The sequence below is a fragment of the Lineus longissimus genome, chromosome 6 (assembly GCF_910592395.1).
Source record: "Lineus longissimus chromosome 6, tnLinLong1.2, whole genome shotgun sequence".
Classification (NCBI taxonomy): Eukaryota; Metazoa; Nemertea; class Pilidiophora; order Heteronemertea; family Lineidae; genus Lineus; species Lineus longissimus.
Window position 1 is genome coordinate 17945368 of NC_088313.1, and position 111123 is coordinate 18056490.

At 41.1% G+C, this 111123-nt stretch overlaps 12 protein-coding genes and 1 non-coding gene across 20 annotated transcripts; 7 read left to right on the forward strand and 6 right to left on the reverse strand.

Annotated features, from left to right (window-relative positions):
* Positions 1–1222: 1222 nt before the first annotated feature.
* Positions 1223–7045, reverse strand: LOC135489061 (probable ATP-dependent RNA helicase DDX41). The gene is made up of 14 exons (XM_064774164.1): positions 6878–7045; positions 6322–6417; positions 5830–6013; positions 5563–5698; positions 5219–5336; positions 4968–5059; positions 4430–4720; positions 4169–4331; positions 3829–4032; positions 3468–3564; positions 3044–3193; positions 2693–2764; positions 2172–2282; positions 1223–1958 (listed from the first exon to the last, which is right to left on the reverse strand). Exons 1-14 carry the CDS (start codon positions 6977–6979, stop codon positions 1822–1824), a joined length of 1953 nt encoding a protein of 650 aa, XP_064630234.1. The 5' UTR covers positions 6980–7045; the 3' UTR covers positions 1223–1821.
* Positions 7046–7476: 431 nt separating this feature from the next.
* Positions 7477–11502, reverse strand: LOC135489308 (arsenite methyltransferase-like). The gene is made up of 8 exons (XM_064774607.1): positions 11248–11502; positions 10597–10747; positions 10311–10447; positions 9959–10028; positions 9425–9638; positions 8901–9040; positions 8552–8680; positions 7477–8217 (listed from the first exon to the last, which is right to left on the reverse strand). Exons 1-8 carry the CDS (start codon positions 11406–11408, stop codon positions 8077–8079), a joined length of 1143 nt encoding a protein of 380 aa, XP_064630677.1. The 5' UTR covers positions 11409–11502; the 3' UTR covers positions 7477–8076.
* Positions 11503–11638: 136 nt separating this feature from the next.
* On the forward strand, positions 11639–16884 carry LOC135489309 (WW domain-binding protein 1-like). Its single transcript, XM_064774608.1, has 5 exons — positions 11639–11719; positions 12532–12622; positions 12845–13030; positions 13495–13690; positions 14042–16884. The coding sequence occupies exons 1-5, from the start codon at positions 11639–11641 to the stop codon at positions 14265–14267; spliced, it is 780 nt and encodes a 259-aa protein (XP_064630678.1). The 3' UTR covers positions 14268–16884.
* Positions 16885–17289: 405 nt separating this feature from the next.
* Positions 17290–23711, forward strand: LOC135489746 (antiviral innate immune response receptor RIG-I-like). The gene is made up of 9 exons (XM_064775241.1): positions 17290–17411; positions 17999–18123; positions 18577–18951; positions 19418–19583; positions 19780–19875; positions 20339–20517; positions 20689–20863; positions 21051–21392; positions 21778–23711. The coding sequence occupies exons 1-9, from the start codon at positions 17384–17386 to the stop codon at positions 22341–22343; spliced, it is 2052 nt and encodes a 683-aa protein (XP_064631311.1). The 5' UTR covers positions 17290–17383; the 3' UTR covers positions 22344–23711.
* Positions 17709–17780, forward strand: Trnad-guc (transfer RNA aspartic acid (anticodon GUC)). The gene has a single exon. It is a non-coding gene; the product is annotated as a tRNA-Asp (tRNA).
* A 1118-nt stretch (positions 23712–24829) lies between the features above and the next one.
* LOC135489592 (SH3 and PX domain-containing protein 2A-like) lies at positions 24830–33937 on the forward strand. 2 transcript variants are annotated; one of them, XM_064775004.1, is made up of 12 exons: positions 24830–24988; positions 25515–25595; positions 26450–26602; positions 26982–27082; positions 27449–27597; positions 28269–28379; positions 28777–28894; positions 29180–29651; positions 30014–30031; positions 30660–30782; positions 30992–31096; positions 31372–33937. In XM_064775004.1, exons 1-12 carry the CDS (start codon positions 24917–24919, stop codon positions 32806–32808), a joined length of 2940 nt encoding a protein of 979 aa, XP_064631074.1. In that variant the 5' UTR covers positions 24830–24916; the 3' UTR covers positions 32809–33937. The 2 variants fall into 2 exon arrangements, with proteins under 2 accessions (XP_064631074.1, XP_064631075.1); XM_064775005.1 differs by lacking the exon at positions 30014–30031.
* A 1142-nt stretch (positions 33938–35079) lies between these two features.
* On the reverse strand, positions 35080–40715 carry LOC135489595 (uncharacterized). 3 transcript variants are annotated; one of them, XM_064775016.1, is made up of 12 exons: positions 40625–40715; positions 40104–40374; positions 38750–39889; positions 38463–38581; positions 38147–38246; positions 37857–37942; positions 37605–37667; positions 37204–37295; positions 36969–37042; positions 36571–36802; positions 36245–36353; positions 35080–36055 (listed from the first exon to the last, which is right to left on the reverse strand). In XM_064775016.1, exons 2-12 carry the CDS (start codon positions 40347–40349, stop codon positions 35863–35865), a joined length of 2454 nt encoding a protein of 817 aa, XP_064631086.1. In that variant the 5' UTR covers positions 40350–40374; positions 40625–40715; the 3' UTR covers positions 35080–35862. The 3 variants fall into 3 exon arrangements, with proteins under 3 accessions (XP_064631086.1, XP_064631085.1, XP_064631084.1); XM_064775015.1 differs by having other exon boundaries at positions 38147–38234; positions 40104–40630; XM_064775014.1 differs by having other exon boundaries at positions 40104–40630.
* Positions 40716–40770: 55 nt separating this feature from the next.
* Positions 40771–50048, forward strand: LOC135489585 (SMC5-SMC6 complex localization factor protein 2-like). 2 transcript variants are annotated; one of them, XM_064774994.1, is made up of 15 exons: positions 40771–40834; positions 41446–41489; positions 41810–43873; positions 45189–45430; positions 45645–45692; positions 46028–46132; positions 46357–46522; positions 47076–47174; positions 47393–47521; positions 47670–47856; positions 48207–48287; positions 48481–48739; positions 48887–49015; positions 49269–49421; positions 49569–50048. In XM_064774994.1, exons 1-15 carry the CDS (start codon positions 40806–40808, stop codon positions 49692–49694), a joined length of 3861 nt encoding a protein of 1286 aa, XP_064631064.1. In that variant the 5' UTR covers positions 40771–40805; the 3' UTR covers positions 49695–50048. The 2 variants fall into 2 exon arrangements, with proteins under 2 accessions (XP_064631064.1, XP_064631063.1); XM_064774993.1 differs by having other exon boundaries at positions 40779–41489.
* Positions 50049–50395: 347 nt separating this feature from the next.
* Positions 50396–54325, reverse strand: LOC135489611 (lipid droplet-regulating VLDL assembly factor AUP1-like). Its single transcript, XM_064775041.1, has 10 exons — positions 54197–54325; positions 53753–53890; positions 53186–53336; positions 52957–53068; positions 52747–52856; positions 52503–52547; positions 52062–52317; positions 51710–51895; positions 51454–51557; positions 50396–51159 (listed from the first exon to the last, which is right to left on the reverse strand). Exons 1-10 carry the CDS (start codon positions 54235–54237, stop codon positions 51013–51015), a joined length of 1290 nt encoding a protein of 429 aa, XP_064631111.1. The 5' UTR covers positions 54238–54325; the 3' UTR covers positions 50396–51012.
* Positions 54326–54361: 36 nt separating this feature from the next.
* Positions 54362–62504, forward strand: LOC135489608 (nuclear hormone receptor HR96-like). Of its 3 annotated transcripts, none has more exons than XM_064775037.1 (5): positions 54362–54419; positions 55680–55825; positions 58011–58178; positions 58674–58791; positions 59049–62504. In XM_064775037.1, the coding sequence occupies exons 2-5, from the start codon at positions 55706–55708 to the stop codon at positions 59948–59950; spliced, it is 1308 nt and encodes a 435-aa protein (XP_064631107.1). In that variant the 5' UTR covers positions 54362–54419; positions 55680–55705; the 3' UTR covers positions 59951–62504. The 3 variants fall into 3 exon arrangements, with proteins under 3 accessions (XP_064631107.1, XP_064631106.1, XP_064631108.1); XM_064775036.1 differs by lacking the exon at positions 54362–54419 and adding an exon at positions 55387–55524; XM_064775038.1 differs by lacking the exons at positions 54362–54419; positions 55680–55825 and adding an exon at positions 55854–57658.
* A 687-nt stretch (positions 62505–63191) lies between these two features.
* LOC135489596 (ATP-dependent RNA helicase SUPV3L1, mitochondrial-like) lies at positions 63192–68842 on the reverse strand. Its single transcript, XM_064775018.1, has 13 exons — positions 68466–68842; positions 68110–68187; positions 67618–67840; positions 67211–67379; positions 66927–67038; positions 66615–66692; positions 66260–66403; positions 65925–66053; positions 65655–65748; positions 65073–65292; positions 64660–64740; positions 64244–64423; positions 63192–64045 (listed from the first exon to the last, which is right to left on the reverse strand). The coding sequence occupies exons 1-13, from the start codon at positions 68743–68745 to the stop codon at positions 63428–63430; spliced, it is 2406 nt and encodes an 801-aa protein (XP_064631088.1). The 5' UTR covers positions 68746–68842; the 3' UTR covers positions 63192–63427.
* A 7-nt stretch (positions 68843–68849) lies between these two features.
* On the forward strand, positions 68850–73440 carry LOC135489609 (BRISC complex subunit abraxas 2-like). Its single transcript, XM_064775039.1, has 7 exons — positions 68850–68958; positions 69466–69556; positions 69829–69932; positions 70284–70483; positions 70763–70891; positions 71262–71458; positions 71806–73440. Exons 1-7 carry the CDS (start codon positions 68887–68889, stop codon positions 72330–72332), a joined length of 1320 nt encoding a protein of 439 aa, XP_064631109.1. The 5' UTR covers positions 68850–68886; the 3' UTR covers positions 72333–73440.
* Positions 73441–74485: 1045 nt separating this feature from the next.
* LOC135489613 (N-acetyl-D-glucosamine kinase-like) lies at positions 74486–78148 on the reverse strand. Of its 2 annotated transcripts, XM_064775044.1 has the most exons (10): positions 78075–78148; positions 77628–77712; positions 77179–77277; positions 76705–76849; positions 76255–76365; positions 75924–76036; positions 75586–75673; positions 75240–75346; positions 74976–75063; positions 74486–74805 (listed from the first exon to the last, which is right to left on the reverse strand). In XM_064775044.1, the coding sequence occupies exons 1-10, from the start codon at positions 78107–78109 to the stop codon at positions 74591–74593; spliced, it is 1086 nt and encodes a 361-aa protein (XP_064631114.1). In that variant the 5' UTR covers positions 78110–78148; the 3' UTR covers positions 74486–74590. The 2 variants fall into 2 exon arrangements, with proteins under 2 accessions (XP_064631114.1, XP_064631115.1); XM_064775045.1 differs by lacking the exons at positions 77628–77712; positions 78075–78148 and adding an exon at positions 77514–77627.
* Between the last annotated feature and the right edge of the window lie 32975 nt (positions 78149–111123).

The following is a 111123-nucleotide window of genomic DNA, read 5'->3' on the forward strand; positions in this document are numbered from 1 at the left end:
AAAATTAAAATAAAGCTGTTCCGACACCGGGAACTTTTAGGGGGGTCGGGGGTGTTGGAAAAGGGGGTCATTTTGGCCATTGTTGGTCATTTTTCAATCAAAAAATAAAATATAGTAAAGGAGTGTAGCTAACATAACTCTATTGATTCAAGAACACCTTGTCTTGGAGAAGTTACTTCAAAAGATCTTATGCAGCCATCTCTTATACTTTTTTTCCCTGGGGGTCTGAAAAGGGGGTGTTGGGGGTGAAACACAGGCGCTGAAGGTATTAATGCTCACTCAATGAGAAGATTCTGGCACGCTCTCTAAAATACAAAAAGGCTTTGGGCTCTGTCCGACAGTGCATGTTGGACCACCTAATTAAGGAAATCTTGGTTGTGGGTTTTTCTTGGCCGTCATCCAGAAGCCCACAGTGAGATAGAAGTTACACCAAAGAGAACTCGAGTTCATCCTGGCCTGAACATACACGAGTTTTCTTAATCAGTAGGGTCGCGCTGTTGTCACAGGTACATGAGCTACTCCAAATAGGCTGCATGAGTTAGTTGGTTACCCAGGTATACCTTCTGGAGGACAGAGAGATGGAGTCGCCACCACCTAAGACAGAAGAGCCCCCATATTGCCCTAGTACATGGGCTGTTTGAATCGTGCTTATGCTGTTCCAGGAACATGTTTTACCTGGCTCAGGTCCATGAGGCACCTCGGGCACATAAACTACTCATAGAAGGCTATTCGAGGTTGGGTACTTGGGCCTGTCTTCAAGAGAACACCAAGATGGAGTGGCCAGCAGGTTCCTGATGATTCCCCAGGCACATGAGGTATCTCATGTACATGAGGTACTCCAGATAGGCTACTTGAGCTGCCAAGGAGGGTATTGGGGCTCCTCAAGAGCAAAGTGAGGTGGAATCTCTAATGCCCTTCACTGTCTCTCACTCCTTTCCCACTGATGCTTGCTGTCTTGGTGAAGTATTGGGATTGGTTGTTACTTTGTCTCAGGTCATTATATGTGACCCACCACAACAAAATGAGTCGCATGTCGCACAGAAGATGAGCCTAAAATGACACCAGGACATAACAGAAGAAATTGATGTACTCAGATGTTACAAAAGGCAGACAACAGTGAAATGAACAACCAGTCCATCTCAACCTGTAAAGCTCAGAGCGACATGCGACTTGTTTCGTCATGGCGGGTCACATACTGTATGTAATGGAACAAACGAAAATATTCAATCAATGGGTTTATTCACAAGTTCTTACTTACATTTTAATCACAAAAATATAAATGCTGACATTCTGGTCAGTAAATTAATTTTGGTCAACATTTGCATGAAAATCATGCACGTTACAAACACCATGTACTGACACCTTAACCAACCTAGCAGGGAATGGAACCGAGGCAGCAAACCACCAGTCAGCCATATACATGTAGTCATCACTTTTAAGAGTGGACTATACTAGGCAGGAGCTTGGGGTCCCACTGCTGGTTACAGTGTGAACATTGTGTGCAGAAAGGGGACAGGTCTTCTTGACGTTGTGATAAAAAGATCTCTCATACAGGCATGAAATGTGCTGATGTAATGTTAGAAGTATAGGCAAATGATATCAATCACTTTGTGAACACTAATCTTGCCCTTGATCCTGCCTACATGTACAGTCTTCAGAAATGCACTGCATGTGTCTTCACACAAGACTTCACAAGACGCTCCTTCCTGTGAATGGCAATGTCACATCAAAGAATGTCAGAAAGTAGCAAAATGCAGAATTCAGCACCAGTCCAAATGCCAGCACATTCAATGACAATTTCAACATTGTTCCAATCCTACTTCACCAATCTGCACTGTTGTTTGCAAGATAGTCCTTTCTGCCGATGTTCTGTGCCTGTTTGCTCTGCATTGCCTCTAATCTTGGACAGTCTGTGATTCGGTGACCAAGACCACTGCAGTACAAACATCCAACTTCACCTGCAAGGAGACAATAGAGTAATGAAACAGTTAGAAAATATTTTTCCAAGTGATAATGTACATGTGGTGAAGGAGACTTGACATTAGAACAGTTGAATATCTTCCCTTTTCGGAGAGACTGTCAGAATTGGAGATATAATCACTCAACTCGAGGTTCCTAATAACGTCAAATCGTAACCAAGACGATGAAGACATTGGAAGACTTCTGCTTACCTCCAATATCAAGATATTTCTCATTTTCTGACTGTAGTGTGGCCAGGAATAATGGAACCTTCTGTCCAGCTTCGATCAACAGATGCTTCAGATCTAGTAAAATGGACTCTTCTGAAAAAGTTAATATATTTGATGTTTGAAGTAATGTGTCTTGGCAAATCGAACATGCAAAGCAGGAGAAATGTAGAATATGTTTCTGGTGAGCTAACATGTAAACGCTGCTTTTTTCTTACATATAATTGTTTTTTAAATCATGCACATAGTCTCGGTTGGAGTACAGACATGAAATCAATGATGCTATGTTATATGATGTGTACAATGCAAAATCCATATAACCGTGGAACGAGGGGTATCTGACTGTCCCTGTCCGTAGATTAGACCGTTGTGATTGAACGTGGCGTCAATACTGTATAACCCTGCGGGAAGAGCCAATGGAAAATGCCAATCAAACTGTCATGGTGTTCTCAAAGGCATATCTATCAAAAGAACTGTAACCAAAGAACTGTATCAAAAGAACTTACCACAACCCTTGTTGATGAACGTAGTTGCTGTACCCATGTTTTCTCTTCGACCAGTACGACCAATCCTGTGAACTGAAATCCGACAAGATAATTGTTAGAATTTAGATGCCGAAGTCACATTTTCTCGAAGTGGAAAATTCCCAACCTGACACATTTGTTAGCAGGATAACCTCTCTGCTTCAGACTCATATTTCGTCAGAGAATGGGGATCTTCTATTCAATCTGTCCTTTGTAATCCAGACCCAGGCCAAGGTGTTCTTAGTGGAGAGATTCCACGACATATTTGAGCTTATAAGAGCATACTGTTATCAAAGCAACTTCTGATAAAGCACTAAAGTTCAAGGTTCTTACCATAGTTCTCGATATCGTCAGGCATATCATAGTTGATCACATGTTGAACATCGGAGAAATCTAAACCTTTAGATGCCACATCTGTAGCTACGAGAACATCCTTCTCTCCCTTTCTGAACTGATCCACAGACCGTGATCGATCTTCCTGGTCTGCAAATATCACAAATTGTCAGCGCCGTCAACAGCGTGATCTATGCGCAAGTCACTTCACCACAATTAGCATCCTCTGAGGTAGGCATATAACTAGGGTTTCTGGGGTACACTGAGCAAAAAACCCCATCGAAGTGTTTACATGAGTAGGCTGTGATGAACCCATCCTCCCTCGCCAAAGAAGGATTCCCTATGTGAGTAATCCCAATTGGTGCCCAACAAATGCTCGTACTCGTAGGAGCAAGGTCAAAGAAACAAAGTGGAAAATTCTCACCTTTGCCACCATGTATGGCCACAGCCTCGACACCTTTCAGTAACAAATACTCATGGATAGCATCGACATCCTGCTTCTTCTCCGCAAATACCAAAACCTTAAGATAAAAAACATAAAATCGTAAACAAAATCTTATCAAAAATAAAAGAAAGTAACAACTCTCATCTTTAGAGGGCACCCACACCAATATTTTACACCGCTATTACCCTCAATCACATGTTTTCAGGATTTAAAATTTTACTCCTTTACTTTTTAATGCCAGCACTGAAATATCAATAACCAAAAGGTTTTGAGCAAATTTCTTCAGTATTAGTCACATCTTGATCTTGTTTCTTTTCTCCCTATTCAGGTCAATACTCACCGGCGGGCTAGTTTTCTGTAAGCACTCCAAGATAGCGACAACCTTTGCTTCCTGTTTGACATACTCCACCTCCTGGGTGACATTGGTACTTGCAGCACCAGCACGGCCAACATTAATTGTGACGGGTTTGACCAGAGCACTACGAGCAAAATTCTGAATCTTCTTAGGCATTGTTGCAGAGAAGAGTAATGTCTGTCTTTGACCCTGAAAAAAAGACCAAAAACAATAGCTAAGGACTTTAAACAAATTGATGTCATCTAAACAAGTGGAGTGTGACCATGAATATTCCAGATGTATCTCACTGATCTAGGACCTTCCAAAACTTCAGATAAAGATGTACCTTAAAGTATGAAAATATTGTCCTGACATCTTCTTCAAAGCCCATGTCAATCATTCTGTCTGCTTCATCCAGCACAAGGTAGCGGCAGACGTCCAGATTCACCATCTTCTTAGCCAGCATGTCCATCAGACGCCCCGGGGTTGCAACCATGATATGAACACCTCTGAAATATATAATGAAAGTTAGTTACATACAAAGAAAGTCAAGCTATGGACATGTGACCAATCATCTCTTGTCAGTCTGATGTATGAAATCACTCGCCTCTTGATAACATCCATTTGTTCCTTGACCGGCACGCCACCTATGCACAAAGCCGTCCTTATCTCTGGGAAACCATCAGCAACGAGAGCTGCAGCAAGGAATGTGACAATCTCAAACGTTTGCTTTGCTAACTCCCTCGATGGTCCAATGATAAGCCCATAAGGACCCTCGTTTTGAATGAATGGCATCTTTTTCTCTTGTTCCAATGAAAACATGACAATTGGCAGAACAAACACCAACGTCTTCCCAGAGCCTGTGTATGCGATCCCTATGATGTCACGACCATTAAGTCTGTAAAGAGAAAAAAGGAAGATGACAATCATGACATCATCATCATCATCATCACTACTTGCCTATTTCAGGTTGATTCATCTGTTGACTTTCAACTTTAATGCATAAGCTGAACACCAAATGCCAACAAGTAGACCAGTTATGTCATTTCGAAATTGATATTTCACTAGTAACCACGAACGTTCACTTGAACGCTGTGCCCTGTGATAATGATACATGCCACCATGAAAGTTCTTGGTTCACTTACACAGCTGGGATCCCTTGTACTTGGATGGGGGTGGGTTTGAGAATGCTCTTCTTTTTCATGGCACTTATAATGGTACGAGGAAACTTCATATCCTAGGAAAGAACAGGGTGGAAGTGTATGTAAGTGACCAAATGATTTCAGCAATGTAAACATAAATATATCTGAACTGCTTCCATTTTATCACACTGATTGACTTACCAAACTTCCACATACATGTTTTTCATATTCACATATTTGAGTGTTCTATTTACCTTGAATGACTTGAGTGGAGGTGGCAATTCCTCGCCTTCAACGAGAATCTGTAATTTCTGTCTCAATTTGGTGTGTCTGCTTTCCGGCATGGCAAGTATGTACCTGGGTGGTCGCCAACTAAACAAATAGAAGACATGTAAATAACAGCTTTGGTTTCTTTGTTTTAATCATGTGTTCCCATCTATGTTTGTATGTATGGCTCTGGCATCAATATCTTTTCAATCCCTATCATTTTGTCTTCCCTACACACATTTCATGTCCTCCTGTTTTTTTAAAAATCGAAACACAATACTTAATTTCAGGATATTTTCTGAAATTATTTCATTATCGGTAACCTACTTACCCTGTCTTAATGGGGTCCTCGTATTGAATGCCCTTAGCCAACTCAGCCACGCCCATGAGTGCTGTTTTTTCAGCAACACTCTCTAATATTTTCTCCTCCTCTTTGAGTTGTTTCTCTCGGGCTGTCTCTTTCCTAGCTGAAAACAGATTAACAATTAGATAGAAAGGAGATGACTTCACAGTGTCACAGAGGACAGCACAGAAGATGACACATGTTATGCCAGGGCAAAAATGTTGTCTCAAATCAGATAAGTTAACATTCCAATACCTTCAGCCTTTTTCTTGAGTTCACTGTGCTGATCCAGAAGACTTATATGAGAATAAGGACCAGTGGTTACATCCGCCTCTGCTGTCTCCTGCTCCAGCTCCTCCATACCGCTGCTGTTTGTCTCCTCCTGCAATTGTAAACGGGTAGTTGCCTTGGATGGCAGAGTCTGCATCAGTTGCTGAACCTGAAGTTAGGAAAGAAGATGCAAAGTGCACTGCATTAGAGTCATTGATCATATTCATAGCGCAGACTTAACTTTCAAGATGGACAGGTCAGGCAACACCATAGATAATAATATCTCATTTATTCATGAAGAGCAAGCTGTTTTAGCGCTTCAGCTGATATCTCACTTCATTTCAAAATCTGTTGTTCTTATTTTTGCTACAACACCCTGTACACCCCACCCCTTCCTCTTTTCTACTGAATTGCTGGGGGTTCCCTATCTCCCTTACTAAGGTGAAAGAGATCTTTTGAAGCAGTAGCATTACTTACCTTACTCTTCTTGCGATCTTTGACAGGTACATAAGGGACATAGTCTTCTGGCTCCGAGTCATCGCTGTTCTCCTTTTTTGCAAGTTCTCGACGCCGCTGGGGAAATGAGACAGATAATATTTTGGCTTTGATATGACATGCAACAAACTCTTGATTCCCCACCCGCAGGCCAAATCTCAAGAGAAATGCTGATCAAGTTGGCATCACGCTTACCAAAATACTCAAAAATAGCCTACAGACTAACTCACTGCATTAGATTAGGCTATAGTCCAGCAGGATGACGAACAAAATGCTCATGCAGTACATGTACAAGTTCTGAAGAACATGCAGAATTTATTATGGCCATGTTATGTGTACTACAAACTACACACTGCCACTGGATGGGGCACACTGATGCACTGTAGTAGTAAGTAAGTAGTAATAGCGTAGCATGGTAGACAGTAGTCAAGTAGTGTCCATGCAAGTAGTGTAGGCCTAGGCCCAAGTCAGTGTGAGTGTGTGCGTATAATTTTGCAATTATATTTTGTACCACATTCTTATCACGAAATCATCATACCTTAGCATATTTTTCACGATCTGCTTCGACAGCACGTTTTCTTGTACCATCATCCATGTTTCTATTGCATATGATATCAACCAGTTGCACAGAATTCGCCATAAACAGAAGATAATAAACGTGAAAAACGTTTTTAGTTTGTTGTCATTTTGTGTTGTGTGAGCCTTGTTCGATTCCATCTTGGCCGTGTGGCTCCCCGGAGACTATGGACAACCCGATTCAAGCTTGTTCCTTTGGAAATGTGAACTCCGGAAGTGGTGCGGTAGATCATCCAAGTCTCTTAGTAGGCCTTAAGGGTGACCTCGAGGATGCCTCGAGAACCTGACCACCTATAGCTAGATTAAAATTTTCTTCAATGGAGTTTGCCCAGGAAACCTAAAAGGTTGGAACAGGGCCGCCTCAGGGGTTGTATAAGTCAAGATGGATGTTATCTTGTCTTGATGAAGTCAGGACGGATGGAACAAGTCCTACATCCAAAGCCCAAAGGTATGGTTGGATTTACAGTGCTAATTCCAACATCAACGGGATACAACACTCTCCCCAATGATACCGAGTAGTAGGTCAAATGAACACTTATTATACAAACAAGGAGATTTATGGAAATGTACATGTACATGTATTTGCAGAAATATATATCAACAAAGGGGTACTTGAAGCCAACAAAGCATCAAATCAAAAGGTATCAAATAAAAAGTTCATGACAGTGTTTGACAGTTTTCTTAGCTGAAAAGTAAGTGGCTTGCAGGATATTGGCAAGTAAGTTTCCATAATTTCAACTAGATACATTTGATAATGTCTTCAAACAACATTGCATGAACAGTCTAGACTTGGTATTCCAGTCAGTTGGCCGCAGCACCGTTTTTTAAAATTCTTTTTTCGTGCACCAAGCTGTCGGATCATGGCAGAATTTACAACATCAGTTCATTTACTATTATATAATAATCATCCTCCCCAGTGGAGGCTGTTGTATGAGCTATCAAATTCCGTTAGATGGTCCATTCAAAGATTCATCATAATAAGAGGAATACCAAGTTAATCACAGCCAGCTCTACAATGCCAGTTATAAGAGTCCTCCCTTTTGGAGTGATCCACAGCAGAATCTAAGCTTAATGTCTAATCCCTCAACAGCACTCCGATCCCTAATCTCCTGAGGAGGAGCACCCAGAACCTGTGTTGTTGGGAGGGCAGCACCCTGACGCCTAAGTGCTGGCAGGACAACACCCTTGGGCCTTGCTACTAGTGGGAGGAGAGCATCCTGAATCCTTCTTGCTTGGGCCACAACATCCGACATCAGTATATCCTTTTCCCTCCAGTAGAGCAAATGGGTCTGGATTGTGTTTCTGGAAAAACATTGACTTTCTTTATTCAAATTTTTATTGACTCGCCACAATAAGTCTTACTGGGGTCTCAACTATTAACGTGGATGTAAACTCAACACATCATGTCGTTATACATACTTGGTGGTATCAACAAGAGACCCTGCTTTAAACTGAGCTCTTTTTATTTGGTCTATGAGCACACAAAATTATTTGAAGAGAATTGTCCTTAGTTTCGAGATATGAAGGCAGCATTGATGGTTCCTTGACTGGTAGCAAAAGAAGATACCCATACGGCTATCCATTTCTGCTTATGGACAATGCCAACATTCACATGATAGTGAATGACTTTACTTGCCTTGGTTGTCGGACAACAAGCAGATCCATTCTGTCCCTTGTCACATGGCTGTAAGGTGAAGTCACTATTGTATCGCGAGCAGTGTAAGATGGTGGCAACCTCCGAATCCACTGATACTACATCACCTGCCTGGAAAATAATGGAAGGACTCCAAGTTTAGAAAAGTTCCTCCATTGTGGCAAGTAGAAGAAAGGTTAAAGACGATAGGCAACATTAATGCCTTTATAATGGAGACATTGTCACATCCATGTAGGTGTAAGCAACATTTCAAGCTACACACTTACCCCCTATCACCAAAACACAAACTATCTATTCTATCATGTCTATCTATTCCTTGGTTTATACTTACTTTGAACGATGTGGCATAGTCTAAGAAGAATTCTTCCTCTGCTCCCTCAATATTGCCTTCATATATCACTTGACATTTTGGTTGAAGGTCGAGCGGTAATTTCACCAGACGATATGTTGCAGATACAAACTTGTAGCCAGCTGCATAAAAATAGGTATAGGGCCTAGACAATTTTCAGGAATGTAATGGTGCAATGATGTCAGGGAAAGAGGTCACATCAGAGCTGGGCACCAATCCATGACCACAGACAAGGGAGAACCAGGCAAAAATAAGCCACCAAGGTAAAATCTCTGTGGCGACCAAACATGGCATCAAACTGGAGCAACTTGAAAAAGAAGTACCCGTACACATTTCTTTCCTGCTGTATAGTAGGAGAGCTCCAATAATGCTTTCTGTGTGAAAACCATATTGATTTGACCACGTTTCGTGGAACTGGATTGAAAGCATTTTAAACTAAGTTGATATCACATTGAAGTCTGGCACTTAAATAAAAGCTGTGAAATAATCATTTTAAAAATACTTACTGACAATCTTCTCCATTTCTTCATTGTCAACAGTGATGGGGCTTGCCTTCACAAGTCTTGGTTTACAGAAACCAACTTCCTCAGCCAGCTGCACCAACTCTGTCCAAGCTAGAGCCCCTGAGAGGCACTCTCCCCACAGAACCTTATCTTTTCGGATATGCTCTGGTAAGAATTTGTCACAGTAGACATCACTGAAGTACATTTCTCCTCCAACCTAAAACAGATTTTCAGAAATTTATTATTTGAATTCCTTCATATGAAACATGTCAGGGTCAGCAATCCCAAAACATCAGAACAATGTTACAGTCCAAACAAACTGATCCAATTTCTTGGTTTCATATCAAAATAAAACTAAAAATCTATGGTGACTGAGCTACAAAGCAGCATATTATCTCAACATTCCCAATAGAAATCTAGACAGACATTGCATTACAACCAACATTTTAGCACTAAACATGTTGGAAGATGTAGGTTCATTTGTTGAATGTCTATCAGCTTGACAGTTGAAATCTTTGAATATTCTGCTTGACTGACCTTAAGTGAATCGTACGCCTCCCTTAGAACTGCCCTTTTATCTGGGGATAGATTAACTACACAGTTGGATCTGAAATAAGAATATACAATGTAAATCACATCACATCAATGTGTAAAAAAACCAGACAATGTAATTTCATGTCTACCTGCCATTATTCTTGCAATCAGTATCAGTACCTTTGACCAGACAGTCCAAAATTGCTTTAATGAATGAGAGAATTAATTATTAACTAAAGCACTTCACTTTCCTACAGAGCATTTTAATAACCAGTAAATCATATTCATCCTTTGCACTGATAAGATGGACACCGTAAAATTTAATGCAGATGCGCTGGCCTAGTCTTTCACTTACACTATGACATCATACTCATTCTTTGCAATGCCTGCTTCCCGAAGCCTTTCAATGTAACCCTTCTTGAACTCGACATTTGGTTTGCTGAATCCAAATGTTTTGGTGTGGTAATCAATGTACTTCCGTGCCACATCAATCTGGAGTATAATAATAATATATAATGGCATGGAAATCAAACAGAATGTAGAGAAGCAATTTCAATTCGGTTAAGCATAGACTAAGAGAAGCTATCAATGCAATGTTTTAAAAGTCTAAGGGTTAACTAGAATGTCTTGACTCTCCTTACCTGTTCTTCTGTCATATCGATTCCTGTCACTTGGCCATTCTCTCCCACAAGTTTACTGAGGATGTAACAGTCTCTTCCGCTTCCACTCCCGAGGTCCAAAACTTTACACCCCTGGACATTTTCTGGGATGATGAGTCCACAACCATAATACCTGAATCATAAATGATACATTAGTTTTTGTCAGGTAGTATATAAGGAAACTGCAACTTATAGAAAGTAACCGTACCCTTACAACCTACATTGCTCAGACAAGGTGCCCTTGATCGTAACCCTGATTCGTAAAGTGCAAGCTAGATCGACAACGAGACAATGGGAAATCTATTAGGCATAAAACATAATCCATATAGGCTAGCTGTATCCTGCCCTGGGGTGTAGGCTTGGTAAAAGAGTACATACGAGGAGATGACCATTGACGGGGGGCCATTGCCAAGGGTCGCACCACCTCCAAAGCTGATATTGATGGTAATTTGTTTCAGTGCACGGTCCCACAATGCACCCACTTTCCTAACCACACGACCCCTCATCCCTGCGCCCCCCCCCCCCCCCGTTTCATGATACACACGTCGTCGGACCCGTTGCTAATAAAGGATGCATACCAAAACCAGAACCTGGGTTTTTAGCAAAGAGTAAAGAGGCTAGTGACATACTCACTTAGCAACAACATCGTCATGGACAAGCTTCATGGTTTTCAGAAGATGATTTGGCATTTTCTGGCAAGCAGTTTTGCAAGCATTTGTCTTCAAATCATCAGATGTTTTCAGCACTTTTCCATAATAGTCCTTGACATCATTAAGCAAGGACTGTTCAGACATGTTGAAAAGGTTTGTGAAATGTATCTCAATGAGAATGTGAGGTAAATGACAATTTTTTGTTTGTTTTTGATCATCTGATCATAGGTTTGGTGAAAGGAATTTGTCAATAGTACCAATAATCAGCTGGTTAACAGCCTCGATGCCAAAGAACTAATTCCTATTCGTATACAGAGCAACATGTACACCAACTATTTTACCCTGGTGTCGATGTTGGACCTTTAACGAGAAAGATGGCGTTGTTTGGGTTCTTGCCGATTGCCGGAACATCGCCTCTTCTTTTTCTAATTTTCACTTTATTCAAGACAGTAAATGTAGGTATACTTGTTCAGAATTGAAAATGTGTGATTGTCCACGATTGTGGCGATTTTCTTTCAGATCCATCCGTGCGATCATTTGTTATTTGGTGGTTCTGTTTGCAGATCTTGTGATGACATTGTTGTCAACAGTCAGTGTGAATGTAAATTCAGTCCCTTGGGGAATTAGTCCCACCATATTGTGCAATGAAAATGTTACAACCAATGGCTGTAGAGACCAAATGCTGGCTTTGCACCGGCCTGATTTGATTCACTGCAACTTTTTGCTTGAATGTCAAATATCAAATGCCTGTCTTTTGCTTGCTCTTGTCTTCCCTCTTCTTCAATTCGTCAAACAAACCGTTGGCGTACGAAGGGCAAGGCTGATTACCTTTTTTGAGGGAATGGCAGCAAATTTTCAAGTCGGAATGAGTTTGCAATCCCTGATCATGGTCCAAAACTGAAAAAGGTAGTGACGAAATAAATGGATTGAAAGTTGAATGCGATTAAACTATGTCTACGATACGATAGGGGTTAAATATCATCAGTCAATATCAGTCAAGTCGCTCCAGGATCTGTTTCACATCTTGCCAGTAACTTTGAAAGTTTTGTTCCAAGAAATATGTTGGCCTCCATCGTGCATCACACAAGGTTAGACACATTGAAGGATATTTCTAATATCTTTCCAAATTTCCTGAGTGCTCTGGGACTGGAAGAGACTTAACAATTTGCCAAGCCCAAGGCACTTGCATGGAATGGAAGGGTCTTTTAGCACCTATCGCATCCTGGGGAATCATTTGTCAAATGTTCACTAGTCTTGTTTCTTTCAGGCATTAGACTTTTGTGATCAGAATTATTGGTGTAAGGAAGGGCATTGTTGTGGAAATGGTCGATGTTGCAGTTATTACTATGAACTTTGGTGTAAGTATTCAAACTGATTTGTTTTTAAGAACTAGTGCTGCAGAATGTAAATAAGTAATTAAATTGTAAATGATTACTTGCATTTCGTCATTTCGATAAAACTTTCACCGGTATGACCAAAAACAGCATCAAGTTGACAGACAGACCCAAGTTTATCATTATCAATCTTGGAATCAAAAGTTTGATCGATTTGTCAAAAAGATACTGTCTCTTGATTTTCAGGGTTTTGGTTAATCTGGGTGCTAATTGCTTTGATGAGTTGTTGCTGCTTTTACCAACAACGTCGCATGAGAAAGAGGAGGCGTCGCCATTCATCTTCCAGGAGGAGTAATAACCGGACGAGTACCCCTCATGCCCAGGCTTCCACCACTGCACCGCAAAGCTTTCTTAGACCGTTGTTTGATCCATGTAAGTCCTTCAAATACTGAAAATGCTGGACATGTTTAATTGCACGGGGAAAACTGATCACATGATGGGATAGTTTTGTGTGTTGCTGTTTGCAAATCTGGTGATGCAAAGATGTTTGATGATCAGATATAAAGATATGTTTTGAAATTGAAGATTCCAGACTCCTATCTACTGCAGATGTCATTTAGCAACAAAACCCACTACTCAAGTTTTATGGTGCATATTTTACACCGTGAATATTGTGTCATTTTGTCAGTCATGTTACTCTTCAGACCTTCAAGTGCTGGGATGTTGTATTGCATCAGATTCTGACTCGGAGAATGTTTGGTTTTTAGTGGTGACTGCCTACTGATTCCAGAAATATATTGTCATATTAGCAAAAGGCAATTAATGATGGCAGATTAATTTTTAGTAGCATAATGTACAGTCAAGCTCATATTGATATCAAGTTTCTTTATTTGCAGCCAAATTACTGACACTACCCACATATGAAGAAGTTCAGGATATGCCAAAGGATCCCCCACCCTATGACATTTTATATGAAACCACCTTAGAAGAGTCAGCTCTAGGAGGGCCTTCTTCTTCTCTTCCTAATCCTCAAGTTGGTGCTACCGTAGAAACTATACAGGTGCATGGTGAGATCAATGAAATCGATGACAGGTAGGCTACTTTTCATTGGTTATACCACACTTGATCTATATATTTGGTTGCATTGCACTTGGAGGGCTCTGTCTTGTGTAGGTTGAAGTGGGTAGCAAATGGGGAGTGTACACCAGTGTCACAAGTCAAAGGCACTATTGCAAACGTAGCTACTAGGAACTATTGTGTACATCCACAGTTCAAGTTATGAGTACATTTCTATAAAGAAAGTTGTCTGTAAAAAGAGCATATTGTTGAAACAGAATTTGATATTGTTTCTGTTTCGTTTTGTTGACTTAGTAAAATGCACAAGTAACTGTTTTATAATGGGATAATGAAATTTAGATGGAATATGGTTTTTTAATATTTCAGTCCAACAGCATCATTACTGAATAATGAAGAACAGGTGGCTGTGGAGATGGAAATGCCATACCCATCAATGCTTCCCCCATCCTACATGACTGTTACGCAACAAGATGAAGGAATTGACAGCAGTGTCTCCAGTAGCCAACCTCAGGAGCTCCCAAATGGTGAAGTCTTCTGTAGTATGGATAGTTTAATCAATGCTGAAAGTGATCTGTCGGTGACCATATCATGATAAAAACTTTCAACCGTTGATGAGTTTTATAGTTCAGTATTGTAATTATTGAACTTTTAATTTCTATCTCAATGAAGCTACGGCACTGACTTTCTCATTTTGAAAATGTTGTGAAATAAAATTTTGTAAAGAAAGGTAAAATTAAACATGAACATGAAATGAAACAATGTAAATGTTGATGATTTGCTCTTTAAAAGCTGTCATGGTTCATGATTTTAATGTATAATGGAAATGTTGGATTTACTTGTATGATCCAAGGAAAATGGTATTTTAATGAGGTTCTCAAGCCCCTCGAAGACATGCGAGTACCAAATATCACATCTATTTTGCAAATTAGATAGAGGATTTTGTACTTCAATAAAATGCCCTGTATCTCCTTCATCTTTAGTAGTTTAGAGCTAAATAAGGTGTCATTTTGTTATGTTGGTGATATGTATATTCAGTAAATTGATAAAAAATTCCTGTGTTTAGAAAAATTTAGACTTTCGGAGAATTCTGAAGTCCAAAACGTTTAGCCAGTTCTTGGTAATAATATGTTATCTAATCTATAATTATTTATGTGTATGTTTGTGATTCTGTCGTATTTCTTTTACAAAATGTTCAAGCATCTTGTCAACACCATAAAATTGGAAATGTCAAAACGTTTGTGAAATTCTGCACTAATATTGCTTTGTCACTAAATCTTGGGACTGGGAAAGGCAGTGTTTGGAAAAAACCCATTCAGTGTGACTGGATGAGCAAAGTGGAATTTGTTGAGGGAACTTCATTACTCTGGGTAACTGTCTAGTCTTGGCTTTCTGTTTACCTTCCTAAATGCACTGTGCTGGTACACGGGAAACTTTCTCTTCATTAAACAACACAAAAGGTCAGAAAACTTAATGTCAGCTAAAATTTTCAAGGTTTAGTTATTGAAAAACTTTATCAATATCAAAGTACAGCATAATCTCAGTGAATGTTGGATACATGAATGCAACTTATCTTCATAAAGTTGTACATTTTTCTTCTACTTTGTATATTTACCTCAGCAAAAACTTAGAAAGGTTTTGTTATCAATTTTTGTTGTTGTAGATGATAAAAATAGACAAGCATTTACTACATGTATCACTATTGTTTCTAGAAAAAAATATGTGCATGATTATTCATATTGAATACATAATTCTTTTATTAGTGTCATTATCATATTATATAAGTATAATTTTATGCAAATCACACACAGATTTCATATGTTTAATATTAATGCACTGGCACATTATTGTACTTTTGTGCAAGGTTTAATTTCACATGCTGTATATATGATTCAGATTGCTTTGTTGATGTTAGTTTAAAGAAAATATTTTTATACTTCTAAAAGCACATTTTTAAATACCAATTCATAAGAAAGAAGTGTTTTATCCTGTCAATATGATTGGATGAGTGGAGTGTGTCTGCTGTGGGAACTTAATTTCTGCATACTGTAAACTCGCCTCTGAGATGTCTCAGGTTTTGGCAGAAATATAACCATGTCCATTTCAAGTCCTGGTGTACCCAATGGTACCTCAGCCCCATCAATCTGTTGTTGAAGTCTGTTAAATGAAGGTATACTCTAATATGTAATTTTAAGTGCTTCTGCCAGGATTTGAAAAGGGCAGGGTATTTCTTGCTCCTTTTTAGGGAGAAGGGCAGGGCACATTTTGGGGGTAAGAGGACACAATGTCAACCCCTTGGGTGGCAGCACCCTTCTAAATATGCCTGAGTTAAGGCAAATGACATCGATCTGTTTCATATTGGGAATGCCTCGGAGTAGAGTTTACAGTATTAGGGAAGGGTTCAACTGTGTCCTGAAAACCTTACTGTTCAAAATAAAAACTCCATCAAACAAAATTGATGGAACATTTTTTGTATGTTGAGGGCATTAAGAAGTTTGCAATTTGAACAAGCTTGATAATTCTAATTTTGAAGTATCAGGTCAAATGATAGTTCTTGTCAGTTGTGTATGTCAGTGTGTCTGTCCCTATTTAAAGCTTTTAAAGTTGTTTGTAATGTTATCTGTGCATAAAGTTGCGCTGTCAAATAAAAAGAAATATTTAAGAGTTTTGTTGCCCCTAGGCTAAAGTTGTATTGTAGGTTGTGCCACAATTTTGCTGTTGTCATGTTATTTCATTATTGAGTGCTTTTGGTGTGTTGGTCATATCCCCCAATGTTGGTCCTGGAAACCTCAAACGTTGCCTTTCCTTAGTGTTTTGTCCACTGCTATTTGACACAGAATATGCAGTTATACTGCTCTTTTCAGTCTATGTTTTTTATGAAATATTGCATCCATGGACGCTTTCACTCGAAGTTATGTTCACTCCTGCTTGGTTGTGGACGAGGGATAATGTGTGTATCTAATGGAAGATCAAAATGTTCATTTAAAACAAATACATGTAATCCCAAGGGCTTAGCTTCAGCCTCATTTGGGAGGATATATAGTCTGTTTCTTCTGGTCCCACAACATCTTTCAGGATCAAGATGTTTTGGTTCCTTTGGCACGGCTTGTGTTTGAGACACTACTCTCATTATGCAGATCTTCTGACACACATTGAATTTTGTTCTATCTTAGTATAACAAAAAGCAAGAATATGTATAAACTTTTCATAATAAACACAAGTTATTTTATATGAAAAATCTGCCTAATTTTTCCTTGAAGATATTTGTATTTCAGAGAAGGCTGTAATTTGATTCAAGACAATGGCGGCACGGACTCTAAGGAACCCTCCCAAATACATTAGAAAGAAAGTAATCCCTGGATACCACCGCCAATGCATATATATATAGCCAAAGAACCCTCTCAAATATTGTAAGAAAATAATCCCTGGATTCCACCGCCAATGTGTGGTCGGAGGTCAACTACTGTAAATGCAGCTCAGTAATTCTGCACGCCATTTATACCGAATACAACACGTGGTCGGTCGTTGATCACAATTATATTTGTATTTGGCGCCATTAATGCCATAGAAATATACATGAAAAGATAGCGCTGTAGTCGGATTCTCCGAATCTCAATCCCCAGTCGGCCGACCTCTAGTCTTAGCGACCAACTTCATTTCATCAGAAGTCAACTTCAAGCGTCAATTTCGGAGCCGGGCAATAAGGCCGCGATGAGTTGCAGACGACGAAAAATGGAAGGTGTGATTTAAGCCTCGATTTCAGCCCTTCAATTCACTTGCTTCAGATGCCTGATTTTTCCCGAGTGTCTTTATGGCTTTAAATATTGTTCATCCATGGGTTCACGATCCTTTGGGTATTGTCAAGTAAAGGGTGGTTACCGGCCTTTCCGGCTGGTTGTGATAGGCCTACCTTCAGTTGCCAAGGGTCCTAAAACGACTCCAATGTATGAGTAAGTTCTGCGCATGTTCAGTTGCTCAGCCCGGCAGCGATGTGTATTGTGTTAATACAAGCGCGTTGTGGCAAATATTTCAGCAATCTTCGGTAGTATAGTGGTAAGTATCCCCGCCTGTCACGCGGGAGACCCGGGTTCGATTCCCGGCCGGAGAGGCACTTATTTTTCTTTTGTTTTATCTAATTACGCTATTATTTAATTTTATTTATTTTTTTCTGCCCACATTCATTTGTCAATGAATTTATTATTGTGAATCTATGATGAATAACAAAAACTCAGGCAGGCACCTGCTTGGAAATGAAGAAATAATGATTTCTTTATGGTTAGTGTTTACTTAGTATACTTATAGTATGCTCATCAATGTTATTTCAAGCACCTGCAACCGCTCTGCGTCCTTACCAACTGGAACTATCAACACCAGCTAAGGAAGGGAAGAATACCGTAGTCTTTGCTCCAAAAGGTGGTGGTAAGACTCAAGTTGCAATGGACATCATTCTGGTAAGAGGCCAGGGTCATTAGTGTATAGACTACAGGGATTTGGTCGTTGGGCATCCTCGTCTCCCCCCCCCCCCCCATCCCCACCCCTATTACCCCCGAATCGGAATCACTAACGTCAGGAGTATAAGCGTCCATATTAAACAACGCATGCAATAAGGGACTAAGCGCTGGTCAGTGTCCCTGTAACAAGTGTCCTGTCCTACTGTTTCATGACAGAATATGATGCTTGGTTACAGAGACCAATGACCATGCTAATGACCTTGCAATAGAACCATATGACCGTTAATAGCTTGTAGATTAAAGCGCATGATAGAATCGTTTGTTCCCTACATTTCAAACTTCTTTACTCATCTTTGATACTCCTACCTCGTGCAGGAATAATGCTTTTCAGTGTTTCAATATCTCCTGTTACTCCTTCGCTAAAGGCTTAAGTAAAGCAGTTATTTCCTTCAGGGCCACTTGGAAAGGCGTGCTACGTCGAATACAGGAAGGTGCGTCTTCTATCTGGTAAATTCGTCCCTGCGGAGGAACACAATTAAAGATGTCATATCCAAACACACTGATCAATATGCTGTCTATGGTGGTGGAGACACTGGTGATGAGGTTGCATTGAAGACATTGATGACGGAAAAGTGCGTAATTATCCTTACAGCGCAAGTTTTGCTGAATCTTCTTGTAGCCGAAAATCCTCACAGGTTGTCACTGGAGGAGTTGTCTCTGATAGTATTTGATGAGTGTCACAGAGCAGCCAAGGGACATTGCTACAACAGCATCATGGGGCATTACCTAAAAGCCAAGATGGAACAGCCCGGTAAAAGACTACCCCAAGTGAGTCTAAAACCCGTTAGTGAATATATATACATGTATATACATTGTCTCCCCGTGTCCCGATTTTTATTCAAATACATGTACCTTTAGTACGTACAGAACCTCTCTCTTAAGGACACCCTTGGGACTGACAAGTGCTGTCCTTAATAGAGAGGTGTCCTGATAAGAGAGGTGTCCACTTAGGGAGATTACACTGTATTTGTATTTATTTGAGATGCTGTTCTCAATCCCAAGCTGTGATAAAAACATCGTTCAGTCAGATTCATCTATGAGGCAGTATTGGCGTTGGGGGAGATTGATAAATGACTGGTTGCCGCGGTTTGTTGCTTCGTGTAGGTTAACAGACTACTAAAGGTTGGAAGGATGTGCATTCTCTGTCATTTATATAAAGTGTCTTATTTCGGACCACCTGATGAATGGCATCGAACCCTGTTTGCAGTAAATAGGTCCGTTCTGCTTCTTACAGGTGGTTGGCCTCACCTCTACACTGAACGTTGGACCAAGAGACGACATGAGGAGAGCTGAGGACAACATCAAGAAAATATGTGCTCACTTAGCTGCCGAGGCCCTTTCAGTTGTAATGGAGAACGCAGACGATCTTGGCAGTTACCTCGGCATCTATCCAGTACTGGGTAAGTGTGAGAAAAGACAGTACACTTGTTGAGAAAATGTGAGAAAAAATTATTAGTATTCCGCGGCACATAGGGCTGAGGCATCTAATTGATAAATTTCCGAAGCAGTCTATTAGCTTAGGGTATGGTTACTCTAAGCAATTAGTTATCGCATGCCAGCGCATTTATATTCTGTGTGACTTACATGATATTTCAGAGGAACTGGAAATACCCCAGCGGGAGGATGATCAGTGTCACAAAATCATCGCTGAACACATGAGAGCAATTCATGAGAAAATGGAACAGATACAAGGTAAGTCCGAGGGGAGCACCAGTTGATTGTGTGTGGGCCTAGTCAGAGTTTCCAACTTCAGACCGAGAGATGCTAGGTGCTATTCAAGTTTCTTTATGACTGATTGACTGCTTGGCTCTGATCGGTTCAAATCCCTTCCAATCCATGTTCGAGCTTGATTGTTTAAGAAATGTACAGAAGTTTCTCCCTAACGTGCTCAGACGTCTCCCAGATGTTTATTCCGATCCAATAGAGTTGAGTGCGCTTTCCACTATTTCGAGTTCAATATTTGAACGCAGAGAAGAACAGCTACTGGTGCAGGCACTGGAATGTCGACCGAAGCGCTTCAGCAAAGATTTTCTCCATGGAAAACTGAGTAGTGTATATAACTGTAAACACTCGAACTTCCGCGGAACGTTTCTGTAGCTTTTTTCCACGACCTCCACAACATGAGCTTATCGAGGTCAAATTACTTTCGTACTAGAAACTCCTGAAATCCGCGGACAGAAAAAGGAACGTTTGGAGCGGTCTCTGAAGAACTCGCCAGAGGATTTCGGAAGTCGCTATTACAACCGCTGGATAAAGAAGATGCAATTCTCTGTTAAAACAATCAAAAACTGTCCACAGAAGCAGGAATTGATTGATTACAGCGGTTATCTCATTGTAAGTATGGTCCTTTTTTTTCATCAGCTCCATCGATGACAATAGGCTACTCGGCACATGATATTATGATGAGAGGGAAGGACAGTTTTCCGATGTCTCCAACCTTTCGTCATACGGTTTAAGTCCCATCACCCCCTTTTCATCACCCCTGATTATTCTAATGTCTTATAGATGTACAACCAAGCCCTGATTATCAATGCCCAGGCACGGACAAAAGATGCACTCTTGTTCCTCAAAGAAGAATCTCATGCAAGAGCAGTCGCCGCCGAACAGCAAGGCCAATCATTGCCTCCGGAGGTTATTGTGACCAACCGTTGGCTGGTGCAGGAATACACTCAAGAAAATGGTAAGTACCTTTCACATGCAGCCTTGTCTTGGGAAATCAATATGCTTTTGTCTGAGTTTTTTTAGTCACTACTCTGGGCCTTTAGCACGACCCCTAATCGGAGAATGCTTCATGATGAAACGGCACGGAGTATATAAAGGCGACTATTTCCCACCCGCATCTTAATAAAAAGCCTCCATGGTCCTAGGTATCAAAGAACGGCTGACAGCCATAGCAGACGACGAAAGATACGACAATCCCATGTTGGCCTTGTTAAAGCAGAAGCTCCAAGAACTGTGCCAGGCAAACGCCAAGGGTATCTTTGTAGTTGAGACGAGGGCTGCCCCACAGCGCTTACAGCAGTGGATGTTATCAGATCAAGAACTTAGAAATCTTAAGCCAGTGGTGATGTCGGGTGATCGTCGGGCTGTTGATGACCTATCTCGCATCCTTATTACCTCTGCTGGTCAAGAGAAGGACATGCCGGAGTGTGCGTGGGTCATAAGGCTGATGTATTCAACTAAACGGATTGAGGTGATCAGAGTTAAAGGTAAGTATTAAAACACAGAGAATGCCGGTTGGACACTGAGAATGGTGGTTCAAATGAAGGCTGTGGAATTGTAGAAAGGGTTGTGCTTTGCTTCAGAATCCTACTCTTCAGTAGATATGACAAATAACTGGCAACGGACCTCCAAGCCTCTAAGAAAGAATATATATGCCAAGCAATTATGAGAAGTTTTCAGCTAATAATCTATGGCTTTTAACATTTCTAGAATGACCAGAACACTAAGCCAATGTCTCTCAGATTCCGATGGCCGCATGTCTTCGGTTCACCGAGCCCAACCCTCAAGTTGGAGATCGGTTGGTATTCGATTGTATAGTTTTAATGCTACAGAGACACATGAGTAGTACATTAATTATCAATCCTTTCTTAGGTAGTGCCTGTAATGCGTCCTGGTCGTATTCTGAGCTTGTTTCGGGTGCTGTCCTCAACCAAGCTGCGGCAAATGTTAGCCAGATGGAAAGCACAAGCTTCATGCAAGCAATGGAAGACATCCAGAGGGTCGAATTGAAAAGCCTAGAGAGGAAACTACAAAACGTGGAAAAGGAACGGGAGAATATGATAAAGACGTACAAACTGCACTGTCTCCGCTGTAACACGTTCGTTTGCAACTCTACGGAGCTCCGCATTTATAACACGAACCATCGCACCAGCATCACAAGAGGATTGTCCAATCTCTACAAGCTGAAGCCACACCCGAAATCTGTCGCCTACAGAGACATTGTCATCAAAGAAAAGCTTCATTGCGGAAAGTGCGAGCATGATTGGGGAAATTTCGCAAGAATAATGGATCTGTGGATGCCCGTTTTGAAGCCAGAGGGTTTCGTGTTTGTTTACAGTCGGGAGCATGCCACATACAAGACCTGGAAGCAGGTTCCTGTGGATGTCAAGCCTCTGGCGGATCTGGAGAAAGACATCATTCGAGAGCAGTATGGTTAGATGACGTTCGGGGCCAGTATGACTCAGAATGCAGAGATAGTATGAATAGCATGACGAAATAGTTTTTTATGGAGTTAACGATTGAGCAACTGAGGCTGAGAGCATAAACTTGGGTCAGAGGGTTTTTAGCCGTGGATCCACATGTCGATCTTGTTCTGAAAAAGATGGCATATGCCAATGACAATTATCATTTACCCACTTACTGGTTAGCTTATACAATGTAGAAGTCTTAGTTGTGGTGTTAATTATCGAGGCCAGGCATGGTCCGTCATCGGCCGGGCCTTACACAAAACCACTCCATGAAAATATGCTGAAAAGCTTTCACAATGCGCAGCGTCTTGAAATATTGTCCCAACCTTAACGACGCCATGGACCTTTCGTTAAACACCACTATACGTCGTGAGATTCTATAAATACGGTTCACAAAGTCAACCATATATAACGTTTTTGTAACTTAAACAGCCAATGGCGAATCCCATCATCTGAATGTGAGGACATGTACAACCTGGTACAACCTGAACTTCGATCAGGTCAACACTCGGCAACGTGTGTGAGGAGAGGAGGATACGACTGACTCTACTCGAGGATGAGACACGTACCTCTTTCCCCAATGCAGACTACAATTTGGCTGTACTTGGCTTTCTCCTCATGGAAATCTTTTTCTTCTTGTTCATGGCACGATAAATGTTTATTATGAGGTTTGATGTGTACATCATCATGTATCTTGCACTGTATTAAATACATGTACATACGGTCCTGTTTTTGCAAATATTCGTCAAGAAGTAATGCAATCATACAAACCTAGTTTATTTCTTATTACCTTTTTAAATAATTATGTTGATACAGCTAAGGGTTTCCCACAAACGTGCATTTTCGAAGAGATTCCGTGATGCGGAATTGTAATTTCCATGTGCCCAAAATTGATGTCACAACCAGAATGCAGAGATGATTTCGCTTTCAGGTCGGTGACAGTTTCTTTCATCAGACTATCCACTGGTTGTGACATTGTCTCAGTGGAGAGTTGCTTGTAAAAGCAGCCATTTCTGATTATAGTTGGTGATAAGTTGCTCTCAGTTACATTGATGGGCATGCAACAGCTGGTTGTGACGCAGCTAGCGGGCGCGGGCGGCGAATTCACAATTCCCAAACTGAACTGACACTTAGAATAATTCTCGGAGTTTGATTGGCTAATCATGGTCACGTGGTGTAGCCTTAACCGCGCACACTTCTTCAGCGATCTGCGGGCATCCTTTGGCGTGGGTTCGAATCCGCCATTGGGATATTTTTTTCTTTTCTTTTTTGCTTTCATTTATATCTTATATCATGTATGATAACTTTTTAACATGTATTTTCATTTTTTAGATTGTATCAATTTCATACCACTAATTTCAAATAATCTTTTCTCAGTCTATTCTATTAGGCCTATATCATAATACAGATGCCTCAGCTCTGTTACTGGTTACACAGGACATGAAGGACAATCATTATAATGTCCCATGTCTGCTTCCCCGCTCCTTGACCCTCACAATGTATTTCGATACAACGCGTAAACGCGCGTCAATATGAGTGGAGCCCAATATTATTGATGCCCTCTGCCAATCACCCGGTCTTCGGTCCTATTTCGAATTTTAGATAGACCCAATGAAATTTTCATACGCAGTAGGTCGAGTGAGCCTTAGCGGCAATGGTCACCCTTGACGACGCATGGAGAGTGCTGTTCGTTAGGTCTCATTAGGGAGTTTTTTTTGTATTCATGCGCGACCAACCCATAGTTCCTAAAATCATTGATTTCTCGGCCCTCACAGTAAGGCAGTGTTGATTCAGCAGTTGTTTTGGCAAAGACATCTTTTTTGGAGTTTCTAAAACCTAGAGCGCTACTCAATAGGTGGCTAACAAGAAACTACGCATTTACTGTTGTTGCCGACGTATGTGTACACTGAACTTGGGATGTGCGTCGGCCCCGTGTTGAAATGCCGTCCAGTGCAAGTTGGTGCGTTTTTCGCTGATTTGTGCAAAGTTCAACATATCTCAAAAGTTCAATGGTTGACCCTCGTTTATTTTTTTATTTTTGTGTAGCGTAAGCAACTGTCTTTCATGGGAGAATGGTCACTGTAAGAATTATTAAGGAAGAAATGTATAATATTTGGGGGTTTTCGTGATTGTCCGGCCCAGTTGGCAATATTGCCATTTGGGATGGTGAACAGAGCTAGGAGCCAATGCGACGCTTATGATTTATTTAAAGAAATAAAATGCCCGATTTAACATCCTGCAGAATCAGGGGAATCGGGCGTTTCCAGTGATATACGACACAAATGGGTTGTCCTCATGCATTCACTTTGGAAACGCATTTTAAAATAGATGTCACGTCATCATCGCGTACATTTGGGAAAAACTCCCTAACGAGACCTTAGCTCAGAGAACAGAGGATTCCCTGTTCGCGTAGTTCTAAAAATAGCTACCCACGTGACCAAAAGGTGTATCCCAATATGGCCATTTCCGGGTTGAAAGCAGAATTTCTTTATCTTTCTGTGCTTTGGAGAAGTTTGTAAAGCGTTACAAGTAGTGTGATCAAGATGGTGATACGGATAGTCTCAGGTGTGAGGGTCATAGACATCGAAAAACGAAGACACCCAAGTAAACATTATGTGAGTATTCCACTGGGTTTAGGCCACTTTTTATGTAGAAAATGCCAGTCAACTCAAATCAAAATCGTACAGAAAACTACACTGTAAGTGTAGGCTAGTCTAGTGGTGGTGGTGGTGGTGGTGATGGGGGGGGGGGGGGGGGGGTAGACTCTTTCACCAGTCTCCTCATTCACTACCCGGACGAATGGGGGGGGGGGGCATTTTGGCTACCATGGCGTTTTGTAATATTGAAGCTGTTTTTAGCCTCAAGGGCAGAGCACTTTTCCTCAGACCACAGGAAGTTGTACCTAGGGGGCCGGAGGCCCCCTGGGGCTTCGGGGGCCCAGTATCTCAACTTTCTGGGAAAAGTAGACCTAAAGTTTTCAAATGGAGCTATTTGCCTAAGACTAAGAGAGTGGTTTAAATGTGGTTAGTTTATTCAACTAGTTGGGTATCATTGAAAGTTAGTCTTGAATTGAATAAAGGATCAAAGGAGTTGGTCTATCATTAAGGGTATATGATTATCTATGTGTCGTTTGTATTCCAGGTGTTCGTTATTTCTATCACATGGTCAGATGGCACTGTCACAGTCATCTATAGAAGATATAGCAAGTTCTTTGAGTTACAGGTGGGTATTTTGGCCAACAACTAAAAATATCCTGACTAAGACCTGAGACGCTTGCAGAGGGTCTAAAACGTAATTGAGAGTCTACCTGCAGAGGGTATAAAATGTAGAGTCTACCAACAGTCTTTCAAATCTGTCCGATTCTGCACTTGCAACCAAATCTGTCCGATTCTGCACTCGCAACCATCAAGCTGGTGTGCTCAGTCAGCTGCTTATCATTGAACTGCTCTAGAATAGAATTCCTTGTTCATGTAATGCTAAAATAGCTAACCACTTGACCAAAAGGTATCCCAATATGGCAAGTCTACCCGTGTGGACTTACAATGAGGCATAATTTTTTTATTCTAACGGGACTCAAAGTGAACATTTGCAATCAAGTTGACTAGGTTGCAACCAAAAGACTGCTGGTATCAAAATGAGGCTCATTGATTAAATTATCAAAATGTTCGACAAAACACTTTTTTGTCAAAACAGACATCTGCTTGTATTTCCATAGTAGCATTAGAAGTCTATAATGTAGTACAGTTACAGTAATTGGCATACAAGTATCATTGACGTCTGGAACTGTAGTCTGACTCAGATAAATTGTGATGAATCATACATATGTTTCATATGAAAAGGAAACATTGTATCCTTATACACACTCTTATGATCAATTAATTGTGTTAGTCAACTCATATGTCTGACAAACTAACTTGGTGAAGGGATTTCTTCTTTTGTCTTACTCTGACTCACAAGCCGAGGATCGCTGGTTCAGATACTGATCTTGTTGATTTGGCCAATAGTCTTCCAAATTTGGAAACAAATTAGTGATAACAAATATTATTCTTGCTAATTATGATGTAACCTCCTTTCAGTCCAAGCTGTTGGATAAATTCGAAGTTGAATCTGGTACGGTAAATCCTGAAGACCGAATCATACCATTTCTACCTGGTAAAATCCTCATTGGAAGAAGTCATATTGAAAAAGTAGCGAGAAAAAGGCTTCACCCTATCGATGAGTACTGCAAGGTTAGTTTCCTAGTGTACAACAAAGCACATCTTTATTGGCTAAAAATTCTAGAAGTAAAGTTTAAGAGCCAAAAAGGGAATGAGAAAAAAGGTTGTGTAGCTGAAATTAACTGGAGCTCCAAGATTTGGGCTCCTATATCTTACACGCCCACGCTCCCAGGGACTGCTTTCCAATGGGAAAAGAAATCTAGACTGGTCAAAAGAGGCCTGGCGCTGCACTGTAGAAGAGTGGATGAAGCAGCATGGCCTGTGCTGGGGGAACATCCACTGACAGGCTGCCGAGCAAACAGGGTGGAAATTGATGACTGAAGCCTTATCTTTGGTTGTTTATGGATTGACCCTGGCTTTCGTTAAAAGCACTTTTTCTATGTTACTTCAGGCTCTGATCACACTTCCACAAATGATATCTGAAAGCGATGAAGTCCTTCAGTTCTTTGAGAGTAGCAGGGAAGACATAAACCCACAGTTGGGCATTTCTGAGTGAGTATTGGGCCTATACCTTGTCATTGTAAGGCTTGACAGATTGAGTTCTCTACAAGGAAGTCTTATCTTAAACCAAAGTCAACAATGCATGAATTTGAGGCCAACAACAAATAATGTCAAAAACTGCTCGGCCAGCATATACGTTTCTTCAGACATTCATTACAGGTGTGTGAATTTAGCGCTGTGTGCATCAAAGATTTGTTCACCCAGAAGACATGTCCTCAACCTTCAAATATTACTGCTTATATCAACAGTACATGTGCATGTATGCCACATTTCCTCTACCTACAAATTTGATGACTTATATCAACTGTACATGTACATGCATGCTAAATTGACTAAAGTATCCAATCAACGTTGCAGAAAAAAGAAGGAACAAACTGCTGATTCCATCTCGGAACCAATGTTATTGGAACAATACATAGCAATTGCTGACTACAAAAAAGAGGCTGCCAAGGAGGTAAACCTCAGAGAAGGCCAAATGGTCGAGGTGATTGAGAAGAACGAGATGGGTATGTATCAATGTGGTGGTGTACATGTGCTACTCGTGGGTTATTAATCAAGTCTCTATATCAGTTTGCCCTCCCCAGGTCAACCTTTTTTAAGAAGACTGAAAAATAGGACACTTCATAAAGACGTGTGCTTCTCAAATACAGTTGGGCCCATTGGTAATTCCGTCCTGAAGCATGATTTAGTATGATTTTTAAAACATGCAGGAAGTACTTGGGAATGTGTCAGATATATATTTATATCATGAATCATTGGCATAGTTTCAAGCGATATCCCAGCTCAATTTGGCAATTACAGTAAAGGGATCTTCCCAAGGTTACACACTAATGCAACATTACCATACTTAATTATGTATGCCATTGTTTTTGCCAACACCTGGAAGATTGCCAATACTGCAACTAATCAAATCTACTTTTTGTCAATTGTAGGACTCAAAATGATCATTTGATCACCACTTTGTATCAAAGGCCACCCTCAGCTAAATTGCATCCTGTTCCAAAGATTTCCTTGTTTACTTGTTTTTAGTTAGTGTGATGGATTTGCATCTGCTGTTGATTTTTGTATTTTGTAGCAAAACGTTTTAAGATTTTTCTAATCTGAGGATATATATTTGAACAGGTACAACACCGGTCATTATTATCTCAGGACATTATCAGAATTTCTTGCATTCTAGGCTGGTGGCTTGTGAGTGTTGAGGATTCCCAGGGTTGGGTTCCAAGCTCTTACTTAGAGCGTTCAGATGGAATAGAGGAAGATACCATGATAGAAACATTAACCGATGATGGTAAGACTTTGGCAAGACTAACAACAGAGACCTACTTGTACTCAATTGAGCAGCTCAGTTTATAAGAGATTTGGAATAAGAATAAAACATTGGCTCTAAAGGAGAAACTGCTCTTTTTAAAAAAATTACGATGTCTGTTTTGTACAGATGGATTATATCAACCTCATCTTCACGCTTTGGTACCGGTAAGTAAAAAATGTCCTCTTCCATTCCTTTGTGTTAATACTAACAGGATAAAAATGTCAACAGCCCGATTGACTGATGTACAAATACTATGAATGCCAAGATTCACCAGATTTTCATGCATAATAACACTGAGTCACAAGAAAATGCGATCGGCGTAAATTCAGTGAAATATTTTTTATATCTGTCTCATTCATTTAATCTTCTCTTCCAGATTACAAATATATTTGCCTGGATGATTTCATCCCTGACAATCAGGATGAAATCCAGCTGGATAAAGGAGGCATGGTCGATGTTGTGCAGAAAAGTCTTGATGGGTGGTGGCTCGTCAGGTACGCAATATTTTGTTACTTTTTACATGTTGTTATCTTAGGAGGGGTGATAATATGAAAGCCATGCCTAAACAGATTTGAAGTGTTTATGAATCATGACCCAGAGCTGAGTAAATTGCTCTAATAACATATAATTATTACTAATGTGAATGTTATGGTTGTTTTTAGCATGATGTCAGGATTTTTACCAACAATATCTTCAGTTACACTAGAAGTAATTTTCATGTTATAGGAAAGAAATTAAAAGTCTGTCTCTTTAAAAAATGTCTCCTTTTACCCCTTTAGGTTCAAGGGGAAGGAAGGGTGGGCACCTGCAGCATATCTCACCCAAATTACAGCAGAACGAGCAGCGTTCATTACCAGTCAAGGCTCAAGGAACCCTGATGTGGAATGTCTGAAGAGGAACGACGTTCCTTCAGGCACCAGGAAGAGCTCGTCCTTTGAATCAAATTTGAAATTCCCTCGTCCATCTTTAGAACTTGTGTCAAACATCTTAAAAAAGATAACTCCATCACCGAGTCCGGAGCCGTCGCGGAAATCTTCAATCGATACAGAACAACCAACTGGAGGCGTTGAGATCATTACAAACATGATGGAAGTCAGTAATCTGCCGATTAAGAAGCTAAAAGACCACCAGGGTTCATCTCCCACGGGTTCAACTTCGAGCAAAAAGAATAGTCCGTTTCGAATACCTTCTGGTGGTGAACGGTCCAGTCCTGGATCTGGCAAGGCACCACCGAGGAGAGGGTCTATTTCGGTGAGTATTGTAAGGGATATATTTTGCGCTAGACAACGAAACGAAACTGAGAAGTTCAGTTCTGAGACAGCATATCCTGCTTCCTTATCTTAGATTCACTACCGCTACTCCAGGAAAACGTGACTTAGAATATCAGTGAACAGATTTCACGATTACATTATGAACTTAATCAGACCGTGTCAAGTAAATGTTCATGATAAAAATTACAATGAGATTTTCAAAACTTAGAGCTATTTCTATCCCATATTTAATAGAATATACTGACAGGTGTAAAACGTCAAGTCGTTTATCAAGGATATGATGTGTTAAGGCTATTCAAGTCATTTATCAAGTCATATATTACATTCTCTCCTGCACAATAGGATAAAGAGCGGTACAAGGTATTGACTTAAGTTGTCTCTGTTTTTTTAGCAGTTTCTCTGTCATCTAGCATTTGTTGACTGGCATGTATACTATTAGATTACAATGTCGACTTCACTAATACTCCTTTATTGGCAATGGCGCTCTCGGCAAGCTTATACTAGTGTAGGCTGATGGTTAGTTGTGTACTAATTACTTCAACCCTAAAAGCTTATTTTGGCTATCTTTCATTGCTCTTCTGCTTTCTGTCATCGTTGGCTGCTAAATTTCTGTGGAACATATCTTTTTCTCTTTAACAATTTCTGGTGTCGAATGAAACCTACTTCATATCCTGAAAAACTAATGTCTTTGCACTTTACTAACAACTAGAGTTTTTCTTCTTGTTTGGTGTAAAATTGTGTTGCGTGTTCATTCTTCATTCATTTCCAAAGCCTGAATCATTTAACACTTGTTGCTTTTGCAAATTGTGAATTTAGTATTCACATTTTACATAAATTCTAGTATTATGGTAGTATGCAACTAGTTGGAATGATGCCGCCGTTCCATCATCATAGCTCGCAGCAACTAAAATTGCTTGTTTGCTTAATGTCTCAGTCTCAACTCAAGCTTGACCTTTTTCTCCTCATATCTGATCTTCATTTTTTTCAGAGATCCAAAGTTGCGCCAAAGAGGCCAGAGCCACCTAAATTTCGCAAGGAATATTACACAGTGGCTGACTTTGCTGATGGCGCTGATGATGGCATAAACTTTTCAGTGGGAGAGAAAGTTGAAGTAAGTTGGATGAGCTTTTTATCCCTAATGACACCATCACGCTACATGCATTCTTTCTCCCATGAAAGTTATGATAATTTAGTTGAAACATGCTTTCCGAAGTGTATCCTGATTCACAATGATGACAGGCTTCGTGGATTTTCTACGTAAATATGTCAGTTCTTGTTGAACTGTATTCTGTTTCTCATACTCGTGTTTCATTCTTACAGATCATAGAACGCAACACGAGTGGCTGGTGGTTTGTGAAGATACGTGACCAAGAGGGCTGGGCTCCATCATCTTACATCGAGGAGAAACAGGTTCCTTTGGTTCTGGTGAGTGTAATGTTCTACTTAATGGTCCCATGAAATACTAATCCACACACTATAAAGGCAGGCTATAATGGTGTTGTTTATATAGTGCTTCATCACTAGGGTCTGTACTGAAGTGCTGAAGAAAATTGTCACAGTTATAGGTCTCTACAGAGCCATTCTGGGGTATCACGTTGCTGTCTTTTTTGAGCTAGTTCATTTAGTTTGTAATATCAGTTGAACATTTTGATGTTTGAGATACTTCTAAGAGACCTCTGTCTTATCTTCCTCTCATGTAGCCTTCATCTCCAGTGACGACAGTAAGGCAAGGTGTGCACACTGAACCAACTGCTGTGAAGCCATCTCCCTCTGCACCTCCAGCCCCCTCTGTAGGTGGCCTAAAACAGACAATTAATGCAGCTATAAAACGAGTGCCATCAGATTCCGAGGAAGATGAAAATGACTTTGACGATGATTTTGATGAAGATAATAATGAAACACTTGTGCCACCAAAGAAAAATGGATTCAATGATTTCACGAATGAGGCTGACGAGGTTTCCAAACTGCCTCAGGAACTTTACATAGCAGTTGCGGCTTATGAGAAAGTTGAGGACACCGAGATTAGTTTTAATGAGGACGATGTAGTGGAGGTAATCGAAAAGACTGAGGATGGTTGGTGGTTGATTAAAATTGGAGATGATGAAGGGTGGGCACCTGAGTCGTATTTAGTCGAATATGAGGAGGTGGAGGATGACTTTGCTGACGACCCTACAGGCAGTGACAGCCCCATCATCGAACCACCTGAGAAAGAAGAAGCTGTTAAATCAAGTTTAGTTCAGTCTCACAAAGATGAATCCAAGCACACACCACCTGTTATGTATAAAGCAGGACCGAGGCCAGTTAGTCCAAAGTCACAGAATGATATGCCAGTGAGCACTACTCCCACACCTAGTCAAGTTAAACCTTTTTCTGAAATACCAACATACAGTTTTCCTGTCAAACAACAGAACACTTCAAAGCCTTTCAACACTGCACTTAAACCTGTGTCTAAACCTTCAGTTGAAGCAAAGCCTTCCTTTCAGTCTAAGCCTTCAATTGAACCTAAGCCTAAGTTCAATAAACCTGTACTGCCTTCAAAACCTGATATCCAAAAACCACAGCCGTCAGAGCAAAAAGAAAGTAGAACTAAATCAAAAGTCTCAAGTATGTCAAGCATGTTTGATTCTGGAAATGTCGACGAAAATAATCCTGCATCGCAAGCAGCATCAGCAAAAAGAAATGCAGCCAAGTCTCCACCTCAGGTTTATAGTTTTTTGACAGGACCTAAACTTTTGCCGAAACCAAAAGCTCAGAAGAGTCCTGGAACTAGTTCTGTTTCTAACTCCTCACGTGTAGGCCCTAAGCCTGTCATGCCAAAATCAAAGCCAACACTGCTAAGTGTCCGACCTAAACCAGAGGTGAAAACTAAACAAAAACCTACTGGTTTGAAGGACACAGGAAATGCTGAGGGTGAGCTTGGTGCTGTTCTCTCTCGTAGAAAGGTCAAGGTCGATAATGAAAATGTGGGTGAGCCTAGAGGCAGTGATCCTGCTAGCAATCGTAATCGTGGCATTGGTACAGCCTCCACTGCCTCAACCAACTCTAGCGCAAGTAATGGAACTGGCAGTGTCGGACAGCAGAAAGCTACCAGTGTGAAAGAATTACAAAGAGTCTACAACCAGATAAGGCCAAGGTGATTGTCCTCAAAAAATCGTTCTCAACGATTTGATACTTCAGTTGGTACTATGTTATTGTAAAGTTTCATCACCATGCAAGATGGTACATGTGGTATCTTTTAGTGACTATGGATTGAACCCTAGGGCCTAGGCCATCTGTTCACCCAAGCAGTTGACAACTTGGCACAATGAATTCATCCCCTTTACAAAGCCATTCATTCTCCAATATCTCCACTACCCATGAATTGATACGTATGTAATCATTCCATGTATTGATGTTAATTCTAACATGTTTGTTAGCTCTGAAGCTTTGTAGTGTGTACACAGCAGCTAGGCAGCATTCTGTATAACTTGCAATTAGCAGGATCCGGTGCATGTTGAAATGATGCATATGTACAAAAAACGAAATGTCAGCAGCATGGCGGTTTTATCACTTGCTATTTATATATATTCCTATAGAAAGCTGTATCATGAAAATAATTATGCTCTCAACTATCACACAGTAAAGTGGTTAACAGAAAATCACCACGATACATGTTTTGTTCTTGGTGTCTCCGACTCTTTTAAAGAGAGAGATCCAGTCGTGGCAGGAGTCTTTATTTAGACCAGCCGAACGTGTGGCAAATTAAATTGGTGATTATTTCGACTACATAATAAACTACCCGAGGGGAACTCGAAACTGCTAACATTTATCAACGGAAGCATATTCCCGCCTCAGGTTTTAACCGGGCTGTTCAAAACTCTCCATATTTATAAGAGTTTCGCTTTAGGTTTCCTTTAGCTTGTACATGTATACATATGTATCCCAGTCTTGCATTTGTAACCAGTCAGCTTACATGTCTTACAAAAAGTGTTTCAGCAGTAGAATGGCCACAGTTAAAGGCCTTCTCTGTTCTTTCAAAAATTAAAAAAATTCACGTAATTGATGAACTTTCACATTTTGTTTCCCTGTTATTTGTGAAGAGATTCTATCGACCATTTACATGCAGTATTGTGATACTCCTCCGTAAGTTTGATATGAAAGGTTATTGTGTAAATCATATATGTAGATATTTTGTAACCTACTTGGTCATTTATCATTTTGTACAAAACAATATACTTTATGGTATTTAATTCATACATCATGAATAAAATACATGTATCGATAGAAGTTTTTACATCTTATTTTTCTGTTGTGTACAAATTTCAATTCTCTTCCATCAAACATACTACCCAAGGTTGGCCCGGATGAACAGATCAATCTGATTCATTGAACATTCTACTTGGGGTAGGCCTGGATGCACAGCTCAAGGTCACTTTTGTACTGTCACAACCATGGTGGGACAAACCACTGGTGACCACGTAGTGCATGCATCACAATCTGATTCATTGGATGTACTCTCTGAAGTAGGCCAGGATAAACGGATGAAGGACACTGAACTGGTAACGGGCTATTGCATGCATCATAATCTGATTCAACAGACCTACTACCCGAGGTAGGCCTGGATGCACAGCTCAAGGACACTGCACAGACCGATTTTAGTACTAGTGTTGTGACCATTCCAAACTGGCAGCAGGAAATTGCTCTCGCCAAGAACTTATCACAGCCATCCCTTACTGGTGATGAACTAACAAAGAACAGCATTTGAATACCACACACTAGACAAGGACACTGCATCAACCATGCATGCTAGCACCCTCTGCTTGCAGTCCATTTTTCAAAGCGAACCGGGACTGGTATCCTTCCTTCTGAAATGGCACTCCAATACATGTATGTCATTGCTGATCGAGGCACCATTTTGTCTCAACCGTTCTATTTTCTGAACCTCTAATGTTAAAGTTAAAGTTTTGAGTTGATAGTCTGATATCAACTGCGGTAAAGGTGTCATCTGACTTCACACTTTAACCCCTTATATCCTGAAACCTTTTAGTAGAACTCCGATGAGCTGTTCAATCAGCACTACAATCGGAGCATGTCTGACTGGTACCCCTTTATACCTGGGTGGAGTAAGGCAACCTGCCTAAAGTCTCGCGCTGACTGTGGGGTTCGAACCAGGGACCTCTTAACCGCTAGTCGAGAGTCCAAGCCACTTGTCCACATCGGCTTCTAAATGTCTCTGGCAATTTGTACTGAGTTGCCTGCTATTTTAAGGCCTTGTTCCCGGCACCTTTGAATCCAGTCTAAAATGGTTGTTTTTCTGTGCTCCTGCACTACACACATTGCTCTCCTTATAGATGAGATTGGATCAAGGGGCAGTTTCACTTCTTTGGACCAAAAATAGTGAAAGGAAGGGTAAGAACTTCAATCAAGAATACTTCTATGTTTCTAAATTGTTTATTTACAACAAACTTGTATACAAATTTGGTACAAAAATGACCCTAAGTCATAAAATTCAGTGATAGATATACACGTTCAAGTGACTCTATTCAAATCTATAGAAGCTAAAGGGGTTGTTTTTGTCGACCTCTTGACCAAGAACATGTTACAACCCAAACTTAATCACCAGTACATTCTCAAACTAAAATACATGATTTTTCATAATCTGTCCATTATGATATTGAAAACTTACAAAATAGAATGATGTAAAGGAGCTGGAGAAATATATTTGGACTCTACAAAATTGAAAGAATGTTTTGCATATACAACTGGAAACACCCATGGAAAACCCCAGCCCTGATCAGAAAGACAGCCCATAAATCAAACTGTCCCAGAAAATAATCTAAAACTACACAACAAATTTTATTGCACTAAAATCAGATCCCACACACCATCTATCATTTGATGTTAAAATAAAAGACCAATCATCATTGAACAAAAGCTTTTAAAATGTTTCTCACAAACCCATTTTACAATCATCAAAAGCAAGGTCAAATCCTCCTTGAACCAAATAGTCTTTTTCAGTTTCAACTGCACTCTTCACTGTAACTAAGTTTCTAACAGTCAGCTGTCTCATTTGACTTTGCTTGTACACAGTCAGTAGCATAGTAGAAACTGGGAGCCTTAAACTTCCAAGCACAAATATTTCCTGAAGCGATAGAGTCAGAATGCTTCTACGATGTAACACTACAATACAATGCACTCCCTGAGGTACAACTTCAGTCAAAGAACTGAGAATCTGTAATTATATCAAAGACACTCTTGTAGTCCACCAGATTACGATGGAAACTTCGGAACTTTCTCAGCATCGGTTGACTCTTATTGATGTAGGTCTTTCTTTTCATCAACTTGTCTATTAGATACATCATCCAGTAGACGTTTGTGATGGGATGATATTCACGCCAGCTATTCCTGAAATACATGCAAAAAAACCAGTCATAACATGTATTGGCTTGACAAAAGACATAAATTTGTGTCCCTCCTTGTGGTCAAACATAAAATTTCAGAGGGGGAGAGGAGTCTGATGAATTTGAGAAGTTTTCTAAAGTTTTACGTTTTTAAAAAAAAATTGTACACGATCCCAAGAGTCAAGTCGCTTACCCATTCACTTTCTGCATCATTCGATAAACTTCGAACTGGAAATCCTCGTTACCAGGCCCTGTAAACAAGGCGTCGTCATCAGCGATGTCGAGGTAGATTGCCACGCCATCTAGATCAAAGAAAACAACAGCAGGCTTTATTTTCCCTCACAACAAAATAGTCAAAATTCCTACTTAAAACATCTTGGCTACTTATCCTAACCACCAAGCAGTATAGTGTTGTCATCATATGCGCAGTACGCCTCATCAGACAAGGTGGTGGAAGACCTACACTAAATAAGGACACTAACTGAAAAATGCTAAAAGTGAGGCAGAAAACATCCTTACCTTTCTCCATCCTGGACAATGTGAAGTCAATAATGGTGGCTTGGACCCCGTAACATGGAATATCGACGACGGCGTCATTCACCACGAACGGCAACGTCTGCTCACCGGTAGGTTTCACCAGGATGTTGCCCCAGTGGAGGTCTCGGTGTTCAAACATCAGCTCCTGCTCTGCAATGGCCAAGGAATATGCCACTTGGTGGAGAACGCTCTTTGCTTGGTCCATGTTGTCAAACTAAAACCAATAAGACTTAAGTTACATGAAACAATATTGAGAAAATTGCAGAACGTACCACATATCTGTCATGAAACCAAAGGTACTATCCAAAAGTGCTCTCTCTCAATGATTATATCAATATACCAAATAGATTAGCTAGGGTTCAATATGTCTAAAAACTAACCTGAAAGCCTTCCAAGTCTCTTCCACCATCAGCAAATTCAAATACGATATGGAGTTGGTCATCCTTGAAGAAGTCTGGAAAGGATATTATTACATGTATTAGTAGTGTGAGGAATTAAAAGACAGAAGGTTGTGCAAAACATGTACACAAAAGTAATAAGGGTTCATGTTTGCTACAGCGTTCATCAGAGATGCTTTTGCTGGTCAAAGAGATGGCTTTAGTCCAGTTTGCTTACCGGGTCGATCATTCTCTGATCCCTTTCGCTTATGGTAGATGTCCCATTGGTCCAACAGGATATCAGGAAATCTGCCCTTGAGGCACCGCACGCTAGAATAAAGAGAGAGCAAGATATGGTACATGCCTTAGTAGAAACAGGATAAAGGCTTATTTCTCAAGGGTTTAAGACAGAAATTCCTATAAGGAAGAGTATCTGAGGAAAGCTGCCTTGTCAGTTATATATCAGGGCACCAATTCTGGGACAAGAGTTAGCAGGCATTGGTGAAAGGTAACCTTGCGGTAAACACTCGCCAAATATCACAGCTTCTCAATTGACATGAACAAGCTTAGGCCAGTTTGATTTTGAGGTTGATTTGCACACGTTGTAATAGAAAGTGATTATATGCAATGTTCTCGTACCTTTTGACATCAACAAAGCCATTTGTCATGTTGGTCATGTTATAGCGCAGATCACTCAACTCTCTGAAAGGCAATTTAAAAGATTTTTTCAACAACAATACCCAGTGTTACTTGAAAATACAAAGCTTTCTTTGAATGAACGCGATATAATACAATAAAGGACTTAACCTATGACCTTTGACATCCAAATATCTATAGATATCATCAATAGAAACAAAGTATCAGCAAATAATAGAAGAAATCACTACCAACCTTGAAGTGACAATCTCGGTTAAAATCTCCTCAAATTTTTTCTGTTTTTCATCATTTACCAAGACGTCTCCCTCTATCGGAATTATCTGGAACAGAGTCAGAGAATGGTTACTTTCCTCAATGGCGTATTCACTTGAGTATCTCCTCTATACCTATACCTATCAACCTAGACATGAATTGATGTAGTAATTATTTTGAGATTGACGTTTTCCTTATGCCAGCCTGTTTGCCTTAAAAGCAGGACACCATTTCCAAAAATTCAGGAATCTAATGACAGAGTTGGAACTTACTTTAATTGCAAGTGATTCCTGTTCTGATACAACTCGGAAGACCTCCCCGAATGCACCGTCTCCAATCTTGGTACACTCCGTCCATTCCCTGCAAAAATAACTTTTATCATGCCCTTGGGGTTATTGATTCATCCATGTATTCGACAAAATGGCTTAGATAACGTACTTAAACTTTATCAAAATTCAGTGCAGTATAGAAATAGAATGACATGTTCCATTCAACCGCAGCAACCGAGTATTTTCCAAGTGTATATGGTGGTCGAAGATAGAAGAGCAGAACTACATGCAGAGGTGCAGAAAGCAAACCATTCCTCACCCCTCAGCAAGGTAATCTTCAAAATTGATGAAATCATCTTGATTGCACTGTTGTAGCACTTGGGACTTCGGAGAGATGACCTTCTGAGTGCGGGGATTTTTCACTGGTGTAAGAATATTCTGCAATAGGAAGGGGAAACATTATAATTATTAATGAATAATGCCGGCTACCCAATGCCATTTAGATATGCGCTTACAAACAGATGAAACATTATCAATCTAGGCTAAGATTAAGAACACCAAGTGGAAGGCACCTTGGAAAGAAATGCCTGTTTATATCTCACCCACCTTCAAAGAATTACCTATCCCATCCAATTCTTTTGGTCTTTCACATGTACCAATACTTTTCCCGAATGGTCTGCCGGCACGTGTCTTCCGTGGCGTGAAAAACACACTCGATTCTTGGTGATCTTGAGCCATGTGAAAGCTTCCTCCCTGCTCATTAGAAGACGCCACAGAAACATATCTAGAGGGGGATTCTTCCCCAGAAGAATCTTTATCTGAATGGACCGACTCTGCATCGTCTTTACTTTTACAAGTAACATCCTCCTTAATTTTATCCAGATCCTGAAGTATCTCAGTTTCCCCGAATAAATCTTGTGATGCGTCAAAAGATTCTGCAATTGAATCTAACTGTTTCCCTCGTGACCTGATACTTGCACAAGAACTTGTTTGGTTCTTTTTCGAACCAAGCGTCACTTTTTGTAAACTTTTGTAGATGGACAAATTACCCGAGAAATTAAGAGACGAATCATTGTGACTGATGTTCAGCTGTGGACTAGCATGTTCGACTTGTGAGATGCTCAGTCGGTCCAAATAAACTTGGCATTGAAGTAGAGGAGATTGCTCATCAAGGTCTTTCAGATTGAAACTCGTCAACTGACCAGTCTGAGTCGGTGATTGTTTTTGTTTGTGAGGGCCAGCCAAGGTCTCAGGTACAGCATTGTTTGGAGTGCTAGTTTCAATCATGGCTGATCTCATGATGACCTTTATTGGCGGCTCAGTGCGTGGAGTCACAAGACCCTTAGCCGACACTTCCAAAGGGCACACGTTGGAACCAGGGTCAACTGTTGGCATGCCCGCCACAACACATGGTGAGACTGATTCAGAAATGACAAAGCTATAGCTATCAAATTCACTGAAGTTGAACTTCTCAGAAAATTTGGCCATTTCAGCACCACAGTCTCTAGGAATCTCTGTCTCGGATGGTTCATCACTCAGATCAAATACATCAACAGGTTTTTTCTCCTTGCCTTTCTTCTGCTGTTTCTTTTGGACATTAGCTGCTGATTTCTTATTATTGTTAGATGGAAGCTCTTTGCTCTCTTCCACAGAGTTTGCACTACTATTAAAAGATGACTGAAACAGGTATTTATCCTTTAATGCCTTTGCCGCAGTCTTTGGCTTGACATATTTCGGCGTGAAATCCTGAAAACCAAGATTGAAAATAAAATTCTTCAAATGAGATGTATAACCAAGGCTCCTTGTACCTGGTATCTTTGCCACGGCAAGCAAAAGACATCATGAAGTGAGAAAGATGAGCTTGCATGAATAGGCAAAAAGGCTTATCACAGGTTTGCGGTAACTGAACTTTATAAATGACAGGTTGACTTCAATATGGGAAAATACAGGTATTTCTTACTGGTGGATCCTTGTAACTGACTGTTTTTGCTTTGTTCCTGAGCAGTCTCCCAGATTTGCCCCTGGACTCCCGATCACGACGCTCAAGTGGAACATTTTCTTTACATGCCAAACTATCATTGGCTGAGGCATCTGATTCACTGCTGTCACTAAAAACATGTCTTCTTGCCCCAAAATTCCATACAGCATCAGGTTCAACAGCTGCATTTCGACCATAAGTTTGGACTCCTTTCTGTTTCCTCGGCATCTTAGATTCGTTCTTAAGGCGCCTCCTAAAAAAAGTGAACAGGGTCAAGTGTATCATATGGGCCACATTACTGACTGGGCCACATCACCTATTTTGTTGATGACATCCGGTAACAGAATGTAGCTTCATTATCACACATTACATGCATTAACGCACACTGACTCAGACTTGTCCGAAAATAGACACTTTGCGAACATAGATGGGAATTCTAGTCTTTGGTGACATATCATTCGAGTGGTTTTGTGATTACTATAGTCTCTACTACATTGACTTACTATTGAATAGGTGAGTATCGTGACCATCACGATATTTGTTGTGGTTTATAGATTTTTCTTCGATTTGTTTTTGAAATTCGTGCCGAATTGCTTCATTAACAAAGGACGGCGCTAATTGGCTGAGCGGATTCACATGTCAAAATGGAGGCAAATATTTATTGAAAGTTGCTTTTTCTGCACAATGAAGAGGAAAAAGCCACTTACTTCTGGGTATGGTTGCAAAATTTTCTTGGCAGACTGCTTAAATCAAGTATATTCAAGAAGGAGAATGCCATTGTTTTGTTGTGTTGATGAGAGTTTGAGAGCCAGTTTGTAGAAAGTTTCAATTTCCTTTTAACTATTCTCGGACAAACCATTATTGGTGTGTACATTAGCACACATTCGTTATAGGCCCTATTCTCGGATGACGTTCAAAACCCAGTTTTTTCCTGTTGATGATGTTAACTATTGGGATAACAGTAACAGGACAGGCTAGAATCTTTAGGCCACATTTTCATGGTACAAAGTTCCAACACTGCATGCAATGTGAACGGGTTTGACATCACACTGACACAGGGCCGCAGGCGCAGGCTCACTCGCTCTCGCTGTAACTCCAGCACTTCTTTGTCTGTTGTGTTCATATGACACTTAGTCTAGAGTTGGCCCGGAAGTGACAACGTTACGCTTTTCTAGACAATTTGAGACTGCTAAAATGTGGAATCGGGAATGATTGCATCCTCTCTTCACTTTAGGGTCAGCTTGTTATAGAATAATCGATACATGTGTTACTGTTGGACATCTTCATGTATATTCTACAAATTGTTCCTTTCTTTCAATCTTAGGAATCAATGTATCACCAAGTTTTTTAAGACTGCTGAAATTCAGAGTAAGTGTCTAAGCAAAAGAGAAGACTAACTTGATTTCTTAGAATCGGACTTAGATCTATTAGGATACTGCTGTCTTGTCCACAAAGATTTGTCAGTGCTGAAGTTTAGCTGAATTTCTGGAACAGATGTTGCAGTGAATTGTGGACAAGGCTAGCCATTATTTTATACTTAGACTGACACTTAATTTGTTTTCAATGGAAATTCTAAATTGTTAATCATTTTAATATAATAATTCCTCGAATAAACTGGTGTGTTTTGTATATGGCTACTAGACATTGGGGGGGTATCTTGATTATTATCTTTTATGTTGTATTTTCAGCTGCCAGAACAAATAGTCCGATAAAGATATATCCACTGACACGGTCCAGTAGCACTAGCAGTTTATGTAGCACACCGGTCAGATCTAAAGCTAAAGCTCCAGCACTTTGTGGCACCCCTGACTCACTTCCAACACCTAGAAAATACAATGTTTGTGACAGTCCATTGACAGTAGATCTGACACTTGATAGTAGCAACTCTGATTCGGACATTGTTGTCGAAAAAGTTGTCTCTAGTCAGGGTAAAGGATCTGTGGAGACAGATAGTACAAGTGATATCGAAGTGATTATTGACACACCAACCCAGGCAAAAAAAAGGATTAAATTAGATGAAGAAATTGATGTGCTTGTAAACAAGAGCAAGTTATCAGAAGGGAGTCAAGAAAGTTTGGGTTCTCAGTCCTGGGTAACGGATGTAAAGATCACTGATGTGAAATCTGTGACTGACTTGAATCTTGCTTCTACTCCTAGTCCTAATCCTAGAGTTCTAGATTCAGAGTTTGCATTGGATACAATCAAAGCCAAAGACAATTCGGCAACTTGTGAAAAAGAATTCAGTGAGAGCGTCATTGACGGTGAAGTTAAAACAGAAATCGGGTTGACTTGTTCTGATCCTATCGCTGTTATCAAATGTGAAGATACCAACCACACAGATTTGAATGATAATTTTCTTGAAACATCTTATTTAAACGTCAAAGGTGAAACTGAAAGTGAAAACATGAGGGGTTATGGTGGAAAATGGGATGACCAGTCTCGGAACTATCCAAATCAGTGTGATGGATTCAACCAAAGAGGAGGTTTCCAAAGAGGTGGGCGCAGTTATAACCAAGGATGGTCTAATCGGGGTAGGCGCCCATTTCCTGACGAACAGCAGGGTCAAGATGGTTTTGATTATCGTAGCAGAGGGATGTTCTTTGAGGGTCAGCATCATGATGGTTTTGATAGTAGACGACATCAAAATAATGAGAGCTGTTGGAAATCTGGTCCACGTGGCAATCACTCCTCTGGTGGACCTGGCAGGAACCATCAGTCTGGATCTTATTGGGAGTCCGATTCTAGGCATCATAACCGATCTGGTACATCCAACTCCCATCAGAGAGGGCTTCATCACTCTCAGTCTTACGATCACAGTTCACGTCATCGAAACAAATCAGATAATTATTGGTCCCGTGATGACAGAGTGGCAGGCTCTAGGAGTGATGAAAAGCATGGTAGAGGAAAAAGGTGGTTTTCTTGTGGCGATGAACGACAGCATGGAGATGATAGACAAAGTCACCATGGAGACGATAGGCATGGTCACCATAGAGACAGCAGACACAATGACCATGAAAATGAGAGACACATTCACCATGGGGATGACACACATAATCTTCACAGAGATGACAGACATGCTGACGATGGGCCGAGTCAAAGAAAACACCATGAAAACAAAGGTGATGAAAAATGTGAAACAAAGAAACAGTCTGTTGAAGCTGTAAATGATAGTAATGAAACTGACATTGCTAAACTTGACTCTAAGTCTCCCTCAGTAACTGCTCCAGACAAAGAACCTTTGCTTCCTACAGCAAAAGTCGAGGAAGCATCAGAATCCCCCGTAAAAAAGGGTATCAGTAATTTGAAGAAGCTGTTTGCTAGTTCCCCCAAGGCATCCCTCCTGCCATCAGTAGATGATTCGAGAAGTAAACCAAGCTCTCCATCTGTCTCTGAAATGGTTGGTGGGCAATCACCTGGTTGCAGCAGCTGGTTGGTTGTTGATGAGTGCGAGGCCACACCAGAGAAAACTAAAATGGAGACGCCTGATTCAGAGACCCAAAATATGGCCTCAGATTTGCCCGGTCAGATACGAAAACTGAAAGTTGAGGATTCCGGTAGTCCCAAGTCCCGAAGTCTACCCTACCGTGAAGAAACGTCATTTGAAAAGCTTTTGGCTTCCTGTGGAGTTGATAAAAGCTTTGCTGCTGCTACTGGAACACCAGATGACGAATTCAATGTTGGGTCAATGACAAAAGCTCCTGAGTCAATGAAGGTCGAGGGGAATACGGAAACAAATGGGGAAGAGGAGGAAGGTAGGAACTGATTAGTTTAAATAATCTAGTTAGGCCTGTTGTTGTACTAGTCGTCTTCACGTGTATGTTCATTGTCCTTTCTTTTATTGGTGTTCAATTGTTGGCACAGACCTTTTATTTCCTATTGATTAAGAGTGCTACATGTATACAGTCAAGCTCAAAGATTGTCAACAATTTGGAAGCCATACAATACAATATGCATTTCAAAATAAAAACTTGAGAATCTGTGTGACATGGAGGCATTATGAAATTGAAACCGATTGATCTACATTGTAATTGAACCAATTATGAAAAAGAGCACGATTTCAGCCCTGAGGCTTTCCACGTAAATGTAAAGAGCCACAGTCTGCCCTTTTGTTCTCTTCATAAATGGACACATACTGGGACATGTCTTCATTTGTCTATAAGGATTTTAAAATGCCGTAAGTGGACTTACTACCGGTACTTGTATTTTCAAATCATGCCAACAGAAAAGTAATACAGTCGAGAGGCTGTACATGTACATTGTAGAGCTGCATTTTTCATGATTTTGGTCAATTTATTTTTCATTTGTTGGATTTGTCTTTTTGCTATATATATATGCTATATACTGCATATTATTTGCACTGCCAACTTAAAATATTGACAAGAGATTAGTATCACATAATACACTACAGTGCACAGTCGGTCAACATTTTTGGGCTGCCTCCGTAACAAACTAATTGGTCAGTTTATATTTGACATTTGATTGACGAGACTTGTCTTATTGATTATAACAATAGTGATGAAAACTCCTGTGAACATGTACTCTAAGCCAACAGGTGATTCAACTCAGCCATTCATGCAGGCTTTCTGCATAAATGTTTCCGTAATACTAGGCCTACCAATGCTGAATTGCCATTCTTTGCATAAGCGAGCTGTTTTACATGTTGAATAGACATGCTTAAATCTCGTGAGAATCTGCTGGCTCAGCGTAACTCAGTTTATAACAGCTGTTGTGCTACGGGTGTTAGGCAGATCTCAGGATGGAAGGCTGACAGAGGGGAGAGAATGCTGGCCTCATGTCGCTGCATTCAGGTAGGGCTCGGAATTGGAACTGAAACATGATTAACCCTTTTGACCATGTTGTTGTTTCTAGGATTATCAGTACATATGGAACATGTGGAACGGGCCTATCTTGTAAATTTTTATATGGGCTATTTTAGTTGGCGTTCATGTGTGGTTGCATCTATGGGGATAGTGTATTTGGACATGGGGACTTGAAATGGACAGAAAACCAGAATTCTTAGCACAAGCACCATGCGATGAAATTTAAAACTTATGCTTCTCTTTCTAGATTTCCTCTTACTTGACTCAAGTGATGAGTCCGATGACGACTTAATGCGGCCGTCTGCAGTAGCTCTTGTCAAGTCCCTCGAAGACGCTTGCAAGCCGTTGCCTCATGTGCGTGAAGTGCCCGAGAAGGATGATATCAAAGTAGAGCCGTCAATGTCAGCTCCGAGCCGTAAAAGTGCTGCTGAGTCAACCTCAAACTTCACGTGGAGCCTTGAAAAACTCTTGGAGGAAAAAAGAGAAAAGGTGGGCAATGTCGAGGTTTATATTAATCTACAAAAAAAAAAAACACCTGCAAAAATTGGAGCTAGTGGCCGGAGCTTCTGCATCATGATTTCAGTTACTCGAGTGCTAATTCCATTATAACAATCTGTCATAATCCGGATAGTGAGTCATGCCACCTCTTGATATTGATTATACTCATGTCTAGATATTAGAGGGAACATTCTGTATCTTTCAGGAAAGTGATCGCGGTCGGGAGATGTCAGCCATGGAGGCAGAACTAAAGGTTGGTACTTTTTGTCGACGCTGTCTGTGTGACTCTCTCTGTCAAGTGTCAGTCTCACTTTGTATTAGTCTATTTGATGTTTTGGTGAAGGTGACCTCATCATCCAAGGGTTGTGAGTTCAATGTTGGTCTGGTTGCCACTTTGTCCGTTACTGGTTGAGCATAAGAGTGCCTCTGTGGAGACCTGTAATGATAGCAATTGTTGTAAAGTTCTCATGGTCTAATAGTGGTGGTAGTGTTAATCACTGGGTAACTTCCGAAAGTGCTGTATGATCATTAATTATAATCACCATTAGTATTGTATTTATGAATTCAGTGATGTTGTTCCATTTGCAGCAAGGTTTAAAGAATGGAGGAATAGATTGCATGGAGCTCGATGAAAGCAGCCAAGACATTGGTGCCACAGATTTTGAAGCTGATCAGCAGGAATGTCTCGAGAGGGTAGGATATTTTGTTTTAATGTCTTCATATCAACACTGCCAATTGGTGCAGTAATGGAATTATTTGGCATCATGTGAGGTTGGGGCTTTCTCATCTTATTCCTTGGAGTAACTTTGACCGTGGTATGATGGTATCAAGCCAGTTGTTATTGGAAACTCTTGGCTTTGTACAAGTTTCGTATCAATATCATATCACATGGCATTTTCTGTTTTTCTAAATTCCAGCTCCTGTATATTGAATCAATCCAAACACACCATCCGGGTGAGATCGTCTTCCATTCTAACAAGTGTCATCAGATCTTCACATTCCCGGGCAACATGACTCTCAGCAGTTGTGGATTCACCATTGCCAAGAGTAAAATTGATAATCATTTAATAAGGTTTGATAAAAGTGAGTAGAGTAACGAGTTTTGATAATTAATTCTCAGGTTGGCAGTTTGTTTTCAAAGAACATTATTGGGTCTGATAATCCCAAAACATTAATGCGAGTTATATTTTGTGTGTCTTGGATGTAGTGACCTTAGGTGACAGTTTCAAGGGTTCTGGTGAAGACCTTCTTCTTCTTCTTCTTCTTCTTCTTCAGCGTTCGCTCTGCACTTGGAGGGGTCATTCTCCTAGGAGTAATCCTCCTCCAAGGCGGGATGAGCGTATCCTGCGTGCCACTACGGTTAGGTGCCAATTGGGTTTATTGGCCTAGTGGTCCGACTTTGGCGAGAGAGATAGAGTCCACGCAAGCTACTCATGTTTCTCACTTGGTGGGGTCTTAGCTTGCCCTGGCATAGACACCAGGTACAAGGAACCTCGGTTTTGAGTCTCATTCGAAGGACTGTGAAGAGCCAGGAATTTTAGTTCCTTGAAAGTGGTGAAGACCAAGGTGTTACTATTGGTGATGAGGAATCAAAGCGTTTTACAGACTTTTTATGTTATGTTTCATTTGCTTCCAGTTGGTAAACTGCTTGAATTCGTCAAGAGCAACCTCATCGATATGTGCTTCAAAAACATCTCCTCACAAGATGCCTTCCTCACATGGGTTTTCTACACAAGTAAGTTTTAAATAACTCGAGAAAATAAGCCTGGCATGAGGCTATCTGTGCTGTAGCCACTGATCTGTACATGCATGTTTTGCTTAGGTCGGCAAAAAGATGGTGTAATGAAGTAAAATTCCAGTGTAGCTGCATGTTGTTTTGAAATGTAACATTTGATTTGCTTTGAAAAGAACAAACAAGCTGTTTATTAACACTTCCTCATCTTTCTATTTCAGTGTCCATAGTAGACAACACATATGCTGTAGAGGATTTATACAATCTTCTCTATATTGTCTGGAACAAGAAGAACTCTGTAAATTGGGTGCCAACGGTCAAAGATATTGCTAAAGTCTTTGTTAATTATGGTAGGTTGTTTGATTGTTCTGCATTTAGACTTCTCTGTTTCATTTTGATTGGTTTTAGTGGGTTGTTAAAGTTACATGCAATGTATAAAGCTAATGCAGGAGAGAAAGAAGAAAGTTCAGAAATGCTAAAGCTAAAGTTGATTTTCAGGTGCTGATCTGGCTATGCTAGTGCCAACAACCCTGACTGTCGACTTCACTGAGGATGAACTGAAGTCATCAGAGGGCAAGGAGAATGAAAGAAAGAGCAAGAAGATAGTGGTGGATAACAGAACAGGTTATGGCAGGAGTAACTTGCTACACGTCATCCAGGCTGTTACTCTGGCAGTACAAAAAAGGTGAGCCAGCTCCTGTAACTGTAAACTGCTTTATCATCATTCCTTAGTTTTTGTGTTCGACCTTGTCATTGCCTCTCTATAACTGCAGTTGCTAGCACATTCCTTAGGCCCACTGTCTCCATTTCCAACTGAAATATTCCCAAGCAAGTTCATTCAGAGCTGCAAATCTGGGCTTGGCATATATCGAAACACAGCATTATTGTATTGATTTGATTTGCTAAGCTAGTCAGGCCTACCCTTTGCCTCATGCTTTACCACTATTGAATCAGCTTTATAAATTAATAACTAGACCGTATGCCATGTTGCATGGGCTAGATGACCCAATATAATCCATCATGACCCTGTTTCAGGCCTCACAGTTACACCAGTAATGACCTCTGCACATTGTTTGTGATGATGTCTAAAGTGGCCTTGGACAAGTCTTTGACCATGTAAGTATCGGATGATGAGATGTCGTGGCTAACTAACATTTTCTGTGAAAAAGTATATATGTAATCATTGTACTGTGAAGACTACTGCAAGACTGACATCATTTTGACATACCCGTATTTCATTGTTACAAAGTTTGTGTTGGTAGTGCACATGTATAGAAGGATTACAGATTTTCATGACTTTATTTTCCAGAGGTCAGTTAAAATTTGACATTAGGCTGTGTTTCTCAGCGATCTTGAATGCCTTCCCTAACGAAGAGTGGCACCAACGAGTCACCGAACTCTGCTGCTATTTATCAACTCTGATCAGCCATCATCACAACAAGGTCACTCTCGTACGTCTGATCCACAACTCGGACCCACGAGGGGTATTCCTCCAGCGTCGCCTGGCGTACACAATGCTACATCAACTCTTCAATACAACGGAAGAGCAAAATATCACTGAAATGAAGGTGTGTATGTATAAAATGTTACCCCTATGACAGATGATCTCAGCAACTATAGCTATAGCTATAGCACAGAAGAAGAATGATGACAGATAGATACGAGAGTACATGTAAATATGAAAATTCTATATTCTGTTTTCCATTGTTTTTCAGGTGCAAATGTTACATAACTTTACAATATCCTTGTGTAGAGACCCCGTTGATGACTATTACCTTCTATCCAGCATCATCATATTACTAGACCAATGTGTTGGAAAAGAAACACTGCCCTCAAGCGATAAGGTTAGTCCTAGAAAAGTTTGGAGATGTTTCCGCCTGTGAATTGGGAGAATCTTGGGTGCCTGGGCATGGACCTGGTATAACTGGCAGGCAATAGAGTATGATTTACATAACCAGGGATGGTCCATTTTGGAGTCTTGATTGTCATAAACCTTGGCTGACTGAGTACATCTACAAGTAATTCAACCCAAAGAGGCTTAAGTGTAAAAAGCTGTTGGGCTAGTCAGTTGCTGATCATTTAGACAACTCTTTCCAGCCCGCCCTCCACACCCTCCATGAGCACATGCGGCACCTGATGGGGACAATCCGAGACACCATTCACAATATGGACTGCACAAAGGTGAAGAACATGTTAGTGCAAGTTGACGCCAAGTGGAATTTCATGCTGCAGGGAATGGGCACAAAACAGGTAAGCTTTATACTAGGTTAAGAACGAGACAAGTGCAGGAAAACCTTCTTTTCATACCTGTCCTTTAGATTGAGAGTTGAGAATGTTCCCTCGGAGAACTGCAACTGCTGAGACTTCCTCTCTGAAAATTTCTCATTTCTTTTTCAGGCCACCCTCTTCCACTGGACAAATATGGTTAGTACAGTTTCCACTCACCAGGTAGAGCAGCCAATGGAAGATGTTCCTTGCAGCCAATCAGACGATGAGGAAACACCATCAGAAACAAAGACGTAGTCACAAAACGAAAATCTGCACTTTGTTATAATCTACACAGGACTATTGTCTGTCAAAGAGGATCTAGGTCTTCATTTCTGCCTTGTAATGTCTTTATTCTTGTTGACTTGCTTCTTGGCTACATGCCTATTATACTGGAAACTGCCTGCCAAACACTGCCCATAGGTATCCATTTACGACTGGATGTAAAATTTGATCAGGCAGCTTCACTAATTTGAGGGCATTTTGCCATTGGCATTGTGAACCAACATGCTGGAATTATACCTGCTGTAATAGCGTTTTATACTGTATTCTCTTGCATTATGCATTCAATTCAGATGATATATCTATATCAGGAGAAATAAAAGATATATTTGTGCAATACACGAGCCTTCCTTACAATGTTTTTACTTTCTTGTCTTCAGCACAAGAGCATTGCAAGGCCAGTGCAGATCCAAAATCGTAATTGCGCTCTTACAACCAGATGGACCAAGCGAAGCTCTCTGGCCGCAGGCCTCTAGTCTAAGACAGAACAATAGAAGTGGCCACTACATGTACTAGGTTCTTCTTCGTCAAAGTGGCCATATTCCCCATATTGGCACTTCTTATCATCCTTTTCAGTTCTTTGGTCCACACGCACTAGCCATAGTCACACACTGCCTTCACTGAAGACGGGCAATTATTCATCCAAGGTCGCACAGACATAACAACATGAGACCCAATTTGTTACAAAATGAATTTTATTTTCCAACAACCCAAGTTTACTCATTTTCTCTGTCGTCTATATATTCATATGATTATGTACATGTATAGAGAGTGAGCAGGTACACTTGACCGATGATAAAATCCACTGACAAGAACTACCCCAAAAGCCTTATAAAACCTGATCCACCACCCTACCAAACAAGAAAATCGAAGTCTTTCTTACCAGCCAACACTCTTCAAAATATGGACCAAGACTACATCACATCCTGCTCAACTTGTATTCACTTGTCTAAGATTAGAATTAACGTACAGTAGAACCTCCATCAAGGACACCCTTGACATGAAAAATCTGTCCTTACTGGTCCGGTCAGCACTTTGGGTAAAGAATCAGTCTCTTTTAAGGGAGTTTGCATGACATATATGACAGAACATATGAAAGTAACATAGGAGTTTATTGTTTTAGACTGCTAAATGTAACTAATGCCATCACCATGTGAAATAAGCCTATTGTACAGGCCCAGGCGTCACTCGACTGGCGTAATCTCGTCAACACAGTACTTCAACAAGTAGGCAAAGTCACCTCAATTGATGGGAATGGCTCACAAATGTCATTGTCTCTTTGAGAGTTCAAATGTTAGCTCGTGCCCAGCATCCCATGTTTCATCATGTACTTTTCCCTCGCCGTGTCGATCAAGATTTTTTTCCTCTCTTCAAATGATTGATGACGTTCTTGAGAACTTTTCGAAAAAGACTTTGCAGCAATTTTTACTGGCGATAAAGCCTGCAAAAGAATAGACACAGAAGTTTATAATGAGGCGGCTTCCGAATTGACACACGGGAAATATTGATCAAATCTTGACATAAAGTCATTCCAACAACTAAGAGGCCAAACTGCAAATTTGTTCCTTATGATACTTTGAGAGCCATGTAAGATGTACACATGTGAGTACCCATGGTTGATTTCTCCCGGATTTACTCTTCCAAGTCGTTGGAGAGACAAAAGATGCAGTTCCCTAGGAAGGCCGAGATGGTAAGTACCACACATGTAACAAGTTGCTTCTGCATCATGACATACCATTGGATTAGGCTTGGGTTTCTGAGGTGCAGAGTCCTCCGGGGTGTATGCCACAGTGCCCTCTAAGAGATTGGTAATGGTCATGTCGACATCCCTCGTGGTGCCTGCAATGGAGAAAACATAGAATAAAACTGCAGGAAACAATTCTGAACACTACCTACACTTGTATAAACTACACCCACTAACCACCTATGGTAATGAAGTTCCACTAAGGATAGCAATGACTAAGGCTTCTCATCTTCAGTACAGTACTCACTCAAATCTCTTTTGATGACATGAAGAGGCACCTGCGTTAAGACTTCTTTCACTTGCTGTGTCATTAAGTTGAGACGTTGGTCTTCTTCCGGACTTGATGATCGCCATGAGCTGCGGAGGCTCCCCCTGGTGATCAGCGTAGGAGATGTGGAAAGGCTGCTGTCACTGCCGAGGTTGGGAGTAGCACCTGAAAATGGGAAATTAGATGTATTTTTACCTAAGACACGGATGGTGTTATTAACAGGTGGCAATCAATATATAAGCATTATATTGCATTGTACATACTTGCTTGTATTTCCTTGAGCCACTGGTTGCAATTCAGTAATAGCGAAAAGATTTTTTATGATAATTACCTGATTGAGCATGTTGATTTGTAACAGGGGGTTGGAAAGTCATTCTTTTGAACAATTCTGCCTTGTCAGCACTTGTAAAATTTGAAACCTCCAACTTGAGGGCCTCAGCAAAGAGTTTCTCTGCCCGTCTGCAGTAATCTTCTGTTGTTTCGGTTTCGTTTCGTCTAATGACTGGCAGGATTTTGAGATGGAAGTGTGTGTACGGCACAAATAGATGCCAGAAGATGTCAGAGACATATGTGGAGCCAAGAACACTCTGAAAAGTGGAAGATAAGATTTAGTTATGAAAATGTAAGCTTGTTCCCTTAAAACAATTGACTTTTTTAATGTAACATATGGCTCTACGCTTCAAGTGCCTGTAAACCTCTAATAAAATTGAAGCCCAAGATTTGTAAAGATTACACCAACCAAGTAAATAATAATTCTTGAAGTAATACTTACTATTGCCACATTCGTGAATGGTGGCCTAGATGTCTGTATGGCAATCTGCAATGAAAAAACATATCATAAATATGCATATAAACATATCGGATATTTATGACATACTCTTTTCCATACCTGCCTTAGGTCAACAGAAAAACAATATGCATTAGGCAGACCCCACCCATCAAGAGTGAATGAAGTCAAACAAGCTCTGGAACAGACACATAACATATCAAAATTCAATCTCATTTATCTCACTTACTGGCTGAATAGATAAACCAAGTCTGAACGGCCATTCCTGGAATCTCAACAAGGCCTTCTTTCCACTGGTTGTCACACCCTCTGGGAACACCAATAGGGAGTAGGGGGAATCTGAAATCAGACAAAGTAAAATTAACAAGAGTTCTATTTCTATAACACATCGCAATGATCTACATACTTAGATGGAAACGGTTGATAAGTGAAATCATACCTCTACAATATTCCTGTATATTGACTTCAACTGGTGCATCTCTCAGAGTGTAACCAAGGTCAACAAATCCCATCAGCCACTGGATCATCTTGTCTACTTTCTTGGTTAACAACTGTAAGAAGAAACAGCCAATGTAAACTAGCAAGAAGGAACATCCAATGTAAACAACTGTTAGAAGGAACATCCAATGTAAAAACTCCTGTCAGTTTTTCAAGCATTAATTCCTCACCATAAAATTTTCAACAATCAAATCTGTGGCAAGGTGGTCAAAGACACTGCTATGATTTGAAAGGAGAAGTTTGACGCTTGAGTCTCGTTGCTCCATGCCTTCTGTGGTCAACACTATGCCAAGGACACCGCACATCACACGCAGAACAAACCTGAAATTGAAGAGAAGAAGAGGTGTACTACAGGTACACATACTAAAACTAGGACACAACCTGAAATGGCCTTATTCAGACTCAACATTCAAACTTTGAAACGCAGCCAAAGTAGAAAAAAATCTTTTGAAGAGACAACTGTGAAATTCAAACCAAGAGATTCTCTTGACTTTACTCACAAACAGGAGTAGTGACACAACATTTTAAAGCATATCACATGGCTGCCACATATAATACTACCTGAGTACTGAGTGTAGAATCTGCTATGGTCACTGATTGACCTCTCTCACCCTAATCAAGCAAAGGTTCATGAAGGAACAGTTAATTTCATAGCAATTTGTTACATCTCCTTCTGGCACAAATACGGTAGTAAGATATCAATTCTGATGGGTCTTCACAAGAGCATTGAAACTTACCTCCTCAGGAGTGACTTCTTTGCTAGGATGCTAGCAACCACCAATACATTGAATCCAATGAAGACACGTAGAACACACAGGACAATTCCAAGAGGAAAGTACAGTAAGATAGGAACCAAGGCAAGGCCCTTAGGAAACCTGAAAAAAGAAAAGCCAATGGGAAATAAATGAATAAACAAAGAGGGTTATATATATTTCATCAGCCATGTCAGGGAATCTCCATAAGGTGGACAACAAGAGAAGACCATTACTTTCAAGTGGTGTCTATAGACGTGTTGCTTGAAGCAGTGATCTTGATCCACCGAACAGCTGAGCCCTAACACATGAACAGGAGTGTAGGCCAGCAGCCAGGATCAGGAGTGTAAAACTGCTGGATGATATGGATAGAAAACTGGTTAATTTACGACCATACGAGTAAACAATGCTGACAACCTTAATATCTACCTGGACTTTTCAAACAGGTCCACAAGCTGCACAGTTGCCATCCTAAAATATTCAGTCAGAACTTAGTTATATGGCATTTAGTATGAGAAAATTTTAGGATTTCTTGAGAAAGACATGTTGGTGTCGTCGTTGTTGAAATGAATCCAAAGCAATTGTATTTCCTTTCGGGCCGCTCGGTATCACGTGATGCGAAGTTACATTTCCTAAAAATACTTGGATCAAGGTGCAGTTTGTTTTCATCATTATTTGGCTTAACAGAACATTGTATTAAAAAAGAAATACCGCAAATATCAGCTTTCGAATGTGTTTTAGTAGTTAGTGACCTTTGATCAACCATATTCAATGTTGTTTTTGTCATTGCAGTCAAAATACTGGTGACCTAAACTTGTCTTGTAATTTGGCAAATGCAAAAGTGATGAGAAAAAAGTCAAGTCTCGTGTGCATAGAGTAGGCCTATGCATGCTATTCCATTGTCATCTGAAGCTGTGGAAGATGTCTTCATGACTATTGGTCCAGGACTTCATTCACGTCTCCGCTTTTATCATTATAGAGCCCGAAAAAAGTGTGAATGGCTTAGGCCCCTTAGGCTTAATATAATGTGATGTCCATTCAATGTTTTTCCCCTTATATAGCATATGGCAATCCTCCCCCATTGCAGAAGTCCCTTCTAGTGCCAACCTGTTTGAGCTCTAGTCTCCTGCCTTTTAGCCAAAATTTACTAGTTAAACTAGATTGCATATGTTTCTGACACCATTTTGTATAGAATTGCTACAGAAGTCAAAGGTTACATGTATATTTTCCATTGTTTGCTCCCGTTGATGCAGTAAGGCCAAACAAATGATTTATTTGTGTCATCCGTGCATGCCAATTTCTTCTCCCTATTGACCTAAAACAAGTCTGTGGGGCTAATGAGTTAGGAATATTGCTCAGTATTATTCATTATTGCCACTGTATCAAACAGCCTTTACATGTATCTGGGTGAGAAACTGTTTCATAGAGTTCATGACAATGTTCAGTCGTGATGTATTTTGTGTGCTCTGCAACACCATGGCCTTGATGGCAATTGATGATCATGTGATTTAGATCACTTTTCAAAATGAGTTACACCAACACTAACTAACAGTGAGTAATATAATTATCTGGGTGGAGAGTTATCATTTGTTCATTAGATTGCTCTGAATTCATATCAGGAATTGCATGTCAAAGATTTGTCAGTTAGCTAGGATGTACTTGTAGGCCCAGTAGAAGTAGTAGTTTATGTTCTGACAATCCATTGGTGAATCTGTACAGGAACTGTCAACAACAGCGGCTCTGTGACATGATGAAAAGTATGACTTGCTTTTATTGATGGTGTGGTGTGCATTCATCTCAGCAGACTTGCAGAAATAAGAAGGAGGGGAAGCCTACTCGGCCAAAAAAAACCCCTTTCCTCCGTATCCAAATTGTTGGCTCTTTGACATTCATTTCTTTACTTTCCTTGCAGACGAGTTTCTCACCCACGCCCTGAGTATGGCGTCTCCATCTGAGGACGATGGCAGCGAAACGAATGAGGTTGACAATGACACATCGGAATATTCACCTTTCTCAGAAGCGGCGTCTTCACAGGATAGCGAACAACTGCAATCTCTCGTAAGTTTAACTACATGTCAGTCACATGACAATGTATCATATTCTACACTACTAGGACACTACAAATGTACGAACACAAGGTTAAGTGCATTGTTGGAACTTTCCAGTTTTTCCTTCCTCATGTCTGGGCATGCAATTGACTGAACATGCTAGGTTTTACATAAAAGGACCAGCATCACCTTATTCATGACTAAAATATCATGTGGTCTTGACTAAATAAAAATGTTGGCCCAGCCAACGATATCGATTTAGTTTCAACTATTTTTAGATAAAAGGAATCTCCAACTTGAAGTCCAAAGTCCACATGATTACGCTTGTCTGAGTTCATTATCATTATTGAAGATGTTTTATTTGTGTTTTGATTTTATCTTGTGGTCATCTTGACCCTGACCTTATCGCTCTGTTCAAATTGAGTGAAGATTTTCTTTTTGACATTATTTGTAAAATGGCCAATTTCACAGACATGATATATCTATCATCAGCTTAGGCGATGATGATGATAAGCAATCACTCTGTCAGTCAGTATCAGTTCATGCAGTTTTGCTGTCACGAAGGAATGCTGAGAGTGGAAATTTCCCAAGAACTTCAAACAGTTTGTAAATGATCCAAGTGGGGATGGAAACAGGAAAAATGACACTAATTTTTTGGATTGAATGAGACATGCTTCTCACTGCAGAACTCATATTATTACACATTTTATTACACATTTTGACTGCTCAATGATTGCACCATTCTTTGCTTATTCTGTTCTTTTTTACTCCGACATGTACGATTTTCACTTTCATTTTGACTCGACCTCGTGAAATATCTGTATTGTCCGAAAATTAGACCAGCCCAAATAGTGACGAAATTGAGGTGCGTCTCTCACCTCTTGACCTGACTGGTCAAAAGTGTTCTCAATTTTGTCGTATCTAGATTGCAATAAAAGTCCCACCATAATAATTGATTTTTGAAGAAATATTTAAAGATTCTTCAAATTTAGAAAATATGTAGTTTTGGTGATACATGTACAAGTACGTCGCAATGCAACCACCTAGTTGTCCATGAAGGATGTACACCTCTCTTGAAACCGCTTTTATGCTCTAACACATTTAACACGAAAGGCACCTGCATGCTACACGTCATATGACTTGAGGGACATTTGGGAAGTTTTCATCTTGCTTCCTTGCAATCCCAAAGAAATCCTTTGATTTGGTAAGATCCGACTACATACATATATGGTAAATGGGTTATTAGGGCCCCAAAGCTGGCCAGACAATGCGTCAGTCTGGGTCAAGGAGGGGTCAGCATCAGCTGGGGAAGGAGATAAACATCTTATCAACTTCGACACAATTCTTTAAGGTATATCATCACTATCAGTAACAGTGTGTCATCATGACCCAGAGATCATCTAGAGTATGTTGAACATCAAATATAGGAGAGTTTTGTTCCATGGTCATTGCATTCTCTGCAACGATCTGTTGCCCTATGTCTTTCCATCAATCATCCTGGTTGGCAAACGCGTTGTTACAGGAACTTGGAATGGAGTTAGCTACTACTGCCTTTGCTACAACCGATAAAGAAGACGTAAGTTCTGAATCTTATCTGTGGAAGATAAAACCTTGGGGACATTCAGACCTACTTCCTTGACGTAAAATATCACCCTCCTTGACTTGTGGCATGTTCTCATGGACTTTCTCCTTTAAAATTTCATTGATAAGATCAAATAGTCATGGTCTTTATGAATACTTAATAAGATTAAGCATCTCCTTTTAATGACACCGCATTGATTTCCTTTACTTTGTCTATGAAAAGTAGGCTGTGATCATGTTAGAATTTTGGCTGCCTTCGAAGGTTTGTGCATTGATTTTCCCTCTGTGTTACGTTTTCTCTGCGGTATTTTTGAGCTGGTTAATGGTTGCTCTCTGATGTTTTCATTTTCGTTCAGCAGTCAGTGCCTTCCACTCCAGGGCAAAGGACATCTGTCTCTCTTGGTGAACAATGTGTTGTTGAGATGTCGCAAGATCCAAGGGAATGCCAACTACCATCGACAGGTGGAGGGTAACCACGATGCTGCTGTCCATAGAGTATCTGGATGGAGGAACTGAAGGACTGGACTTGACGAAACACCAGAAACCTGTGTATTGTTAATTCTCGCACTATACCATTTCCAACCGACTCTGAACTGATCTTTTCTTTTCCACAGTCAACCTTGGCTAATGAAGCATCCAAACAAGGCACGAAACGAAAACATCGGGCAAAAGATGACAAGATCTGCGGAGTTTGTGGGGATAAGGCTCTTGGGTACAACTTTGATGCCATCTCATGTGAATCTTGCAAGGCATTTTTCAGGAGGAATGCTCTCAAAAACAAGGTAAACATAAAAATCAGAAAAAAGGCTCTGACCTGAGTTTCTGATCTCTTTTAAGGACAGCCTGTGCATTGCAAATGCTATCCAAATGCACATTTAAGTTTATACAGTACTGTAAAATATGTTATTTACTTGCTTAGCAATTGAATATACTTCTTGCTGCAAAAATCAAGCAGAAAAAAATGTTTCACACTGTGCATAATATGTTTGATATCTGATAAAAAGTCAATTTTTAATAATTGTCCCAAATTTGTGTAGCAGGTATATTGTGGATCATAACTACCACTGACTTGTCTGATCTGTTACTCAAATTATTTCCCTCAGACAAGTGACATTTAGGCCTTCACAGTTATTTCGGTCATCAAATTAATGAACTATTAACATTGATTTGTTAAATTGAGTGGGAAAGTGTTGGTCATGTTGCCTGCAATGGTGCAATGACTTACTGTCAGTAGAGTACAATTTCATGTATTGAGTTAATTTTTTGTTTCTTTTCAGATTTCGAAGTGTATGTTCAGCGGAACATGTAAACTTGACATCAACACAAGGCGATTCTGCTCGTTCTGCCGATTGAGCAAATGTTTAGAAATTGGAATGAAAAAAGACATGATTCTTGGTAAGACAGGTGTTGGTTTACTTATAATTCACCTCAGAAATGTTAAGTTTTACACCTCGGTTGCAATGTGGTATTGTTTTCAGTGTATAATACATTGAACCACATCCAAAATCCTTGACAAGCATTTGTTGGACTTGGGTATGGCTGAAGTGACAGTGAACATATTCCAACTTGCACAAGGTGCAAGAAGTATTTCAGATTTAGAGATTTTTTCTCTGAAATCTTTACTCACTCATTTTGATAACTTATAACTTCAGGCGATACACAAAAGAAGGCTCGATTAGAAAAGATGTCAAAGAACAAACAGCGTCGTGGAGTGTCGACTGGTGAGAAAATTACGCCGGTGATGTCACCACAAAGCGACGATTCGAGCAACTACACAACAGTAAAGGTGGAGCCGTCTGATTCATTACCGGAAGATCATGAATATTTCTGCTGGTCGCCCTCCGAACCAACCACCGGATTACAACCGATGCGAAAAATGTCCGCGGAGGAAATTCTCGTGATAACGGAATTATCGACGGCTTATCAAAATTCATTTTACAAGATGGAGGAAAATCCTACAGAAAATTCAAAACTGAATGACTTGGTGAACTATTCTGGTTTGATTGTGAGGAAGCTGATTAAATTTGCTAAAAAAATTGATGATTTTGTCCGTTTGAGTCAGGACAGTCAGATTTGGCTTCTGAAGGGCGTGGTACTGAGTACTCTCTTCATACGGTCAGCGGAGCATTATAATCAGGAAAAGGATGCGTGGATTACCCCGACGTGTGAAATACCAACAATTGTTTTAAAACGAGCAACGGGCTATGAGAAATTTCATGAAGAACATATAAAGTATTGCAAGTCTATTAAACCCCTCACACAGGATGATCCAAATATCTTGATGATGATGATGATAATCTCGTTATTTTATCCAGATCGCCCAAATGTGACAGAGCGTGAAACTGTCTCGGATGCACAGGACAAATACATTTGCCTTCTAAAGCATTATTTAGAATCTAAGTATTCATTTTATCGAGCTCGGCAACTTTTCCCTCGAATTCTCGCTAAATTGGACGAATTACAAGAATTAACGGAAAATCATGGACGTGTTTTGTTACACGTGAATCCCAGTGAAATTGAGCCTCTAATGTTGGAAATTTTCGACTTGAAATGATAATTCTGAACGGTAGCTACAATTGTACATCATTTCATTTCATTGATATGTGACAGTTTCAATTCATGTGTTCTCTTATGATGTTAAACCTGTTTACTTGGAATCTGACAAATGTTCTTGAAGAGAAAGTCACGTGTTGTGGCAGGATTCTAACCAGGTCTTTTGTATGGTCTTTTACGGCCACATGGGGGCGCCAACAACACTAGTAAAAAGAAATTTTGGAGATTTTCTCTAGCTCCCATGTCAGAGATGACGCATCATGATACATGTATGAACGTGATGTGTGAATGTTACGTCAAAAAAGTCCTGGCTGTTATGATCCACCAAACTGTCATGATGAGGGTTGCTTAGATTCCTTTTGCTTTTTAGTTTGATTCTCACTGACTGAGTGTGCTCTATGTGATAAGTGTGATTGATATGTTTTGCATTATAAATGTGCAATTAGTCCTTGATTCTGTGTGTAAAAAATAATTAACCAACGTTTTGAAACTAAGCTTTGAAATATTATGCATAGGTCACTGAATAACAATGCAAAGATCTGATTTCCAAGAGTTTGTTACTCTTAATGCAGCGTAGCTCAGAACCATAGTTTTTAGAGAAAAATGGGATGCTGGTGGTTTATCTTATGGAGGGCTTGTAGTCACTGGCCTTACCAGGTGTTCGCAAAAGCTTACAAATGATTAAATGTCTAAGCCTGCTCGGGCTTAACCTGAACCATGGATCTTTGGTCCTAAACCAATCAAATATATCTTTTTAAATGAAAATTTTAAAACTAAACAAATGGCTTAGTTTGAATGTAACCTGGTCTAGATTGTACATTGTGTATATTTAAAAACTAATGAAATATATTGATATATTATATATAATTCAGCAAGGGTATGAGAAAAATGGCCTTAAAATTGTGAATTGTGGAAGCGGAGAGCTGTTGAGGTTTTAGGTTAGCTCAGTCAGCTATGGCTCTTGATATGTGATCACACTAATGTCTCAAAATAGACCAAGAAGGCGTATTTTGTGTACAGGTTTTTGTTTACAATTCAATAAATTTATTGAGAAATAATTATTCAATTTTACGCCTGATCATAGATGATTTTGATTCAAGATGTACAAATGATAGTGACGGAGAGACTTTATTTTGAAATTATTGTTAGTTTTTTGTAGTTTCCTATATGATATAATCTCTATCAGTTCTTCGTTGTTTGATCACACTAGCAACTTAATGATGTGGTGCCATTGGAACCAGCGAAGTTTGTATCTAGACAGCATCCAAGTGTGGATAGCATCTGGATCAATTGCCGATTCGAAACTTTAAATGTGAGGCATGGATATTTTACTTCACTGGTTCACGCTTTATTGTATTGATTACCGGTAGATTGGTCTTCTACATGTATGTACAGAATGTCACAGCTTAGTGCTACACCTGCATTTGTAAACTGATCAGGTCAAGACAGCTGGGAGGGTCAGGTCGACCAACATGTACAATGTAAGAACGATCCTTTTATTTAGCAAGATTTAATTGATGTTTCTTTCTGTGAGGCAGTGTGAGAGTTGTTGAATATCTACCGGTAGTTTATCTTGAGTTGTATATAGTAGATATTACCATGTACCAACATGAGGATTAACCACTGATGCAATTTCTTCTTTGTTTAGTTAATAACAATGATAGTAATAATGCTAGTGATTTTTTCAATAATAAGTGCTTATCACTGTACTATTTACTGTGTCAAAGTGCTTTACAATCACACACATTATTACCTAGCCAATCCAGAATTTGTTGAGTTTATTAGATTTTGTTTATGATTTGAGAGGTTTTCTCGAGCTTAATTCTATTTTTTGGCAAGAAGTCTTTGTACATCTACTGACAGGTTACAGCTTTTGTGGTTGTTGGGAAAAATGATGAAATTGATGGTAACATGACGTTAGTTCACTTTAAGCTTAATACTAGAGCTTTCTTGTATACCAAGGCAGCCCCAGACATAGTCAGCAACAGATGATAATGCAAATATAATACAGTGTACTTGTACGATAAAATGGAACACAATAATAATATTGATTATCTTTGAATTAACTTGTTGTCGGTGCAGAAGTCAGTGTGAGTTCATCATTAACAAAAGATGCTGGTGACATTATATATCTAAAGTGCCGTGCAGTCAAGTGATTTAAATCACTACGACCTGCATTTATGATTGCATGCAACAAAAGTTGTTTGTGTGTGGTGCACATCGCAGGTCATCTTGCCTGCGACAAGAATCTGTGATCGAGGTGAATTGTGATTATTATCAAACCCAGCGATTACTGGTTCATGCAGACAGGGATTTTTTGTTGCGCATAACAGTGATTCTCATCACAGGTTGCAGTGATTTAGATGGCTGGTTTGCACTGCGCTTCTGTGTGAAATGTTGGGGAATGACTGTATTCGTATAAGTGGCTGTAATCTTCATTAATGTGTAGAGCCTAACCCTACCATCTTATATTAGTAGAGCTTCGTCTTTGTATGCTGGGAATACATGATAAAGATGCAGATGCAGTCTTGTTGATAATACAAGCTTTTACTAAATTACGTCTCTTTTCTTATTTTGTTTTCTCTATTTTTGAAGTCCTCCAATCTGACTTGTTTATCCACATTCATGAAAGAGTGGCTGACATCCATTGAGGAAGTGGGCTTCTGATACATCCCGGTAGATGGAGATGCGACTCGTACTTTTTCAAGGCCCCCATTTACATTGTATAGACTACGATAAAGCCTTTGCCTAGCAATGCTAACATGCATAGATCTCACAATCTGTCGCAACCTATTCATGTTGTGTCTGAAATCAGTCACAACTTGGGACAAAACAGCTTTTCGTCTGATATGTTGTGACCAGAAGCCTCTGTAGTGGACCATTCCACCATGTCTTTCAGAACTCTCAACTGTGATTCAATATATTAGTTCTGCCTCATACTTTGTCAGGGGGACACATTCAACGTGGGATGGGGCATCTCATTTTACAATCAAGGCAAATCATTGCTTTTCAGAAGAGACCAGGAGATCGTGGGACTGTGCAGGACCATTCCACCATGTCTTTCAGAACTCTCAGCTGACAGTGATTCAATGTTGGTTCTGCCTCATACTTTGTCAGGGGGACACATTCATGGTTGATGGACGGGTTGTCACTGAGGAGCTCTTGGGTATGGTATCACACCCAGCTTGCCCAAATACTAACCTTGATTAACAAGAGCACCAACTATACATACATGTCAATTTATTCAAAATATCACTTCAACTCAAGGTTTAGACAACCAGAAAGTTATTGCGCATTGTTGGTGAGCTTTATCACGCTGAAGCTCTTGGAGTTTAATTGTCCCAATTTCTTGACATAGTTGGAACATTCTATGCTGCATGTGGACATTGAGGTTGAACACACTAGGCAGGACTTGAGTTGACGCAACCAAAACTCTCTAGACTATTCAATAAAAAGTTCAGCAATAAATCATCCTATGCTACCGTCTCCTTGGATTCTTCCTCAACCCACCCCCGCTCAATGACCCATTTCCATCCCCATTTCTACTTTTGTCCTGATCAACCTGCTCACTCCATTCCTTTTGTAATTTATCCACCAACTCTGGTGTAAGGAGTCCCTGTTTGATCAATTCCTCAGTCACTTTACCCGTTGGCATTTTGGCCGCTTTGACTGCCTTGGCCATTTTAAATCTGTCTGCAAGAGACTTAGGTTTTTCATTAAGATCCAAATCGAGAGCAGTGTCTGGTAAACGTCCCCGCTGTGATCTCCGACCTCGTTTCTTAATTTCAAAATCGTCCTCGTCATCAGTAGGCCCATTTGAAATATTTGTCTCACTCGTTTTCAAAAGTTGGGTGATGTTAAACACGCCCAACTGAATGATTTTGTCCAATTCTTGTTGCATATCACGCACATGTACGGCATCCGGGAACATGTCCATGAATCGATAGCTGAGCCACAGATAGAGATCTAACACATCAAAGACACCTTCGAGATGTACCAGGTCCACGATGGTGAGAGGAGCCTGGACAGGCCAGCCAACCTGTCTACACAGCCAATCTAGTGTCAGGGGTTCTCCTCGACTGAACTGTCTTGCAAACTGAAAGGGAAAAAGATGGAATTTATTCATTGATCCTCATTTTTTCACTGTCAGTCTTGGTTGGTTTAAAGGCCAGCAAACTTGATCAACAGCAGCATGGCCATTTCTAGGGGCATTTAACTTCTCAGTTGATTGGTTAGGGATGAAAATTATATACCTCCTCTTCAACAAATTAGCAATTACTAGACCAACTCTTACCTTCAAAAACATGGTACACACAAATGGCTGTTTCTTTGGTATAGGTGAACAGCAGAAGACATATCTGGCCCGCAATGGCAGTGGAACATGCTCTATCACATCGGCAAGGAACTTGAAGTCATCCACGTTGCACATGAAGTACTTATCATTGTCCAGCTCGCAGAGGGTCACAAATATGTCCTAAAAACGAAGATTTCTTTATTACATTTTCACTGAGTCGGGTCCGTCTCCAAAGCTTTACCGTTGTCAATATAATAATGTACAAAGCTGTATATGTAGGCCATCAGAGCCAGCCCATCAATATGTTATGTGTATTATCTCCACTATTTTATTGGGAATTACGTCATGACATAAATGGCTATATTTTGCACCGCGCGGCGATGATATATCGGAGATTCATGACTAGGCATACTCACTATTAAGTTTGATAGTGTAGCTTTAGGCAGGTGGAAGGCGAACAGTTCTATTTGTTCTGCAGTGGGGTGAAGACCAGCTTGCTGCAACCAAAAAATATAAATCATTACATCAAGTTTTGACATGTAGATTACGCAGAATCTTGATATTTTGTCTGAACAAGGGAATACCTCTCCACCACATTCTTACCAGATCGGTTCTGGATACAAATCTTCTCACCATGATTATGGATTCTTACTTCATAGACAAGAAGTGTCAACCACTGAGATATATGATCTCACTTTCGTAGGATACAAGAAACAACTTTGAAAGCCAAGGTATATATCAGAAGTACATGTAAGCTCCTGAATGTCTCCTGAAAGCTAAGGTCTTATTCTGCAACAACTCCCACTTTGCTTCCCAAACTATCACTTACCTCAATAGGCTCTATCAGCCTACTCGTGATGTCCTTAAGAAGCTGAAGGTCATCCGACCTGAAGGTTGTGACCTCACCATCCTGAAACTGGGTGTTAAACCGACCAGCCCTACCACCTATCTGTAGAGCTTGTGAGGTTGATATCAGATCCATTTCTTTCTCGCCTTTTTCATTCAAGTGTGGCTTGACTAGAGAATAGAAGATGATCCTTTTGATACTCCTACATGGAAAAACAAGAAATTATATTTAGCTTTCACCAAAGAGCTGTGACGAAAAATGATGTACATATATACGTACCGGTACACTACCAAAAACCTATTCAAAGTAACTTTTTAGGTTTTGAAACCACCCTCAACAGTGGTTTTTCTTCACAGTTCCTGAAACTGATATGGTCAACTCCTTGACTGATCAACAACATCTGTGGTTCTGATCTAACATTTGCACCATTATCAGCAAGTCTACTGTTAGTAATTCTTTAGCTCAGGGATAATACCTGCCTCCCTGGAAAGGGGCTGAGTCCCATTTCACACACATGGATCACCACTAGAACTCTCCAGTTGAATAATGGAAAACAAAACTTACAGATTTAATCCCATCCCTATCGCATCAGTAGCTACCATCACCTTGCAAGGATCATCTGGGTCATTGAACTTCTGTGCCTGGGCTAGTTTAGTACCTGAAAAGGTAAACAAAGTAATTTTATTCATAGGCATTTTCTCAAAGCAATAGAGTTTAACTCAGCTGTCTTCCTGAGGGGCACAATGACCTCACGACAAATTATCAGCCAATTGAAATGCAACAGAAAAGAATGACTCACTGACTATTCTCCTATGTCTAATACAATCCACTCACCTGGTGGTAAGCCTCCATATATCACAGCACAAGTATGTCCCCTTTTCTCCAGCTGTCGACTTATATGGTAGATATCATTCTTACTAAAACAGACGAAACAGTCTCCCGGGCGGACGTTGTCAAAGTTTTCTGTAAAGTGGAAAAAGTGAGTCAACTTAAAAGACATCAGGCATGATTACCATGAAAAATGTGAGAGTATATTATAGTTCTTTAACAATATTTACATCTAAAAATATCCATAAAAGTCTACTCAAGCAATAGCTCAGATTGAAACTGACAGGCTGACATTATGAATTAGTTTGCACATATAAAGACGTATGGGTCCAAGCACTCACCTAAAGCTCTGTCCAAATATGTCAACCTAGTCAACCTCTTGTACTTTTTGACCTCGACTTCATCGCCGGTAGATAGCATCAGTTCCTTTACCATGTCTATTGCAGATGCCTCACCACACACATGAATTTCCTTGGCACAAAGACCTGAAAGCAGAAGTCACTCACTAATTTGATATCCGAGTCTTTCAATTGCAAAAAATGTGCCATATTTTCTATTCATCAAGTAATGTAAATGAGATCTGGTAGGATCACAAAAGGGTTTCAGAGATTTTAAAGATGGACAATCCCCTATCTTTGACTTAAAGTCATTTGGATTGTCTTCCACCATAAAAGAATGCAGACAAATCTGACATACCTAGTAGAGCTCTAGTCCACGCCCATCCTCTCTGAGGATCTTTGATCATCTGTATCTCATCAATCACAGCGACTTCATCTGAAATTGTTAAGGTTTTGGATGCAAATTAAAGGAAACAGTTTAAGGGACAATAAACTGTCACGTATTTAAACAAATTTTTCATTTCCATGAAACCTGTTTTTGGTTTGAATATTCTGAGACTTGATACTTCTCTCATATGCAAGCAATGGGACTGAACTTTTTTTCACTGTCCTCTTCATTAATGCATATTACTGCAGTGTGTGGTTGGTACAATTTATAGCAATAACTTACATGGTGTGACAGAACTTGCCATCTCAACAGTACATGCCACATGATTTGAAGGGTTTTCTTCATCAGCTGCATATCTTCTTTCTTCACCAGTCACGAGATCACAGGGAGTTCCCTACAAATGTTTCATACATATGGGGTAAAATGAGTCCTCCAATTTAGAGATACTCACAAACTGTTCAAGTAATCTTTATTAATCTAACTTTAATGAACTAAAACTGAGGTTTCTAGTCACATTTCAAAATGAGCAATATATATGACTGAATGATGCACAACAGATGACTTACAGCTTGGTTACTCTTGTGGTATACTTCTGTCGCAAGGAGTTTCAGGGGCCCACAATAAATCCCAGACTTAGCCACCAAATAGCGTTGCAAGGCATGGTATGTCTTGCCGCTGTTAGTTGGACCTGCATGGAACACAATTTTTCTTTCAATGGCTCTGGCTTCTGGGTACCTGAAGACAAATAAATTGACACAAAATAAGAATATCAATGTTGTTGTTTCTTCCCACATGTACATGAAAAGTCATCAAATAAGTTGACAGCAACGTGTTTTGCTTCAAGGGCACCAATCATGTTTGCAGAGACACCTGCTGCCGGTGGGCTATCACAAGTTCTGGCATTGAAGTACTGGTGGTTCAGCCTGGAAAAGTTGACTTCTAGGCAGTATTTTGAATTGTCCTTTAGACTTACCAATTCGCAGGAAGCCGCAGGTCGCTGATTTTCTTCAGATCGTCCATGCATTCAAGATGAGGAAATATTTCCCTTGCATGACGGAGAAAGTATGGCAAGATGTCATCAACGTGCCCAGCCTCCTGTAGTATGTCACTCAGTATCACATGCAAATCCACTGGCAGCGTTTCAGCATCCACACAGAACTTTCTAAAGCTGATGTAAGCTTGATGGAACAATCGATCTAGAAAAACAAAAATGGTCAGATTCCTCATCATTGATGGAATGATAATTGATATACTGTATGTTAAGGTTGTTATCTACGACATGTATCAAAGTTCTGATATGAAGAAGATGAGCCGAATATTTTTATCCGACACCAACTTAATCCACAAACATACAAGATATAATAAGGCTGTCAAATACATTTTTTCTTCATCTCTCTGCAGGTATCCTAATTCTAAGTGTCAAAAGTTTATCACAAGATCTATCTTATTATCTCATCATACTTACTGTCCAAGCCATTTTCAGCAGCTAATTTCTTCACCTCTTTTCTTCTGTAGAACTGATTCAGTAATCGTAGAAGATTTTCTATTGAATGAGAAGAGAAAAACTATGAAAAAAAGTTTACACTAGGTCTAGGCCTACTCCATCTCTCCACAGACTCTAGGCCTAGGGCAGGCAGGTCTCTCAGTCTTGCTAATGCTACACCCATTTGTATAAATGGGTACTGGTCAGAAATGCTCAGGCTGTAATACTGTTTGAACATTTAATCGAACTCTACTGAAAGGTTTCAGGATATATCGGGGTGGAAATGTCAATCGTTGAATCAACGATGGCGATGCCGATCGATAGCTGGCCAATAATACCTTTTCTAATCTGTCCAGTCAATTCAGCACCAACATTGATGTCATCAGGGTTATCCTTTGCCTTGAATGGCAACGGTTGAAACAGTAAACTTAAATCCTTTTCGTCCGATTTGTGACGTGCAATGACATTGACAGAGTTCAAAGGCAATGCACTGGTTTTGGCTTCATGCACACGGAAAATAGCAGATGACAGAATTCTGTAACGATTTAAGGTCCATATCTGACGACTGCAGAGTCGTGGAGTTCTTTTGACAGCACAGCGACAACCTAGAACATTCATTATTTTACAAGGTTTATCAATATTTTATTTTTTTTCTTGAAAACGATGTTTTTGTACGTGTTTTTCCCAGAAAATTGGGTAACTTTTCATCACATGGGCGCAGCCATCTTGAAAATCTTGGGACGAGGATGAAAAGACATCATGGCGGCGAGTGTTAGTGGAGCTGTGCTTTCCTCTTTATTTTTCGATCAAACCAACTCAAAAGGAGATCAGGTATTATTATTACTAGAACGTAGAGATAACTAAGAATATAGTCTACCAAAAGAATACAACTTTGCCAAAGAATGATTCTGATAAAGTGATGAAATGCTGTTGGATCATCGTCAAAAGGCTGAATGACTTACTGAAACAAGCCTCTCGGCGACAAGGACAGGGTTCAGAATGGGAATTCCCCATTCACCACTTTCCTCAAGCAGCAATTTCCGGACTTCCTGACAGTCAGCATGGCCATGATCTTGTACGGGGGTTTTGATTGGTCAAAACCTGTCACCTGACTGACAGGAAGATGTCCTGCATGATTCCATGATTTCTTCTGCTTGACGTATAATAATATAAAGGAAAGCGCCGAGCCAAATGGTCAGGTTTTGGTCGGGTCTAGGCATGGAACAACTAACTAAACTAGGCCTAACTTATGATATATTCCACCTGTGACAATTAGAATACATTCAACTCTCCGGGATGTTGATGGCAGAACGTTAGCTTATTTCATCGTTGTTTCAGGAAGGGTTCCTGCTTGGACAGGTTTCAAGTCGGATCACTGACACGATAACTGACACACAGCTGAATAATATAAAAGAAGAGCATACGATATGTGAGTAGTTTTTTTGTCGGATTCTTTCAGGATTATTTATGGTCACCATAATTACTCCCAGAAATGATGATGTGTTTGCAAGTCGTATTGATTGCCAACAAAAACTGCTGGCAACTAAAGTTTGTGTATGTGTTTGGATCTAACTGAGCATGTCTCCTTTTAATCATTACTTCCAAACATTTTCTGATTGTTTTTGTTTCTCCCCATTTCCTTCCGACTTTTTACTCTGTGCAAAAACTGAAAGTTTGATAAATTATGCTCTTTTCCCACAGGCATCAACTCCTTTCTGCCATGTAAAGGAACATACAGCTTTTATACAAGTTCTGGAGGAATCGCCGAGGAAAAACTATTCAAAGTCTTACATGGGAGAGAGAAAGTGAGTAACTGAAGTTGGGGCACACTTGAACAGGACTCTTTTGCATTGAAAGTTCCACCATAAATTTGATTTGACTGATTGATTGATTGATGGAACACCTGCTTACCTAGGCAACAGCTCAAACTCTCTATTTCTGTTCGTCCTGGTCTTCCTTGTCTGTGACCCACATCCTCCCATAGCAAGCCTTTGATTGCCCCAAAAAAACACTCCCAGGAGCCATCCAAAGGCCTGCTGTGGGAGGCTAATCATTATCTGTCTCTATGAGGTCCTTTGGTACCAAGTTTATTTGACCTGTGGTGGCAGTTTTGTATGAATGAAATACATACGTAATGGCTTTATCATATTTTTCAGGACGTAGTTGGTTGGTACAAGTTCCGGCGCAATTCCTCATTACAAATTTCCATGCGAGAGAAGGTTGTCCATCAGAAATTAGTCAATCACTTCCCTGGTAAACAGGCAACTCACTTCCTCTTTGGTCTTTTTGGAACTACTACCACAGCGAACTCATCCACTCACAACTTTGACTGCACAGTTTTCCAGTTACAAAATGGGTAAGACATCCCCCCCACACTCCCTTTGCGCCCACAAGTTCCAAGTACACCCATCTTTTAGCCAATCACAGCCATTTGTGCTGTCCGTTCAGCTCAAATAAATCCTTAAACACACAGAGATTTCTAGCCATGGGGTGGCCATCTGGCCATGCACACTTAGGTTGATTTCTCTAATATGACTTATAGCGTGATGATTTTGTAATATTTTGTGCACGTTGATTTGTTAAAACTGAAATTTCTATTATTTATGCCAAAGATTTCTAATCTTACAATTTTCAGTGCTTTTAGAGGGATTCCATTGCAAATAGTCAACCTAGGCGATGCCGCTCAGTCCCAGTATAAAGTGTCCACCAAAGCTGATGACAAACAAAATGCTACTATGTATGGGGGAATTATACATCAATATGAGTAAGTCTACAGTCTATTGTTACTGGTGGGAATGACTCAGATGCTTCATGTAAATATGGATTTGATAACAGTAGAAATCATAAAGATTGCATTGTGTTCCTGGACATTTATCTATTTACTTCTATAGGGTGACCAGTTTAATATTTCTTTCTATTAGTTATTAGCAACATGGATTGAAAGAAAATATCAAAGTGATTGCAACTTCTAACCTTTTTTGCTGCTGAAAACTTTTAATGAAATTCCTGTATATAGTATTTCCGTATGCTGTATTCTTGGATTTCCCCTTATTGAGTGGTTAGTTGGTAATGGGTTTATCGGGTGATGACAAAGATCGAGCTTAATCTAATTGTTCTCTTGACCTCATCTTCAGATCGGTGTTCAGTGACAAAGAAGGTGAAATCACCCAAGTTCACCAAATACAAGAAATGAATTCTACAATGCATCGAAAGCTTCGGAACTTATGCCATGGCATCACACAGAGCGAGTGCGAGGTGGAAGCTCTGGTCAGAGAGGTGGAACATCTGCATCACAAGGTCAAGGACAGAGAGAAACACATTGAAAAAACAGGTAAACCTCTGGCTTTCAGTTTATTGGATTCTTTTTCAAAGTAACTCTTGGCTCAGGCACACGGCAAAGAACAGCTGTTGGTTGTTATCTTCTGGCCAGTAAAAGTCCTAAATGATGTTCCTGATGGGCAGAATTTGTTGGAACAGCAGATAATCACCAGTGGCCTCGAGCTTCATGTATAGAACTGTTTTGGCCATCACTTGATTGAAAACTTGTGTACCTGTAAAACTGTCTCTTTTATGGCCAGCATTTGCCACTACCTCGGCTATCCATCTTGTAATGTATAAAGTCACTTATATTAAAGCTTTGCCCCCAGTCTAATATCGGTTACTTCATTTGACTTCCAGAGAGCCTCATTGACTTCAAAGCAGCCGTGAACATCCCAAAATCTTCTGTTGCTCCAACCTACAGTGTTCCTATTGAGATGGATAAAACCCTTCTCATTGGTCGTTCTGCTACACCCACAGACACTCGTTCAACACCATCACCAACACCCTCATCGGGTTCAACATCATCACCGACAACCACTACCACATCTAAACCAAAGAACAGCGATCCTTTTCATTTTGTGAGCGACATGTTAAAAAGTCACAAGGAGCCTAAACTGAATTCAAAACCTGCTGCGAAATCGAGCAGTTTGCCACGCCAAGTGAAACATGAATTGAATATGAATTATGACAAATCAAAAACGAATTCTTTAAAAGTTTCTTCTCGCGCTAGGAATAACGGACACTCTGGTGATGGCAGTAACGAGGATTCCAGGAGTCAGGACTCGAGTGATGATTATGAAAAGAGTGCATCTCCAATGTCGATTGGAAGTGATCTGAACAATGACATTGAGCCATTACCTGGGTCGATGTCTCCAGTGTATTAATGGAGACCATGGGTCTAGTGTCTGCTATTCAGAATTGCCAATTCATCGTCACCTAAATACATCATTCAGATCCCAAGACTGCAGTAAAGTTGCTAAAAGTTGGTATATATTGCCGCCATTCCCTTTCAGTCTGACCTAAGAGTTGAGTAGTCTCATGAATTTCGCACTCATGAACATTTTTGTGACATACCGGTACTTGCAGCTGAAAGGGTTTGAAATTCGAGCACGATGATCAAGATAAATATATTATGTCGACAGGACAATATGTAATCTTAGTACACCTTCAACCTTTTAAAACCAGGAACCATTCATGTACCACACCATTACATGTACAATATTATCATTGAGTATTTTTATCCTCATATAGGGATTGTTATTTTCCATGGGAATTAGGGACTTTCTTTGATTGAGCTCACCTAAAATGCATTGAAGTATTATGTATATCACTTCCCAAGGTTTACGAATGTGGTGAAATACATGTAAAGAAGTGTGGCCTTGTGTTGTGTAAGTGTGCTTACTGTTGATATAGTGATCAATATTTTTATAGAGTTGAATGTTGTTCCGTTGTGGTCACAAGTTCTCTTTTTGTTATTTTATCGATTATTGACGATACAACTTCGTGTATAGACAACTTTCTTCTTGATCTCTCACCCAGCAAAAAAAGGTGAATGAACCTTCATATACATGGACTATTGCAGCCTTATTCAACCAAATCTCCACATGCTCAGAATCTTTTGAGGCTGTAATTATTGTGATGGCAGGCAGGAGCCTGGGGAGGAGGTGGCCTCCAGATAACTACTATGGGAAACTGTGTAATGTTTGACTAAATGATCAAAATATTCCTGATACATTGTATAACATGTGGAGTGCCAATATCCTGGGAGAAAGCATAGACATTTTTTCAGTTACTACGTAACTTAAATCTGGCATACTTGGCTCCAACCTGTAGTCTCCCTCTTTAGAGGGAGATGATGGTTACAATACCAGTCTCAAGAGGCTCGCATAAAAAAACAGTTACATTTATCATTACTTCTGTGTCAAAACCAAGAATATCATTTGTTCGTATTAATATCAAGATATAAAAAAGAATATATCTGTATGAAAAGTACATTTATAGTTTGTGTCTTTTTTCTTCATGATATTCCAAATTGGACAGGTTATCTGTTATTAGGACACAATGATAACACATCCAGTGGACTACATGTATTGTCCCTGTTTGCTAACTCAAAAGGACAGTCAGACCAGTGGTTGAGGCTTCTGCCTCGTGAAGGGAATGGCTCGAGCACATCATTCTGATGTGACCATTGGTGGGCCACCAGCTACGTAGTCAAATACATGTACATGTATAAGGTACAAATTGACATCAGGAGACTTACTTAGTCCTCTTCGTCCCTGGTGCTGGGGCATAAGGCCTTCACCATTTCTTGCCATCTTCCCTTGTTCTTGGCCTCTCGTATTGCTGTGTCCCAAGACAGGCCAAAGGTTTCCAGCTCTATCGTCATCATGTGGCGCCAGGTGTTCTCCGGCCGTCTTCCTTGCGGGGTCCATCTGAGAGCCACCTTTGGTATGCAATCTGCTTGCATTCTTAGCACATGACCTAGCCATCGGAATCTCCATTAGGAGAGCTGGAAGACAAACTACTGTACCTCAACCAAGCCAGCGGTAGCTTGCGGTGGGCTACTCCTCTGGCGGAAGTCAAGTTTGCTAGGCCTACATGTATGACCCAAATTAGCGCCTTATGGGAGGAGGAATACTCTGGAGAACTCCCACATGTGGAGCAGACTCTGAGGAAGTAACATGCAACCACTCCAGTGCCAATGCGGAAGCTTGTGTCCTCTTGCAGACAGCCCCTACAACACGACTTCTCCTTACGCATGTTTCCAAGGAAGTATGTATTGAGGAAGTATGTATTGAGGGAAATGGCCTGATATTGTCAGGATGGGAAGCTCCGCGAGGAGGATTAATGCACAGTCATGTAAGACTGGCCCAAAGTTCCTCCTTCAGAGCCTCACTGAATATGTCCACTAAAATCGCTGTCTCCTTTGATGCAGAGAACTATAAGACTGACTCGTTGGCTCATTATCCCATGTTCAGATGTGATGGACAGGTCCTTCTGTCAGAAAAAACAGAAGAGAATAACAAGAACCAACAAATAAAGATGTAAAGTTGTTTATTGATATCATCTAAGTCGATACCATAGAAAAAGACTGGAATTCCTTAAGTTTTAAAAATATTGTTTGGCCTGTTTCTACATTCCTTCAATGACTTGTGACAGTTACAACAGCTGGTTCCCCCTTCTTTTCCATGAAGAATGAATCTCCGTATTTAAAATGCTTGATAGGAAGGTCGTATAGGATGGACTTGGCTCCAAGGAATGCTGCACCATATGCTGCAGATCCCGTCAGTTTGATTAGTTCTATGGCAGGTATACTGACATCGCCTGGTTTGTCGGCTTCTATCCCCGTTAGGAAACCTGGAATCGGAAATATGTCTCTTATATCTTTAACAGTCCTTGCCAACTTTAACATTACTTTCCAAAATCAACAGCATGCTTGCCTGACCGCAATTTGACTGAGCTTCTCCAAGGTCAGATAGTGTTAATGGGTTCCAAGGATGCAAGGAGAGATAGGGAAAATAGCTCACCATTTCGCAAGAGCTTCCAGCTCTTCCAGACAGAGCCAACACATACAACCTGCAGGCAACCGTTTACGCCACTACCCTCTAGGAGACTCTAGAACAAAGACAGCCATGACGAAATGAATAGGTAGACTTTTGATAAATATCTGTAGATGGTACAGGTGGTTCTTAGATTTTTGCTAAGTTTGGTATTTTGTACAATGTAATTCCTTAATAATCTTACACAATGGATACCCATCTCACTGACAAAACAGCACTGGATAAACCTACCTTGTCAGTTTTCTTATTGCGCACGACTGCCTGGACATGTCTCCCCAGGTGGTGGCCTGCCTCTTTGAAGATTTGGCAACAAAGTGGATCATTCTCTTCTAAACCTCCTGCAGGAAATGTACAACGTATGGTATTTCGTTTTCAAATACATGTAGCCCCCCCCCCCCCGCTCCCGTCGCCGATTAAGAGAATAGCTTGGTGAGATGAGAGTATGTTGTTGATAACAACACTGACCATGAGTCAGTCAGTTGAAGGAACTACAGCCACGGCACTCTTATGATGATTTGATCTCACCCTCATATCTCTAACCGTCTTTCTTATTCATGAGTAAATTACTAACATTTACCTCTGGCTATTTCCTTGCATAGTTTTGCCACTTTGGATTTGTCAAAACTTGTGTACATGTGCTCTAGAATGTCCATGTTACCCTTGATCTGAAAATAAAAGGGTTTAACCATAAGATTTAAATGATGATCAAAGAATGGCAAGCAGTTCTGGTATCAGAGTCATGTTCGACTGTCCTCATGCCACATCCTTTGCATGAGCATATAATCATGTCCTTATAAACACAAACCGTTTTAAGGAAGGCTGTCTTCAATGGATCAATCTTCATTGGAGATAGCTTTGCATGAACGTACACAACAGTGAAATGATTATAAACAGCCTTGCTTTGAATGCACTTACAGCGAAATGATTATAAACTGCCTTCCTGATGAAGTCAACAGGAAGTTGTGAGGAGACGAGTCCATCATCATGATCAAATAGGGTCTTCATCGCCTTCTGAGAGATCCAGTATGCTGAAAGGCGAAAAAGAATGTCATTGATATGGGGGCATGAAACTCATCATGATAATGATGATTACTCTCCAAGAGAACAGCAACAGAAGAATGCATCAAAGGCAACTGCATGCATTGCCTTCAATTATGTGCAGCCCTGGTATCATCAAAATCCTTTGTCCCTTCAGTGTGACATCCATGCCCAATAGTTTTTGAAAACCTGATTGACAGCTACTAACCTGATCCCTCGTCTCCAAGTTGATGCCCCCAACCACCACAGCCATGTGATGACCCATCAGGATTGATGAGGAGGCAGTTTGAACCAGTTCCTGCTATCAGCACAATGCCACCTGAAAGACCAATCAACAAACTATCAATTTTGGGCTGTTTATATAACCACGATGTCGATATAGAGTCTGAATACCCGCAAGGATTAAAGATGGAGCATTAGTAAAAGACAATAACAATTCCTTGATGGCAGAATTAGTAGGCCTAGGATGGCCTTTGTACCTTTGGAACATTTTAATCAAGACAAGATTGGACCTTTGTTACTGCTGTTTTTGGTGGTTTTTGAGTGCAATTAAGAATGAAATACAGATAAGGAGATGTCCAACAAACACAATCCAAAGAACTTCTGATGAAAATATAGAAACTGAATGAAATGACATTGAATGCAAAAAATAACACACCTGAATCACTTATTGTAGCTAAGGAACCCTTTGTGTCATTGCATAAGTAGTAATTTTCACTGATATTTTTAAATTCCTCCGACTTGAGACCCTTTAAAAGTTTGCTGCAGCTCGGATCTTCATAACCACCACTGAGAGAAAGACCCTGTAAAAGAGATGACATTGCTCTTTAGTTGTTGAGATTCTCTTGCACTTGAATTTACCGTTCAGTGAACTACATGTAGTTTTTAAACTTAACTAAGGAACAGAGAGACAAGACAAACTGATTACACTATCATTTTTGAGTGCCACAAGTGAATGACAAAAGAAGAAGTCTTTAGATTCCGAAAGAGAACAAATTGTCAAAGACAGCAGGAGAAGAACAACAAGACCAATTCTTAGTCAATTGCTAGGCTGTTCTGACGACAACAACGTTCTAAATATGAAGCAACAAGAATAGTGTTGATCAATTCTAGCCAGCCCCTGCATACTCACCAGTGATGTGATGGGCAGAGTCGCATCCAAGCCAGCCTTTTGTTTACACTCGTTCACCATCGCTTGGATTCTCTTGAGACAGTCTTCTATACCCACCAGCTGAAGAACAAATGTTAAAATCAAGCTACATGTTCGACATTGTAAATAAATTGGGTGGGGTTTGATTGGGATAAGTTTGAAGAAGCAAGAATTTCTGCTCACATTGCATTGGCTTACTGCTCTTCTCACAGTACAAATTTATTCACATTCCATTTCTGTGCGTGCATAATTCTACAGTTATCATTTCCATATATTATCTACTCAACCCAGCACAGCAAGGGGCAAACTACAATTACCAGGCTTAGCTCTGCCTCTCTATCATTTCCATCGAGTGGCAGTTGGCTTGTGGTTAGTCGGCTGTAAACAACGAGCTACACTTCACTACCAAATAAATTGACTTTGCAACCTACAAAGTGGTTCGTACAGCCTTCCTCACTCTCTGCAACACACTCTCCATCCCCTGTCAGGAGCACCATGTTAGAATGGGTTCCACCCCTGAAGTTGTGCAACAAAATTATTACAAAATTGTTAACAATTTGAAAGGAAGGAGTAGACCTAATTACTGAGAGTCGTCACAAATGTACATTTACAAAGCTCCTTAAGAAAGAACAATCCGAGATGAGTCTAAAAATGTGCATCCACTTTGAGTTAAATAATTTTGTCGCAATTGGCGCCCCATTTGCCCATACGCCTGACAGGCCCATTTTTCACTCCCTTCAAGTCAATTTCGATGACATTCAGGCCACATAAAATTAATTGAATAGCTTCCATTATATGAAACAAGTATGGATATTCATCTTGCACTGTCTTTTTGAGGGATATGCAAAGGAAAAAAGGTGAAAAACTGCTAAATGTACCCCTCAATACCACCAAAAAATTGCCGCCAGGACATTTTGTTTTTTACGGTTCGTTCGAACGGGTAGACGGTGTTTACTCTAGGTCTCGTTAGGGAGTTTTTCCCAAATGTACGCGATGATGACGTGCCCCATTAACAGGACGTAACATCTATTTTAAAATGCGTTTCCAAAGTGAATGCATGAGGACAACCCATTTGTGTCGTATATCACTGGAAACGCCCGATTCCCCTGATTCTGCAGGATGTTAAATCGGGCATTTTATTTCTTTAAATAAATCATAAGCGTCGCATTTGCTCCTAGCTCTGTTCACCATCCCAAATGGCAATATTGCCAATTTGGCAGGACAATCACGAAAAACCCCAAATATTATACATTTCTTTCTGAATAAATAATTCTTACAGAGACCATTCTCCCATGAAAGACAGTTGCTTACGCTACACAAAAATCCAAAAAAAAACGAGGGTCAACCATTGAACTTTTGAGATATGTTGAATTTTGCACAAATAAGCGAAAAACGCACCAACTGGCACTGGACGGCATTTCAACACGGGGCCGATGCACATCCCAAGTTCAGTGTACACATACGTCGGCAACAACAGTATAAATGCGTAGTTTCTTGTTAGCCGCCTATTGAGTAGCGCTCTAGGTTTCAGAAACTCCAAAAAAACATGTCTTTGCCAAAACAACTGCTGAATCAACACTGACATACTGTGAGGACCGAGAAATCAATGATTTTAGGCTTGGATTTTAGGAACTACGGTGAGGGGGGCCGCGCATGAATAAGAAAAACCTCCCTAATGAGACCCTAGACGTTTGCTGGGAATACTAGTTAATATTCTCACTAATAGGTGGCAGCATAGACAATTGACAAACAACGTACCTGAAACTTATGGGGTTAACAGTACCATGAGATCAGTGCCGAGAGAATTTGCACTATATAAAGGTCGTGGGTAGTAAATAAGTTTGGATATAGATAAGCTGTGATCGGCAACGGTCGTCAGCACCATATTTGCAGGGGTTCATGGAATAACTCGTCCCCCATTTCTCCCCCTAAAAAGGGTGCAGGGCCATCTCGGCCTAACGCCAACTGAACAGGGGAGCTAGGGAGGAAGGACTTTCGTTTAAACTGACCAGAACCTGGTTTAACTGTCCTAAATGTCTGGTCCAGAGTAGTCTCTTTATGTAATTAAGGGTGACTTTGATCTCCTGCTCTCCTCAGTCAGATGGACAGCTACACAAAACTAGAATCCTGGAGAAAAGACAACCTGGATCATGTCACATCTAGTCGGGACAAGGTACAGCATTGGGGCTTAAAAATTATGGATGTCTTGTCTTTGAAAAAGACAATGGAACAACCACCCCACCAGAATTCGTCTGCAAGCAAAATCATTAAAAATCCCGATATTATCAACCAGAGCCTTTAACAGCCTCAGCCTTGGAACTGAATGTGCTCTCTATAGAGAGGTGTTCCAGATGACTGAGGACATTATAATGATTGTCCTTCATGGAGAGGATGTCCTGTGTAACCAGTAACAGAGCTGAGGCATCTGTATTATGATAAAGGCCTTAGAATAGGCTGAGAGAAGATTTTATTTGAAATTAGTCGTATGAAATTGATACAATCTAAAAATGAAAATACATGTTAAAAAATTATCATACATGATATAAGATACAAATGAAAGCAAAAAGAAAAAGAAAAAATATCCCAATGGAGGATTCGAACCCACGCCAAAGGTTGCCTCCAGATCGCTGAAGAAGTGTTCAAACTAAGCGTCAGTGAGACATTCGGGAATTATAAATTCGCATCCGGCCCATGTCGGAATGTGTTCGGGGGGACAGGAGGGACTTGTTCAAATATGGCCTAATGACTCGGTTACGCTCTTTACAAACGAAAGTGTTTTAATGACTTAGCATGCACCGCCTGACTTTACTTTTGTGGAAAGTATAGCGACACGCCTTAAGTTGCGTCACGCGGCGGCTACCGCTTAGTACGGGGTGTTACAGCAGGTACTGACTTGAGACCCAATCAATTGGGCATAGCCGGCTGTTTGAGTGGTCGAAAAAGGATACACTGCGGAGACCTTAAGGATTCTAGACGTTTTTATTATGGATATTTAGCCGGCCAAGAACATGGCTTCAAGGAAACAGAAATTAAGGGGAGGACAGGCCGTTGAAGGTCTGGCCTATAACCAGGTAGGACGCACATTATTGGATGTTTAACTTAGTCTTTTAAAAAATAAGTTTATGGTTCAGTATCAGTGTCCTTTTGTCCTCCTTATTGACCCCCTTAATTTTGGTCTTGACCTCGTGTATCATTAGGCCTACTCGGCAACCATTTCATCACCATTTTCTTCATCTGAGCATCGTGAGAGAAGGATCCGCAGGGGCCGAAGGTGCCTTCCATTTCTGAATCTCTTTAGGCCTACCCATTTCGTGATTTCGCCTTAATGCTCGTGTTGCCTTTTCCCCCTCTGCCTTATAAGCCTACCTGTTCTGTAATCATTTTTCAATTAAAGGATTGTGTTTGTAGAATCAACATCCCAGATCCTCAGTAAGAGAGCATGTTCTTCAAATACTAACCACTGCATTAAAGTAGGCGTTTTCCCGTTCATAGGCCTACCATACATAAAGATTAGTGTGGATTAGTTATGAAATCCTATGCCATTTGTGTGGGCCGAGAAGGTTTGTCAACTTCCTGCTGTGCTTTGTTGCTTATGCAGAAACCCTGCACAGTGGAGACGCCCAAACAAGCTCACACTTTTTTTTAGGTACAGCTTTTTTTTTTTTGGGGGGGGGGGGTATACTGAACTGCTGCTATCTGTTCAATGAGACCAGTGCAAACTGTACAGTGAGACCGGAGCACGCCAGGCCTGCTACCTTGGGTACTGGCTCGGATGCCGAGTTATTCTTGTTGCTAAAGGGAAAAACATATCTTGATAATTAATAATCATCTCCATTTCTCAGTTCACCTCACAACTCCCCGTTTAATTGGCTGTGGCATATTGTCTTCAAATCGAAGACCAAGTGAGCACAACTCACCAATCCCTTCATCAGACTGGCTGATTGCAATTTCTTTACTCGCTGAGTGACATGTAGGTTTCTAACTGATTGGCTGTTGTTCATTGTCCTCCAATCAAAGTGAGGATAGCTCACCAATATTTTAAATCCCTTCATCGGACAGGCTGATTACACTTCTCTAACAGCTATAGATTACATTCATGTCCCAATTCTATTGGCTCTTGTTTATTGTCCTCAAATCTAAGTGAGTACAACCAGAGTCTTTCAATTTCAACTCCCCAATCTTAATCCCTTCATCAGACAGGGTGATTACAATTCTCTACCACTACCAGCTAGATGACATTTATGATTATGTTCGAATCTTATTGGCTCTTGTATATCAATCCATAAGTGAAACTGCCCTTGTTTGTCAAGATGGCTCCCACATTTTACTTTTCAGCTTCAAATGGGCTACTTTACTCCAGTTTACCTTATTCTTAAAATGATTCCTCAACTGTGCTAGGATAGACTCATATCAGCCTGGTTTATTCTGTATGAAAAATCTATTCATTAGCACTGTTATATGAGCTGTGATTGATCGTCAACAGAAATTATGTTGACCCTCGATAATATTTACCCCACATATAATAGGGCTTCATGCTCAATGTTAGCAATGTGGACTGAAACCATATTGTTGTTGTCTTCCATTTTTTTAGTACGGGTAACCGATTATGCTGACGGGGTATGTATATGCCTGTGTTGTCACCTGTAACAGGTTTGAGCGGTCCAAAGGTCGACTTTTGCCCATTTCTGAGCATCTTGCCCTAATAAATCCAATCCCAAAATAATGACAGGCAATAGGCAGTCCTTGCACAGCTTGTTAAGGGTCTTTGCAATCTTGGCACCTTGTATGTCAAGATGCTATCTCAAGAGAGTTGTTAAACTGTAGGTCTGGCTCTTCTCTTCTTATAAACTGCTAGGAGTTTGAAAAAAGCACATATAAAAGACTCCACCATAGATTACTATTACAGACTTTGACACAATTTAGACATCATAGATCGGTTTTGAATGGGTGAGCAGTAAAATCTGGTTCTATTATACAATATTCTTGAATTTGTCCAGGTCGACCATCACCATTATCATCCTCATCATCATGGTCAATGTCACCATGTGGTGGATGAAAATCCTTGAAGCTGTCTCGTTATAATACCATTGGTTACTCCTGTTGATCTGAATTTCCCTCTCTCTTTTACAGAACATAACTTTCGGCAGCAGGCGGAAAGAAACTTTCGATAACCCGATATTCTACGATGATGAAGATATTGGCATGGCCAGTGGGATGGCCGATTTGGAGGCAAATGAACGAACATTTGATTGGGTCGGGGATATCCCAGAGGGAGTTTATTCGGGGAAGTATGCACGGCCATATCAATCAGGTAAATTGGATGTGAAACATGATTTTGCTGGTGGTTTTCAGATCACTATGAAGAATCACCCTCACCCCCATTGACAACTTCAAGTGAATGTGTGTACCATTATTGTAAAATAGAATAAATGACATTTTGTCCCTATTGTAAAATCACTTAGTAGCCACTGTGGCTTTCCGGTTGGCATCTGTCGTTGAAATGAATATGAATATAAAATGCGGAAGGATTTGGAGTAGACCGAGGTCTATGAGTTCATGAGGTCTATGAGTTCATGTTGCAGGGTCTTTAAATTCCTTTAATTAATAGAAAATTCAATGTTTTGTTCTGTGGCATTATGTTGTCTGTATGACACAATGAAACTGATTCTAACAAACCAAAACATTTGTTTTTTTAAATTATTTAGTATTTTGAAGACCTCTCCAACATGATCTCACTTAGCCTTTTCAGAGCAGTGATTCTATGGTCATGGTATAGCTAACTTTTCGGTGGATGAAAGATTGTCCATTGGGGGAAAGGGTCTCATTGGCTTATCATGTATGTATTGGAAGGAAAAACCAGCTATCATGTGGAGAATGTATGTCACCAAGTGGTCATTCAGGTAGTGGTTACACCCTTAAGGCATATAGGCAGTGCTGGCAAAGAAATGACAAATAAACAACTACAGAAAGGGCCTAATTCATCAGAAGGCACAAAACAGAATGTCAATATTTTTGTAAGTCGTGTTGACAAGGGGAGTTGTACATAGGCCTGGCCCTATATATAGGCCTACTGATAGTGTAGGCGCTATGCCAGAGCATTTTGCCAAGTACATGTCCCTGTGTCAATCTCTACTCTGAATTTTTTTATTGGGACACATTGTGTTCTGTTACATTGATACACCAATTGAAGATATTGAAGTCTGATAATATGTCATTGCCAAACTGACAAAAGCTGATTGTGTTGTTGGGTTTTTATAGGCCCTCTGTGCCTGGCACGATTGCGTGCCAAGATTAACAACGCCTATGACGTTTCTTTTCCTCTTGTGTCATCTTACGATAGGGAAAATGAAAGAAATGTTTGGAGTTAGAAATTTTTTCCAATCCTGATCCTTTCATAAGTTCAAAATTCTGAAAAATGTTCAAAGTCAAAAAAGTTTTGGGACCGATGGTGTTGGTGATGTTGGTTCATTTTGAGCAGAAAAAAAAAGAAAAATATTTTTGGACTAGGAAATTTTTTCTAACCCTAATTCCTTTCATAAGTTCAAAATTCTGAAAAATTTTCAAAGCCAAGTCTGGGTACCGGGGTGGTCGTGTTACCTCGGGCCTTGTAATGGTAATTAGAGAGGAAACCATTCGGGACCGACGATTTTTGGTCGTCATAGCGGGGTGGTCGCGTAACTGGGGTGGTCACCGACCGGGGTTCCACTGTATCTGGTTTTGAAACAGATATACTTTTACATGGTCCCCTTCAATTTTGCTTTCAGTATACACGTCACCATCCAGCAGGTTAAATGGACATCAAGGTACCCTCTACTGTACAGTTGCCCCTATATAATGTAGATGATAGAATGTATATGTATTGCTGATGAAGCTTTATTGTATATTTTCATGATCACATTCTTTTACTATGAAATAAAAATCACTTTGCCTGATCTCGAGTGATTTTTGTCACTGGGACAATAATTGCTGTGAAAGCAATAGAAAGATCACACGTAAATGGGAATTAAACAGCAATCACAGTGTTTCATATTGTTCGAAAGTTGAAGTGATGTGAATTTGAAAATACAATGAAGTTTATGCAGCAATTTAATTTAATTCCTTTTTAAAAATTTCTGTTCAGTTCTGATTTATATTCAATGTCAGCCACAATCTCTGGAGAATCTTTGGTTAAAGCTGAAAGTCTTGTTATCTATATTGATTTAAACTCTAATCCCAGCAGATTGCAAAACCATCTTCAAGGTGTGTCCAGACATGTTGGCAAACTGTCTTCCCACTCTAGAAAGCTCAATCTGTTCAGTGGCTCAACTGTTTTACAGTTGTCAACAATCCTCGGGCTGACGATGTTCACATCTTATCTTGTGACCTCAGGTGAGTTCGACATGAACAGCATCACTCCTGAGGAAGCCCTTCTGGACAATGGGGAAACAGTAGCTAGAATTCAGCAGTAAAGATTTATCCAGTGAACGAATTGAACTTTCTTGAGTGTGTTCATACCGCCTAGATGACTGAAAGTACACCAGATAAACTGTCCTCCCCTCAAGACACACTGTCACAACCAAGTTAAAAAACACAATATAACTACTACATCCACAGACAAACTGTCTTGAAGGTGTCGGGGACGATGTCACAACCAGTCTCATCTTGAGAAGAGTAAAAAAACATTTCTAGGTGTCCGTCACAACCAGTCTATTGTGTCATCTGAAGAGACATTTCACAATCCCTGCCTGTATTTGTATACTATTGTCATAACTCTCTAATTACTTTTATCTAAATGTTTTGTTTCCATCGACTACGATTTCTATTCTTAAACTTGGAGGCTGTTTCATTTATTCTCAATGTTGACTTCTGTCGAACAAATCTTTCAGGAACTAATGTTTTATTTTGATTGATTAACAGCACCTCAAAAGTTTTCATGCTTCATTTCATTTGTCCCACTTGCGATTCCTGATTTTAGGTGCCATACAGTCTGGAAAATTTGACGTGTTATTTTGTAAAAAAATGGAACGGAAATTACAAATATTCAGTATTGCAGTTCTGTACCTGATATATCATATTGTTCTGTTTTTCATAGCACCAAAAAGAAAATCCATCACGTTTTATATAATATTGGTCAAGTAATGTCTGATTACCTCAACTGGTAGGGCCAAAAATATATAAGCTCACCTCATAAATTAAGCTCGCCTTGTATTGTATCGACGACATTGCCAACTTTAAATATTTGGCTTCTTTGACAAAAAATAACAATTGGGTGTATGGTCTCTCCAGTTAACCCTTTAAGACTGTTGATGTCATGATTTGGTAATGAATTATCATCCAAATCAGATGTTAAAGAATTAATCTCATCAGTGGTCTTGAATATGTTTCGGTTTTCAGCAACAGAATGCCTTGTGATAGAATTGTAGATTTTATTTTCCAGTTGAGGCAATCGGTTTATATACCGTGTTGACGAATTTAAGCCAGTTGACGGGATCTGTTTTACATTGGCTTATGACAGATCAAATTGGCCAGCAGCCTCCTTAAATCCATTACACAGATTGTGCAGGGTAGTGCAGTCGGCAATCTTTCGTAGTATCTGTATCGTCATCATGGTTTCGTCACCAATAATCTGTAATCAGCATCGGCCTCCTTTTCAGTACGATCAGTACGAGCCCCATCGTCAATACTCGTGGATAGTCTCCCTGACAAGAAATCGTCCAGCACAGGCTCGTATAGGACGCGGACATACTGGTGCATAGCTGTGGTCATATTTCTAGTGTTGTGCACAATAGCAGCAGTTATAGGGGTAGCAATATATTTTGGCGGTAAGTGTGACAGTTTGTGGACAAGGTTGACATTGCCCTTGGCTGCTGGAGGTTGATCCAGGATCCACAATTTTGTGGACGACATCGAGTATCAACTCCACATTTTTTCGAAGACTGGTGCAGAGTCTCCAGAGGGTGCAGATGTTGCCTTGCCAGGGTCGATAGAATCCCCGCGGCCAGCACGATGTGCGAATACGATAGAAGTAAGGGAATTCGTGTTGAACAAAGATGCGTTCCTTTAATTTCATGATCACATAAGATGGTACAACCGCAGATATCAGTCACTTTGATTGAGTTGAAGAAGTTGAGTAGGGAGTAAGCAATGTTAATATCGGGGAGCAAGCTTTACCAATCCATTTAGATGACCAGTTTATAGCAGCACTGATTGTTCGTTTATTTTCAGTATATGACCAGCCAGCAACCACAGACACGGGTGTGGACCAAGGAGGAGGCACTCCATCTGCGGCAGGTAAGGCTTTTCTACGTTAATTGAATAAAAATGTTTTTTTCCCTGGTTAGCTCACCTCTGATCTCTTCATAATTCTTTGTCTGTTACCAAGGCTGTTGAGGATAAAAAATGTTTTGAGGTTGTCGAAAAAGTATCAGTGTTGCAAAGACAGAAACATACATTAACTGTTTTGAACAAGATGAGCAAGTCATTGAATGGTTTGGGTTTCATGAATTGTCATATTCATCCTGCTTCGGTTTCAGGTCCTCGGTTTGAGCTGCGGTTGACCCTCTCAAATATAGCATATTCTCCGTCGCTAGGGAACGTTTTTGGAGAAACATTTAAATCTTTAGCTTATGAAGTTGAACAAAATGTGAGTACAAATCAAGATGCTAGAACTTCACATCATTCTTGCCTCAGATTTTGTCATATTGGAGTTGTACGGGGGTAAACAATTACAATCATTATGCTTTTTCTCTCCAGCCAAAGACTGAGGCACTATACCGGTAAACCCAATTGACACCTCACCTAGCTGTTTGGTATGGGGAATGGGGGGCAAAACACTCCGTCAGTCTGGAAAAAAGGCACTTTGACTTAATTGTGCTGTCAATCCTGCGAGATGACTCAACTTCGTCTTGTCTTTTTCAGATTGATCAGTTATATGTAAAAAGCAATCTATCAACATACTATGATTATCTAGATGTGCTAGTCTTCAGGTGAGTGTCACGTTTCTCACGCTTCACCAAATGATCGCATACGAAGAGCAATGGCTTTAGGTTGATCTAAGCCGCGTTAACCCACCCTTCAATTTTTTGGGCAGTACATATTGTCCACATGCTCTTGGCCCAAAGCTGATTGGTCTACTATCGCCTCATCATACAACTAAGTCACAAAATCTTGGCCTCTCTCGTTGATGATGTTGGTAATGTTTGTTTGTTGATTTTGAGCAGAAAAATAAAGTGAAAATTGTTTTTGGACTTAGAAATTTTTGTTTGCATCTTATTGTTCTTTTTCAGAAATGATGGTGGCTTTGCACGTTCTGTAGCGGAGGTTTTCCTCAAGGCAGAGCACAAAGATACTAATGTGGTTGACAGCGCGCAGATAGTACATATCATAAGAGTCGCCGTTGAAAAAAATGAGATGGGGCGGTTCGTTGTGGATAAAAACTCAATATCGGCCATTGGTAAGTATGATATTTCTCGTCTTTGGAACTTTGGTAAAGGGACTATGACTATGCTTGTTGTAGCAGGTGGTTTACCTAAGAGTTCCCTTAATGCTTTCGCTGCAATCGAGCTCTGCCTAAACATCAAGTAGGCGCTTGGCATTGTTTGCTGCTGTACACATTGACTGGTTACCAATCATCTTCTACCTTTTATAGAAGCACCACTTTCCCGTCTGCTTGCTTAATGCATCTGCTTCCACATCAGGATTTGCCACTTTTGTTCAAGGGGCAACAACAGCCACATGCAGTGTTGAAAATAGAGTTTATTGTTCCTGATAACAGATTTTTCAGCACTCAAAAACCATCGTTTCGATCCTTGCATGAAAGTGGCAAGTCTTGTATTGCATTGCCTCCATGATGTTAGCCTTGGCATCTCGCTTTCAGATCTCAATCCAGTTGTGGTGCCTACCATTGTGGTGGAAGTCAAAGAGTTCCAGGGCTCATTCCAAATAGCTAATGTGAACTATACGGAGGAGTTAGCTGACTCGAATACGCCTGTATACCAAACAACAGCCACGCAGGTGCAGACTGAGGTATGAAGGATTCATAAGAATATTTTCCCATCATCTCACCCTCTAAGGCTCGGGAGACAAAGACCAGGCCAAAGGATTTGGACACCAAGACTCATTTTTGGGACGGTGACTGATTTTCACTTCCACACATTAAGATGAACTTTATTTTTTTATGCTGACTGCACAGATGTTGGTTTTGTGTTCTTCTCTTGAGCAATGTTTTGTCTTCTTTCCCAACAGGGATGGGCTCTGCCTTCTCACTGCTGTTATAGTAGGCCTACTCATTAATCTTACCACCGCCCAATGCGTCATTGACTCAACTTGCTATACATTATTTTTGTCCTAAATTGCAGCTCACTAAGATTTACCAAGATAAGTATGGTGATGCGTTGGATTACGTAGAAGTCACTGGATTTGCTGTGGCTTCGGCAGGTCGCAGAAAGAAGAGGGCAATAACGTAAGTCAATGGTTTGCTTTCTTATCACTCTACTATGTCTTCAATCGGTTTGTTGAGCACACATTCGACTAAATTCATAGAAATCTATCATTTAGTTTGAAAATCAATCAGTAGCTTCACGTTTGTACCTTTCAGTGTCGGAGGTCTGACTGTTTACTTCAAGATCGTGTTGAAGCCAGTTGTGGAAGTCCAAAATATCCAGCCTGAGGTTGTTCAGCAGACATTAGTTGATGCCGTGGAAATGAATAATTTCCAAAATTTTGTGGTGGAGAAGGAGTCCATTACAGTTGAAGGTAAGAGTACAAATATCATATATTTCATATTTGATAGAAATGGACTTAATTTCTCATCAATGAACTTCTTATCAGCCAAGGATTTGTATCCTGTTGTATAACTCTTAACCACGTTCATTGTGAGAAAATAACTGTTAATCTTGTGCCCTTTCAGTTATTGTCCCAACAACTGCTGCACCAACAACAATGGCCCCATCAACTGCAGCTCCAACAACTGCTTCGCCAACAACCAAGCCTCCAACGACTGAAGCACCAACAACGAAGGCCCAAACGACTGCAGCTCCAACAACTGCTTCGCCAACAACCAAGGCTCCAACGACTGAAGCACCAACAACGATGGCCCCATCAACTGCAGCTCCAACAACTGCTTCGTCAACAACCGAGGCTCCAACGACTGAAGAACCAACAACGAAGGCCCCAACGACTGCAGCTCCAACAACTGCTTCGTCTACAACCAAGGCTCCAACGACTGAAGCACCAACAACGAAGGCCCCAACGACTGCAGCTCCAACAACAAAGTCCCCAACAACTGGCTCGCCAACAACCGAGGCTCCAACGACTGAAGCTCCAACTACAAAGGCTCCATCAACTACAGCTCCAACAACTGCTTTGCCAACAACAAAGGCCCAAACGACTGCAGCTCCAACAACTGCATTGCCAACAACCAAGGCTCCAACGTCTGCAGTTCCAACAACAGAGGCCCCTACAACTGCTTCGCTGACAACCATGGCTTCAACCACTGTAGCACCAACAACAAAGGCCCCATCAACTGCAGCTCCAACAACTGCTTTGCCTACAACCAAGGCTTCAACCACTGTAGCTGAGGCCAAAACAACAACAACTCAGCCAGAGGAGACAACTACAGCTGAAGTAGAAGCCACAACTCAGCCAGAGGAGACAACTACAGCTGAAGTAGAAGCCACAACTCAGCCAGAGGAGATGACCACAGCTGAAATAGAAACCACAACTCAGCCAGAGGAGACGACTACAGCTGAAGTAGAAACCACAACTCAGCCAGAGGAGACAACTACAGCTGAAGTAGAAGCCACAACTCAGCCAGAGGAGACAACTACAGCTGAAGTAGAAGCCACAACTCAGCCAGAGGAGACAACTACAGCTGAAGTAGAAGCCACAACTCAGCCAGAGGAGACAACTACAGCTGAAGTAGAAGCCACAACTCAGCCAGAGGAGACAACTACAGCTGAAGTAGAAGCCACAACTCAGCCAGAGGACACAACTACAGCTGAAGTAGAAGCCACAACTCAGCCAGAGGAGACAACTACAACTGAAGTAGAAGCCACAACTCAGCCAGAGGAGACAACTACAGCTGAAGTAGAAGTCACAACTCAGCCAGAGGAGATGACTACAGCTGAAATAGAAACCACAACTCAGCCAGAGGAGACGACTACAGCTGAAGTAGAAACCACAACTCAGCCAGAGGAGACAACTACAGCTGAAGTAGACGCCACAACTCAGTCAGAGGAGACAACTACAGCTGACGTAGAAACCACAACTCGACCAGAGGAGACAACTACAGCTGAAGTAGAAACCACAACTCAGCCAGAGGAGACGACTACAGCTGAAGTAGAAACCACAACTCAGCCAGAGGAGACAACTACAGCTGAAATAGAAACCACAACTCAGCCAGAGGAGACGACTACAGCTGAAGTAGAAACCACAACTCGACCAGAGGAGACGACTACAGCTGACGTAGAAGTCACAACTCAGCCAGAGGAGACGACTACAGCTGACGTAGAAACCACAACTCAGCCAGAGGAGACGACTACAGCTGACGTAGAAACCACAACTCAGTCAGAGGAGACAACTACAGCTGACGTAGAAACCACAACTCGGCCAGAGGAGACGACTACAGCTGACGTAGAAACCACAACTCAGCCAGAGGAGACAACTACAGCTGACGAAGAAACCACAACTCAGCCAGAGGAGACGCCTACAGCTGAAGTAGAAACCACAACTCGACCAGAGGAGACAACTACAGCTGAAGTAGAAACCACAACTCGACCAGAGGAGACGACTACAGCTGAAGTAGAAACCACAACTACGGAGCCAATGCAGACAACTTCCAAGGCAGTTGTTACCACACCTGTAGCTGATACAACAACCAATGAAGTTGCAACTCAGCCAGTGACTACTGAGGAAGATGTAGCGACTACTGCACCTGTTGTAGTCACAACAGTCATTGGTGATGGTGAGTATTATATCCTTTGTTATTTTAAGAAAAAGAGAGCCAGCATTGTCCTTGAACACCTGATCGAACCTTGGTTCCGTGCTCAAATGATTGCTATATCATCACATAAGTGTCTTGCTCTGCTCATGCTCCAGAAGCAAAATCAAGTCCCCGACTGCTTTGCCTATTGTTTCTCTTCTAATATTAGTCCAACCATGCACCATAGTAATTCCATGTATTGAGACATCGGCTCTCTACTGTTTCAGTGTCGTTGATTGATATCTCCTTCAAATCTACCAACACCTTCACGGAGGAATTGAATAATCCACTGTCCTCTACCTATCAACAACTAGAACAGGAGATTGTGAATCTGGTATGTAAAGTCAACAACTTTAAGTGTAGATTTGTAAATTATGTATGTACTCCACAGAAACAAATCTCTGTAGCTTTTCAGTGGATAAGTTCCCCTGTTCCTTCAATTCTGTTCATCCAGAGTCGATATGCTGTGATTTTGGAATTGACAGTCGTGATTTTGATTTGTTTTTCTTTCTGTGCTGATGTGTAAACTATGCTGACTATTGTATGTTTCTATCTTCTCCATGCTGACTTATGTGTTTGAATGATCTTGATGGTTTTATTTGCGTTGAACTGTGTAGCCATGCTGACTCGTGTTTGTGTCGCTTTTCATTTCAGGTTACCACGTCCTACACTGGAACAAGCCAAGGCAGTAACATTCAACAGATTGTTGTCCTCGGTTTTGAGTAAGTTATTTATCATCTGCTTTACTGCATGACAAACTGAACAGGAAACAGAACCAGATACATGTATGGCAAAATATGTGGGTCAGTTTTGCGTTAAGTCATCCAAGTGGCTTGGATTTAGTGCATGTCAGCCCTGTCCCAGGGAACTGAAATGTTTATCATACTTCTCCTTCAGATCTGGAAGTATTATCGTCAATCTTCGAATTCTTCTGAAAGCAGCCATATCTTCAGCAGAAGGGTTCGCTACTCCATTGATTAACTACATCAACAATAACCCTGCTGACGTAGCATCTTTCAACATTGATGTCAATTCCATATCAGCAGGTAAGTAGTCTTTTTACATGGGTGTGTATGCCCTTTGGATTAGCTGCTAGTGTGTAGATACTTCCTATAGAGTACACAGCTTTTAGAGGGCTCTTTCCTTGTCCATAGCTGTTCTACTGCTGCCTCTTTGAGTTCTAGGGTCATATCATTTTCTGTCTCCCAGCCCTAACTAACAGTTACACTTCACCACCTTCCATTGAGCTTTTGAGCTTTCAATTTGCCACCCAATCACTTCCAGGCTTTGGTGGACCCCTCTTGAATAGCTAGTTTCATTGTCATTAGCTGCGGTTGTGTGGCAAAGGAGGGAAATCAAAAGTTTGCAGGACTGGCAAGTCACCCTCGCATCAGAATCCGAGATTCATTGTAGCTTTTGTATCATTTTAACTTCATTAGGTTCAGGTGGACAGAGCCAGGAAACCACTGCCAAATCAACTAATGCACCTGTGACCATAGCACCAGTAACAGACGCACCCAAAGAGACAACTCCTGAACTTGTAGAGACAACAGAAGTACCTGCAGTGACCACGCCAGATCGACCACAGGAAACCACTCTACCTCAAGTGACAACTACAGACGCTAAACAGATCACGACTGCACCAGTAGAAACCACTGTTGAACCCAAAGAAACTACTCTTGAGCCTGTAGAAACTACCACTGAAATGGCTGCGGTGACTACCGCTGAAGTTGAAACAACTGTTCAACCACTGGAAACCACTGCTAAACCATTAGAAGAAACCACTTCTATGGAACCACTTGAAACAACAACTGAAGTTAAAAAGACCACGCCTTCGAAAGTCAAAACTACCACACAACCAGGAGTAGGAAGCACGACTGAGGACATGACCACTGAAGAGGCTGACATTACTACTGAGCCACTATTTACCACTCCTGAAAGAGTTGAAACGACTACTGAAGAAGCTGAAATCACTACACAGCCAATGGTCACCACTCCAAAAATGGAGGAGACAACTACTGAAGAAGCTGAAACGACTTCTCAGCCAATGGTCACCACTCCAGAAATGGAGGAGACAACTACTGAAGAAGCTGAAATGACTTCTCAGCCAATGGTCACCACTCCAGAAATGGAGGAGACAACTACTGAAGAAGCCGAAATTACTACTCAGCCAATGGTTACCACTCCTGAAATGGAGGAGACAACTACTGAAGAAGCCGAAATTACTACTCAGCCAATGGTTACCACTCCAGAAATGGAGGAGACAACTACTGAAGAAGCCGAAATTACTACTCAGCCAATGGTTACCACTCCTGAAATGGAGGAGACAACTACTGAAGAAGCCGAAATTACTACTCAGCCAATGGTCACCACTCCTGAAATGGAGGAGACAACTACTGAAGAAGCCGAAATTACTACTCAGCCAATGGTCACTACTCCTGAAATGGAGGAAACCACTACTGAAGAAGTTGACATCACTACTCAGCCTATGGTTACCACTCCTGAATCTAAAAGCACCACAACAGTTGAAATTGAAAGCACAACTGTATCTGGTGAGTTGACCTCTTTGAAAGCGTACGGTAAGAGTCTGTCTGTAGATGACATCAGTCTCTTTAGCTGACCCATTGTCTCTGTGTGCCCCTTGTTTTCTTTTCTGCATTTAGTCATTTATATCACTGTTACTTTATTCAAATCAACTTCAGGTGCCTTAATCCCCAATTACCAAACTGGTAATGTTTTTTACTCTCCACTTCTACAGCGGTACCAACAACACACTTGCCAACAACACAACAACCAACAACAGAGGTTCCAACAACAGCTGAGCCAACTACACAATCTCCAACAACCAAACAGCCAACAACACAAGGTCCTACAACAACAGAACTTCCAACAGAGCCAACAACAGAACTTCCAACTGAGCCAACAACAGAACTTCCAACTACAGCAGAGTCAACTGCAACAATGGTTTATTCTACGACCACTGCTGGAGACGAAGTCCTTGAATATGATGTTGAATTCACTATCACCAATTTGAATTTCACAGTGGATTTGAATGATACAACGTCTGCATATTATAATTCAACCATGGTTGATCTTGAGGCTCTGGTAAGTGGTTTTTGCTAGAAGTTATGATGTCTGATTTGCCAGATGATTCTTTGATTTGAATCAAATAATGTTAACTGATCCTGGAGAACCTACAAAATAAATTAGAAACACATGCGTACTGTAACTTACTGTACGCTGTACTGTTAACGACTAGTCCTGCCTTTGCAGATGATGATTTCAAATGTGCTGTAATGTTATCCTTATGATTCAGGTGCTGGCTGCATACAATGGCTCAATGGATGACATTGAATCGATTGAAATCATTAGTATTCGGTAAGTTATCCATTGATAAATTGTTAAAAATTGCAAAATACAAACTCCTCAACAACATTTCTTACAGTTTTTCCGCGGTCAACCGTCAGTTCAAGAGCGAAAAATGTTTCACTAAAGTAGGTCAACATCTTCACGCCTCGTCATTTTTTTCATTCACACAGATCATATTCTGACAAGCTTTTTCTCTCTTCAGCCAAGGAAGCATCATCGTTATGTTCCGAGTGAACATGAAGCCAGGGCTAAGTGGTAAGATGAGCGAGGAGAAGATCAAACAGGAGTTTGAGGATTACCTGGACAAGATGCCTCGAGACCACAAGTGGCAGATAGACAGGGATGGTGTCAAGGTCACGGGTACGTTACCACTTTATCACAGACAGAACTCTTTTGCAATAGTCTGTAGTCAGTGCATTCTCTTTCCATTGAACAGGTGTGGTGACATTTCATCTCACCGTTTGATTCCAGATGACACTTTGATGTTTTCTGAACAGAGGTACACGTCATTCCCCAGGAGTTCTCTCAAGGAATTTTACATGTTCATAGCTGTCTTTCGCTGACATCGATGCTAACTCCAACTTTCGTGAACTACATGTATTGCAATTTCTCGGCCTCACCTCCTCCAATTGATTATCAAGTTTGTATGCTACTTATTTTCCAGGAAAACAGCCAGGTTTGCCAACCACAATGCGTCCTAGACCAGTGACAACACCAAGGCCAACCAGACCGGTACAGCCAACCACTGGAGAGCCCGAGGTGACGACGGAAGAGGTCTATACATTTGAACCTGAGGTTACAACTGATATCTACACAGATGAGCCAGAGACTACCGAGGGAGTCGAGACCACACCAACAAGACCAGGGCCAACTGAGAAAACATCCACTGATTTCCCGACATCCGAATCACCAGGGACAACTGAGGATTTCTTCACATTTGAACCAGAAGTCTCAACTGATTTTACTGATTTCACTGATGAACCATACAGTACTGATGTGCCGGATTATACCACTGATGTACCAGATTCCAAAAGCACAACCGTTGTGATGTCAACAACCTCAGGTCCTCCCCTGGCAGAGTTTGCCGTCTCATTCACAATCTCCAATTTGAATTTCACTGAGGATTTGTTGAACAAGTCTTCGGCTGCCTATCAGTATCTAGAGAATGCACTCAAAGAATTGGTAAGCTTTAAAAAAACAAGTCAAAGGATCAGTGTAACCCTTGATTTAATACTAAATGCAGTCAAACATGCAAGTAAGATCTCATGACGACTTGTGTCAGCCAGGTGTCGTTCTTGCCCTTGAGGGTTTTTCTGTGTCGACCATGATTTCATATGTGCTGTTCTGTGATTGCTATTGTTGTCTTCTCTCCCCTTCAGCTTTTCACTGCCTACTCGAACTCTGAAATCGGTGATGCCATTGCTTTTATAGAAATCACAGGCTTCAGGTGAGTTTCCGACAAATTATAATCAAACGTTGAACACTTGCATGTATTCTGCATGTTCATAGGGAATCATTCGACAACAGTTGAAGTTTCCTCAAGCCCCCAGCTAGTTGGAATGACATGACTGCGTGCTGTGCATCATGCAGGCAGGAGTAGGCCTTGCTGTTTTTTTTAATAGATTCATAACTGTAAGCCAAGTTGCAACCCAACTTTTACCATTTCCAAAAATTTGTATTCCAGCTCTGGTGTTGACGTCAATTTGAAAATAGTTTTGAAAGGCACGTCTGCTGGCTTGAACGCAGACGCTATAAGAGAAGGCCTTGCAAAATATTTGGAGGAGAATCCGGCCGTTGGAGATTTGTTCCAGATTGATAGGGAGTCTATATCAGCCAAGCTTGGTGAGTTACTTCAGCGCCTTCTAGCAAATTTAATGCCAATAGCCCACTACTTTATTCTTACGCTGTTTTGCCGGTCAGGTCATGAGATGCAATTGCTCAGCAGCAATGCCAGAGTGGTGTGATAGTGCATTTCTTTCTGTCAATCCATATTGGTTAATCTTACGTTTCATGCTCATTCCAGTGTCTGCTGAGACCACAACAAGACCTAGACCAACACCCACAAAGCCTATTTCAACTGTTGCTCCATTGACTACCACTGAACTCCTGTCCACCACCCTCCCACCACTGACCACACCTCGGCCAGTCGACGTCTGCTCCGATGCGAACAAGATCTTCAACCAGGCAGAGAAATCTTGTTTCCACGTCATCCAGGGACTTACTCTGGGACAGAATCTGAATGACAAGTGCAGGTAAAAGTTCATTTGGTTACCAATGGATGACAAAGAAGATGTATTTTATTGTTTTTCAAAACTTTACTGTGGAACCCTGTTGAAAACTTTCACTTTATTATCTTGCAGAGAGCTTGAAAAGCTTGTCTTCTGCACCCATGAAAGCCTGCGACAATCAGGATACAATTGCCATCCTTATGACATTGACTACATCTTCATAAAGAATCGTGAATATCTCGAATCAGTCGTGGGGTTCAACATTTTGAAATGTATCGTCAATGCCACCATGTTCTACCCCTGGATTCCTCCAATGGGAGACAAGGACGACACAGAATGTGACGAGATGAAATCTGTCGTAAACAATGCCGCCAATGTCTGCCGTCCCCATGATTTCTCTGCCGTTGTCATGGATGTTGCGGGAAATATGACACGCCATGGCTGGGAGCAGATGTCGCGTGGAGACAACTGGAAGATGATGAGGAACATTTGCTAGTAAGTTGACTTTTTCTTCCGAATTCAGACATTCTCAGTGGGATGGCCAGGGTTTCGGTCCGCAGCAACTTCCTTGACGCCTCAACTTGTTGCTGGTTGCTGTGTCCAGTTACTGTCATACTCAAGATGTTGCTTTTCTTTCAGCAAATTCTTCACTGGAATCTCCTACTGTATGTTGAACGAGTCTGTATCGTCAGGTTGCTCCGTCATGGAATACTTCACGACGATGATTGATGACACCGACTATGTAGAACACAGCTTTGGAATTGATCCTGCCATGTGCCTCTTGGTAGCACCACCATTCATGCCAGCCCCACCAAAGCCAGGAACAGAGGATGGACCATCAGAGTGCAAGAGTCCTGAATATATTGTTAACTTGGCATTTTCAAGTTGTTCACACTATGCTGTGTTGATTAATGCAACGAATGATGATACACTGCAGTGCAGGAACATGTCCTATCTTCTGAACTGCCTCTATCGTCATGCGTATAACCAACATGGCTGCCACCCTCTTGACGTCGACTCCATCATGCTCGGTAACCGGCGTTACCTGGAGATGGTGTTCCCTGGATTCAACCTCGTTGAATGTCTGATCGATGATTACAAACAGCTGCCAACAGATGGTAGTCTAGTTGTCCCAGGCGACTTTAGCTGTGACAAAGTCCAGGACATATTCAACTTGGCCAGTACACCTTGTGCTGATGAACTCTCCAAGTTGATGGCATACAATGGGACATGTGATTTCAATGCTATTCGTCCTTATTACCTTGGCATGGGACATCCTGGTGAAAACCCGGATGACACTTGGTTGTATTCTGCTGAAAAGTGTGGGTATTTCTATGATGGTTTTTCCTATTGTATGTTGAATGTCTCCATGCGGGCAGGGTGTTCCGTCGTCGAGTATTTCACAGCTCTCCTTGATGGCTACAACTTTGTAAGAGGAAAGTTTGACATCGACCCTGCAATGTGTTATCTTGTTTTACCACCCAAACCAAAGCCTGAACCGACACCTGCAGTCTGCCCAGATGTCAATGTCCTGCATGGTACTGTCATGGGAGCCTGTCAAGATAACCTTGACAAGGTCAAGGAAGCCAGGAACACAATTGCCTCATGTACGGCACTGAGTTACCTTGGCCTCTGCCTAATGAAGGAGCACCGCGGATGCAAGGCATACGATATCAATGCCTACTTCAACATGCAAGAGTTCTTGGATTTGGTTGGGGACTTTGATCCATTGATCTGTGTGCCAACAACTGAGCCACCACGAACAACACCCAGGTTTACTCAACCTCAGACCACTCCTAAGATCACACCAAGTGCAACCACTCTCAAGGTAACACCAAGGGCAACCACTCCTCAAGCCACAGTAATGACTGTCATGACTACTGATAGGCCTGAAGTCACGACCACTGAAAGGCCTGAGGTCATGACAACTGAGGGACCTGATGTCATGACTACTGAACGGCCTGAAGTCACGACCACTGAAAGGCCTGAGGTCAGCACCACTGAGAAACCCAACGTTGAGACCACCAAGAAACCAGAAGTTACAACACCTGAGCCTTACACTACCGAATTCCCAGAATTTGAGACAACGGATTACCCAGAATTTGAGACAACGGATTACCCAGAATTTGAGACCACAGATTATCCCGAATTCGAGACCACAGAGCTCCCAGAATTTGAAACGACCGAAGCTTCAGAGAGGACAACCTTAGCAGGGGAGGTTACCACGGCAACCTTTGTACCTGAATTTGATGTCGAGTTCAAGATCACCAACTTGAACTTCACAAACGATTTGCTGAACAAGTCATCAGATTCGTTCAAATTCCTTCAGGATTCATTCCAGAAACTGGTGAGTTTAAAAACATTCTTCCAAAATGTCTTTTTTGACAGAGTTCCCACTAGAACCTTACTGCAAGAAGAACTGCTGATCCATGCAGTTGAATGATTTGGACTTTGACGTGATTTAGCCACAAGACAGGCTGGTCTGTTATAAAGAATCCTATATCATTCAGCTGTTTTTTTGTCGAAATGCCAATGGACCCTGTTCTCTGTGTTTCAGTTGATGGACCTGTATGCCAACTCTAATCTCGGAGGTGATATCGCCTACATAGAAATCATTGGCTTCAAGTAAGTTTACAGATACAGTGGAGGAACCCCGGTCGGTGAGCACCCCGGTAACGCGACCACCCTGGTAACGCGACCACGACCACTGGATTGGGCGGTCCCAATGACCAAATTCACCCCTCTAACCCGACCAAAGGGCCTAATTGCTGTGAAAAGACGAATGCTGCCATGACTTCTGTTAAGAAATTGATTGCGGCCAATTTCTCATGCAACAGATGAAAAAAATTGAAAAAGCTTCTTCCTAATCTTTTCTGTGAACACCAAATGAAAGCGACTCAATATTTTGAACTAAGCAGAATAGAGGAAGTCAACAACAATTAGGTAGTCTGCACTTGTTCTTGAAAATTACAATATTGTTTTGCTTTTCCTCACAGGCCTGGCAGCATTGTGGTACAGTTCCGCATTGTCTTCAAGGAGAAAGCTGCATCTGTTCCCGACGTTGATGTCAGCCAGGCTATCTCTGACTATGTTGAAGAGAACCCAGATGTTGCCGACGTGTTTGCTATTGATACCAGCTCAATTGTGGTTGAAAAAGTCAAACCTATGGATAGGACTACAGTACAACCTACGAAGCCCACTGACAGGCCAACTAGACCTACGGTCACGCCGACTTGGAGACCCACAACCCCACCAAAGCCTCCAACAACAAGAAGGCCACAGACCACACCCAAGCCTCAAACAACTATGAAGCCTTACACGAACGAATCTGATAACAAATGTTTCGACCGGGAAGTCTTCTTGGACGTGGTGAATATGCATTGTCAGGATCAGCTCGTCAGTGTACAGGATACCAAGGTTCCAAATAACAGATGTAGAGAGCTGGAAAAACTTGTTTTCTGTGCCTACCATGCCATGCGGCAGTTTAAATGTGATCCATATGACATTGACTATGTTATCCTGAAAAACAGGCGAGAAATGGGTGTACTTTTCGGTGGATTCAACGTCCTGAACTGTATTGTTAATGTGACATTGTTCAAACCATGGGTGCCAAAACCGGGCAATGATTCAAAGCTAGAGTGTGATGACTTTACTAAAGTTGTTGACAACGCACCCAAGTGCCATGCTCGTGATTTCAAGACTGAGATTGCAAAGATGACAGAGGCCAAGTCACCTCACGGTTGGAAGGGCATGTCTCAGATGGACGAATGGAAACTAAGAAGGAGTATTTGCTAGTAAGTCGATTGACACGCTTTCCCTTGAGTTGTGCTTTATTGGTTTAGAAAGACGTCGTTTAGCCGCAGTGATTTGACAACTAAGGAATTACATTCCATGTGTATCATTGATGCCAGAATGATGTGACTGTGGGAAGCTTCAGCAGAAAAATGGTATTGTAAAACAGAGATAATATCTCTGGCAAAATGTTGAAAACAGCGTTGTTTTCTACATTAAAGTCAGCTTTGCTTACACTTTAACAGCTGATGTTGCCTGTATCAGTGATTCATTATGCCTTATCTTTCCAGCAAGTACTTCTCCGAGCTGTCCTACTGTATGCTAAACGAGACGGTTAAATCAGGTTGTTCCATCGAATCATTCTACGATGCCATGATTGATGACGCTGACTTTGCCATGAAGGAGGTTGGCGTCGACCCAATATCATGCCTGCTCCTGGCGCCACCTTTCATGCCAAGACCAACTAAACCAGATAAGCCGGGCGTGGAGAAGGAGTGTTTAAGTCCTGAGTTCATGCTGAAGGTGACTGCCACCAGTTGTTCTCATTATAGCTGGCTCGTCAATGCTACCACAAACTCTACACTTCAGTGCAGGTGAGTTGTCTTCTTCATGATCAAAACTTTTCTTACTCTTCAAAGCCGACTGAAGCACGCAATGTATAAGTAATAGCGGCTTTTATAAAATGCTTTTTTAGATTCGTGGGTCGTGACTCGAAATGCTTTCCAACAACTGTCATTATGATATGCCTCTCTACAGAAGGGCTCTGTGGTAGTAAGGAGATTCTCCCATGCATCACTCACTTGGCCTTGAGCTGGAAGAGACCGGGGTACGAATACATGAGCCTTGAATAATACACCTGAACCAGTACACCATCATGATGCTGTACATGTTTTATCTGCAGGAACTTATGATTGTTTGCAAAGTATATTTGAATTTTGCTTTTCAGGAACATGGCAAACCTCCTGACTTGTTTATACCGACAGACGTATGCAAGCCATGGCTGCCACCCTCTCGATGTCGATTCCATTATCCTCGGCAACCGCCGATACCTGGAACAAATCTTCCGCGGCTTCAATCTGATGGAATGTCTCCTTGACCGTGACTTGCCTCGGCTACCACCAGATGGCGGTCTTGTTGTTCCTGGAGATTACAGTTGCAATAATGTTGAGAAAGTTTACGGCTTTGCCGAGAATATTTGCAAAGATTACATAATGGATTTTCTGCAGTATAACAAAACGTGCGACTTCAGCGGCATTCGGTCCTATTATGTCGGCATGGGTCACCCTGGCGCTGAACCGACGCGGGAGTGGTACGTGAACACTGAAAGGTGCAGATACTTCTTCGATGGTGTCTCAAGATGTATCGCCAACGTCTCAATGAAGGCTGGCTGCAGCCTCAACCAGTTCTACACAACTATGATGGACAACTACAACTTCTTCCATAAATGGTTTAACCTCGATCCTGCCATGTGCTACCTGGTCGCTCCACCTACACCTCCATCTCTTGGTGAATGCCCCGATGTGATGACACTGGTATCAACTGCGTCAAAATCATGTACAAGACAGATCAGTGTATTGACGAGCTCAACAGACAAGGAATCTGCGTGCAAGGCTTTGTACTATTTGGGATACTGCATCGGCACGCATTACCCAGCATGCTCTGCTGAGGATCTCGCACAGCGTAGCCTGGAGATGGGTGAGCAAGGCGTGTTTGGAAGCTTCAACCCTGAGATATGTTTTGAAGGAACAAGTAAGTGACGTCTTCATTTACAACACTTCTGTGTTATCATAGATTTGACAAGTACTTATTGATTACTACTAGCAACCTTTGGATAAGGATAACCTTTTCAAATCTTTGAACTGTATCTTTTGACTGCTAATGGTCATCTCTGGTTAGCTCTGGTTAGCTGTACAAGTAGTCCCTTAGTACTCTAGAGTGCCTTGTAGGGACATATGCAGGTGATATATCTGATAAAGCCTAAAAGGTTTTCTATAGTGTTCCTCTATTTGTTGCTTGCATTTCCTCACAGCTGCGGTTATCACACCCCGCCCCAAAACGACAACACCCCAGATGAGGACAACAACACCAGCCAGAACAACACCAAGGCCAACACCAGTGAAGACAACACCAAAGGTCACAAGACCTGCAAGGACAACACCAAGGCCAACGCGGCCAGAGCGTACTACACCAAGGGAAGTGATGACCTCCGAGGGCCCCACCGGCCAGGTTGCTTTTGATGTTGAAATCAGGTTACAGAGCCAGAACTTCACTGACGACTTGATGGATCCCACCTCTGATGCTTACATGGAGTTGGAGAGTAATGTCAAGATGCTGGTAGGTGTGAGATCTCTTAACTACTTCTCCCCAGAGAAGAATGAGCCTTTGACTTTGATATTTCTGCTTCTGCTTGCACAACCTGTGAAACATGTCTGGTGGTTTTGTTCTCGTAAGAGAAGTCCGGGTGTTCTAATTTTTTTATGTGCCTTGCACCTTTTACTGGTATTTGTCAAAAGTCCACTTCCCCAATCATGTAATGTTCTATTTATTTCAGTTATTTTCTGCCTACGGATCGTCGAAAATATCGGACGACATTGAGGACATTGAGATCTTAGGTTTCCGTGAGGGAAGCGTCATTGCGATATTCCGCTTGATCTTCAAAGAGATTGTCAAGCCATCAGAGATGGACGTTGATGAGGAGCAAATTGCCAAAATCCTTCTCACCTTCATCAGGGAGAATCCAGATGTGGCTGATAAGTTTAAAATTGATGAGGACTCAATCTCAGCCAATATTGGTAAGTGCTGAAGTTAGAGCCAAAATAAATGATAGATTATCTATCCTTGGAATTCTCTTGAGTAAACTGCCAACACTTCGCTGACAAATGGGTCTGGAACCATGTCTTTTTTTGACAGTCTAAAGTAGTGACAATTGTAATACATGTACTTACAAAAATAAATCAATTTCTTGCATTAAGCGTTATTTGAAAGAAATTTTTCTTTCCAGTTATCATTGGCATTGTTGTGCCTACAACGGATTATCCTGAGTTTGAAACAACAGATTATCCTGAGTTTGAAACAACAGATTATCCTGAGTTTGAAACAACAGATTATCCTGAGTTTGAAACAACGGATTATCCTGAGATTGAAACGACAGAGTATCCAGAGTTTGAGACCACTACTGTCAGGGAGACACCTGCCATGACCACTATCAAGAAGGCTACAACACCAGCAGTGACTGAGGAGGTCACAACACCGAGGGCAACCGAGGAGGCCACAACACCGAGGGCAACCGAGGAGGCCACAACACCGAGGGCAACCATGGAGGCCACAACACCGAGGGCAACCGAGGAGGCCACAACACCGAGGGCAACCATGGAGCCCACCACCATTGCTGCAGCAGCTGGTCAGGTTGCATTTGATGTGGAAGCCAAGTTGGAGAACTCTAGCTTTACTGATGACTTGCTCGACCCCAACTCTGATGCATATCAGGAACTTGAGGGTGATGTGAAGGCACTGGTATGTACAGTTTTGTGTAATTTTTGGGTGTCACTGTTGATTCTGGCTTTGATGTGATCCACAACTGAGACCAATACTATGCACATTCAATAAGTAACAAAGCTCTGCTGTAGGTCAGTCGTTAGTGCTGGTTCATAAAATGCATTTTTCTATTCCAGCTATTTTTTGCGTATGGATCCTCTACACTTACTGATGATATTGAAGACATTGAGATTCTGGGTTTCCGCGAGGGAAGCATTATTGTCCTGTTCCGGTTGATCTTCAAAGAGTCTGTCCGGCCATCTGATAACAATGTCGATGATGCAAAAGTCAAAGATACCCTGGTGGAGTTTGTCCAGGCCAATCCAAACATAACTAAAGAGCTGAACATCAAAATTGATGTAGAGTCCATTTCGGCTACAGAAGGTAAGGAGATGATGTTTGGCAGAGTGCAGTGTGTGTAGCTAAAGATTCTCTTTTGAGGGATACATCAAACTGGCAGGTTACACTCGGTGTGACTTCTGTGTTCAGGACAACATGCCTTTAAGGGCAATAGGTGTCAGAGCTAAATGACTCTTCGGGTAATGGCTCAGACTCTCGATTAGCAGTAAAGAGATCCTTGATTTGAATCCCATAGTTTATGTCAGACTCTAAAGATTCCATGACTTTGTGAAGAAATTTGCTGTGTGGGACAATACTATCGAAATTTGTCGATCATTTGGTCATTAGAATTTGAATTGCCGGAGATCTTAATGATCACCATTCATTTCCAGTCTTCATACCAGTTGTCCCAGCCACTACAGATTTCGAACCAGAATTCGAGACAACAGATTACCCAGAGTTTGGGACAACAGATTACCCAGAGTTTGGGACAACAGATTACCCAGAGTTTGGGACAACAGAGTTTCCAGAGTTTGAGACAACAGAGTTTCCAGAGTTTGAGACTACAGAGCTTCCAGAGTTTGAAACAACTGAACAACCAGACTCGGAGACCACAACTATTGAGCAAACCACATTCGGACCAACCCAAACAATTACTGCAACATTCCGAGTCATGAACCTGAACTTTACTGATGATCTCCAAGACAGTTCTTCAGATGCTTATGAATACTTGGAGACAATTTTTAAAGACTTGGTAAGGATGTTTGGTTCTTGAGATTGTTACAGTTCATCCTGTGCTGAGGTTGTGCAAGCGCCTCCCGCCTCCGAGGTCATGGTTAAATTGGTTCTGCATTGTGATAGAGAATTTAAGGTGGCTCTCCCTGCCAGAAGTATAGGTTCAACAACTCTGGTTTCCTCCTAAAAATCACCCAGTGTTTAGGAAGTATTGAGTATGGTTATATTGTATAGAGTATGGTTGCAACATTCTATTTTGATGAATGGAAACTAGGGAGAAAAACAACATGAGTTTGAATTCATTATTCATATATCATTTCTTGTATCTTTTCAGCTCACTGCTTCATACTCCGATTCCGAGTATGCCGATTCCTTGGCCAAGGTCGAAATCCTTGGCTTCAGCCCTGGTAGTGTTGTTGTCATGTACCGCGTGATCCTTACGGTCGATCCAAACAAGGAACCTATTTCTGTGTGGAAATTTGTCAGAGTTTTCAAGAAGTACTTGGCAGAGGACAAGGATACTGCTCAAGGTCTCGTTGTGGACTTGGACTCTATTTTGCCAGGTATGTACTGTAGACTACACTGCTTGTTGATGTTTTGAAGATTGTCAAATTAACCATCTGGTTTCTTCTCCATGATGTATTGAAACAGTTCTTCATCAGATAAAGAGTTCTTCGTTCTGCATGATATACAGTGGAACCCCGTTAACACGACCACTCATGGGACTGAGGTTGAATGGTCACGTTACCGGGGTGGTTGAAAAAAGTGAAAACATTTTCAAAATTTTGGAACTGCAGTTTTTGGTGATATTGGTTCATTTTGAGCAAAAAAAAGTGAAAAAAAATTTTGTACTCGTTTTTTCATCACTCAGTCAGTTGAAAATTTTTCAAAATTTTCAAAATGAAAAAAATTTTGGGACTGCAGTTTTTGGTGATGTTGGTTCATTTTGAACAAAAAAAGTGAAAAAATTGTTTGTACTTGACAAATTTGCCGCAATCAATTGGTCATGTTACTGGGGGCCTTAGGAAACCATTTGGGACCGGTTATTCTTGGTCGTCATAGCGGGGTGGTCGCCGACCAGGGTTCCACTGTAAAGAGTATTGTTATATGCTTTTTTCGTTCTTTTTAGTGGGCTACTCCACTGAAGCACCAAGAACTACAGATGAGCCCAAAGTTACGACTCGTGAACCGGAGAGAACTACACTACCACCTCGTACAACAAGACCACCCAAACCAACCACTCCTTCTAGTTTCACGACACCTAAACCACAAAGGACGACCGCACCAGCACTGACAACACTGCCACCCAAGCCCACAAAACCAGTGGCTGTTTGTGAGGACATACAGAAAGTGGTTGCTTCGGCTAACAGTTACTGTAAGAAGGAGCTGAGCAAGATACATTTGGCTACAAATATAAGGAGGAAGTGCAGGTAGGAAGAGAGTTCAACTTCATGTAGATAAGATAATCCTGTTGTTCAGTCATCAGAAGGATATTCTCGGAGTTAGATATATGAGGAGTTCCCACTTTAGGTAAAAGCTTGTTGAGTGCTGAATTTTGTTTTCAAAAGAAGTGTTGAAGTCTTGATATTTCCTTCCAGGGGTCTTGATGAGCTTGTTTTCTGCGTCCACAAGTCCATGAAACAATATGGCTGCTCTCCATTCGACATCGACTACCTGATGATCAGGGAACGCGAGAACCTATCAAACCAATTCAGCTTCAATATCCTCAGTTGTATTGTCAATGGTACCATGTTTGAACCTTGGGTGCCAACCCAGGGTGTGAACTTGGGCCTGGATTGCACTAATCTCCCAGAACTGTTGGGAAATGCTGAGAAGAAATGTGGTGGTGATGATACAAGGACAGGAATACCTACGACAATGAATCCTCTACAGGCAGCAGGATGGAAGAAGATGGCACCATATGGGGACTGGAAGAAGGCCAGGGACACGTGCTAGTAAGTGGTACTTGACTTCAAGCAAAAGCAAACACATTATAAAGATATCAAGCAAACTTGTCATTGGGACTATGCAGTAGAAGTAGTCATCTTTGCCTTACATTTTGTATCACTGTCTGTTTAAGACTGGTGAAAAAGACTTGTCTTTTTGAGTAAATATTCCAGAAGAAATAACAAAAAAACCCAACAACTTGCAAACTCAAGTTGTTCTAGAGGTCTTGTCATTGGTGTCTCTGATGATATATATCATGTTCATGATTAAAATAACTGTCATATTTCTGTTTTTAGCAACTTCTTCACAGACCTTTCGTACTGCGCATTGAATGAGACTGTCCTTGCTGGATGCAGTGTGGAACAATATTTCAATGCGCTCGTCGACAACTCCAAATATATGATCGACGAATTCGATGTGGATCCGGCCAGTTGCCTGATCATGGCACCTCCATTCATGCCACAGCTGATTGGACCAGGAGCCCCAGCACCCGACTCTAAGTGCGCCGATAGTGATTATATCTTCCATGTAGCTACAACGAGCTGTTCGCATTATACCATGCTGGTCAATGAAACCATGGACAGGGAAACACAGTGCAGGTACTACACTTTAAATATCAAACTTTTTCTTGATGTTTTGTTGAACCACATTTTGCTGTAAAGATTGCTGTAGTCCTCAAAGCTAAATGCTTTATGAAAATATTAACAATTATAATTCACCCTTTCAGGAATATGGCCAATTTGCTGACATGTTTGTACAGGCAGACGTATGTCCGACATGGCTGCCACCCTCTTGATATTGACACCATTATCATCAGAAACCGCAAATATCTGGAACAGATCTTCCGAGGATTGAACCTTGTCGAATGTCTCCTCGACGATGACTTCCAGCAATATCCACCAGATGGCGGTTTGGTCCTCCCAGGAAACTTCACGTGTCGCAGTCCAGAGAAGTTGTATGATGTGGCATTCCCCATCTGTAAGCAGACGGTCGTTGAGTTCTTTGCAAAGAATGAGACATGTGACTTCCAAGCGTTAGTACCATATTATCTCGGCATGGGCTCCCCGGGAAAGAATCACCAGGAACAGGCATGGAACTTCGCGGTGGACAGATGCAGGTGAGTAACGAAGTGCCTTTCATACAGCATTTTCGTGACTCTGGCCTTTGTTAAGGTAGTTCAAAGTGATTATCACGATTTCAGGCCAGCATTGAGGGACTCGATGTTCCAACCCCAAGGGGGTATCAACCCCAAGGATTTTATGTGACGCATCAATAATTTTGAAAAGACAAAGTTGCACAACCTTCCACTTGATTCTATCTTAGTCAGTTCTGAGAGTGTTCAAATTTTTATTGAAACTATATTTTTTTCAGTTTCTTCTTCGATGGTGTGTCCGCCTGTTTTTCGTACGTTTCGATGAGAGCTGGCTGCTCGTTGGTCGACTACTACACTACGTTGATTGACAACTCTGCTGTTTTCAAGAACTGGCTTGGTCTCGATGTTGCCATGTGCTATCTGGTATCCCCTCCTGAGCCACTGCAGCCAGTTCCAACAACAACGCTAGCACCTACCACTTGTCCCGATTTAAGAGGTCTAACGTCTTCCGCGATGATTGAATGTGGGAATTTCATCTTGGAATTTTCATCCGCAAAAGGTGTCAATGACGCTTGTGTCACCTTTGGATCACTTGGTGGATGTATTCTTCAACGCAACCCAGGTTGTACCAAGAATAACCTTGACAACTTCATTAAGTCTGGTGCCTTTGCTGACTTATTGGGCGACTTTGACCTGACTACCTGTAGCTATATTGGAACTTGTCCAGCTGATGACATCCTCATCAAGACAAGTCAGAAATCATGCAGTAACTATTACAAGGAGATCCAAGATGGTCAAACAACCACAGAGTCATGTGGGGCGCTTCAAAAACTTGGCTACTGTGTCCTCAGCTTCTACCCAGCATGTAATTACACCGACTTCATGAATCTTTTGGGTAATTTTGATGTTAATCCATTTGGTTCATTTGATCCGTGGGTGTGCTTTGCTACAACACCTGCTGCCATGACAACAACAAAACGCCCTGAGCAGACGACTTTGCCACCTGTGACAACATCCAGGCCAGCCACACTGGCACCAGTTCAAACGACCCCAAGGTCTGAGATGACCACCACAGAAGCAGCAAAGCCAGTTGTCTTTGAAGTTTACTTCAAGGTGAACAATCTCAACTTTTCACAAGACCTGCTCAATAACATGTCAGAAGAATTCAAACAGTTGGCTGAAACATTGGAGAATATCCTAGCTGCAGCATATAACCAGTCAGACCTCGCTGATGACATCGCCTCTATAGAAGTCTTGGGTTTTGGGCCAGGAAGTGTCATTGTGATGTTCAGGATTGTCTTCAAACCACGAGTGACAGCTACAGAGAACCCTGTGACGCTTGCACCAGGGTCCACAGCGGTACCTGAGCCTAGTAAGCCTGTCATCAGCAAAATGAACATTGCAAAAGTTCTCAATGATTATGTAGCTTCCAACCTGAACGTGAGCAGTGCAATCCAGATTGACCTGGCATCAGTTGCTGTGGAACTGGGTGAGTAAATTTTCTAGTAGTAAAAGTAGGAATCCAATTTTGTTGACTGGCTAGAACTTGATTTGGAGACCTGATATTAGGTCTTGCTTGACTTGTATAAGTCAGCTCTGCTGTATGCACAGACGGTAGTCTCTTTTTGAAAACCTTTGCTGATTCATTGTCTGCAACGTTTGCACCACTGCCATTCAACAGACTGTCAGTTACACTTCTCAGGTACCTTTACCTTGAAACCACTCTATGCTACCCAGTCCAAGTTATCAGGATTGTTCAACACACCTTTCGTTTTGTTAATTTTGCACATATTTTTGTTTCAGTGACTGAATCACCAACTGCAAGGACTACCCTTGCATGGAAGCCTACAACAGTGAGACCATCACCTGCCATTTGCCCGGATGCTCAGACAATTCTGTCCGCTGCAACAACGAAGTGCACACAGCTCGTCATCAAACTTGCACAGTCCCAGTCTGTCGAGGAGGCTTGTCTGACCCTTGAAGACCTAGCTGGATGTGTCATGACAGTGTACCCTTCCTGCACTGAGGGTGATCTGGAAAACCTTGTCAGAAGTGGAGCCCTCTCTGGAGGTGTGTTTGGAAGTTTTGATGCCCGCGTATGCTTTGAGGCCTCGACCCTGCGCCCAGTGAAACCAACGACACCAGGACCGAAATGCCCTGGTAACCAAGATCTTATCTCTACAGCAACAAATCAATGCCTGCAACAAACTGTAGCAATAGTTTCTGCAAAGTCACTGGTCGAAGCCTGCAGCTTATTGGAACAGCTCGGCCTGTGTGTCATTGCAAACCATCCTGGCTGTACCATGACTGATATGGAGGAGTTGGTTCGCAGCGGAACTCTCTCAAGTTTGTCGCAAACTTATGATCCTCGAGAATGTCTTGCACTGAGAACTACTGAAGGGCCACAAGTTGAAACAACCAGGCTACCTGTTCAGACAACCAGGCCACCTGTTCAGACAACCAGGCCACCTGTTCAGACAACCAGGCCACCTGTTCAGACAACTAGGGCACCAGTGCAGACAACTAGGCCACCAGTGCAGACAACCAGGCCACCTGTTCAGACAACCAGGCCACCTGTTCAGACAACCAGGCCACCTGTTCAGACAACCAGGCCACCTGTTCAGACAACTAGGGCACCAGTGCAGACAACTAGGCCACCAGTGCAGACAACTAGGCCACCTGTTCAGACAACACAGGCTCCAGTTGAGACAACCAGAATAGTAATGCAGACAACAGCAGCACCATTTGAAGGAACAACCATGGCGGCACCTGAACCAGTTGTGTTTGAAGGAGACTTCAAAGTCAGCAACCTGAACTTCTCCCAAGAACTGCTCAATGAGACTTCAGATGCATACAAGCAGTTGTCAGATACATTTGAGAATCTCCTCTCTGATGTCTACTTGCAGTCCAGCCTAGCAGACAACTTCGAC

Bases quoted from the DNA above. Each gene is read 5' to 3' on its own strand.
- LOC135489061 (XM_064774164.1), bottom strand. From the start codon at position 6,979: ATGGCGAATTCTGTGCAACTGGTTGATATCATATGCAATAGAAACATG. The intron at 4,033-4,168 runs GTACATCTTTAT...TCTTTTTTTCAG, and splicing joins CAATATTTTCATACTTTAAG to GGTCAAAGACAGACATTACT. The intron at 1,959-2,171 runs GTAAGCAGAAGT...GTCTCCTTGCAG, and splicing joins GAAATATCTTGATATTGGAG to GTGAAGTTGGATGTTTGTAC.
- LOC135489308 (XM_064774607.1), bottom strand. From the start codon at position 11,408: ATGTCTGAACAGTCCTTGCTTAATGATGTCAAGGACTATTATGGAAAA. The intron at 8,681-8,900 runs GTAAGTATAAAC...ATTATTTTCCAG, and splicing joins ACTATGCCACATCGTTCAAA to GCAGGTGATGTAGTATCAGT. The intron at 8,218-8,551 runs GCAAGTAAAGTC...ATGTTTTTCCAG, and splicing joins CTTGTTGTCCGACAACCAAG to AAACACAATCCAGACCCATT.
- LOC135489309 (XM_064774608.1), top strand. From the start codon at position 11,639: ATGGCGTTGTTTGGGTTCTTGCCGATTGCCGGAACATCGCCTCTTCTT. The intron at 12,623-12,844 runs GTAAGTATTCAA...CTTGATTTTCAG, and splicing joins TTATTACTATGAACTTTGGT to GGTTTTGGTTAATCTGGGTG. The intron at 13,691-14,041 runs GTAGGCTACTTT...TTAATATTTCAG, and splicing joins ATCAATGAAATCGATGACAG to TCCAACAGCATCATTACTGA.
- LOC135489746 (XM_064775241.1), top strand. From the start codon at position 17,384: ATGAGTTGCAGACGACGAAAAATGGAAG. The intron at 17,412-17,998 runs GTGTGATTTAAG...TGTTATTTCAAG, and splicing joins CAGACGACGAAAAATGGAAG to CACCTGCAACCGCTCTGCGT. The intron at 20,864-21,050 runs GTAAGTACCTTT...CCATGGTCCTAG, and splicing joins GGAATACACTCAAGAAAATG to GTATCAAAGAACGGCTGACA.
- LOC135489592 (XM_064775004.1), top strand. From the start codon at position 24,917: ATGGTGATACGGATAGTCTCAGGTGTGAGGGTCATAGACATCGAAAAA. The intron at 25,596-26,449 runs GTGGGTATTTTG...ACCTCCTTTCAG, and splicing joins GCAAGTTCTTTGAGTTACAG to TCCAAGCTGTTGGATAAATT. The intron at 28,895-29,179 runs GTACGCAATATT...TTACCCCTTTAG, and splicing joins GATGGGTGGTGGCTCGTCAG to GTTCAAGGGGAAGGAAGGGT.
- LOC135489595 (XM_064775014.1), bottom strand. From the start codon at position 40,406: ATGATACACTTGACCCTGTTCACTTTTTTTAGGAGGCGCCTTAAGAAC. The intron at 37,668-37,856 runs GTTGGTAGTGAT...ATTGCCTTTCAG, and splicing joins ACCGAGATTGTCACTTCAAG to AGAGTTGAGTGATCTGCGCT. The intron at 36,803-36,968 runs GTTAGTTTTTAG...TATTGGTTTTAG, and splicing joins GAGACTTGGAAGGCTTTCAG to TTTGACAACATGGACCAAGC.
- LOC135489585 (XM_064774993.1), top strand. From the start codon at position 41,384: ATGTGTTACTGTTGGACATCTTCATGTATATTCTACAAATTGTTCCTT. The intron at 46,133-46,356 runs GTAGGATATTTT...TCTAAATTCCAG, and splicing joins AGCAGGAATGTCTCGAGAGG to CTCCTGTATATTGAATCAAT. The intron at 48,288-48,480 runs GTAAGTATCGGA...TTTATTTTCCAG, and splicing joins TTGGACAAGTCTTTGACCAT to AGGTCAGTTAAAATTTGACA.
- LOC135489611 (XM_064775041.1), bottom strand. From the start codon at position 54,237: ATGGCAACTGTGCAGCTTGTGGACCTGTTTGAAAAGTCCAG. The intron at 52,548-52,746 runs GTAAGTGAGATA...TTTTCATTGCAG, and splicing joins TTGGTTTATCTATTCAGCCA to ATTGCCATACAGACATCTAG. The intron at 51,558-51,709 runs GTGAGTACTGTA...TCTCCATTGCAG, and splicing joins TGTCATCAAAAGAGATTTGA to GCACCACGAGGGATGTCGAC.
- LOC135489608 (XM_064775036.1), top strand. The intron at 55,826-58,010 runs GTAAGTTTAACT...TCTTTTCCACAG, and splicing joins GCGAACAACTGCAATCTCTC to TCAACCTTGGCTAATGAAGC. The intron at 58,792-59,048 runs GTAAGACAGGTG...TTATAACTTCAG, and splicing joins GAAAAAAGACATGATTCTTG to GCGATACACAAAAGAAGGCT.
- LOC135489596 (XM_064775018.1), bottom strand. From the start codon at position 68,745: ATGAATGTTCTAGGTTGTCGCTGTGCTGTCAAAAGAACTCCACGACTC. The intron at 64,424-64,659 runs GTGAGTATGCCT...CTTCGTTTTTAG, and splicing joins CTACACTATCAAACTTAATA to GACATATTTGTGACCCTCTG. The intron at 64,046-64,243 runs GTAAGAGTTGGT...TTTCCCTTTCAG, and splicing joins TGTGTACCATGTTTTTGAAG to TTTGCAAGACAGTTCAGTCG.
- LOC135489609 (XM_064775039.1), top strand. From the start codon at position 68,887: ATGGCGGCGAGTGTTAGTGGAGCTGTGCTTTCCTCTTTATTTTTCGAT. The intron at 69,557-69,828 runs GTGAGTAGTTTT...CTTTTCCCACAG, and splicing joins AAAAGAAGAGCATACGATAT to GCATCAACTCCTTTCTGCCA. The intron at 69,933-70,283 runs GTGAGTAACTGA...CATATTTTTCAG, and splicing joins TCTTACATGGGAGAGAGAAA to GACGTAGTTGGTTGGTACAA.
- LOC135489613 (XM_064775044.1), bottom strand. From the start codon at position 78,109: ATGTCCTGGCGGCAATTTTTTGGTGGTATTGAGGG. The intron at 75,674-75,923 runs GTAAGTGCATTC...TTTTATTTTCAG, and splicing joins CAGTTTATAATCATTTCGCT to ATCAAGGGTAACATGGACAT. The intron at 75,347-75,585 runs GTAAATGTTAGT...CATTTCCTGCAG, and splicing joins ATGCAAGGAAATAGCCAGAG to GAGGTTTAGAAGAGAATGAT.